General features: G+C 43.6%; 1 protein-coding gene across 7 annotated transcripts; it reads left to right on the plus strand.

Annotated features, from left to right (window-relative positions):
* The first annotated feature begins 15029 nt into the window (after positions 1-15029).
* Positions 15030-76502, plus strand: MTRF1L (mitochondrial translation release factor 1 like). Of its 7 annotated transcripts, none has more exons than XM_056567278.1 (8): positions 15030-15128; positions 35004-35083; positions 37625-37808; positions 37897-38060; positions 39635-39752; positions 42222-42358; positions 42947-43158; positions 70545-70734. In XM_056567278.1, exons 2-7 carry the CDS (start codon positions 35042-35044, stop codon positions 43154-43156), a joined length of 855 nt encoding a protein of 284 aa, XP_056423253.1. In that variant the 5' UTR covers positions 15030-15128; positions 35004-35041; the 3' UTR covers positions 43157-43158; positions 70545-70734. The 7 variants fall into 7 exon arrangements, with proteins under 7 accessions (XP_056423253.1, XP_056423252.1, XP_056423251.1 ...); XM_056567277.1 differs by lacking the exon at positions 15030-15128 and adding an exon at positions 20188-20592; XM_056567276.1 differs by lacking the exons at positions 15030-15128; positions 35004-35083; positions 37625-37808; ... (1 more) ...; positions 39635-39752; positions 42222-42358 and adding exons at positions 71448-71538; positions 73028-73201; positions 75335-76502 and having other exon boundaries at positions 43137-43158; positions 70545-71307.
* Positions 76503-144179: the final 67677 nt, after the last annotated feature.

Genomic DNA, 144179 nt, shown 5'->3' on the forward strand with positions numbered 1-144179 from the left:
GGATCGTAGTCAGGGGCAACGGCAGGAGGTCAGGAACACGGGCTAGGAACAGACAAGGGAACGCTTTCACTAGGCACTAAGGCAACAAGATCCGGCAAGGGAGTGCAGGGGAAGTGAGGTAATATAGGGAAGTACACAGGTGATCACACTAATTGGTAATTGGGAAGATTGGACCAGGCACCAACATTGGTGCACTGGCCCTTTAAATTGCAGAGACCCGGCGCGCGCGCGCCCTAGGGAGCGGGGCCGCGCGCGCCGGGACAGGACCGACGGAGAGCGAGTCAGGTACGGGGACCGGGGTGCGCATCGCGAGCGGGCGCCACCCGCATCGCGAATCGCATCCCGGCTGGAGGCGGGACCGCAGCGCACCCGGTCAGTGGATCTGACCGGGGCGCTGCAGCAACGAGGATGAGGCGAGCGCTCCGGGGAGGAACGGGGACCCGGAGCGCTCGGCGTAACAACCACATATTCTACCAGACACAATACAGTAAGAAAAATCCTAGAAAAACTTTGGGCAATATTACTAAAAGACCCAATCCTGCATGAACACATTCAAAACAAACCACAACTAACATTCAGAAGAGCAGAAACTTAATTAAAAAAAATTAGCCTCCAATAGGCTACGACACAATAAACCTACTCTGAAAAAGGATAAAGAATCTGCAATGGGTACTTTTAAATGCTACAGCAGCATCTGCAAGTGCTGCCAGAACATTAAAAACGGCACCAACACGTTTATGAGAAAAGTCATGGGGGAATCCTTCAAAATTAAGAACAGAATCAACTGTTCCACTAAACATGTGGTATACCTGTTGGAATGTAAAAGCAATTTACAGTACGTCAGACGCACAATTCAACAGTTGAGATCTCGGATGAACAAACATAGGTCCAACGTTCAGAAAGGATTCTTCCTCCATAGTGTATCCCGACATGCAAAAGAGGTACACAATAAGGACTTCTCTTCCTTCAGTCTTACAGCTATAGAGAGCATCCCAGAAGATTCACACAATAGAATGGAACGTTTACAACTACGTGAATCCTTCTGGATATATATCTGCTCAACACGACGTCCCCCAGAGGCCTCAATTAAGGCATGAATTTTATCCGGTAGCATCCCATAACCAGCGATCCACACACTGAATACTAAGCCCATCCATACACAAGTTTACTCATTTTTATATATATATATATATATATATATATATATATATATATATATAGATTTATAGATTTATTTATATATATATTCAGTTATTATTCATTCATACATCACCACCATTTCTTCACAAACCTCCATTTTTTAACTTGTGCATGTCATAACTTTCATCATCTCTGAGTATGCCTTCTCTAGTCCTAATCCTTCCTTCTTTTCCACAATTTTTATGGATTTGCCATTCAACTTCCTATTCCCTTTTCCTCCATTTCCATATTTTCATGAATTGCCATTCATTTTCACTTTAGTCTGCCATACCCTTGGGGCTGCAGTTCAGTCCTCTTCTTTAGTCCACCACCACATATTTGCACAACCGTGCATTTCCTCCTCGTAATGTCACTACCATGTTCTGCTTATTGTTCCCTCCCATTATCCAAGCTCTCACCATTTATTGCCAGGGTCCTTATATCCCACATTCTCCTTTAGCACACATACCCGTGCCAATTAATGTAATGTAATTCAAGCCCCGTATTCTTCCTGCATACTAGTTCCTACAAGCTATTAACTCCTCATTCTCATCCTAATTCATGCCTTTTTTATGCCATCTTATTCCTAATACTGTTTTCTCCCATCTAGCTACATGGCTCTGCACTCCACTACCTGTACTTTTCATGCATACGTCCCGGCTACCTTAAGGGTCCGTGCGCTCCTATGATACAGCGCCCAGTAGTCATCACTAGTATCTTTTACAGTCTGCACAGGCGCATCAAGCTCCAAGTGACATCGGGCTGATTCACACAGCCGTACTGACTGCGGAAGCCCTGCTCTCCGTACCAGCACTCAAAGGAGTGCCAGTTTTACCTAATACTCCACCAAGTTTTTATCAAGCAACACATTTTATGTATGAGGATATCTATGTATAGTTGTTTTTTATGTTCCCTGCGGATTTTACCAATGATTCCTCCTTGCATGACATAGTTCCCGCCCGCCCAATGGGCATGGCTTATTTGTTACACAACTTGGCACCAATGTCACTGTATATATAAAGCAAGCTTGTCTCAATGTCAGTACACAAGCCTTTTACCTGATGAAGAGGCACTCTTGCCTCAAAACATGTTGTCTGGCTTAAATAAAGAAACTTTGCACCTAACCAGCAGATGTCCGTGTGGTTTGCGCTACAACCTGGCTTTTTTCAAGATTTACTTGCCATATACAGATTGCCTGAGGATGCCCTAATGTCGACTTCGGGAAGCAGCACCACTCTTCTACTTATGCGCAAATAGCAGTTGTGTCTCACACAAATCCACCAGGAGTGCCATAGGAAGCTCTGCCTTTGTGTTTATTCCAAAATACAGTGATCCAGTAGGTAGACAGGTCTTTTCACATACTTTCCCCCATGATGTAGGTGTCTTGAGTAGGTAGACACCCCCGTAGGCAGAAACCTCTAGGTAGTTGTCTCCTGTAGGCAGAACCCTCTAAAATAGATAGTTGTAGGCAGAACCCTTTAGATAGTTGTTCCTCTCTTGGTAGCAGCTGCCCTGTAGGTAGTTGCCCTTCTGGAGTTCAAGCAGCCATATACTTGTGGTGGCCCAGTATGGGAGGTGTTACCCTGTACCCTTGCTGCCCTGTCTGGCAGCCTCCCTTCAGTGTCCCCTGGGCCCCTTGTACTTGTTTCCTCCCTGTATATATGTTTTACTATGTATTATAATATATAATGTGTTGTTGCTTTAAGAAATGTACCATTTGATTGTTACCCAGGAGGTACCAGTGACCAGCTGATCCCAGGAGTGGCCTATGGGCTCCCTGCTAATCTCCCCCATATAAGCCCTGGGAGAAGCTAGATCACTCTCTTTTGAGCTCTGCTCTTTCTGCTAAGCTGAGGTCCAGTCAAGTCGAGTCCTGGACTGTCCTCATGGAGAGACCATCTTTGACTATCTCCCCCCCACCTCTGCCTTCTCTAGAGAGATCGTGGAGTACACTCCTGTACAGAGCATGAGAGGAGAGTGGGCGGCTGTGGTGACCCATCTGAACAATCCAACCCAGATTCCGTTTGCATACTTCCCATCGGACTTCTGGGACGCTGATCCCTTTGGGTTGCTGCCGCCTAAAGTCAGAGGTACTGTCCAGGAAGAGGAGGTCTACATGCCCGAGGTGCCTATCTTGGCACCAAAGTTCCTGCCAAAGTCGTCTGTGAATGTGTCCAAGCCTACTCCTGTGGTCGAGGAGGTTTGGCCTAACCAGTGGGCACCAACTGGAGTGCCTCAGCCTTCTTCCGTAGAGGAGGTTTGGCTGGCCCAATCGGCACCAACTGCTGTTCCCCCAGTGACGCAAGCCCCACCATTAGAGTCTACTTCGTCACGGGTGAACTGGAACACCCGAGTGTGTCCATTAGAAGGGGCACAGTCCCCTGGAGCCTGTTACATGTCCCAGCCTCGGAAACCGTCCTACCGGCGAGGCTGGGATGGCAAGTTCCCCAGTTAAAGAAGTCTACCAGGGGTAATTTTGCTATTTGTCATTAACCTTCTTTGTGAAGTACTTTTGTTCTCCACAGGTTATGTAACTTTTAAGAAGGAGTGCCTGACGAACTTGTCAAGAAGTTTATTTGTAACCATTTACGTAAGTGTACGTGCCCGGCTTCTAGCCGTGATTCTTTACTAAAAACTCTAAAATGTACAAGGACTGTGGAGCAGTACAATGTATATACCATCAGAGTAATATATATATATATATATATATATATATATATATATATATATATTTGCTCCTCATATTTGCACAAGTAAATACTTATGTTAGTGTACTATAATTGTTATGGTGTGCTGTAATAAAATGTGTATATGTTTTGTACGGAAATGTTTATGTGTACAGTGTCTTTTATTCATGGCAATTTATATGCAAGGTATCCTGACCCAGTCAGGAGAAGCATACCCACTACGTCACCGCCATGACAAATTCCCACAAAATACAAAGATTAGCTCCCAATATAATGTATAAAGTTATGTACCACACATAGTTAGTCCATGTATAATCAAAATAGTCCACACATATGAAAATAACTAAGTTAGGACTGTAACATCCTATGTAGTCCCAGTCCACCAGTTTTAAATGCATGCATATATATGTCTAATGTTTTCTCTCCTGTCCTCGTGTACAGGGTGCTCTACTGGCCAGAGGGTTCCCCTGAGATAAAGGTAAAAGCAGAGTACAATATGTAAAGGTAACACTGCTGTATAGAATGACAATGTCATTCTATATGTATGTTCTGGGGAGAAGTGTTGAGAACCTAAGGGCCCCAGCAGCCCAGGCATTGGGAAGATAGCCTTCAGCAGCCTAATCCGCAGCTTATGTATATTGGTGTCTTAAATGTGTTACTAAAGCAGTTACAAGGTCTGTTTCCCCCACATCTTTATTGCCCTAAAAATATAGGAGCCTGTATGGACATTCACAAGTGCTACATGGACTTGCCCCTGTTTTGCTTTTCAAAACCATACCTGTGAAGGAGATTTTGCATAATGCCACTGGAACTGTCACTAGGCCCCCAGTGGCCACTTCGGTTTTCTGCCCTCCAGTGGCCCAGTACGGGAGGTGTTACTCTGACCCTTGCTGCCCTGTCTGGCAGCCTTCCTTCAGTGTCTCCTGGGCCCCTTGTACTAATTTCCCCCCCTGTATATATGTTTTGCTATGTATTATAATGTATAATGTGTTGTTGCTTTAAGAAATGTACCATGTGATTGTTACCCAGGAGGTACCAGTAACCAGGTGATCCAGGAGGTGGCCTATGGGCTTCCTGCTAGTCTCCCCCATAAAAGCCCTGGGAGGAGCTAGCTCACTCTCTTTGAGCTCTGCTCTTTCTGCTAAGCTGAGGTCCAGTCAAGTCGAGTCCTAGTGTGTATGCCCAGAGTCATTAAAGACCTCAAGTCAAGTCTGCAGCTGCAGTCAATTGCAAGTAAGCTGCAGTCATAGCTTTGTCAGTCGTCAGTCAAGTCAAGTCAGTCCCTGTCAGCAACTGTCAAGTCAGCCTGGCCTGCATTAAATTGTCCAGTCCTACTACAAGCCCTAGCAAGCCCTTAAGGTCTCTGAGTCACTGGTCACCTCAGTGGGCCCTGGCTGAATTGTATAGACTTTACCATCTGTCTACCCTCAGTAAAGCTACCGTTATACGTAACTTGACGTCAGAGTCATTATTGCACCCGTGCCTAGCCCTGGATCTAGCGGTATACCTTTGGGTGGTATCGAGGATAAACCATGCCCTAGCGTCACAAATACATAGGGTAAATGCCATCTGCCCCTAGGGTAACAACATCTGCCCTCATCACAGCCTGTTACCACATACTCTTCTGTGCTCTACTGCTCATCTGGTCCGGGGTTAGAACCTACTGCTATGGGCCATAATACTAAGCAGTAGGTCCCCCAACCAGAAAAGCTGTGCAGCTCAAAAGCTGAACAGACTGACTGGTGACAGGGTTGCTCGGACAACCATACTCGCTCCTCAGGTAACTCAGGCAGGTTGTCTCGCTGCTGTTTCTCCTGCACTGATGCCCAGGTGTGATGATGTAGCGCCGGATATGCCTGCATGTGGCATGTTCCATTTCACTACCTACTGGCTGCCACTTTGGGGGAAGGAGGAGCACCTCCTTCTTCTTGACCGGACCAGGCCCGAGCATTTTAATACTATATGGTAGCGTTTCCCAACCAGTGTGCCTCCAGTTGTTGCAAAACTTCAACTCCCAGCATGCCTGGACAGCTGCTGGCTGGGGGCACACTGGTTGTGAAACAGCTGGGGGCACACTGGTTGGGAAATACTGCTATGTGGCATGGGCTGCTAGGACCTGGTAGCGACATTATAGTATCCCACAGTGACCCAGGAGCAGGGCAGTAGTGCACCGTGATAGCAGGTTGAGCAGAGTGCATTAATTCATTAAAACTTGCCATTACCCAGTAACCAGCTGACAGTGTGACTCCGGATCAGTCAATTAATCGCAGAGGGGGAAGAGATAGAGGCACATACTCCTCTGTGCTTTTCTCTGGTGGGGTCACATGATATCACTGATTTTTTACTGCCTCTTAGCAGACATGCTTGCATGCGGCAGGTACGTTTGCCACCCAGCCACAAAAGGCCCGGATCAATGTTTAAGGAAGTGGTGGCAAAATCAAAAACAAAACAAAAGGGGGGACATGGGGGGCCATTGCAACCCTAAAAACAGGAATGTGCTGCCTGATCTTGTATGGTTGAGAGGTGTGCAAGTGCATGATCTCAGAAGATAGCAGCCACAAGATGAAGAGAATCTTTATTAGGGGGTGTGAGTAAGGGAGTGGCTGGGAACAAGAACACGTGCACCTTAAGGCTAGTGTGGTATCCCAGTACCGCATTTCATATGGTACTTATCTATTTATGGGTCCCCATAGCCAGAGTCCCTAGGACGTAGGGATCCCTGTAATCTAGTCTACCCCTAGTCGCCTCTATCTTAACGTATAATTAGTAATTTATGCATAGATAATATAAATAGTATAGTATAAATGTAAATAAATGCTTAATTACTTGTTTCCATGGTATCCCAGGGCCTTCGGGTCATGTGATGCGTTCCAAGCCTCACTCTGGATGCGTTCCAGGCCTCACTTTGGTATCTCTAGCCTCGTTTTGGTTTTATAATGTATATGTAGATCCTGTGACGTAAGCAATCCCATCACACCATGTAAGGTGAATGGCAGACGTTTGGACCAATCAGATTCGCCACGCCCCCTGCCCATATAAGGGAGCGGCGGCCATGTTTCTTTCTCTTACCTCGTGGGCTGTCAAGCAAGCAAGACCTGTACAGCAGTAATCGCAGTGAGTTAGGCCCGAGCCTTGCGGCAACGGCTGAGCAATTATAATTATAGAGTGTATCACCTCCCAAACACTCTGCAGCATCTCCGGACCTAATACCTCCACTAAATCCGGACGGATCTGCAAATCTCTTCCTAAATTACGAGACTTATGGTCTAGCTCAAGGTCCGCAACTACTGCCAGTCACTAAGTAACCAAAGGACTGTTTGTATGAGACTGTGACTGTACCGTGAATATTGCAAGCACTTCACTAAATGTTATTCAAGTTCAAGTTCAAGTTCAAATTTCCTAGTGGACCTTCAGTTATTTTATGCACCTATCGTTACTAGGAAGGGCGGCGATAGGCCGGAACACTGATTCAGCATACCAGCCCTCAGCCTGGTGTCACAAACTCTTCTAGGGTTAACATTAACCCCTTATATACCTATACCATACCACCACTACCATACACTCCCCAAGGGCTACCACACTAGGAATTGCCCAGAGTGCACCAAGAACCTAATTTACATATTGGAATTTTTAACGATATCTCAGGAATGGCAGCACCTTGGAAGATAAGGTAAACATCATTTTGATCAGCATCAGCCACACTAGTAGGCAGTTCTAGCAGGTTAGTGCAGTGATGCTGCTGACAAATTTCTTTTAAAGGGGTTATCCAGCGGGAGTTTTTTTTTTTTTCAAAACTATGCCCATTGTGTGAGAAATAATAAAGTAAACCACTCCTCACCTCCAGTAGTCCCATGGTGCCTCTGGTGTCCTGTTCGTCCTGCTTAGCTGCCACGTGACTGTCCTGACTGGGAAGCACCCGGGCCCAATGTGGTATACTGACGCTCAGCGAATCGCTGGCCGAGGTGGGACATCGCTGCAACCACCGATTCCCTAAAGAGCAGTATGACACATTGGGCTTGGGTGCTTCATGGCCTTGACATGTGAGACCGCACATCAGAAAGACTATTGCATTAGGGGACTGCGGCAGGACTCCCGAGGCACCACGGTGAGTACAAGCTTATTGTTTATACCCCACACAATGGGCATAGTTTTGAAACCCCCTTCTGCTAGAAACTCCTTTAAAAGGAGATATCTCATGAAAATAAACTTTTCCCTATCCACTGGATAGAGGATAAGTTTTAGATTGCGGGGGTCCGAGCGATCTGCTGTACGGGCCTTCTGCTCTCCACTGGAGCTGCACGTCATGCCCCCCGCCCATATATCTCTATGGGTGAGCCAAAGAATGGCTCTCCAATAGAGATAGGCAGGGGTTGTGATGCGCCGCTCCCAGAGAGCCTGTACAGAAGATCGCGGGGGACCTCCTGCGATCTAAAACATATTTTGTTTTTTTTTCATGAGACTTCTCAACATTTGCTGTGACATGTTTTCTCAACATGTCACAGCAAATCTTGTCAAAGTCCAGTCATCTCAAGTGCCAGGATGCTTTATACAAGTATCATCTTATGCCTTCCTGCAGGAGCCCTGTAGTCACTGAGCACATATGCATCACATTAGCTATTAAAGACATGCACTTTATCAGATTCACTAGTGGGTATTTTATGTTATTATCTCCAGATCAGCCAAGTGCAATATAGAACATACAGGAAGATTCATCAAACTATGTGTAGATGTAAAGTGGTGCAGTTGCCCATAGCAACCTATCAGATTGCTTCCTTCATTTTTTTTATCAGAAGAAAAATATGGTTGCTATGGACAACTGCACCGCTCTTCCTCTACACAGGTTTTGATAAATCTCCCTCATGGTCTTTTAGAGCATATATGCAGAAATACAGGGAAGTACCACAGGTCACAGCAAATATTAGCAAAATCCTTTCATCTCAAGTGCTAGGATGCTATATGCAAGTTTGGTAGGCAGAGATGGAATATAATGTACTAGGATACTCAGCTGGTTGTCGGTACACGATGCCAGGAATGTGGTATAAATGTGTATACTTGGTCTTGTTGGTGGTAGTATTCCTTCTGATGACTCCACTTACCACAACTCCAAATGAAGCAGCCATCTGTAATCAAGCCCCGGGAAGGAAATCCACAAAAGCAGAGATTTTGGACAACCACTTTTAAACAAGTTGCAGGTCCAACATACTTAGGTAACAGTTCGGGTTACAGAGACATGGTTGCAGTAATCTGGTTACACAAGTACAGGTGAACTTGGTGACCAGCCATAGTAACAGTCTAGTAGAGATTGTGGGACTTGTAGTAACAGACCTAACTTTGGCGCTAGCTTTCCTTTTGATCAGCTATTGGGCTCAGAGGCTTACAGAATTTTTGTCCTGGCTTGTCCCTAGTCGCTTCACTCTGGGGGTTGCTAGGCGGTAGATGAATTAGTTGGGTACAGTAGACACAAGCTGGGTTCTTTGCTGACTGTGTTCCATTAGTTGCATACCACCAAAGTCTTCATGGGGGCTGCTCGTGGAAACTTGAAAGTTCCCTCACCTAAGATTCCTTGGACGATGCTGAAAAGCAACTTACTTGAGGGCATCAGGCAGAAGGGCCCCAAATGTGAGTTCATCACAGGGATGTGGCGCTTAGGATTCCCACACCTTGATCCAAGTGCTAGAGGGCTCTTGTCCTAAAGCACCAATTAGATGATGACTACACCTTGGCAGTGGGATTCGCTAGAAAGAACTTCAGCTAGCTCTGGAACTGGTGAATGATGCTTGGGGCCTACCCTCATTGAAGTTATGAGGGCGGGAGACTGCTGTGGGAGATATTACCTCACTTTTGACAAAAAACAGACTAAACTATCTAGGTTGGTCCCCTTCCTGTCTCAGAGGGTTAGGAAGGAAGGAGGCAGACTAGACTTGCCCTGATTGGACTGTTACAGTGGATACTTACCAGCTCTTCATAGTAGAAGACAGTTAGTTCTTGCAGTTCAAGGCACAGTAGGCAAGAAATGTTGAAAGACATAATAAAGTGTAGGAAGACTTAGGGTAGGGTCACACATAGCGTATGTGCAGTGTATTTCATGCTGTACAGAATCTGCTGCGCAGTGGGAAATACAATGTATACAGGGCTACCCGTGGCTGCCCTGTGTGTGCAGTAAGGTTTGGAGGTGGGCTGAGCATGCCCACATGAGTGTGTGGGCCTGCCTCCAAACCTCACTGCAAATCTCTGTCTGCTCCTAGGAGAATATGCAGCAGATTTGAAGCAAATTGCGTACTGCGTATAATCAATGTGAGACTGTGGGCTAGAGACTGCCTCAGACACCCTGTCTGACTGTTTACTGGGCCCAATGCTATATTGTTTTGCTTTAGAATATTGTGTGATATTGCTAAATTATGTTATGTATTTTCTTGAGCACTGTACCCTGAAGAGATTGAGGCAGAGTGAATAGGTGACCCTGATTTCCCAACGGGAAACCCCCATACCTAGCCCTTAATGTAGTGTAGGGGGAGAAGAAGAAGTCAGTCTTGAGTTAAAGGGATACTTCACAGGAAAACTATTTTTTTTTTTTTTTAAATCAAATGGTGCCAGAAAGTTAAACAGATTTGTAAATTAGTTCTATAAAAAAAATATTCATCCTTCCAGTACTTATCAGCTGCTGTTATGATCCACAGGAAGTTATTTTCTTTTTGAATTTCCTTTCTGCCTGACCACAGTGCTCTCTGCTGACACCTCTGTCCATTTTAGGAACTGTCCAGAGCATGATAGGTTTTCTATGGGGATTTGTTGCTACTCAGAACAGTTCCTAAAATGGACAGAGGTGTCAGCAGAGAGCACTGTGGTCAGACAGAAAGGAAATTCAAAAAGAAAAGAACTTCCTGTGGATCATAACAGCAGCTGATCAAATACTGAAAGGATTAAGATTTTTTTATTAGAAGTCATTTACAAATCTGTTTAATGTTCGGGCACTAGTTGATTTTAAAGAAAATGTTTTCCTTTAATGTCGAGTGAGGAGAAGGATAGAGTGAAGGAGAGTATGTTCCAGTTATCAAGCTGAGGAAAAGCTAAGGGAGAAGAAGTCTACAGCCAAGCAAAATCTCAGGAAAAGACCCTGGTGCACAGGTGAATTGTGAAAGCCTGGCGGTAAGTAAAGCTACATGGGGAAAATATGTACTTCAGTCAAGTTACAGGAAATCTGTCATCAGTACACCTGCACTAACCTGTTGGTACAGACAGGTAGTACAGGTGACACTGATGACAACGGTACTTACTTTGTCCCATTCCGTGATGTTGACAGCAGCAGTGATGTCACAAAGCTCTGCCCATGCTCCAAGTCAGGCCTGAAGCTGAAGATGCCGAAGAGGATTGCCAGAGAACGACAGCACGGAACGGGGAAAAGGTAAGTACTTTTGTCATCAGTGTCACCTGCACTATCTGTCTGCACCAACAGGTTAGTGCAGCTGACACTGATGACAGATTTCCTTTAAAGCTTTCAGTCAGCGTGTGCTGCCACTAATCTATAGGCTGCATGCAACGGCCACTACAACTCCCAGCAAGGTGATAGGCTCCCCGGGTTCCACTCTGCCCATCTCACTGCACAAACTTCTGTGTTGTAAAAGACCTGTTACCTCAATCATCAGTAAAGAGACAGTTATCCATAAACCGGCATTGGTGTTTTTATTATTCCATGCCTGGCCCAGGAGAAGCTGTTGCATTTTCGCCCTGGCGTCACGAAGTGAAACATCTTACCACTCCGAGTCACGTACCACAGTCTGTCCAATTCCCCCGTGGCTGCCACAAGACCGTACCCTTAAACTGTATTTAGAGACAGGCACCTTAGGGGACAACAACCCCTGGAACAGAGTTTAGGTAGGGTAGGTGCTCCTGCTCTGGGACACCACGTAACTATGCCTTCCTGCAGCGCCACAATCAGATTTGGCTCCCTAGCAACAACAAGAGCAGGGGCTGCTCCACTGCAGCAACTAGGGATTCGCAGCCATGAAGGTGGTCAGGAAGTAGAGGAGAGAAACCGGACAGCTACATCTTTCCAACAGCAACACCCATCCTCCAAACCTGTTCTTCACACCTCTCCCCCAGCTGTGCCAATTTGTTGCTAGGTTGACAGTGGGCCTGGTTATGCTATCAGGGAGCATGGGCACCTGGTCAAACAGGTGTCCTCCACTGCTTGAGGAAGCTAGATTTTATAAGGTGATTGATGGCCAGATCTGCCATTGATACATTTTTTTGCCTATAGATTCACTCTTGAATTTGGCTTCTAGATTACAGACCTCCTGCAAATTTTGTGACCTTACCTCTGACCTCTGATTTGGCAAGTGTCATACTTTCCTGTGTTGTCCTAGCTTGTTGGGACTTTCTTTCTGCCTGCGTTTCTGTTGTTTCCCTTTTTTTTTTCTGTCTCCGAATAAATTTCAGTTTACCCTTAGTTTCCTGGTTATGTCATTGTCGTGCCTTTTTGCTTTTTACCCGACCTGTCTTTGTTCCTTAGGCTTGGCCCTTTGCAGTTGGTCTCTCTAGACACCAATGTTTAAAGGGGTTATCCACCATAAGGTGACTTTAGTACGTACCTGGCAGACAGTAATGGACATGCTTAGGAAGGATCTGCGCTTATCTTGGGGCTAAATGGCTGTGTTGTGAGATTACCATAACACTGTGGCTAGCTTTCTGTGTACTGGTATTTCCTGTTTGACTTTTCTTTTTTTGACTACAAATCCCACAATTCCATTTTCCTCCCTCCCACACATGAGCCACCCCACCCATTGAAACATAAATGAGCTGCATCCATTCAAAAGACCTGTGGTTTTCAATCAGGGTGCCTACAGCTGTTGCATTAGTTGCAGATTGATCCCTCTCCCACCAAGCAATCCCTCCACCCATTGAAGCAGACAGGCTCCCTGTCATCAGCTGACTAGTGAATCAGGTCTCGGACGCATTGCAACCTGAGACAACAGTCATTTTGTATGCTGTTAAAAATAAATATTGTGGTGAAAATCACATAAGAATTGTGAGAAAACCATCAAACACAGGTACAGACACTACATTATGAACTACATACTAACTTTACAGCCCCTGTAGCATAGTCAAATAAACATTCCTGGAATACCCCTTTAACCCCTTAAGGACACATGACGTTCTCATACGTCTCCATTTCCGCATTTAAACATTTTTGGGAAAACAAGCATTTTAGGTAAAAAAATTTTTTTTATTTTTTACATTTGCAAAAGTCGTGAAACACCTGTGGGGTATTAAGGTTCACTTTATCCCATGTTACATTCCCCGAGGGGTCTAGTTTCCAAAATGGTATGCCATGTGTTTTTTTTTTTTTGCTGTTCTGGCACCATAGGGGCTTCCTAAATGCGGCATGCCCCCAGAGCAAAATTTGCTTTCAAAAAGCCAAATGTGACTCCTTCTCTTCTGAGACCTGTAGTGCGCCAGCAGAGCACTTTTCACCCCCATGAGAGGTGTTTTCTGTATCGGGAGAAATTGGGCTTCAAATTTTGGGAGGTATTTTCTGCTATTACCCTTTTTAAAAATGTAAAATTTTTGGGAAACCAAGCATTTTAGGTAAAAAAAGGTTCACTTTACCCCTTGTTACGTTCCCTGAGGGGTCTAGTTTCCAAAATGGTATGCCATGTGTTTTTTTTTGCTGTCCTGGCACCATAGGGGCTTCCTAAATGCCCCCCAAAAACCATTTGTCGCTCCTTCCCTTCTGAGCCCTCTACTGCGCCCGCCGAACAATTAACATAGACATATGAGGTATGTGCTTACTCGAGAGAAATTGGGTTTCAAATACAAGTAAAAATTTTCTCCTTTTTACCCCTTGCAAAAATTCAAAAATTGGGTCTACAAGAACATGCGAGTGTAAAAAATGAAGATTTTGAATTTTCTCCTTCACTTTGCTGCTATTCCTGTGAAACACCTAAAGTGTTAATACACTTACTGAATGTCATTTTGAATACTTTAGGGGGTGTAGTTTTTATAATGGGGTCTTTTATGGGGTATTTCTAATATGAAGACCCTTCAAATCCACTTCAAAACTGAACTGGTCCCTGAAAAATAGTGAGTTTGAAAATTTTGTGAAAAATTTCTAAATTGCTGCTGAACTTTGAAGCCCTCTGGTGTCTTCCAAAAGTAAAAACTCATACATTTTATGATGCAAACATAAAGTAGAAATATTGTATATGTGAACCCAAAAAAATATATTTTTTGAATATCCATTTTCCTTACAAGCAGAGAGCTTCAAAGTTAGAAAAATGCTAAATATTCATTTTTTTCATCAAATTTTGGGATTTTTCACCAAGAAAGGATGCAAGTTACCATAAAATTTTACCACTAAGTTAAAGTAGAATATGTCACGAAAAAACTGTCTCAGAATCAGAATGATAACTAAAAGCATTCCAGAGTTATTAATGTTTAAAGTGACAGTGGTCAGAATTGCAAAAAACGCTCCACTCCTTAAGGTATAAAATGGCCTGGTCCTTAAGGGGTTAAGCAGTTTGAAACAGTGGTGTGTGTTAAGTTCAGGGCTTACTGGTTCCCCTGATATAAAAAGAGAAATGTGTCTGTGAGTGCTTTATTCTAGACTTTGGTTTGATTTTTGCTTCACTGCAGCAGACAAGCCTCATTTATTGTAGGTTCACACGGGCGGATTTTTTTGTGGGTTTTCCGCTGACTTCAATGGGACTTGCGGCGGATTTTCCGCAGCGTAAATTCCTCCGCGGAAAATCTGCTGTGGACAGCCAAGAAGAGCCCGCCCACTTTCAAATACGCAGCGAAAAACCCGCAAAAAAATCCGCCCGTGTGAACCTACCCTTACTTCTACAATATCTTCAGCATGGATACAGACATCCCTGGGTGCTTGAAGTGAAGAACTTATCCCCCATTTTTAAAGGATTATTCTCTAACTTATTGTCTGATAAAACATGGTAATTTTTTGTTTTTATTTTTAAAATATTGATGTTTTAGGAACATTACTCACAGAAAATACATTTCTCAGTCTGTGTTTAGATCAGAGGTGTGTTGCACTCTATTTGTCCATTACTTATTACGGCAATTTTTGATCTCCACAACAGATATGATACACATGTTGTATCAACTATTCAAACTGGACAGGACTGGCCTGAAAAACTCTTTTATGGAATGTCCTCCTAGAAAACAAGGGCAGACATTCTGCAAACTACGGGCGCCAGCTGGAACGTGCCAGCGCTAGGACTGCTCGGAAATGCCCCATCTCCATAGAAGGTAATGCATTGCTGAGCAGATTCTGCCCAAAGAATTGCCAGAATTGGGATTTTGAAATTGCGCTGTGTGCACGGTGCAGCAGAATCCTATTAAGAACAATGAGACTCTGCTGCTTTCGTTTGGAAATTCCGTAGTGTGAACATGGCCTTATGGGACACAAAAATATGTTATGTGGATGTAGAAGCATTTTTTGTCTAGATCTTGGTGTCATGTGGGCAATCCTTAAAAAACTACCAGGATTACACAGAAATTAAGACCCTAAATATATACATTTTCCCACTTAATACACAAAATTGTTGATATGTTGTAATGTAGTTTATTCCACAAACAAGTCTTATTTTATTCTTAGATAGTATATTTTTCTTTTTTTTAAACTTTAGGCAAATTAAAAATTAGAAATCATAAAACAGAGACTGACAAAATAGAGTTTACAAAGAAAAATAGCAGTATCTTACCGATACAAAACTACAGTCTTACAGTAATGCTCTTCCATCTGATATGAGTTTTAATCTCATAGGTTTCTTTTTAGAAATACGTTATTCATTATGCTGTCATAAAAGCTGTCTATCTTGGCTGTTCTTGGTGGTGGGTTCACCTTCATGTTTGTAATTTCTCTCATAAAGTTCACACTGCCGCTGTGGGCTCTGTTAAAAGAAGATTTGTTACTTAAAGGATAAGTCCCATTCGGGTAAACACAGAAAAACGTATTCCCTGTCTGTAGGATAGGGGATAAGTTTTATATCGTGGGGGGTCCAAGCACTGTGGCCCCCTGCAATCGTCTGTATGGAGCCTCGGCTCGACCCCTGCCCGAAGCTGACCCCCCCCCCCCCCCGACCCCCAGCGATCTAAAACTTATCCCCTATCCTGCAGATAGGGGATACGTTTTTCTGTACTTGTCGTCATGGGACTTGTCCTTTAACCCGTTTATAGGACGGGAGTTGAGCATAAAAAAAAATAGTACATGCCCTATTGTTTTTCGCCGCTCGACACCCCAGTTGTAAACACCGGACACCCAATTGATCCCATTTAAGTCAACCGACTGAAGGGACCCTCCGTAATCTTATGAATAGTGCCCGGCTCTTGCCATTCAACTGACCTGTCGCTTCTTCCCTGAGTGCTTTGTCCCAAGACAAACGGGTGCTGTACAGTCCCTCAGCCAAACACTGGCTAAGATGGGGTCTTGAGTGGCGAGAGCTGTGCCCCATTCAGGAGATTGCCGTAGGTCCCAGCTCTCCGTGATCAGACATGTATTTCTAAAACAGAATACTGACAAAGGTTACTTTGTATGGACTTTTTGAAATGACTATCCAGCCCATAAAATATCATATAAGAATAGGTTATGAATATCAGATTGGCAAAGGTCATGATCACAGCACCAAAGCCACTTAAAGAGGCGACAGCGCTCCTGTAAGCACTGCAGCCTCTCCAGTGTTTCCAACGACTGCATGTGCTACATACTATTTGTAGTGGAAAGCATTGCAGCGTTGTCCTATTTCTTTAATGCTGAGTTTCCACTTTATTTATTTTTTTGGTGTTTTGCCCAAAATGATGCCAAAATGGCCCCCACGGTGTTTTTTCAAGGAAAAAACATTCTGGCCAGATGTTAGCTGTAAATCAATGAAAAAACACAATTCTTTTTCCACTTAGCATTTTTCAGTTTGGTGTGTTTTTAAATCCTTTTTTCCACTCTTTTTTGGTGTGTTTTAGCTCCTTGGTGATTTTGCAAAGTCGCAGCATGTTGAGCCTATTGTGTTTTTTTTTCCATTAAATCGTGGCGTTTTTCTCCCATAGATGTCTATGGGAGTTAAAAAAACGCCAAGAAAAACGACATGTGGGTTTTAATTTTGGCGTTTTTGCAGGCGGTTTTTATTCTTTTTTTGGACTTTAGTGACCAAAAAAGTGATGTAGATACCTTTTTTAATAAAATTTCGTAGGGTATAGCCGGACGCTCTTCTATGGTCCCCTGCACTGCCGTATATGTATATACACCTATTTCTATTTCCCGCAGAGAGCTGTGATTGGCCAGATGGCTCCAGCCAGTCACAGCTCTCTGTGGGAAATTTGAATAGGTGTATATATATATATATATATGTCAGTGCAGAGAGCCATAGAAGACCGGCCGGCCGCATCTATACATTATACAGAAGGATCGCAACAGGTGTCAGGAGTGACATCCGCTGTGATCTGTCTATTAATGCAGGTACTACAGCTCCCAGCATGGAGCACACTGTGCTCCATGTTGGGAGCAGTAGTACCTGCAGATAAGGAGAGGTCACAGCGGGTGTCACTCCTGACACCCGCTGCGATCATCCTTCATCCCTGAGATGTGCAGCGGCCTTCTCCTGTACTCGCATCTCTGCTCTATACTTTGGCCGGACACTCACCATTTATATTTCCCGCTGAGAGCGGGGATTGGCTGCCACCATCTGGCCAATCCCTACTCTGGGTGGAAAATATGAATGAGTGATGTGAATTTCTATTTACATCACTGTCCAGAGTATAGTGCAGAGATCCGAGCGCTGTATAGAGCCGCTCCGCATCTCTGCTATATTATGGACGATCGCATCGGGTGTCAGGATTGACACCCGGGGCGATCTGCCTATTAGTACAGGAACTACTACTCCCATCATGGAACAGTGTGTTCCATGCTGGGAGTAGTAGTACTACCTAAAAAATAAAGTGAAAAACACACACACTACATTTTTATTATTGTTGGATACATTTTTAGTGCCCTGCCCACCCACATAAATTGATCCCTGTTTAAAAATTAATAAAAATTTTGTTATAAAAAATATAAATTTCATAAAAAAAATTTCCATCACCACTGCAACCTTTTTTTTTTTTTTTTTTTGGTACCCAGCAAAGATTTCAAAGGGGCCAAACATGCAATTTCCACTCAAAGGAAAAAAACGCCCCAAAAAATGCAAGAAAAAGACGCCAAATACAGGAAAATGCTGTGACGTTTTTTCTGTCATTTTTTTTTGGCGTTTTTTGGGGCCACAAAAAAAAAACAAGAAGAAATTTAGCCTTAGTCCAGAAATGTATTACAATACAATAATCCCTATATTTATATAGCATCACCACTCAAAACAGTCCCTGTCCCAACTGGGACTCGCAATCTGAATGTACCTATCAGTATGTGTTGGCGTGTGAAAGGAACATATAAATGATTTGCAGATGTTGTCCTTGGTGGGAGTTGACCCTACAACAAAGGATAGGGGATAAGATGTCTGATCGCAGGGGTCCCCGCCGCTGGAACCCCCGCGATCAGACATCTTATCCCCTATTAGGGTGCGTTAACACGCTATTACTAGCAGCGGGTTTCACGCTGCGGGAAACCTACTGCGAGTTACACTACCATTGATTTGAATGGGTCCACAGACAGTCCGCAATAGTGTCAGATTTGCGGACTGTCCGCGGACCCATTTAAATCAATGGTAGCGTAACTCGCTGTGGGTTTCCCGCACCTATTAATTAACCTATTTTACACCCATTTTTTGTTTCCTTTTTATAGTGTGCGAACATAAGAGACGTCAACCAAGGCCATCTTCACCCAGCAGATCTCCCTTAAAGGGGTACTCCGGTGGAAAACTTTTTTTGTTGAAATGAACTGGTGCCAGAAAGTTAAACAGATTTGTAAATTACTTCTATTAAAAAAAAAAAATCTTAATCCTAAAGCTGGGTTCACACTGTAGAATTTCTGGGTAGAAATTCTGCTCAGAAATTCCGCAGTGTGAACCCAGCCTTACTTTCAATCAGTACTTTTTAGCAGCTGTTTGCTACAGAGGAAAACCTTTATTTTTTTAATTTCTTTTTTGTGTTGTCCACAGTGCGCCCTGCTGACACCTGATGCTCGTATCAGGAACTGTCCAGAGCAGGAGAAAATCCCCATAGCAAACCTATGATGCTCTGGACCGTTCCTGACACGGACAGAGGTGTGAGCAGAGAGAGAGCACTGTGGACAAGACAAAAAAGAAATTCAAAAAGTAAAGAATTTCCTCACATACAGCTGCTAAAAAGTACTAAAAGGATTAAGATTCTTTTAATAGTAAATTAGTAAAAGTAATTTACAAATCTGTTGAAGGGTGCGTTCACACTGAGGAATTCAAGAGGAATTCACTAGGAATAATTTTGGTCAGGAAATTGTTGCCTTCTCCATCAAGCGGAATTCAAGCAGAATTTCCAATGCGGAAATGAAGAGGAATGAAGGAGGATGTGTGTGCGGGCTTCCATGTTCAGGGACGCCCCTCGTGACGTCACACCCGCCCCTCAACAAAATTCTATGGGAAGGGAGTGCGACGGCTGTCACGCCCCCTTACTATAGACTTTCGTTGAGGGGGCGGGCGTGAAGTAACGAGGGGCGTCCCTGAACACAGAAGCCTGCACACACATCGTTTGGAACAATAACTTCCAGGGAACGGAGTACCCCTTTAATCTACTTTTCTGAATTCCGCTTGAATTCCGCTCGATTTCCGCTTGAAAACGATGTCGGGCAGAATTTTTTTTTACCATTGACTTCTATTGGATTCTGCTCGCGGATTCCGCTTGAAGAATGAACATGTTCTTTCTTCAAGCAGAACGGAATTCAGCGTCGGAATTCTGCTAGCAGAATTTCCGCAATGTGAACAGGACAGCAGAAATAACATTAAAGTCAATGGGCAGAGGAGATGTGAATTAATTTGGAGCGGAGAATTCAAGAGAAATGACTCGAGTAAATTCCTCTTCAATTACTAAGTGTGAACGCACCCTAACTTTCTGGCACCAGTTCATTTAAAAAAAAAATTATAATAAAAGTTTTCCACCGGAGTACCCCTTTAAGATCATAAGAAATTCTACAAAATAATATTCAATAAACTATTGGTGTTTCCCAATCAGGGTGCCTCCAGATGTTGCAAAACTACAACTCCCAGCATGCCCGGACAGCCTTTGGCTGTCCGGGCATGCTGAAAGTTGTAGTTTTGCAACAGCTGGAAGCACTCTGGTTGGGAAACACTGGCCTATTACATATGTATTGCATTACCCAAAAGCTGCCACAAGGTGTCGCAAGTCTATGCAAAATGCTCCGGATTGCACAAGCTCTGGGCGCGTCATTGACGTGCGGGTTAGAGGTGAACGTGTGAGCCGGTCATGCTTTTCAGCATTGCACGGTGTGTCCTGTGTGGAGTTCGCACCGTCCCCAGAAACGTATGGGGAAACTGCAATGAGAGGTGTGTACTAGGGCAGAGAATCCCGGGAAGCCGCACGGTGTCTGACAGCGTCCGCCGGCCGCTCCTAGAAGAGCTGATAAAGAGCGATGTCTGGACACGGTATCTCCGGCGCCTGGAGGAGGCGAATGAAGGGGGCGATGCAGTGTCGGTGCCCGGTACAGACGGGAGTCACGTGGAGGGGAAGCGGGTAATGCCGGTGCTACGGGAACTGAGGAGAAAAGAGCAAGAACTGCGGGAGCTACAGCAGCTTTTGGCAGGTGGGTACAGAGCCCGGGCCATGCTCTGTGTCATGTGAACGCTGCCAACCAGCTCTGCCACTAGGGGCATACTAAAAGGAATGCCCATAGACTTTAACAGGGAAGTGGAGTGCCCATAGACTTTAACAGGGAAGTGGAGTGCCCATAGACTTTAACAGGGAAGTGGAGTGCCCAAAGACTTTAACAGGGAAGTGGAGTGCCCAAAGACTTTAACAGGGAAGTGGAGTGCCCATAGACTTTAACAGGGAAGTGGAGTGCCCAAAGACTTTAACAGGGAAGTGGAGTGCCCATAGACTTTAACAGGGAAGTGGAGTGCCCAGAGAGAATAATGGAAAGGTAATATTAGAATTAGAGTCACAACTATTTGAGTGACCTTGTTTAACCCCTTAAGGACTCAGCGTTTTTTCGTTTTTGCATTTTCATTTTTTTCCTCATCCCCTTCTAAAAATCATAACGCTTTCAATTTTGCACATAAAATTCCATATTATGGCTTATTTTTTTGTGCCACCAATTCTACTTTGCAGTGACATTAGTCATTTTACCCAAAAAATGCACAGCAAAACGGAAAAAAAATTCCTTGTGCGACAAAATTGAAGAAAAAATGTCATTTTATAAATTTTGGGGGCTTCCGTTTCTACGCAGTACTTTTTTTTCGGTAAAAATTACACCTTCTCTTTATTATGTAGGTCCATACAGTTAAAATGATACCCTACTTATATAGGTTTGATTTTGTCGTACTTCTGGAAATAATCATAACTACATGCAGGAAAATGTATACGTTTAACCTGTTGGGGACGAAGGGTGTATGCATATCGATCAGCATGCACCCTGCGCAAATGCCCAGGGGGGGTCATCAGACCCCCCCCCCCATGTCGGCGATCGGCGCAAATCGCAAGTGAATTCACACTTGCGAATTGTGCCGATTCCGGGTCATAGGGGATCTATGGTGACCCGGAATATAAGGGCAATAGGAGTGAGGTAGCAGAGGTGACACCTTTCCTATCCCTGCTATTGGTCGTCAGAAGCAACGACCATAGCAGATCGGGGGCGGGGGGGGTTAACTTTCGTTTTCCCCATCCTGCCCACCCACAATAGGCGGGACAGGACGGGGAAATCGAAGAGGACCGACGCCGAAGGTCCACTTACCCGTCCGGAGGCAGCGGGCGACTGTGATCGGCGGGCAGAGATGACGTGCGGAAGAAGAGGACGGCTCCCTGGATCCGACGGAAGCCGGTGAGTTGCCTAGCAACATCTGGAGGGCTACAGTCTGAGACCACTATACAGTGGTCTCTAACCTGTAGCCCTCCAGATGTTGCAAAACTACAACTCCCAGCATGCCCAGACAGCTGTTTGGGCATGCTGGAATATGTAGTTTTGCAACAGCTGGAGGGCTACAGTTTGACACCACTATACAGTGGTCTCTAAACTGTATCCCTCCAGATCTTGCAAAACTACAACTCCTAGCATGTCCAAACAGCTCTTTGCTGTCTGGGTATGCTGGGATTTGTAGTTTTGCAACATCTGGAGGGTCACAGTTTAGCAATCACTGTGCAGTGGTCTATAAACTATAGCCCTCCAGATGTTGCAAAACTGCAAATCCCAGCATGCCCAAACAGCAAACAGCTGTCTCTGCATGCTAGTAGTTGTAGTTGCGTACCTCCAGCTTTTGCATAACTACATCTCCCATCATGCCCTTCGGTGATCAGTACATGCTGGGGGTTGTAGTTTTGCAACAGCTGGAGGCACACTGGTTGGAAAATACTGAGTAAGGTCACAGAACCTACCTGAAGGTTTTCCTACCAGTGTGCATCCAGCTGTTGCAAAATTACAACTCCCAGCATGCTGCACGGTCTCTCAGTACATGCTGGGAGTTGTAGTTTTGAAACAGCTGGAGGTTTGCCCCCCCATGTGCACGTACAGGGTACATTCACACAGGCAGGTTTACAGTAAGTTTCCTGTTTCAAGTTTGGGCTGCGGCAAATTTTTCGCCGCAGCACAAACTCCTAGCGGGAAACTCTCCGTAACATGCCAGTGCGAATGTACCCTAAAAACATTACACTACACTAACACAAAATAAAGGGTAAAACACAACATATACACCCCCTTACACTGCCCCCCCCCAAATAAAAATGAAAAAGGTATTGTACGGCAGTGTTTCCAAAAGGAGCCTCCAGCTGTTGCAAAACAACAACTCCCAGCATTTCTGGACAGCCAATGACTGTCCAGGCATGCTGGGAGTTTAGCAACAGCTTGAGGCACCCTGTTAGGGGTATTCTACGCCAGTGATTCCCAAGGTCCACCCCTATGCAATCCCTAATTTAGTCTTCAAATGCGCATGGCGCTCTCTCATTTCGGAGCCCTGTCGCATTTCAAACTGTTTAGGGCCACATATGGGGTATTTCCGTACTCGGGAGAAATTGCACTACAAATTTTGGGGGGCTTTTTCTCCTTTTACCCCTTATGAAAAGGAAAAGTTGGAGGCTAAAAAAAAAAAATTAGTGTAAAAAAAATTAAAAAATTTACACTAACATGTTGGTGTTGCCCCATAGTTTTTATTTTCACAAGCAGTAAAAGGGGAAAAAAAAGACCCCCAAAATTTGTAACGCAATTTCTCCTGAGTACGGAAATACCCCATATGTGGGCGTAAAATGCTCTGCGGGCGCACAACAAGGCTCAGGAGTGAAAGTGCACTATGTACATTTGAGGCCTAAATTGGTGATTTGCACGGGGGGGGCTGACTTTACAGCAGTTCTGACATAAATGCAAAAACATAAATACCCACATGTGACCCCATTTTGGAAACTACACCCCTCACAGAACTTGACAAGGGGTATAGTGAGCCTTAACACCCCACAGGTGTCTGACAAATTTTCATGAAATTTAGATGGGAAAATGAAAAAAAAAAAATGTTTTCACTAAAATGCTGATGCTACCCTAAATTTTTCATTTTCACAAGGGAAAAATAGGAAAAAAGCTCCCCAAAATTTGTAGCCCCATTTCTTCTGAGTAAGAACATACCCCATATGTGGATGTAAAGTGCTCTGCTGGCGCACTACAATGCTCAGAACATAAGGAGTGCCATTGGGATTTTGAAGAGAAAATTTGTCCGGAATTGAAGGCCATGTGTGTTTACAAAGCCCACATAGTGCCAGAACAATGGACCCCCTCCCCCCACATGTGACCCCATTTTGGAAACTGCACCCCTCACGTAATGTAATAAGGGGTGCAGTGAGCATTTACGCCCCACAGGTGTCTGACAGATTTTTGGAACAGTGGTCCGTGAAAATGAAAAATTTAATTTTTCATTTGCACAGCCCACTGTTTCAAAGATCTGTCAAACGCCAGTGGGGTGTAAATACTCACTGCACGCCTTATTAAATTCTGTGAGGGGTGTAGTTTCCAAAATGGGGTCACATGTGGGGGGGTCCACTGTTCTGGCACCTCGGGGGGCTTTGTAAACGCACATGGCCCCTGACTACCATTCCAAACGAATTATCTTTCCAAAAGCTCAATGGCGCTCCTTCTCTTCTGAGCATTGTAGTTTGCCCGCAGAGCATTTTACATCCTAACATGGGGTATTTCCATACTCAGAAGAGATGGGGTTACAAATCTTGGGGGGCATTTTCTCCCATTACCCTTCGTAAAAATGGTAAATTTGGGGAAAATACTGCACTTTAGTGAATAAATTTTTTTTTCATTTACACATCCGATTTTAACGAAAAATTGTCAAACACCTGCGGGGTGTTAAGGCTCACTGGACCACTTGTTACGTGCCTTGAGGGGTGTAGTTTCCAAAATGGTATGGTATGTGTGGTTTTCTGCTGTTCTGGCACCATATGGGCTTCCTAAATGTGACCTGCCCCCCAAAAACCATTTCAGCAAAATTCACTTTCCAAAATCCCACTGTCGCTCCTTCCCTTCTGAGCCCTCTACTGCGCCCGCCGAACACTTGACCTACACATATGAGGTATTTCCTTACTTGAGAGAAATTGGGTTACAAATTTTGAGAGGATTTGTCTCCTTTTACCTCTTGTAAAAATTCAAAAACTGGGTCTACAAGAACATGCGAGTGTAAAATATGAAGATTTAGAATTTTCTCATTCACTTTGCTGCTATTCCTGTGAAACACCTAAAGGGTTAACAAACTTTTATGAATGTTTGGATACTTTGAGGGGTGCAGTTTTTATAATGGGGTCATTTGTGGGGTATTTCTAATTTGATGGCCCTTCAAATCCACTTCAAAACTGAACTGGTTCCTGAAAAATGCAGATTTTGAAAATTTTGTGAAAAATTGGAAAATTGCTGCTAAACTTTGAAGCCCTCTGATGTCTTCCAAAAGTAAAAACATGTGAACTTTATGATGCAAACATAAAGTAGACATATTTTATATGTGAATCAATATAGAATTTAATTGGAATATCCATTTTCCTTATAAGCAGAGAGCTTCAAAGTTAGAAAAATGCAAATTTTTCATACAATTTTAGAATTTTTCACCAAGAAATTATGTAAGTATCGCCGAAAATGTACCACTACCATAAAGTAGAATATGTCACGAAAAAATATTCTCGTTATCAAATTTATAAGTAAAAGCATTCCAGAGTTATTAATGCTTAAAGTGACAGTGGTGAGATTTGCAAAAAATGCTCCCGTCCTTAGGGTCATAATGGGCTCCATCCCCAAGGGGTTAAAATTGTCATCTTCTGACCCCTATAACTTTATTTTTTCACGTTTGGGCCGGTATGAGGGCTCATTTTTTTTTGCGCTGTGTTCTGAAATTTTTATTGGTACCATTTTTGCATTGATCGGACTTTTGATCGCTTTTTATTCATTTTTTTTTTAATGATATAAAAAGTGACCAAAAATATGCTATTTTGGATTTTGGCCTTTTTTTTTTGCGCGTACGCCATTGACCGAGCGCTATTAGCCCAGGGTCCCGGCTATGAATAGCAGCCGGGACCCACTGTGTGATGCGGGGTCACGGCGTGACCCCGTTTTAAACATCGGGACCGGGCGCAGGGTGTACAGGTACACCCTGCATCCTTAACCTCTTAAGGACTAAGGGCGTACATGTACGCTCTGAGCCCAGTCCCCGTGTTTAAAACGGGGTCACGCCATAACCCCGCATCACACAGAGTCGGTCCTGGCTGCTATTCATAGCCGTGACCCTGGGATAACAGCGCGCGGCACCAATCGTTGTGCCGCGCGCTATTAACCCTTCAGACGCGGCTATCAAAGTTGACTGCTGCGTCTGAAAGTGAAAGTAAACGCTTCCTGGCAGCTCAGTCGGGCTGATCGGGACATCACGTTAAAATCGCGATGTCCCAATCAGTTAGGACGCGAGCGGAGACCCCTTACCTTGCTCCATCGTGTCCGATCTGGGTTTGATTGCTCCAAGCCTGAGCTACAGGCTTGAGCAATTGGGCCCCTATATCGTTGATCCATGCAAAGCTATGGCTTTGCAGGGATCAGGGTAAAAGATCAGTGTGTGCAGTGTTATAGGTCCCTATGGGAGCTATATCACTGCAAAAAAAAAAGTGAAAAAAAAAGTTAACAAAGGTCATTAAACCCCTTCCCTAAAAAAAAGTTTGAATCACCCCCCTTTTCCCATAAAAAAAAATAAATAAATGTGTAAATAAAAATAAACATATGTTGTATCGCCATGTGCGGAAATGTCCGAACTATAAAAATATATCGTTAATTAAATCGCACGGTCAATTGCGTCTGCGCAAAAAAATTCAAAACTCCAAAATAGCGTATTTTTGGTCACTTTTATGTCCTGAAAAATGAATAAAAAGCGATCAAAATCCGATCAATACAAAAATGGTATGTTAAAAACTGCAGAACACGGCGCAAACGGCGGCAGCGGGTGGCGAGCCTTTCCCTGGTGTGGCGATGATGTGCGGCGATCCTTTAGACTACGGAAGCCGGTGAGTTGCCTAGCAACATCTGGAGGGCTACAGTTTGGAGACCACTATACAGTGGTCTCTAAACTGTAGCCCTCTAAATCTTGCAAAACTACAACTCCCAGCATGTACGAACAGCAAACGGCTGTTTCACCATGCTGGGAGTTGTAGTTGCGTACCTACAGCTCTTGTATAACTACATCTCCCAGCATGCCTTTCGGCAATCAGTACATGCTGGGAGTTGTACTTTTGCAACAGCTGGAGGCACACTGGTTGAAAAATACTGAGTAACTGAACCTAACTGAAGGTTTTCCAACCAGTGTGCCTTCAGCTGTTGCAAAAGTACAACTCCCAGCATGCACAGTCTGTCAGTACATGCTGGGAGTTGTAGTTTTGCAACAGCTGGAGGTCCCCCCGCCTCCCAAAATGTGAATGTACAGGGTACATTCACACGGGTGGGTTCACAGCGAGTTTCCTGCTTCAAGTTTGAGCTGCGGCAAATTTTCCACCACAGCGCAAACTCCTAGCGGGAAACTGACCGTAAACCCCCGCCTGTGTGATTGTATCCTAAAAACCCTACACTACACTAACACATAATAAAGGATAAAAAACTACATATACACCCCCTTACACTGTCTCCCCCCCCCCCCCCCCCAATAAAAATGTAAAACGTATCGTAACTCCCAGGATTTCCGGACAGCCACTGACTGTCCAGGCATGCTGGGAGTTTAGCAACAGCTGGAGGCACCCTGTTTGGGAATCACTGGCATAGAATACCCCTATGTCCACCCCTATGCAATCCCTAATCTAGTCCTCAAATGCGCATGGTGCTCTCTCACTTTGGAGCCCTGTCGTATTTCAAGGAAACAATTTAGGGCCACATATGGGGTATTTCCGTACTCGGGAGCACTTGCGTATAAAATTTTGGGGTGCTTTTTCTCCTTTTACCCCTTATGAAAAGGAAAAGTTGGGGTCTACACCAGCATGTTAGTGTAAAAAAATTTATGTTTACACTAACATGCTAATTTTGCCTTATACTTTTTATTTTTATAAGAGGTAAAAGGAAAAGACCCCCAAAATTTGTAATGCAATTTTTCCTGAGTACGGAAATACCCCATATGTGGATGGAAAATGCTCTGCGGACGGACAACAAGGCTCAGGAGTGAGAGCGCACTATGTACAGTTGAGGCCTAAATTGGTGATTTTACAGCGGTTCTTACATAAACGCAAAAAAATAAATACCCACGTGTGACCCCATTTTGGAAACTACACCCCTCACGGACCATAACAAGGGGTATAGTGAGCCTTAACACCCCACAGGTGTTTGAAGAATTTCCGTTAAAGTTGGATGGGAAAATGAAAAAAACATTTAACTAAAATGCTGATGTTCCCCTAAATTTTTCATTTACACAAGGGAAAATAGGAAAAAAAAAGCCCTAAAAATTTGTATCCCCATTTCTTCTGAGTATATAAATACTCTATATGTGGATGTAAAGTGCTCTGCAGGCGAACTACAATGCTCAGAAGAGAAGGAGCGTCATTGGGCTTTTGGAGAGAAAACTTGTCCAGAATTGAAGGCCACGTGTGTTTACAAAGCCCCATAGTGCCAGAACAATGGACCCCACCCCCTTATGTGACCCCATTTTGGAAACTACACCCCTCATGTAATGTAATAAGGGGCGCAGTGAGCATTTCACCCCACAGGTGTCTGACAGATTTTTGGAACAGTGGTCCGTGAAAATGAAGAATTTAATTTTTCGTTTGCACAGCCCACTGTTCCAAAGATCTGTCAAACGCCAGTGGGGTGTAAATGCTTACTGCACCCCTTATTAAATTCTGTGAGAGGTGTAGTTTCCAAAATGGGGTCACATGTGGGGGTTCCGCAGTTCTGGTACCACGGGGGGCTTTATAAACGCACAAGGCCCCCAACTTCTATGCCAACCAAATTCTCTCTCCAAAAGCTCAATGGCACTCCTTCTCTTGTGAGCATTGCAGTTCGCCCGCAGAGCATTTTACATCCTAACATGGGGTATTTCCATACTCAGAAGTGGGGTTACAAATTTTGGGGGGCATTTTCTCCTATTACCCCTTGTAAAATTTGGGGAAAAATGCATTTTAGTGAGAAAATTAAAAATGTATTTACACATCCAACTGTAACGAAAAGTTGTCTAACATCTGTGGGGTGCTAAGGCTCACTGGACCCCTTGTTACGTTCCTTAAGGGGTGTAGTTTCCAAAATAGTTGCCATGTGGGTGTTTTTTTTTTATTTTAATTTTTTTGCTGTTCTGGCACCATGGGGGCTTCCTAAATGTGACATGCCCCTCAAAAACTATTTCAGCAAAATTTGCTTTACAAATTTCTCCTTCTCATCTGAGCATTGTAGAGCACCTTCAGTGCACTTGACGTCCACACATGGGGTATTTCCATACTCAGAAGAGATGGGGTTACACGTTTTGGGGGAAATTTTCTCCTATTACCTCTTGTAAAAATGTAAAATTTGGGGAAAAACCAGCATTTTAGTGGAAAAAAAAAAATTCATTTACATATCCAACTTTAATGAAAAGTTATCAAACACCTGTGGGGTGTTAAGGCTCACTGGACCCCTTTTTACATTCCTTGAGGGGTGTAGTTTCCAAAATAGTATGCCATGTGTTTTTTTTTTTTTTTTTGCTGTTCTGGCACCATAGGTAAATGTGACATGCCCCCCCAAAAAACCATTTCAGAAAAACTCACTCTCCAAAAAAATCCCATTGTCGCTCCTTCCCTTCTGAGCCTTGTAGTGCACCCACAGAGAACTTGACATTCACATATGAGATGTTTCCTTACTCAAGAGAAATTGTGTTATAAATTTTACGGTGATATCTCTCCTTTTTACCCCTACAAGAACATGCGAGTGTAAAAAAAAAAATGAAGATTTTAAATATTCTCCTTCACTTTGTTGCTATTCCTGTGAAACACCTAAAGGGTTAGCACACTTACTGAATGTTATTTTGAATACTTTGAGGGGTTCAGTTTTTATAATGGGGTCATTTGTGGGGTATTTCTAATAAAAAAAAGGCCCCTCAAATCCACTTAAAAACTGAACTGGTCCCTGAAAAATTCCAATTTAGAAAATTTTGTGGAAAATTGCTGCTGAACTTTGGAGCCCTCTGATGTCTTCCAAAAGTAAAAACATGTCAACTTTATGATGCCAACATAAAGTAGACATATATGTGAATCTGTATATCATTTATTTGGGATATCCATTTTCCTTATAAGCAGAGAGCTTCAAAGTAAAAAAAAAAAATGCTAAATTTTCAACATTTTCATAAAATTTGGGAATTTTTCACCAAGAAATTATGTAAGTATCGACGAAAATTTACCACTGACATAAAGTAGATTATGTCATGAAAAAACAATCTCTGAATCAGAATAAAAAGTAAAAGCATCCCAGAGTTATTAATGCTTAAAGTGACAGTGGTCAGATGTGCAAAAAAGGGCTGCATCCTTTAAAGTGAAAATGCGCTATGTCCTTAACCTCTTAAGGCCCTCTTAAGCCCGGTCCCGGTGTGAAAAACGGGGTCACGCCATGACCCCGCATCACACCGGGTCTGTCCTGGCTGCTAACGATAGCCGGGACCCTGGGTTAACAGCGCGCGGCATTGATCGTTGTGCTGCGTGCTGTTAACCCTTCAAAGTTGACCGCCGCATCTGAAAACGAAAGTAAACGGTTCTCGGCAGCTCAGTCGGGCTGATCGGGACATGGTGATAAAATCGCGATGTTCCGATCAGCTGGGACGCAGGCGGAGGTCTCCTTACCTCTCTCCGCGGCATCTGATCGGGGATTGATTGCTCCAAGCCTGAGCTACAGGCTTGAGCAATCGAGCCCCTATCTGACTGATCCCTGCAGAGCTATGGCTTTGCAGGGATCAGCATAGGAGATCAGTGTGTACCCCTTCCCTAATAAAAGTTTGAATCACCCCCCTTTTCCCATAAAAAAAAGTGTAAATAAAAATAAACATGTGGTATCGCCGCGTGCGAAAATGTCCGAACTATAAAAATATATCGTTAATTAAATTGCACGGTCAATGGCGTGCGCGCAAAAAAATTCCAGAGTCCAAAATAGTGTACTTTTTATATAATGAAAAAATAGCGATAAAGTCTGATCAATACAATAATGGTACCGATAAAAACTTCAGAACACGGTGCAGAAAATGAGTCCTCATACCGGCCCATACGCGGAAAAATAAAAAAGTTATAGGGGTTAGAAGATCAGAATTTTTAACATATAAATTTTCCTGCATGTAGTTATGATTTTTTTTCCGAAGTACGACAATATCCAACCTATATAAGTAGGGTATCATTTTAATCGTATGGACCTACAGAATAAAGAGAAGGTGTTATTTTTACCAAAAAATGCACTGTGTAGAAACGGAAGCCCCCAAAATTTACAAAATGAACATCATTTACAATGATTTTTTTTTTTTTTTCGTTTCGCCGTGGATTTTATTGTAAAATGACTAATGTCACTGCAAAGTAGATTTGGTGGTGCAAAAAATAAGCCATAATATGGATTTTTATGTGCAAAATTGAAAGCGTTATGATTTTTAGAAGGTGATGAGGAAAAAAATGAAAATGCAAAAACGGAAAAATGCTGAGTCCTTAAGGGGTTAAGGACTCAGCGTTTTTCCGTTTTTGCATTTTCATTTTTTTCCTCATTACCTTCTAAAAATCATAACGCTTTCAATTTCAAATATGATGGCTTATTTTTTGCGCCATCAATTTTTTTGTGCCATCAATTTTACATGTTACAATGTGCTACTCTACCTGGGGAACACTTGCGGTAAAGTTTAATTTATTAAATAACACAGATTTACATGCAAATGAGCTCATATTTTACTTCCCATTATAGTCTATGGGCATTCCATTTTTTCATTCTGCAGAAAACATTAATAATTCCTTTTAATCTGAATATTAAACAACGTCACTGAGTTTGGAGAGTATGCCTGATAAAGATTTATTAGATATATCAAATAGTTGTGTCTCTAATTCTAATATTACATTTCTGTTATTCTCTATAGGTATTCCACTTCCCTGTTAAAGGACAACTGCAGCAGTATGACACTTATCCCCTGTCCACAGGATAGTGGATAAGTGTTTGATTGTGGGGGGTCCGACCGCTGGGACCCCCCGCTATCTCCCTAACGGGACGCCATGGCGCGTAATGTCGACCTAGAGGTCGACGGTGACACACCGTCTCCTCGCCGTCCCCATACAGTTCTATGGGGGAGACGGGGAGGCACGAACGCTGCCTCCCCGCCTCTCCCATAGAGATGTAGGGAGGAGGCATGCCGGCTGCAACGTCATGCTGCGGCCGGCACACCCCCTGCATGGGACAGCCGTGGCCCCATACAGGATATCACTGGGGGTCCCAGCGGTCAGACCCCCCGCGATCAAACACTTATCCTCTATCCTGTGGATAGGGGATAAGTGTTAATCACGCTGCATTCCTGTCATTCCTTTTCGTATGTCCCTTCCACAAGCATTGCCAGCCGGGGTCAAAGGAGGAAATGTCAGTGTGAACAAGGCCATACTGTTCACCCTACCTACTTTGGGTCTACAGGGAGACTCTGTTGTCTTCATTTCTCCCCATTAACCCCTTAAACCAGGCTATTTTTCATTTTTGCACTTTAGTTTTTTCCTCTCCACCTTCTAAAAATCATAACATTTTCACATGTTTTGCACCTACAGACCCATATGAGGGCTTGTGTTTTGAGTCACCAATTTTACTTTGTAATGACGACAATCCTTTCACCACAAACTCTACAGCCCCCTAAAAATATTTGTGGGGCAAAATTTAAAGAAAAAAAAGCCATTTTGCAACTTTTGAGGGCTTCCAATTCTACGCAGTGCACTTTTCGGTAAAAATTACACCTTATGTTTATTCTGTAGATCCATACGGTTACAAGGATACCTAATTTATATACCGTATATACTCGAGTATAAGCCGAGTTTTTCAGCACGATTTTTCGTGCTGAAAACACCCCCCCTCGGCTTATACTCGAGTGAACTCTCCACCCGCAGTGGTCTTCAACCTGCGGACCTCCAGAGGTTTCAAAACTACAACTCCGGAGTTTTGAAACCTCCGGAGGTCCGCAGGTTGAAGACCACTGCGGCCTTCGACATCATCCAGCCCCCTCTCACCCCCCTTTAGTTCTGTACAGTACTCACCTCCGCTCGGCGCTGGTCCTGTGCTGCAGGACTGTCCGGAGAGGAGGTGGTCCGGTGGGATAGTGGTTCCGGGCTGCTATCTTCACCGTGGAGGCCTCTTCTAAGCGCTTCGGGCCCGGCCTCAGAATAGTCACGTTTCCTTGACAACGACGCAGAGGTACGTTCATTGCCAACGTACTTCTGCGTCATTGTCAAGGCAACGCCTCTATTCCGGGCCGGAAGCGCGGAGAAGAGGCGCCCCCGGTGAAGATAGCAGCCCGGAACCACTATCCCACCAGACCACCTCCTCTCCGGACAGCCCTGCAGGACCGGACCAGCGCCGAGCGGAGGTGAGTACTGTACAGAACTAACGGGGGGTGAGAGGGGGCTGGATGATGTCGAAGGCCGCAGTGGTCTTCAACCTGCGGACCTCCGGAGGTTTCAAAACTACAACTCCCAGCAAGCCCGGAGCAACTCCCAGCGATGGCTGCCCCGGCTTGCTGGGAGTTGTAGTTTTGAAACCTCTGGAGGTCCGCAGGTTGAAGACCACTGAGGGCGGATGATGAGAAGAGGATGATGAAGGGGGGGGGGGGTGTGGGATGATGAAGGGGGGGTGTGTGGGATGATGACAAGGGGATGATGAAGGGGGGGATGATGACAAGGGGATGACTAAGGGGGGTGGGGATGATGACAAGGGGATGATGAAGGGGGGATGTGTGGGATGATGACAAGGGGATGATGAAGGGGGGATGTGTGGGATGATGACAAGGGGATGATGACAGGTGATGATGATGAGGGTCTGGATGATGACAGGCGGTGATGATGATGATGTTAATGACGGGTCTGGATGATGACAGGGGGGGGGGGATGATGTATTTCCCACCCTAGGCTTATACTCGAGTCAATAACTTTTCCTGGGAGTTTGAGTTGAAATTAGGGGTCTCGGCTTATACTCGGGTCGGCTTATACTCGAGTATATACGGTAGGTTTTATATTATTTTACTACCTAAAAATAATTATAACTACATGCACCAAAATTGGTATGTTTAAAATTGTCATCTTCTGACCCCTATAACTTTATTTTCCTGTATACAAGGATGTGTGAGGGCTCATTTTTTTGCACTGTGATCTGAAGTTTTAATCTGAACCATTTTGGTTTTGATGGGGCTTCTTGATCGCTTTTTATAAATCTTATGTAAACGCTATTTACCGTGTGGTTTAATTAACATTATATTTTTATAGTTCAGACATGTGCGCACGCAGCGAAACCACATATGTTTATTACATTTTTAATATGGAATTTGGGAAATAGGGGGGTGATTCAAACTTTTAATATGAAAGGGGTTAAAGAGGATATCCAGGAAAAAAATTTTATTTTTATATATCAACTGGCTCCAGAAATCAAACAGATTTGTAAATTACTTCTGTAAAAAAAAATCTTAATCCTTTCAGTACTTATGAGCTGCTGAAGTTGAGTTGTTCTTTTCTGTCTAAGTGCACTCTGGTGACACGTATCTCGGGAACTGTCCAGAGTAGAAGCAAATCCCCATAGAAAACCTCTTCTACTCTCTTCAATTCCAGAGACAAGCAGAGATGTCAGCAGAGAGCACTGTTGCCAGACAGAAAAGCAGCTGATAATTTTTGTAAGGATTAATATTTTTTAATAGAAGTTATTTACAAATCTGTTTAACTTTCTGGAGCCCGTTGATGTGTATATATAAAAAAAAAAAAAATTTTTTCCTGGAATACCCTTTTTATTGTTTTTTATTTATTTTCTTTACTTTTATTCACCTTTTATTTTTTATTTTTATTTTTTTGTTACACTATTTTAGTCCTTGTAGGGGACTTTTAGGAGGAATCATTCTTAGAACTACATTGATATGTGTGCTCTGCGCTTGATTGATAAAGCCTGGTCAACCCCACTGGACCACAAGGGGCTGGTTAAAGGTCCCTTCAGACACCGCTGTCAGCTTTGACAGCTGCAATCTAAAGGGTTAATAGCCGCCCGCGGCGATCGCCGTATGTCGGCTATTAACGGTGGTCCCCCAGCTACAGGAATCAGCTGGGGACCAGACAGTATGGCGTGGGCTCATCTCAGGAGCCCACGCCATACACGGTATGCCATCTCAGGACGAGCCAGCTCATCCTTAGACAGCAGCCGGTTAAAGGTAAAGATTGAAAATAAATCTCCTCCTAAAACCTGTGTGTTGTCCCCTTAGTGGCAGCAGCTGTCCCTCTGAGACACAAAGTCCATTACTGTACTTCATGATATTATTTCTCTTTACTTATTCTTCCTCTGCTTTCACTTATTTTTTCCAGAGGAAAATGAAGACTTAAAATCTCTGGCAGCGGCAGACATGGCTTCCTGTGAGGAGGAGATAACCAATCTGAAATACCAGGTATATTATTCCTAGAAATGTTTCTTTTTTTTTAGAACACTGAGATAGATTTTACAAAAAATAGTTGGTTACTTTATTCCACAATTTTTCTATAACTTTTGGGGTGCTTTTTATCCTCTAAATCCTGCCCCAGACATTGTCCGGAGAAAAACATTTAAAAAACATAAAATAAATTAAAGGGGTATTCCATGAAAAAACTTTTTTTTTCCATATCAACTGGCTCCAGAAAGTTAAACAGATTTGTAAATTACTTCTATTAAAAAATATTAATCCTTCCAGTACTTATCAGCTGCTGTAGTTGAGTTGTTCTTTTCTGTCTGACAACAGTGCTCTCTGCTGACACCTCTGTCTGTCTCTGGAACTGTCCAGATTAGCAGCAAATCCCCATAGTAAACCTCTCCTACTCTGGACTGTTCATAAGAGAGCAGTGTTGTCAGACAGAAAATAACTCAACCTCAGCAGCTGATAAGTACTGGAAGGATTAAGATTTTTGAGTTCTTCAGACCTAGTCCTTTTCCTTTTATTTTTTTTCTATTATAGGACCTGGTGGGCCTATTTTTGATGGTGCAAGGCCCAGTCCCTGTTCCCAGTCGTTTTTTCTCTGCCAAATCTGATTTCCTTTTTGCAGACGGGGCTGGAACAGCGTCTGGCACTCAGTTCTCTCAAGGGACAGGTACCGGCTCTTTCCATCCTTTTCCAACGTCCCTTGGCATCGGACTCTTGCGCCCGCATTTTTCTGCTGGGGGTGGCCCATACGGCTCCTCCGTCCTGGGACCTGAATCTCGTGCTAAACTCTTTGCAAGGGGCAACGTCCGGGCCTCTCCGGGAAGTCGGCCGCCGCACCATGCTGGGGTCGGCACGCCCCCTTCCAGCTGACTGCCGGGGCCCCGTTCAGGAGAGTGCGGGTTGTCCCAGTGGTTGGACCCCGGCAATCTAACTTATCCCCTATAGGGAATAAGTTCTCTTTCACTACAGAACTCCTTTAATATGCCAATAGGTTCTAGGATTGGATGGGTATATCACTTTATGGGCCCTAAAATGTAAAAAAGTCTTTCATAGAACTATATGGATGGGGCATGGCATCCTCCACTTCCGGCGAGGTTTGTGACGCGCTCCTCTTCTACAGCACAGGGGTTCCATACAGACTATCGCGGGGGGCCACAGCGCTCGGACACCTACCCCAACCCCCCCCCCCCCCCCTTTGGATAGGGGATAAGTATAGGTGGATACATGAGATTTCTCCTTTAACTTAGTTTGGGTAACTTCTCTGGAAAATATATATAACTAATATCTTGTAAATTTTGCAAGTAAGAGTCTTTGAAAACTATAGTTGAACAACGTAATGGTAGAGCATCTATTTCACTATTTTGCCATAGGGCTGGGCTGTATAGCGGTTCATACCGAATACCGAAATTTTTGGGCTGCACGATATAAATTTTGCCCCATACTGCAATACTGGTTGGGCCCCTCCCCCTTGGGAAGGAATTATCAGCCCAGCGCTGCACTGTCCCCACATCGGGGAACTAATCATATGCTACCCGCCAGCGCTGTTCTGCTCCCCCCCCCCCCCCCAATTAATTATCAGCCCAGCGGGGTACTACTCACATATGTCACCCTCAAGCACTGCCCTCCTCCTCTTTGTTGGGAGCCGTCGGCGCTGGAACTCTATACTGTGAACCAGTGGTCTCCAACCTGCGGACCTCCAGATGTTGCAAAACTACAACTCCCAGCATGCCCGGACAGCCAACGGCTGTCCGGGCATGCTGGGAGCTGTAGTTTTGCAACAGCTGGAGGTCCGCAGGTTTGAGACCACTGCTGTACGCTGTATCCCTATGCCCGGGCTGCAAAAGATAAAGAAAATAAACTTTAACTTGCCTACGTCGGCCTCACGCTGGGGACTGGAACGTCGGACAGCGATGTCCCACCCCGGCCAGTGATAGGCTGAGCCCACTGTCATGTAAGAAGCCGGAGTTGTAGTTTTGCAACATCTGGAGGTCCGCATGTTGGAGACCACTGGTGTACAGTATAGAGTTCCAGCGCCGGCGGCTACCAACAAAGAGGAGGAGGGCAGTGCTTGCGGGTGACATATGTGAGTAGTACCCCGCTGGGCTGATAATTAATTGGGGGGGGAGCAGAACAGCGCTGGCGGGTAACATGATTTGGTGGGGGGGAACAGAACAGCGCTCACAGGTAACATGATTTGGTGGTGGGGGGGAGTAGAACAGCGCTGACGGGTAACATGATTTGGGGGGGGGGGAGCAGAAGAGCGCTCACGGGTCACATGATTTGGGGTGGGGGTGAAAGAAATACTGTTATATACCGTGGAACTGCCATTAGTTACAAAAATACCATGATGCACATATTTGGTCGTACCGCCCAGCTCTATTTTGCCACTAATTTTCACTATTATGAATTCTGTATGTACCAAACATCTGTCATCTTATTAGAAAGGTTGTACTGTGTATAAATATATATTTACCAACATTGGCCAATCCTTCAATGCATTGTATGTCATATAACTTTACTGTTTCTATTGTACAGATGGCTTGGCTTTTGATTTCCAAAGAAGAAGCTGATGACTGTAATCTTATATTAGAGCTGACGGCTGGTGTCGGAGGACAGGAGGCAATGCTCTTTACTTCTGAGATGTTTGATATGTACCAGCGTTATGCCAGCTATAAAAACTGGAGCTTTGACATCCTGGAATATTTTCGGAGTGACTTAGGTGAATAATGCAGTATGTGTTTAAAATGACTGTGTTGCCATATTGTCATGTAACACTGTTATAGCAATTAAAATTGTATGTATTTTAGGAGGTGTACGGCATGCGACAGCAAGTGTGAGTGGTTATGATGCTTATAAACACTTGAAATATGAAGGTGGTGTGCATAGGGTTCAGAGAGTACCCAAGACCGAAAAACAAGGTAGAATTCACACAAGCACTATGACTGTTGCTATTCTGCCTCAGCCAAATGAGGTAAGGATTGTGAATTAGCAGCAAAGTTTGAAGTCTGTATCTGTATTGCCTGCTTTTTGTTTAAAGGGAAATTGACAGCCGGTTCACCCGCACTAAATCCATTACACAGGGTTATAATGCAGGTAAACCGGATTACAACGAGGACCAGTTCTGGAGACACCTGTTGTTGTATCAGCCTCCAATACTAATTGCCGACTTTGCACAATTGAGGCAGGACCCAGCTCCATCGCTGAGGCTGGTGATTAGCATCTTGTTGGGCCCGAAAAGCAATTATTGTTACATTGAGACAAAAATACTTAAGGAGGAAAACAAACATCAACAAAAAGGTGATATCACTTGATCTGCCCTTTAAAACATACAAAAAATTGTAACATTCCAGTACTGGGTCAGAATATAGCAGCTGGGGAGAATGTTGCATAAAAAACTAGAGCTCAGTAGCAGCACCAAAAAAAGAAACTGGGGCAAATGTAATACACGTATCCACTATAAGTATAAGCCCTGGGCAGTGCAAGGTTTAAAGTGCCATGTGACAAAAAATAATAATCAAGCAACCTTTAGCCCAGCTACACTATACAGCCCAAAGAGTAGTCACAGGAACAGTAGTAGTGCAGATACTGGGATAGCACTACTCCAACGCGCGTTCCGGAACATGACACCTTTATATATCTAGACACTGTGCCTGCACCTTTGTAGTCAATGGCCGTTGCAAACCTCTCTCCCATCCTGAACGTCAGGCTGAGAGCTGTGCAGAAAAGAATCTGGGCCAGTATTCAGTGTGAAGTTTTTTTTCGAAGTGCAGGATATGCTGGGAGTGTGGCATTGTTATGGTGTTTTTCTCCATTCACTTCTACAGAACATGAAAAAAAACCCAGAAAAAAAGGTTAAGAAAATAAAAAAATTCCATTAAAAAAACATGAAAAAAATCGCACGATCCACATGAGCTAAGAAGTCTTGTATAGTTCCATGTAAGGTATTTGTGAATACTGAGAACAGGGTTGTGACTGTTACATTGAATGCTAAGAGCAAGCAAAAGTGTGAATTGCAAGAAACATACACTGTTAGGGTCGGTTCACACATGCGTATTTTCTGCTGCAGATTTTGCTACCCATTGAAGTCTATGGGCAGTAAAATCTGCTGAAGCAGATGTGCAGCAGAAAATACGCATGTTTAAATGTACCCAGAGTGTAGGGTCACACGTGGCATATTTTGCTGCATATCTGCTGTTGCTTATTTTTCTACCCATTAGAGAAAATGAGTAGCAAAATACGTGGCTAATTTTGCTGACTTCAATGAGTAGGAAAATACACAGCAGCAAAATATGGCATATGTGACCCTACCCTGAAACTTCATTTTAGAAGCTAGAACAGTGTACTCCAAACAGTGCATCTCCAGCTGTTGCACAACTACAACTCCCAACATGCCCGGACAGCCAAAGGCCATGGGAGTTGCAATTTTGCAACAGCTGAAGGCACTCTGGTTGGAAAAAAATAAAATAAAAAATAATATAGGGAGATGTTTCCATAAAAAAAAAAATAATAATAATAATAAAAACGTACTCTTTTTACTACCGGCAGATTCATTTAGTTATTAATCCTAAGGATTTACGTATTGAAACCAAAAGAGCAAGTGGGGCTGGCGGACAACATGTAAACACTACAGACAGCGCAGTAAGGATTGTCCACATACCAACTGGTAGGTGATCTATGTTATACTCCTATTTATTTATTTTTTTATTTTTTTGAGACCCCCTCTATGTTAAACATATATTTATCTAGAATTTTTGGTGGTTTTCCCTACCAAATAAAAAATAAATAAAAAAAAACGATAAATAGAAAGGATTATCTGTCTGTATCAGGTTTTAATTTGTAAATAGAAAAAAAAGAAAACCAGGTGATACTTTCCTTTAACATTGGTGTCCTATTCTAAAGCTGGCCATATGAGATGCTCATTTGACTGACTTTGACTGATCCTCACATTCACATGCACTCTCAGCCGAGCATGCAAGTGCTTTGTATGGGAACAGCTATTTCCCCAAAAACAAAAGTATCAGGCAAGTTGAAATTCAGTAGGCACAATCATTCTTTGACCATGTTCACAAAGCGGAATATCTGCAATTCCACACAAATTCCTTCAGCAAAGCTTGCTGAGCAGAATTGCAGCTGACGTTCAACGGAATTCTGTGTAGACAGAATTCTGTTGAAATTCAAGCCCCACTAAGTTCAATAGGATTCCGCCCGCAATTCTGCAAAATTTAAAGACAGGTCTTTAGGTTTTGCAGAATGCGGACAGCGAAATCCAATTAACCCCTTAGGGACTCAATTTTGCACCTACAGACAAGGGCTTGTTTTTTGCGTCACTGATTGTGCTTTGCATAGACATCACTTATTTTAGAATATAACCTGCGGCGAAACAAAAAATTGTGGGGTGTGAAGGATACCCAATTTATATAGGTTTTATTTTAATACTTATACTAATTTTGGTGCATGTAGTTTATAATTTTTTTTGTTTAAAATTGGCATCTTATGACCCCTATAACTTTTTTATTTTTCTGTGTACAGGGCGGTAGTTATTATCGGTACCATTTTTGTTTTCATGGGACTTTTTTGATCGCTTTTTATTAATATTTTATGGTACATGAAGTGACCAAAAATACACAATTTTGGACTTTGGTATTTTTTTATGTGTACGCCATCGACCGTGTGGTTTAGCTAACCTTATATTTTAATAGTTCGGACATTTACGCACGTGGCGGTACCATATATGATTATTTTTATTCTTTATTACATTATTTTATTTAAAAAAATGGGAAAGGGGGGGTGTTTTAAACTTTTAATAGGAAAGGGGTTAATGAACCTTTATTACACTTTTATTTATTTTCTTTACAATTTTTATTTATTTTTTTTAGCCCCCTTAGGGGTCTACAACAAGCAATCTTCTGATTGCATACACTGTTCAGTGCTCTGTCATTGCAAAGCACTGATCAGTGAAACCGGTGGTCTGCTGCTCTAGCCTGCTGCGCAGGCATGGAGCAGTAGATCGCCGATCGGACAACGGAGAGGCAGGTGAGGTCCCTCCCGTCGTCCGGTAAGCTGATCGGGACATCGCGATTTTGTCGTGATAGTCCCGATCAGCTCCGCTGAGCTGCAGGGATTATTTCACTTTCGTTTTAGACGCCACAATCAACTTTGATCGCGCCGTCTAAAGGGTTAATGCCGGGCATCGGCCCGATTGGCCGTGGGTCCTGGCTGCCCGTAGCAACTGGGACTCACCAGGTTTAACACGTTCTCTGCTGGTGAGAACGATTTAAACCCGATAAATGGGACCAGGCCGTACAGGTACGCCCGAGTCCTTAAGGATCGGGGATGCAGGGCGTATGCATACGCCCTGCGTCCCCAAGAGGTTAAACATAATGGCCTTTAAATTTCGGTGGAATTTTGCATGTGAACATGGCCTTCCCCTGACTTTTACTGTTGGGGGAAAGTCGTGAGACTGCATTAAATATCTGCCAAAATTGGTAGTAGGTTTATCACTTAATGTTTAGCCAGCTTTGATTTTATCACTTCTCTACTGACTCAGCAGAGTTCTGGGGGAGCGCAATCTGGTAACAGCTTTTGATTGCAGCATCTAAGCGGTTAATTGACCTGGTTTGGATTTGGCCCCAATCCTGGCCAGTGGAACAGTCTAATAACATTTTAGGGTATTTTCTTTTTAAATATATCTCGGATTTGATCATCTGATGCTTACTGTGAATGATCTGATTTATGGAACTAGTCAACCCAAACAGAAGAAACGGGGGCATTCACATGCAGATGATCAGGTGCTGGCTTCTTTATTTGTTAGGTGCAATATACATCTGTATCTGACGGGGTTCCAGGGAGAGTGTGGTAATGATAGCTATTTTGTGCCGCTCCCGGCACTTCTTCAGTTGACCTCCGTTTCTTCTTTTTGGGTTGTCATGTTGTGATTACTTTTTTCTCTTCACGGATGGAGCGCCTGCATGACCGGGATTGGGCTTCCGTGTGTACCGAGCTGCATGCAGCCTTATGCTTGTGCACGATTCTCTTTGAAACCAGTGCCAGCGTCTGTTTATTGTTTATGGAACTAGTAATTGTGTAGGGGACCTTTTTTTCATGTATTTTTCTTTCTTTCTTTACACTGCAGGCATAGTTTCTGAATGCCAGCAAGAAAGGTCTCAAATCAAAAACAAGGAGACGGCTATGAAAGTTCTCCGTGCAAAGTTATACAACATGAAGTTAGAAGAGCAGGTTAATAAGAGGCAGAATGTGAGAAAAATCCAGGTAAATGACCAGAAAGGCTTATAAATGGTTTTTAGCATGAAATGATGACAAAGTTGTGGCTAGTGATGTGAATCTGTTAAACAGAATATTGAACTAGAAACTCTACTTACTAAAAATTGGAAAAGCCACACGCCTGCCTGGGCAAATTTTCTAGCACATGGACCAGTTTCAGTAGATGTTGTTCCAAACGAAAAATGGTATTACAGAGACTATCAAGTCATATGGATATTAGGCTATGTTTACACACTGTTTTTTAAGCTGAAAAAAAATAGACAAAAAGTAGGAGATGGCTTAAAAAGCAGTGTGTGAACAGAAACACTGCTAAAAATGTGAACCTAGCCTTATCTTGGCATTAACTGACAGTGATGTGTTTTTTTTTTTCTAAATTGTGGTTCCATCATTGCAGAATAGTATGTCTTGCTGCCTCATGCAGTGGACTTGAGTCACTAGTTTGGGGTTATTCAGTAGTTTGCCAATCCCCGTGATGCTAATTCTCAGATAATCTTTGGTAGCATCATTTATTTAACTGATGCTTGCATTGCATGCTTGAGCTGTATATTCTCATATACTGTCAATGGCTTTCTTTAGGTTGGGACAAAAGGAAGGTCAGAAAAAATTCGAACATACAACTTTCCTCAGGACCGTGTTACAGACCATCGGATTGGCATGTCTGTGCACAACATTGATGGATTCTTGTGTGGCGATGAACTTTTAGATGAGATGATTCAGGCTCTTAGTGAATTTTCTGGCTATGAATCCCTCATGGAAATTATTGAACATGTGAATATTTGTAAATAAAGGTTAAGTATTTCTTAGGCTCCTGTCTTGTATATTTAAGAATAATGCCAAACAATGAGTATTGCATTCCCCCAAAAATGGCCATTCTTGCAAATGAATCTGCATTTTCACGTGGGAAGTGGTGTTACTTATTGTATTTGTGTTTTTAAAAGTATTCTTGATCTTGGCAGGTGATAGTAGGAAGGGTTGTTAAAAGTCCCATTTTGCTTTTAAGAATTTTAGCAGGTGGCTACTACTTATAGATGGTATCAATCTGTAAATAAACCTTTAGAGTAGGGTCACGCATAATGGATCCGCAGTTTATTTTACGCTGCAGTTCCGCCAGTGACCCGACCCAATAGTGTGCCTCCAGCTGTTTTCCCCCGTGTCCTTCTCAGAGCAGCAATCTGTCGCTACGAGCAGCCACAAAGGGAAGTGCGAGTCCCCGTGCGCATGGGCAGTGTAGTCATTGTGGCTGCTTTAGGGTCGGCTCATCGGCGGTGCATTACATGTGACCCTACCCTAAAGGGGTTGTTTTATCACTTAATTATAGAGCTGGTTCCCTCTCAGTAAGCCAAAACAGAGAACTGACCGCATACAATTTCCACCTGTAATTTATAGTCCTAATGAGACCTATCCTTATAGTAGGGAGAAATTTTTATGACTTTTTTTAATATTCATTTTCCTAATATATACCTTTTTTAATTTACATTACTCCAGTGCTGGCTAATAAATTGGATATGGAAGCCTATGAGGCTTTTTTGTCTCCTTAGGCATAGTAATGAGCATCATGGATTGAGGCCAGGTCCTATGCACTTATTTAAAAGCAATATTGGTAATGCAGGTGAATAAGAGAAATTATTATTGTGCACATTCTTTTATTGAATTGTTTTTCTGATTAGTTAATGATTGAAACATAAAGCCTCACGTATATGGCCTTGTGCATGGATCTTGTATTGCAGTTAAAACATTACTGTCACTTTTAGAAAATTGTTGACATGCCAAAAATTTTGATTGGGGTCTGGGTGTTTGGAACCCCATGATCACTAGATAGAAACAGGTGAAGCGTGCATAGCAGGAGGCAGTGGTGCGTATCATTACATTCTCCTCCACAAGCATCCAATGGACAGATAAACCATCTGGCTACATACAGGAATGGGGGACCAGTGGGGAGCGCAGTTGCATCATCAGAGAGAATGGGGACACCGAGTTATCAGTAAGTCCTAATTATACTCACTAGAATGTTTATTTTTTTTGTCTTTAATCCCCAAAGGACACATTATGTACTTGTACTCCCTCTGCTCCTAATTCTAGGCTGCAGTCAGATTCTTTCTGCAGCCACTGAAGGCCGAGAGTGTGCCCATCCTGAAGAAAACACACTTGGCCTCTTGTGGCCAAAGGTATAACACTGCCTGTGGCCTAGATGATGTCAAAGATTAGGACACCGGTGCTAAGCTACAGGCTTTCTAGCATATCCTGCGCCATCTTACCCCTGGGATTGCCAGGACAACCCTGGCAGGCTCTCACCCTACATGACTGATATACAGGGCTCTGTGTACAGCATGGATGTCTTGTGTGTCAATCAGTGAAATCAGGGTGGGGGAGGCGTGTTGATGCAGCTTGGTGCTATAACTTTATAAACTGCAATTACTACAAATTTTTTATTTTATCCCCCTAGAACAAATCTTCAGGGAGCTGCAGGTCTGTACCCAGAAACAACCTATTGTACCAGTCATACCTTCTGTTTGAGCAGTCCAGGAGGCCTGGTGCCTTATGAACTGTTAAGGATGTAGTATGGCTAACCAGGAACTGCCTCATTTTAAGAAGGGAGAATCAACCATACACAGCCTGCTTAGAGCCTGTCCTATCTTGGATGGTCCAAATGGCAATGATCAAAATATTTTAAGGGGTTATCCAGGATTAGAAAAGCAAAGTGGAGTTCTTCAACACACACCTGTCCTCTGGTTGGTTAGTTCTTTTTAACCTGTCCAGTACACAGGGCGTACAGGTACACCCTGGCATCCTGGGACTTAAGGACCCAGGGCCTCCTGTATGCCCTGGACGCTTCCATTCACTGCAGGTAACCAGGAGGTGAAGGGAACATGATGCCTGCTGAAATCATTCAGCAGACATCCCGCGCAAACCTCTAGGGGGGGTTCAGACCGGCGATTCTGGGTCAATCAGGTCTCTGGTGACCAAGAAAAAAAGGGGTGGCAGGTGCTGTCCGAGATGTGTGCCACCTCACGATCACGTGATCGGTCGGAACAACTGACCAATCCCTGTTCTACTGTGCGGTGATCGGGGCATTACTTACCTCAGTGGAGGTCAGCGGGTGTCCCCTCAGGTGGTGGCAGGATACAGGAGGAGGTGAGGCCTGTGCTCCTCCTGCTGCAACTCCCAGCATGCACGGCCAAAGGGTATGCTGGGAGTTGTAGTTTTGCAACAGCTGGAGGCACAACTACAACTCCCAGCATGCCCTTTGGCTGTCTGTGTATGCTGGAAGTTATAGTTAGGCAACAGCTGGAGGCCTTTTTTTTTTTAATGAAAAAGTGTGCCTCCAGCTGTTTCATACCTATAACTCTCAGCATGCACGGACAGCCAAAGGGCATGCTAAGAGTTGTAGTAGTGTTCCTCCAGCTGTTGCATAACTACAACTGCCAGCATGCCCTTCGGCTGTCAGTGCATGCTGAGAGTTGTAGTTTTGCAACAGCTAAAAGGCACACTGGTTGCGAAACACAGTTTATTACCTAACTCAGTGTTTTGCAAGCAGTGTGCCTCCAGCTGTTGCAAACTACAACTCCCAGCATGCACTGATAGACCGTACATGCTGGAAGTTGTAGTTTTGCAACAGCTGGAGGCACACTGGTTGTGAAACACTGATTTACCATATTTATATGGTATATAACACGCATTTTTTAGGCTAAAATTTTTAGCCTAAAGTCTACCTGCGTGTTATACGCCGATAAGCCGCTGCAGTTCAATGATTTAAAGCGGGCGCTTTAAATCACTAAACTGCAGCGGCTTTTTCAGGTGCAGAGACCGCCAGCGCTGCCGGCTTCTCTGCCCCTGCCTGTCCTGGGGTCCCTGCTGCCGCCGCTTCTCTCCCCCTGGCTATCGGCGCCGCTGCCCCTTCTCTCCCCCTAGCTATCGGCACCGCTGCCCCTTCTCTCCCCCTGGCTATCGGCGCCGCTGCCCCTTCTCTCCCCCTGGCTATCGGCGCCGCTGCCCCTTCTCTCCCCCTGGCTATCGGCGCCGCTGCCCCTTCTCTCCCCCTAGCTATCGGCACCGCTGCCCCTTCTCTCCCCCTGGCTATCGGCGCCGCTGCCCCTTCTCTCCCCCTGGCTATCGGCGCCGCTGCCCCTTCTCTCCCACTGGCTATCGGCGCCGCTGCCCCTTCTCTCCCACTGGCTATCGGTGCCGCTGCCCCTTCTCTCCCCCTGGCTATCGGTGCCGCTGCCTTCTCTCCCCCTGGCTATCGGTGCCACTGCCCCATTGCCGGCGCCGATAGCCAGGGGGAGAGTAGCGTTGCCGGCAATGGGGCAGCGTCGCCGACAGACAGGGGGAGAGGAGGGGCAGCGGCACCCATTGCCGGCGCCGCTGCCCCGTTGCCTCCCCCATCCCCGGTTGTATAATTACCTGTTGCCGGGGTCGGTTCCACGCTGCTTCAGGCCTCCGGTGTGCGTCCCCTGCGTTGTTGCTATGCGCGGCGCAATGACTAGTGACGTCACTTGTCAATGTGTCTTGCAGCGCATAGCAACGACGCAGGGGACGCCACACCGGAGGCCCGAAGCAGCGCGGACCCGACCCCGGCAACAGGTAATTATACAACCGGGGATGGGGGAGGCAACGGGGCAGCGGCACCGGCAATGGGTGCCGCTGCCCCTTCTCTCCCCCTGTCTGTCTCCGAGGGGGAGAGAAGCGGCGGCAGCAGGGCTCTAGACCCCAGGAAAGGCAGGGGGAAAGAAGCGGGTGCCTCCAGCTGTTCCAGAACTACAACTCCAATGCACGGACAGCCAAAGGGCATGCTGAGAGTCGTAGTTTTGCAACAGCTGGAGGTTTACACCACCCTCCCCTATGTGAATGTATGGGGTACATTCACATGGGTGGGGGTTTACAGTGAGTTTGCCTCTGCAAGTTTGAGATGCTGCAAATTTACCGCCGCAGCTCAAACTACTACACAAAATAAAAAGTAGAACCCTACATTTACACCCCCCCCCCCCCCCCCCCCAATAAAAATGAAAAACTTTGCATACTTCACTGTTTCCAAAACGGAGCCTCCAGCTGTTGCAAAACAACAACTCCCGTTATTGACAGACAGCCATGGACTGTCCAGGCATGCTGGGAGTTTTGAAACAGCTGGAGGCACCCTGTTTAGGAAACACTGCTGGTTTTTTTTTTTTTTTTGTATCGGAGGCAAGTGTAATGCTTAAATCCGGGTTCGTCCCTCACTTCAGAGCCCTGACTTATTTCAAGGCAACAGTTTAGGGCCGCATATGGGGTATTTTCGTACTTGGGAGAAATTGTGTTACAAATTTTGAGGGGCTTTTTCTCCTTTTACCCCTTATCAAACGGTAAAGTTGGGGTCTACACCAGCATGTTGTTGTAAAAAATGTAATTTTTTACACTAACATGCTAGTGTAGCCCCATATTCATTTTCAAAGACCCCTAACATTTGTAACGTCATTTCTCCTAAGTACGAAAATACCTCATGTGGACGTAAAATGCTCTGCGGGCGCACAACATGGCTCAGGAGTGAGAGCGCACCATGTTCATTTGAGGCCTAAATTGGTGATTTGCTAAGGGATGACTGATTTTACAGCAGTTCTGACTTAAACGCAAAAAAAATACACACGTGACCCCATTTTGGAAACTACACCCCTCACGGAACATAAAGGGTATAGTGAGCCTTAACACCGTACAGATGTTTGACCAATTTTCGTTTAAGTTGTATGTGAAAATTAAAAATATATATATTATTTACTAAAATGCTGGTGTTACGCTAAATTTTTCATTTTCACAAGGGAAATAGTAAAAAAAAAAAAAAAAGCCCCCCCAAAATGTGTAACCCCATTTGTTCGGAGTAAGGAAATACCCCATATGTGGATGTAAAGTGCTCTGCGGGTGCACTACAGGACTCAGAAGAGAGAGAGCGCCACTTTGCTTTTAGAGAGAGAATGTGTCTGAAATCAAAGGCCATGTAACATAGTAACATAGTTCATAAGGTTGAAAAAAGACCAGAGTCCATCAAGTTCAACCTATACCCCTAATAAGTCCCTACTGAGTTGAGTTGATCCAGAGGAAGGCAAAAAACCCTCATACTAGAGGTAAAAATTCCTTCCTGACTCCAAATATGGCAGTCAGAATAAATCCCTGGATCAACATTCTGTCCCTATAAATCTAGTGTACATAACCGGTGATGTTATTATTCTCCAAAAATTCATCCAGCCCCTTTTTTAACTCTATTACAGAGTTCACCATGACCACCTCCTCTGGCAGAGATTTCCACAGTCTCACTGCTCTTACAGTAAAGAACCCCCATCTGTGCTGGTGTAGAAACCTTCTTTCCTCTAGACGTAGAGGATGCCCCCTTGTTATAGATACAGTCGTGGGTATGAATAGATCATGTGAGAGATCTCTGTACTGCCCCCTGATATATTTATACATAGTTATTAGGTCGTCCCTAAGCCTTCTTTTTTCTAAACTAAATAATCCTAATTCTGATAATTTTTCTGGGTACTGTAGTCCTCCCATTCCCCGTATTACCCTGGTTGCCCATATTTGAACCCTCTCCAGCTCCACTATATCTTTCTTGTACACTGGTGCCAGTACTGTACACAGTATTCTATGTGTAGTCTGACTAGTGATTTGTACAGCAGTAGAATTATTTCCTTGTCGTGGGCATCTATGCCCCTATTGATGAACCCCATGATTTTATTTGCCTTGGCAGCAGCTGCCAGACACTGGTCTCTACAGCTAAATTTACTATTAACTAAGACTCCCAAATCCTTTTCCATGTCAGTCGTCCCAAGTGTTCTCCCATTTAATACATAAACCCAGCCCGAATTTTTCTTCCCCATGTGCATTACCTTACATTAATCAGTGTTGAACTTCCCAGCCCAAACTTCCAACCTATCCAGATCCATTTGTAACAGTGCACTGTCCTCTATAGTGTTTACCGCTTTACAGAGTTTAGTATCATCTGCAAAGATTGCTACTTTACTATTCAACCCCTCTACAAGGTCATTAATGAATATATTAAATAGAACAGGAACCAAGACTGACCCCTGTGGTACCCCACTAGTAACAGTCACCCAATCAGAATAAGTACCATTAATAACCACCCTCTGTTTCCTATCACTGAGCCAGTTACTTACCCACTTGCACACATTCTCCCCCAGCCCAATCCCTCTCATTTTGTGCACCAACCTTTTAAGTGGAACGGTATCAAATGCTTTGGAAAAATCCAGATATAGGACATCCATTCCCCCTGGTCCAGTCTGGAGCTCACCTCCTCATAAAAGCTGATCAGGTTAGTTTGACAGGACCAATCCCTCATAAAGCCATGCTGATATGGGGTCATACATTTATTTTTATAAAGATATTCCAAAATAGCATCTCTTAGAAAACCCTCAAACAATTTACATACAACGGAGGTTAAACTAACAAGTCTATAATTCCCGGGTGTGTTTACAAAGCTACCCATGGTGCCAGAACAGTGGACCCCCTCATATGTGACCCCATTTTGGAAACTACACCCTTCACGGAATGTAACAAGGGGTGTAGTGAGCATTTACACCCCACAGGTGTCTGAGAGATTTTTGGAACAGTGGTCCGTGAAAATTTTATTTTTCATTTGTACAGCCCAATGTTCCAAAGATTTGTCAAACGCCAGTGGGGTGTAAATGCTCACTGTAACCCTTATTAAATTCTGTGAGGGGTGTAGTTTCCAAAATGGGGTCACATGTGGGGGGGTCCACTGTTCTGGCATCATGGGGGCTTTGTAAACGCACATGGCCCCCAAATTTTATTCCAAACAAATTCTCTCTCTAAAAGCTCAATGGCGCTCCTTTTCTTCTGAGCATTGTAGTTAGCCTGCAGAGCACTTTACATCCACTTATGGGGTATTTCCTGGGGTTACAAATTTTGGGAGGCTTTTTCTCCTATTACCCCTTGTGAAAAATGTGGGGTAACACTAGCATTTTAGTGAAAAAAATCTAATTTTTCATTTTCATGTCCAAATTTAGTGGAAATTTGTCAAACACCTGTGGGGTGTAATGGCTCACTGTGTACCTTTTTTATATTCCTTGAGGGGTGTTGTTTCCCAAATAGTGTGCCATGTGTTTTTAACCTGGAACTGTTTTTCTCCATATTTTTTGTATGGGCCATTTATATACTTATATACGTTTATCATATCCCCCCTTAAACGTCTCTTCTCAAGACTAAACAATTGTAACTCCTTTAATCGTTCCTTGTAGCTAAGATGTTCCATGCCCCATATTAGTTTAGTCGCGCGTCTCTGCACCCTTTCCAACTCCTCAGTGTCCCTTTTATGAACAGGCGACCAAAACTGAACAGCATATTCCAGGTGAGGCCGTACCAATGCTTTATAAAGGGGGAGTATTATGTCCCTGTCCCTAGAGTCCACGCCTCTTTTTATACATGACAATATCCTGCCGGCTTTGGAAGCAGCAGCCTGACATTGCATGCTATTCTGTAGTCTGTGATCTACAAGTACACCCAGATCCTCCTCTACCAGTGACACTGCCAGTTTAATCCCCCCTAAGACGCATGCATGTTATTAGTACCCAGATGCATAACTTTACATTTATCCACATTGAACCTCATTTGCCAAGTGGATGCCCAGACACTTAGTCTATCCAAGTCATCTTGTAACTTATGCACATCCTCTATAGACTGTACCGTGCTACAAAGCTTGGTGTCATCTGCAAAGATAGAAACAGAGCTGTTAATGCCATCCTCTATATCATTGATAAATAAATTAAACAGCGGGCCCAGTACAGAACCTTGGGGTACACCACTAATAACCGGGGACCAATCAGAGTACGAATCATTGACCACCACTCTCTGGGTACGATCCATGAGCCAGTGTTCAATCCAGTTACAAACTAAAGTTTCCAAGACCTTAACTTACCTGTCAGACGTCTGTGAGGGACAGTATCAAATGCTTTAGCAAAATCCAGAAACACTATATCCACAGCCATTCCTCTGTCAAGGCTTCTACTCACCTCTTCATAAAAGCAAATTAGATTGGTTTGACAACTTCTACCCTTAGTAAACCCATGCTGGCTATCACTTATAATACTATTATCCCCTATGTATTCCTGTATGTAATCCCTTATAAGTCCTTCAAACAATTTACCCACAATGCATGTTAGACTTACCGGTCTATAATTGCCTGGCGAAGACCTAGAGCCCATCTTGAAGATTGGTACCACATTAGCCTTGCGCCAGTCCCTTGGCACAATACCAGACACCAGAGAATCATACCAGACACCAGAGAAGTTAACCAACTTTTTAATGTCATTTTGAATACTTTGAGGGGTGCAGTTTTTATAATGGGGTCATTTATGTGGTATTTCTAATACAAATGCCTCTCAAATTCACTTCAAAACTGAACTGGTTCCTGAAAAATTCAGATTTTGAAAATTTTATGAAAAATTGAAAAATTGCTGCTGAACTTTGAAGCCCTCTGATGTCTTCCAAAAGTAAAAACATGTCAACTTTATGATGCAAACATAACGTAGACATATTGCATATGTGAATCAATATAGAATTTATTTGGAATGTCTTATCTTCCTTATAAGCAGAGAGCTTCAAAGTTAGAAAAATGCAACATTTTCTAATTTTTCATAACATTTTGGAATTTTTTACCAAGAAATGATGCAAGTATCGATGATAATTTACCACTATGTTAAAGTAGAATATGTAACGAAAAAACAGTCTCTGAATCAGAATGATTAGGAAAAGCATCTGAGTTAATGCTTAAAGGGGTATTCCAGGAATTTTTTTTTTATTTGACTGTACTACAGGGGCTGTAAAGTTAGTGTAGTTCATAATCTAGTGTCTGTTTCGGTGTGTGACATTTTTCTCACAATTCTTATGTGATTTTCACCACAATATTTATTTTTAACAGCATACAAAATGTCTAAGCGATCACTTGGTGGGAGAGAGATTAATCTTCAGCTAATGCAACAGCTGTAGGCACCCTGATTGAAAACGACAGGTCTTTTGAATGGATGCAGCTCATTTATGTTTCAATGGGTGGGGTAGCTGATGTGTGGGAGGGAGGAAAATAAAATTATGAGATTAGTAGGCTAAGAAGGAAACTCAAACGGGAAATACCAGTTCACAAAAAGCTAGACACAGTGTTATGGTAATCTCACAACATAGCCATTTAGCCCCAAGACAAGCGCAGATCCTTCCTAAGCATGTCCATTACTGTCTGGCAGGTAAGTACTAAAATCACCTTATGGTGGATAACCCCTTTAAAGTGACAGAGGTCAGATGTGCAAGAAGTGCTCTGGTCCTTAAGGTCATAATGGGCTGTGCCCTTAAGGGGTTAAAGTGAATGAAGCCATAGTTGTAATGTATATGTACAAGCATTTCTAAAAACGTACTTTTGAGAGACTTATACTTCCTAATCCCCCATGTACCTGCTTTGTTTTGATACCCACTAAGGTGGTCACACATGTTCAGTTCAAGTACATCTCCGTGTTTTACACTGTGGATCTGCTGGTGAACTCACCCATATGGGTCATTTATCAAAACCTGTCCAGAGGAAAAGTTGCTGAGTTGCCCATAGCAACCAATCAGATCGCTTCTTTCATTTTTGAAAAGGCATCTGAAAAATAACTGATTGGTTGCCATTAGATATGAGCGAAGTTACAGTTCTTCGAATCTGCATGAACCTCGTGGCTCAGCAGTTGCTGACTTTAGCCTTCATAAATTCGTTCAGCTTTCAGGTGCTCCGATGGGCTGGAAAAGGTGGATACAGTCCTAGGAGAGTCTCCAGCCCACCGGAGCATCTGAAAGCTGAACTAATTTATGAAGGCTAAAGTCAGCAATTGCTGAGCCACGAGGTTCATGCAGAATCGAAGTCCTGTAACTTCGCTTATCTCTAGTTGCCATGGGCAACTGGGCAACTTTCCCCTGGACAGGTTTTGATAAATCTCCCCCATAGTGTGCCTCCAGCTGTTGCCACCCTACCTTTAGTTTCCACTGCACATGCAAACATTACATGGCAACAGCACAACCACCGTTTAAAGAGGAAACCAGTAAGTGATCAGATCCAGTGAAGAGAAGAAAAGTATAGGGTTGTAAGTTATTTTACTCACTTTACATATCTGACTTAACCAACTTTGATTTGAGACAACCCTTTTTAAAGCAGTTAGCCAGCGTGTGTGTGTGGGGGAGGGGGGGTTTGGGGAGTGTTCAGAATAATGCCCATGGTGCCTCAGCGGTGCCACCAGTGTCCTGCTCCAGTTCCCTTCTGTAATCCTCTTCCTGAGCTGCAGCATGACTGAAGCCCAGTGTGTCATATGGTCGCTGGCCGCAGAGATGTCCTGTCTCGGCCAGTGATTGGCTAAGCGACAATATATCACACTGGGCCCCAACATTTCTCCAGCCAGGATCGCAGCTGGAACTGGAGCAGGAAACTGGAGGGAAGTACTGTAGTATAAGCTTTATTTTAAAAATGAAAAAACTCCCACCGCATAACCCCTTTAAGGATCCCTATACACATTAGTCGAAAATGGTCAAAACCCGCAGATTTTCACAGGACATGTAAGCTTTCTAAGGCACTTTCACACTACTGTCATGTTCCTGCAAAATCTCCTGTCATGATCTTCGGTCACAAAGTCTATAAAACGGCCATCAAAGAATCCCATTCATTTCAATGGGATTTTTTTTACCTTCATCATAAGTTATAGCCTGTTATGACTAATATCTGTTATTTTTGAGGGGGCAAATAACGCTGCATGCACAAATTTTTGTCCCATCAAAAATAACGGTGGAATAACGGACGTTAAAATTTTAACATTGAAGTCTATGGGTGACAGATGTTCACAAATGACATCCGTTATTGTCCAGTATTTTTATATTTCATTATGAATAGTTATTGCTACTGAGCATGCTCAGTAAAGCCTATCAACCAGGAAGTCAAAAAGGGGTTAAAATAAGCAGACTATAACGGAGAATAACAGATGGCCAATGTCCCTTATTTTAACAGAATGTCCATTAAAATAACGGAATTGGACCATCCGTTGTAATCAGTTATTTGATCCATTAATTCATGATCCGTTGTTGCTGAATAACGGTTTTCAAAAGCTTCCTGATTCTCCCCCGTCAGAGGAGAGAAGAATCGGGCATGTTGGATTTCAACTGCCCCATCATTTTGTTCTCAGAAAGGAACGCTGCTGTTAGGAGTCTGGCAGCAATTTACCTCTACTCTTTTCCTTCAGAACAAATGAACACTTGGCAGAGCTTACCTTTCCCGTGTATGTGGGGAAAGATAGACAGACAGCTATTGAAAGTATATGAGCACCTTAACACCCTCTCCCCACTGTGTATTTTGTCTTTCATTAAACCTTCAGGCCTGTGATTTCCCCTCCCTACACACTTCTTTCCCACCCCTATCATGGTCTATAATGTTTTATTTTTTTTTTTTACTTGTTTATGTTGTGTGTGTGAATGTTTATGTAGCGTGTGGTATGATGTATATTGTTGGGACACCTGTACTGTTTGTTCTACTCTAATGCTATGTATGGCATTTGTAATCATGTATTGTGTGCTGCTTCTTAACCTGAGCTGCATTGCCATACATTGTCTACATGTTTATGATGAATGGTTGGTAACCCCTAAACGACCAATAACTGATATACCAAAATAATGGTTTAGAAAAATACTACACTTTATGCAAAAAAAAAAAAAAAAACTTGAAAAAAAAAAGTTATGGCTCTTTGAATACAGTGATATAAAAATGACTTATTAAATAACCTACAGACCTGACATGCTGTTAACCCCCTTTGGGTGATTTGCTTATAATAGTCCCTGAAAAAATAATATATATATCCTGAATAATCCTGCATGTTATGTAGATCACATGGTTTGTACATGCATGGCCTGTGGACTCGATTATGTGGGCAGTACTACTTTGTCTCAGAATTATGGAATATATTTATGACGCACAGTAAGAACTTGTGAGGTGCGTCACACCTAGAAATGTAAGCTTTCTGGGAATTTTGAAGCCATGGGGGGGAGGGTTTTTTTCTTGAAAAAAATGTAAAAATGAAAAAATTGAAAATTGCAAAAATGTAAATTTTTATAAACTTAGTCATTTTCATGAGATATTCTGATTTCACCATTTTACTGAGAGGAGAAAACCAATACGGGAGAGAGAACATACTTTAGAGGGACGTTTATCATTTGAAGTTGAGCTTTTATTTTGCCAATAAGCTTGTTTCTTTCATTTCTCAAAGGCCTTGTTAAGAATAAAAGAAGCAATCTGATTGGTTGCTATGGGCAACTTTGTCTCTCCACAGGTTTTGATAAATCTTCCCCCGTTGATTGTTACAGCTGCACCTAAGCATAGATTTGTGCCACAATTCATGAGATCCAGAGGTTAAACTATTTTGTGGAGTGATTAGTGATTTACCACTTTGCAATGGTAACAAATTTATTGAATGGGGCTTTTGCATAAAAACTTGCACAACCCTCAAAAATACAGCAAATCTACACCAGCCCAGAAAAAAACGGGGGAAAAACAGGGAACAAATCAGCCAAGATCGCGGACGTAGGTCCCCTCACCTGTCTCCGTCCATCCTTCCAGCATCATCTTTTTTGGTCTGCCTTCCAGAAGACCAGAGAAGTAGATCGCAGTAATAGTGATCAGTGCTATGCCTAGCACTGAATAGTATTAGCAATCTAATGATTGTTACAGTAATAGTTCCCCATGGGGACATAAAAAGTGTAAAATAAATGTTGGAAAATAAAGTGAAAAAGCCCCTCTAAGCCCCAATAAAAAATAAAAAATGTTAAAAAATTTATAAACATATTTGGTGTCTGCGCATGCTTAAATGTATGAAAATACAACTATGACAATATAATGTTAATGATCCTGTACGGTGAACGACGTAAACCTAAAAAAAAAGTCAAAAATTGCTGCTTCTTGGCCACATCACATGCCAGAAAAATGAAATAAAAAGTAATCAAAATATTACACCTACGCAAAAGTGGTAACAATAAAAACTACAAATGATGGCACAATAAAAATGAGCCCTTATACAGCCCCTTTATACAGAAAATGAGAGGTAGGCTATGTGCTCTGTGCGGACATTCTGGATACTGTGGGGCGCTAGCATAATCAGCCGGCGCTAGGACTGCACAGGAATGTGGCGTCTCATAGACGGCTATGCATTCCGTACAGACTCTGCCTAAAGAATGAACATGTTCTTTCATTGTGTGGACACGGAAATATGGATTACTTACCGATAATCTGTTTTTCAAGAACCCATGACAGCACCCCTGGAGAGGACCTCCCACCGTGGGACAGGAAACCTGGATATAAATTTGGACCTCCTTCCTCTCCACCCTCAGTTCAATTATTAAGTACTCCTACAGAGCAAGAGGTAGAACAACATGCACAGAGAAAATAAAATACAAAATGCACCAAAAAAATAAAGGGAGGGATATATGTGGGGTGCTGTCATGGGTTCTCGAAAAACAGATTGCCGGTAAGTAATCCATATTTACCCTATCACCCATGTCAGCACCCCTGGAGACTAGAATAGAATCAACTAGGGGGTGGACAGCAGCCTGAAGAACCTTGCGACCGAAACGTAGATCGGCAACTGTTTCCCGGTGCAACCTGTAAATCTACAGCGAAACGGAAAAAAAAATTATTGTGCAACAAAATTGAAGAAAAATGCAGTTTTTTAACTTTTGGGGGCTTCCGTTTCTATGCAGAAATTTTTTTTGTAAAAATGACACCATATCTTTATTCTGTAGGTCCATACGGTTAAAATGATACCCTACTTATATAGGTTTGATTTTGTCGTACTTCTGGTAAAAAATCATAACTACATTCAGGAAATGTATACGTTTAAAATTGTCATATTTTGACCCGTATAACTTTGTTTCTGAGTATGGGGCGGTATGAGGGCTAATTTTTTTTGCGCCAAGCGGTACCATTTATGTATTGATCAGACTTTTTGATCACTTTTTATTAATTTTTTCATGATATAAAATGTGACCAAAAATGCACTATTTGGGATTTTGGAATTTTTTTTGCACGTACGCCATTGACCATGCGGTTTAATTAACAATATATTTTTATAATTCGGAAATTTCCGCACGCGGCGATACCACATGTTTGTTTCTATTTGCACAGTTTTTTTTATCCCCTTAAGGACGCAGGACGTAAATGTACGTCCTGGTGAGGTGGTACTTAACGCACCAGGACGTACATTTACGTCCTGTGCATAACCGCGGGCATCGGAGCGATGCCCGTGTCATGCGCGGCTGATCCCGGCTGCTGATCGATCTCGCGGGCGTCCGCCATTAACCCCTCAGGTGCCGGGATCAATACAGATCCCGGCATCTGCGGCAGTGTGCGATTTGAATGAATGATCGGATCGCCCGCAGCGCTGCTGCAGGGATCCGATCATTCATAACGCCGGACGGAGGTCCCCTCTCCTTCCCCCGTCCGGCTCCCGGCATCTCCTGCTCTGGTCTGTGATCGAGCAGACCAGAGCAGGAGATGACCGATACTACTGATCTGTTCTATGTCCTATACATAGAACAGATCAGTATTAGCAATCATGGTATTGCTATGAATAGTCCCCTATGGGGACTATTCAAGTGTAAAAAAAAATGTAAAAGTAAAAAAAAAGTGAAAAATCCCCTCCCCCAATAAAAAAGTAAAACGTCCGTTTTTTCCTATTTTACCCCCAAAAAGCGTAAAAACATTTTTTATAGACATATTTGGTATCGCCGCGTGCGTAAATGTCCGAACTATTAAAATAAAATGTTAATGATCCCGTACGGTGAACGGCGTGAACGGAAAAAAAAAAGTCCAAAATTCCTACTTTTTTAATACATTTTATAAAAAAAAAAAAAATTATAAAAAATGTATTAAGTTTTTTATATGCAAATGTGGTATCAAAAAAAAGTACAGTCATCAGATTATAAACGTACTAATTTGGTAAAAAAGTTTGTGATTTTTTTTAAGCCCAACAATAATATAAAAGTATATAATAATTGGTATCATTTTAATCGTATTGACCCTCAGAATAAAGAACACATGTCATTTTTACCATAAATTGTACGGCGTGAAAACGAAACCTTCCAAAATTAGCAAAATTGCGTTTTTCGTTTTAATTTCCCCACAAAAATAGTGTTTTTGGTTGCGCCATACATTTTATGATATAATGAGTGATGTCATTACAAAGGACAACTGGTCGAGCAAAAAATAAGCCCTCATACTAGTCTGTGGATGAAAATATAAAAGAGTTATGATTTTTAGAAGGCGAGGAGGAAAAAATGAAAATGTAAAAATTTAAATTGTCTGAGTCCTTTAGGCCAAAATGGGCTGAGTCCTTAAGGGGTTAAATTGGAAAACGGGGGTGATTCAAACTTTTATTGGGGAAAGGGTTAATAAAGATCATTTCACTTTTTTTTTTTTTTTCAATGTTATAGCCCACATAGGGAACTGAGGGTTTTTTTTCCACTAGAAAGAGGGGAGAGTAAAATCCCTGCTTTTCTTCTGATTGGGGAACTGGAACAAGAACCCTCTTTTGCAAGAGGGACTTGACCTCTAGACACATTGCCGAATTTCACGTTTCAGCGAATCGGTCATCACTCCAGTAGGGAAGTATATTGAACTCCAGGAGGAGTCCCGAGTAGATGGTATTTAGGACCCAGGGGCTTGAGGAAATAGTCCCCCAAGCTTCAAGCTTCCGCAAATCCGGACAGGTGTCCCCTTACTGGAGTGATGGTGTGGTTGTTGGGAATCCTTGGGGCGAGAGTCTCCATTGGGATTAAAAAGGAACCCCTTACCTCTCCCTGACACTCTCTAAATTTCTTATTTTGGTTCCCCTGAAAAGGAACGCCTACCCCTAAGGGATGAATCAAACTGTTTAGGGGGAACAGGAAACCCTTTTCTTTTTATCAGAGGCCTTAAGGAGGATATCATCTAAAGGAGGCCCTAAGAGTAGGTCACCCGCACAAGGAATAGCACTGAGCTTTCATTTGGATGTGACATCCCCCTGGCTGAATTTGATAATGCTGCGGACCTAGCAGAGGATCTAACAAGTAAGGTAGGAATTCTTGTCTGGCTGACTCAATTTCTTATCAATAAGAGCTTTAACCTTGTTATGGAGGCTGAAAGTTTGCCTGTCCTTAGGACCTAGACCCTCATAGAGCGCATCCTCAGCTGACAAAGGCTCTTTACTTTCTTCCAAATTCATGGTAATACGGATGGCCTTAATAAGTTGCGCTGCCGCAGGGATCCGATCATCTGTAATGGTGGACGGAGGTCCCCTCACCTGCCTCTGTCCATCTCCCGGCGTCTCCTGCTCTGGTCTGAGATCGAGCAGACCAGAGCAGAAGATCACCGATAATACTGATCAGCGCTATGCCCTATGCATAGCACTGAACAGTATGCAATCAAATGATTGCTATAGATCAGTGATGGTGAACCTATGGCATGTGTGCCCCAGGTGGCATGCCGAGCCCCCTCTGTGGGCACGCGGCCATAGTTCACCATATTTTTGGGACACGAGGATGTCCCCATTACCTTTCTGCGGCCCTGCGTTGACTTTAAAAATGGGGCTGCCGGGAGGTAGCTGACGTCACTGACTTGGCCCTTAAAGGGTTAAAGGAGTAGTCCAGTGCTGAAAAACTTAGCCCCTATCCTAAGCGGTCGGATAGGGGATGTTCAGGGGATAGGCATGGCGGCAGCGGGGCATTGCGAACCTCGCACTTATCCGACTGTGCTGCTTCCATCAAAACTGTTTCTGGGGTAATAAAGGACGGCAAACAGAAGGTAAAAACACTGCCTAATACACAATCTGCACACAGGCCAAAGGCTGTGTGTAGGTTATATGGCCCAGATTTGATAACAGTTGCGCTTTAAGGGTAGAGTCACACTTGCCATACTTTGCTGGTGCATTTTTTTTTCTACCAATAGAAGTCTATGGGTAACAAAACCAGCTGCAAAATAGGCACGTGTGACCCTACCCTTAGGGTATGTTCACACGAGCTGATTTTCGCAGTGGATCCGCTGCTGAAGGACCCTCTGTATTCTGCCTTTACATGTGCCTGTCCGTAGCGGCAATACGCCGCTACGAGCAGACACAGTGCAATGTGCGGGTTGCCGCTCGCACAGTATACTCGCGTATCGCGGCAGCTCTCAGCCTGGCTCATTGAGCAGCGGGAGCAGCCGCGACGTGTGCGAGTACACCTCGCATGCGTAGCGACTCGCACATCGTTTCAGTGTGTCTGCACGTAGCGGCGTATTGCCGCTACGAGCAGGCACATGTGAAGGCAGAATACAGAGGCTCCTTCAGCGGCGGATCCGCAGCGTAAAGTAAGCTGTGGATCCGCTCATGTGAACGTACCCTTAGGGTGTATTCACATGTACTGTAGCCTGCCCATACTTGATGCTCAGGAGTTGAAGTAATTTAGTTTACATTGAAATCTACATCTTGATACTATGGCCGGCATTTATCATTGTAGATGTAAGTGAAGCATTTTTCTACCGGACCTGAAACCATGGTGGACTACGGTTTTAGGTCCGGTAGAAAACAGCATATGTGGGAAAATGAGGCGGCCGGTTCATTCCGGTTGGCTCATTGAAATGAATTACATACGGGACCGCATACAGCAGGATACATGAGCGCAGGTTTTTAGCTCTCCCCTGCCGTATGCGCTCCCATATGGGGAAAAACGTGATGTGAACCCAGCCTAAGTCTGAGCTGGTGTAGTTTGAGACTTTTCAGTGGCTGTGCGCCTTTTCACAAAAAGGTGCAGTTCATAAAACCCATCCATATCATGTGTATTGCCAAAATCAGTGGATTGCAACTCAAAATCTGCAGAAATGTGTAAACCAAAAGGTACAAAAAACCCTGCTTGCGCCTTTTCTAGACACAAAAAAACAGTCTGCAGACAATGATAAATGTAGGCCTGTATGTGTAAATAGACCCTTCTTGTCTTTTAGTGTACTCCAGCATTTCAAGGGGTACTCTACTTCCTCAGCTAATTGGGGGAACTGCGGCTCGCACTGAGTGTTCAGAACGCTGCGGCAGTGGAGTACCCCTTTAACTTATCCACAGGATAGGTGTTTGGTCATGGGGGTCAGAGCACTGGGACCCCTGCTGTACTTGCTCCATGCATTGTGTATGCCCTGCCATCCCATAGACAAGTGCTGTATTCAGGTAAGGCTGGATTCACATCACATTTTTTGCCATACTGTTTTCAATCAGTTTTTCTAAAGAAAACCGTATGGCAAAAAAACTGATGGAACAGAATGGGAAAAAGTAAACCGTATGTGTTTATAAACTGTATACTGTTTTTAAAAGTGCATACAGTTCCGTCCGTTTTTATTTAAAAAAATATATATATATTTTTTTTGAAAATGTTGTCCATTTTTAATGGGAGGGGTTTTGGGTGGGGACTAGAGATGAGAGAACTTACAGTAAATTCGATTCGTCATGAACTTCTCGGCTCGGCAGTTGATGACTTTTCCTGCATAAATTAGTTCAGCTTTCAGGTGCTTCCGTGGGCTGGAAAAGGTTGATATAGTCCTAGGAGACTCTTTCCTAGGACTGTATCCACCTTTTCCAGCCCACCGGAGCACCTGAAAGCTGAACTAATTTATGCAGGATAAGTCATCAACTGCCGAGCCGAGAAGTTTGTGACGAATCGAATTTACTGCAAGTTCGCTCATCTCTAGTGGGGACTTTAGGATGCAAATGCGCATGTGCAAAGTAAAAACCGTATACGGTTTCCCGTATGGAACCGTATACATGTGCGTTTCCCATTGACATCCATGTTTAAAAAAAAAGTATGCGGTTGCAGTACGGTTTTAATCCACAAAATATTTAGATTGGCACTGTAGATCTGTGTGGGTGCCAGGGATAGGGTGTCCAATGTAGGTAGAAAAGGATCCCGGCACACTGGGGGGGGGGGGGGGGGGAGTGCCAGGATCCTTTTCTACCTGCAGTACGGTTTTTAAACCGGAGACAAAACCATGGTCAACTATGGTTTTGAGTACGGGAGAAAACCGTATTGCAAGCAAACCGTCCGCAACTGGATGCATACGGTTTTCAATTATTTGTCTATGTATACGGTTCCATACGTTTTCAATAATGAAAAAGTATATGGGAAATGTACTTGAAAAACGTGGTGTGAACCCACCCTTAGGCTGGGTTCACACTACGTTTTTCAAATACGGTTACCGTATACGGTTGTCCGCTAAAAAAAGTATGGCAAAAACCGTATGCAATCGTATACATCGGCCACCCCCAGGACGAAGGTATCACTGAAACGATCGTTGGGGTGGCGTCACTCCTGCTTGGTTTTGCTATTACACTCCCACATCTGTACTTTGGTATGTATGCTGGTATTTATTCATGTTAATGCACCTTATGGAAGCTGTTGCAAGCCCCTATCATGCACTTTAAATCTGTTTACCAGTCATACACATTATTTATTGTTATGAATTGATGCACAAGCAGGTAGTGTCGCCCCTTTTTGTTCAACCTCCCCCAGTGGTTGTAGTTTTTCCCCCCTCATCTTTTATGAATTGCATGTTTTTAATATTTATCAATAAAATTACATATATTTTATACTTTAATTAAATGACTCCTTTGCGCTTTTTTGAATTATGCAATCGTATACAACCGTATGACTCCAAATACGGGTTTTTCCCCGTATACGGTTCCAAAACGTATGTACGATTCTATCCGTTTGCATCCGTTTTTGCTATTTTGTTGGAATTAGTTTTCAAGCAATTTAATAAAGTTACTATTGTTCTATTGAAATTCCTTCTGCGCATGTGTCAACTCCAAAAAACGGATTAGAAAAACCGTGTGCAACCGTATTCTGAAATTCTGTGTACGGTTCTCATAGACAACAATGTTAAAAGAACCGCATACGGTTCGCATACGGTTTTCCAACCGGAGGCAAAACGTGGTCAACAGCGTTTTTGCCTACGGTTGAAAAATCGGCAAAACCGTATCCGAGGCAAAACGGATGCAACCGTACACAACATTTGGAATACGGTTTACAATGCATGCTCTATGCATACGTTTTCGGATACTGTCGTATACATTTTTTTGCGGAAAATCATATACGGTTACCATATTTGAAAATTGTAGTGTGAACCCAGCCTTACTCCTGCGCTCCCATAGACAGTGCAAGGAGTATGTGCGGTCTATTGCTCTATGTAGTAGGGAGAGCTGGGGGTCCCAGTGGTCAGACCCCCCCACCATCAGACACCTATTCCTTGTCCTGTGGATAAGGTAAATGCTGGAGTACACTAAAAGGCAAGGAGGGAAAATGAAAATTGTCTCATCTCTAATAACTTGTAACAAGGTGCTGGTGTTATTCTATTGTATTCCTCCATCCCCCTAACCAGACGGCTCCACAGGTAATACGTGCAGGGTGCGGTGTTAGTACCAGCCACAGCACTAAACTCCCCTTTTCCGTCTTCTCTCAGGCGCTACACCCCTATATACCCCCCCTTGTTCTCCACACACTGCGCTGTGCTCAATGACCTTCAGTAATCTTCCAAAATAACGAGATCTAATCCGCTCTGCCAGAGACTAACATGGCGGCGGATGTGAGCCCACAGTTCTACGTGCAAAGCATCGTCCAATGAGGAGCGCAGCCTGCTTGGGCGCCAGACGCCTCCTGATTGGTCAGTCCGGAGCCGGAAGTGAATATTCATTGGACTGGAGTTTTAGACGCGAAATTTGAACATTTTCTAAGTTGCTTCAGCAGCTGGCGCCATTTAAGTGTCAGGGAGGACGGGGACGGAAGCATCTGGTATGCGGGCACCGAGCTCTTGGGCGTCTAGGCGGCATCGGACGGTTTTAATAGGAAAGGGATTTTATTAAGCCTCGTTCATATGAAGCGCTGAGGGCAGCAGTCTGGGATCTGTAGTGCGAGTCTGGCACGGAAGGAAGCGCGGGGGGTTGGTAAGTGTCCTGATCGGGTGAAATACTGTATTAATAGATAATAATGGTGGAGAACCCAATGTCCAGTGTATTAGAGCAGTGTTTCCCCAACCAGGGTGCCTGCAGATGTTGCAAAACTACAACTCCCAGCATGCCTGGACAGCCTTTGGCTGTCCAGGCATGCTGGGAGTTGTAGTTTTGCAACACCTGGAGGCACCCTGGTTGGGAAACACTGTATTAGAGAATGTTCACATAGATACAATCTAGTATATACCCTGTGGGGGCGGGGAGTCACTAGGACATTTAAGCGGCAAATACTAAATAAGTTGTGTGTGTGTGTATGTATGTATGTGTGCTCTCTCTCTCTCTCTCTCTCTCTCTCTCTCTCTCTCTCTCTCTCTCTCTATATATATATATATATATATATATATATATATATATATATATATATATATATATATATATAGTGTGTGTTTAATTATTATAGTAGTGTTTGTACTGGATCTCCAGTGTAAGTGAGCTGCAGGTGACTGTACCTTGCCCAGAGCTGTACAATGAGGGCAGTCTATAGGTGACCCGGCCGCAGCCGCCATAACCCCTCCGAGCTGTGCGGGTGCTGGGGGTTGTAGTGATCTCAGATACAGGGCCCCGTGACCCGGGCTCTCAGACAAAGCCGGTTTAGGCGGACAGAAAATGGCGCTAGTGGGGGGCAGGGCGCTGCCTGTGGGGCTCCCGGGTGCTTACATGGCGGCTGTCTGCACTACTATTGGTGTGTATAGGGGGCAGCAGGGTTGGCACTTCAGTGCTAGGAAGCCATAGGGCACTTACATGCATATAGTGATGGCTGTGTTTAGGCGGGACCGTGTATGTATGTGTCCATAGGCAGCTGCCCTATTCCACTGAGTGGTATACAGTAAAAAAAAAAAAAGTTTATTATTTTACATACAGAGAGGGGGGTTTACTACAATATTAAGCAGTTCTCTCAGTTGGCTCCTTTTTACACTTACCTCAGATGAAGGCGCCCATGATTCATATAATATATTAATCCCACCTATTTTTTATATATATATATATATATATATATATATATATATACACACCAATTTGGAATAGAGCAGCTGCCTGTGCTACTCCATACAGTAAATGCCATCATCTGCCATGTGGACAGAAGAAATGATGCAATTTTGCCTTAATGGGGTGTACGGATGCATTTAGCGCTTATTTTCTACAGCAGATGCTGTTCTATGCACCTACAGTAATAGGAAACCACTGGTGTAGGGGCTCACAGGGTTCTCTAACAGGGTATAGCTGGTGCAAAACTACAACTCACTGCATGCTGGGAGACACACTGTTTGGAAAACTGCCCTCCATTAGTGTTTCCCAACCAGGTTGCCTCCAGCTGTTTCAAAATTACAACTCCCAGGTCCAGGCATGCTGGGAGTTGTAGTTTTACAACAGCTGGAGACACCCTGGTTGGGAAAGGCTGTCCTTTACAATAGTATATAACCTACAAGAGTTCCTCACACATGTAAACCTTATTAAACATATGACAAAGCAGACATGTTACAAAATTGCAGTGTATGTAGAAGATAAAAGCGATCACATGGTCATGTATACATTAATACTTCGTACCAAAGCGTATACTGTATCTCATAGGGAAAATGCATACAGAGTTAGGGTACGTTCACACGCGAGACCCATACACACTACGGAGTTTGAGGGGCAGACAATTCTGGCACTGAAATTGTTAAGCGCAAAGAAAGTACGTGGTCATTCTTTGCGCGGTATTCCACAAGTACTGCATGGCCGTCAATGGTGACGGTGCAGTGGTCCTACGCCGCCTGGCGTAGTCTCCACTTGCGGAATTCCGCGAGCGAAGATTCCACAGTGTGAACATACCCTTAAAGGGTCACTGAACTCTGTATGTTTTTTGCATACATAGCGTGTTTCTTGCATTTCACTTCACTTGTGAGACCCGCTGTGATAAGCCAGGGAATTAAGTGGCATTGTGCTTTAAAGCGCAATTGTCATCATTTTTTAACCCCCCCAGACTACTATAATGTTGTTCCTGATGATCATAAAGTGACTGCAGCCATACATTTATCGCTGCTCTTCCTTCTTTTATAACTTACAAAATCCTTTTATTCAGCGGTCAGGCACAGTCGGATAGGCGTGGCTTGGGGTTTGCAAAGCCCCGCCTCTGCCACGCCTATCCTCTCTTTCGGCGATGGGACCGCTGTGTAGCACAACACAGCGGTCCACAGCTCATGCGCCCCTCCCGTTCGGCTCTGATATTCTACAAAAACAATGCCCGTTGTTGTCCTCTTCAGCTCCCGGCGACCAGGTTGTGCAGATACTAGAGGCAGAGAGCTTTTTCATTCACTGCCTCTAGTACAGCACATGCGCACTGAGCGCATAGACGGCGGGAAGGAGCACTCGCTCTATCAATTCAGGGCAGCGGCGCACATATCTGAGAGGGGCACATGCGCACTGCACTTGTTGTGGACCGCTGTGTCTTACTACACAGCAGTCCCAGCGCTGAAAGAGAGGATAGGTGTGGCGGAGGTGGGGTTTTGCGAACCCCAAGCCACGCCTATCCGACTGTGCCTGACCACTGAATAAAAGGATTTTATAAGTTATAAAAGAAGGAAGAGCGGCGATAAATGTGTGGCTGCAGTCACTTTATGGTCATCAGGAACAACATCATAGTAGTCTGGGGGGTTAAAAAATGATGACAGTTGCGCTTTAATATCAATCAGGCAGAGAAATGTAATGGCGGACGGAGGTCCCCTCACCTGCCTCCGTCCGTTTCCCAGCGTCTCCTGCTCTGGTCTGAGATCGAGCAGACTAGAGCAGAAGATAGCACTGATCAGTATTATAGGCTATGTCCTATGCATAGCACTGATCAGTATTATAGGCTATGTCCTATGCATAGCACTGAACAGTATTAGCAATCAAATGATTGCTATAGATGGTCCCCTATGTGGACATTAAAATTGTAATAAAATAAAAGTAGAAAAATGTGAAAAGTTTTATATATACAAATGTAGTATCGATAAAAAGTACAATTGACGGCGCAAAAAATGAGCTCTCCCACCGCCCTATATATGGAAAAATTTATTTTAATTGTATTGACCCACAGAATAAAGAACACATGTCATTTTTACCGTAAAGTGTACAGTGTGAAAACGAAACCCTCCAAAATGTGCAAAATGGTTTTTTTTAAATTAAAATTTCCTCCCTAAATTTTTTTTGGGGGGTTGCCGTACATTTTATGGTAAAATGAGGCTTCATTACAAAGTACAATTGGTCACGCAAAAAACAAGCCCTTATATTGGTCTGTAAACGGAAATAGAAGAGTTATGGATTTTAGAAGGCGAGGAGGAAAAAACAAAAATGCTAAAATAAAATTGTACTGGTCCTTAAAGGAGAACTCCGGAATAGGAAAATTTCCCACCATACACCAGTCAGTAAAAAAAAATAAGCAGGTACATACCTTCCTTCGCTCTCCAGTAACCGGCTCCGTCTCCGCCACGATCCTCTTCCTGGTTGCTGGTGGTCGGCGAGTCATACTGCGCTCAGCCAATCACCGGCCGCAGCGAAGTCCCGACTCGGGCAGCGATAGGCTGAGCGGCAGTGTGACATTTTCGGCCCTGGCAGTAGGTGCCAGTGTAGTGAAGAATTGTGTGTCTTAGGCTGAGCGGCAGTGTGAGAACGCTTTAAGACACACAATTCTTCACTACACTGGCACCTACTGCCAGGGCCGAAAACTTCACACTGCCGCTCAGCCTATCGCCGCCCGAGTCAGGACTTCGCTGCAGCCGGTGATTGGCTGAGGGCAGTATGATTCGCTGACCACCAGGAAGAGGATCGTGGCGGAGGCCACAGGGGAGCATCGGGGGAGCCGTAGGAAGGTATGTACCTGTTAATTTTTTTACTGACTGGTGTATGGCGGGCAATTTTCCTATTCCGGATTTCTCCTTTAAGCTGGGCTTGGCTTTTAATATGGGCTTGGTCCTTAACCCCTTAACGACGCAGGACGTATATTTACGTTCTGCGCCGGCTCCCGCGATATGAAGCGGGGTCGCGCTGCGACCCCACATCGCGTCGGTCCCGGCGCTCATCAACGGCCGGGACCCGCGGCTAATACCACACATCGCCAATCGCGGCGATGTGCGGTATAAACCCTTTAGAAGCAGCGGTCAAAGCTGACCGCCGCTTCTAAAGTGAAAGTATCCCGGCTAGTCAGTCGGGCTGTTCGGGACCGCCGCGGTGAAATCGCGGCGTCCCGAACAGCTTACAGCACACCGGGAGGGCCCTTACCTGCCTCCTCGGTGTCCGATCGACGAATGACTGCTCCGTGCCTGAGATCCAGGCAGGAGCAGTCAAGCGCCGATATCGCTGATCACAGGCATGTTAATACATGCCAATGATCAGCATGAGAGATCAGTGAGTGCAGTGTTATAGGTCCCTATGGGGGCTATAATACTGCAAAAAAAAGTGTTAATAAAGGTCATTTAACCCCTTCCCTAATAAAAGTTTGTATCACCCCCTTTTTCCCATAAAAAAAAAATAAATAAAACTGTGTAAAAAAAAAAAAAAAAAATGTGGTATCGCCACGTGCGTAAATGTCCGAACTATAAAAATATATCATTAATTAAACCGCACAGTCAATGGCGTACGCGCCAAAAAATTCCAAAAAAGCGTATTTTTGGTCACTTTTTATACCATTAATAAATGAATAAAAAGTGATCAAAAAGTCCAATCAAAACAAAAATTGTACCAATAAAAACTTCAGATCACGGCGCAAAAATTGAGTCCTCATTCCGCCCTGTATGTGGAAAAATAAAAAAGTTATAGGGGTCAAAAGATGAAATTTTTAAACGTATAAATTTTCCTGCATGTAGTTATGATTTTTTCCAGAAGTGCGACAAAATTAAACCTATATAAGTAGGGTATCATTTTAACCGTATGGACCTACAGAATAATGATAAGGTGTAATTTTTACCAAAATATGCACTGCGTAGAAACGGAAGCCCCGAAAAGTTACAAAATTGCGTTTTTTTCTTCGATTTTGTAGCACAATGACTTTTTTTTTCCGTTTCGCCGTGAATTTTTGTGTAAAATGACTAATGTTACTGCAAAGTAGAATTGGCGACGCAAAAAATAAGCCATAATATGGATTTTTAGGTGGAAAATTGAAAGGGTTATGATTTTTAAAAGGTAAGGAGGAAAAAACGAAAGTGGAAAAACCCCGAGTCCTTAAGGGGTTAAGTCCGCTTTCACACTACAGGTATCATCCTGCTTTTTTACTTCTGTTATTTTACAATAATGGATGAACAAAAACGGATGCAATAACGGATGATAACTGATGACAATCATCCGTTATTGTTAATGGTTTTTTTCTTTTTTTAAAACCTGATGTTGTTCATCCGTTATTACCAGTTACTTCCGTTTATTTTTTTTAATTTAACATCCGTTTCCCATAGACTTCAATGTTTAAATTTTAACAGCCGTTTTTTCCACCACCACCATTTTTGCCGGACAAAAAATTAGTTCATGCACCATCTTTTCTGCTGGCAAAAATAACGGACATTAGTAAAAACGGATGTACCTGATGCAAAAGGATAATCAAAAAATCCCATTGACATGAATGTTTTTGTTTTTTTTTTGCCTGCCGTTTTTAGGACCTTTTGCTGGGAGTAATAACGGAGGTTTTTACAGGTTGATACCTGTAGTGTGAAAGGGGCCTAACTTTCTTGCACCAGTTGATTTTGAAATCATATTTTTTTTCCACCGGAGTTCCCCTTTAAAGAAACCTATTTATGACCTCAGGCAAATAAAAGTACAGCAGGAACCCATAGACCTGTAGACTGATAGGGGGAGATTTATCAAAACTGGTGTAGAGGGAAAGTTGACCAGTTGCCCATAGTAACCAATCTGATTATTTTTTTATTTTTTTTTTCAATTTTTAAAAGGTCCTCTTAAAAATTAAAGCAATGGGATCGGTTGCTCTGGGCATCCTTTCCTCTATACCAGTCTTGAGAAATTTGCCCCATAGACTTAAGTTGACACACTAGTTTGGATATGTCTTGCATAGCTTTGGGGATGGGGAAGCAGCTTATGGTATGGTTTAGGTTCCCCATTTATTTATTTTTATAAACTTAAAGTATATATATTTTTTACATAACATATTGATATTTTTTTTGCAGGTCTCTGTACATTACTGTAACAAGATCTGAAGATGAAGTGTGGGTATAAGACTCCAACAAAGTTATCACCATCCAAGTTCAAACAGGAAGTAAGCCCAACCAAGCATGATCTTGTGAGCCCAACCAAGCATGATCTTGTGAGCCCAACCAAGCATGATCTTGTGAGCCCAACCAAGCATGATCTCGAACCTTGCAAAGAGCAGGAGCTCTCCCCGAAAGCGGGGTATTCGGACTCCAGTGTAGAACATTTGTCTCCTAGTCGAGTGACTATCATTGAAGAAAACAGACCAGTAAATAACAAGGAAAATCTTCTGCGTAGGCTAAGTGCTGTTGAAAACAATGACTTGGAATGTAGTCCTCTTCAGGACAGTGGGTATTCTTCAATACTTCTCAATGACTCCCAGAGCCAAGATGAGGAGGATTTTAGCAGTAGAATTACTTCGGTTGCTTTGTTTGAGACACCAAAGCAGACAACATCACAGGAAAAAGCTGCTCCAGTACATCCGAATACTCGCTCCTTACCAGTGCTCCGTTTTGAGGAGGCTGTGTGTTCTACTTTGAAGAAAGGTTTAAGAAGTCGTCCTAAGGTTGTGTTTGACACTGTTGAAGAACTAGTTTCCCGTGAAGCCTTTGGCCTCAATAATCTAATTGGCAAAAAAATGGGATTAGAAAGAATGGACATTCTTGGGGAGCTTTTCTTAAGAGACTTTAAACATCTGATCAGCAAAATCTTCAGACATCTTAGTGCGATTGATTTAATCAAGTAAGTGTTGTATTGTATTACCTTATGGGGTCCCTGTATGTTAATAATAAATACTGCTCATTGTCAGCATGTAATCATAGCATAGAAAAAGCCTAGAGGATTTTCGCTGATTTTACTTACCTCGCTTGATTTTATTGTAGTGTCATCAGCGTAAGCACAACTTGGAGAAAGGCCCTGCAGGAAGACAAATTGACATATAGTATTTATGAACAGTGTCATAAAGAAATTTGTGTAAGTATATCTATGCTAATGCTATACTTCCTAGATTGGTTCACTTGGATGCTCTTTTTAGTTTTTATTATAAAGCATAATAAGCTAATATAGGTTCAGAGTCAGGAAACCTTCCGTTTTTAATGAGGAAGATGTAATGTTTGCTGTTATCAATCCCTCTGATGTCCACCATTAACCCTTCAGATGCCATGATCAATACTGATTACGGCATCTAAAGTATCTGCAGGGCTCGGGGTACTCATCGGACCACCCGCTGCGTGGTTGCATTGGTTCAATGAGTAAAGATGGCCTCACCTGCTTTTGGCCAGCTCTTGGTCGGAACTTCTCTGGTCAACCTTCTAGTAGATTGCAGATAACACTGATCTGTGCTATGACTGATCAGCATTAGCAATCAAAAGAATGCTTTTAATAGCAATAAAATGTGACAAAAAAAAGGTCAAACATATACCCCGTATATGAAAAAATAAACTTATACAGGGTCAGCAAAGGACAATTTTAATTATACTTTTATTTTTTATGCGATTCGTCACGAACTTCTCGGCTCAGCGTTTGCTGATTTTAGCCTACATAAATGAGTTCAGCTTTCAGGTGCTCCGGTGGGCTGGAAAAGATGGATACAGTCCTAGGAGAGAGTCTCCAGCCCACCGGAGCACCTGAAAGCTGAACTAATTTATGCAGGCTAAAGTCAGCAACGAATCACTGTAACTTCTCTCAGCTCTAATTTTTTCTATTGCTCCGTACCTTAAGGAACTGTCCAGAGCCGGAGAGGTTTTCTATGGGGATTTGCTCCTATTCTGGACAGTTCCTAATACGGACAGAGGTGTCAGCAGGGAGAACTGTGGTCAGACTGTAAAGAACTGCACACCTTTTTTCTGTAGTATACAGCAGCTAAGTACTGGAAGGCTTCAGATTTTTAAATAGAAGTAATTTACAAATCTGTTTAACTTTCTGGCACCAGTTGATTTGAAAACATGTGTTTCCACCGGAGTTCCCTTTTTAATCTGATTATTTGCAGGAGACTGCCTTCTTCTGACCAGATCTAGTGGTTGGTAGGAGTCTCAGTGCTAAGACCCCAACCAATCAACACTTTTGACATGTCCGTTACAGTAATGCTTTCAGCTCTTTTTCGAATGACGAAAATGATAAGAGAAAAAAAAGTTTGGGTACCTAAAAATAAGGGATGTTCTTCTGCTCAATCTGCTGCTTAGGTCCCTCCTGTACTATATTTTATGCTGATGTGCCACATGTTGAAAATGCCCATCTGACAATCACTGGCTGCAGTGGTGGCCTGCCTTACTTAGCGATTGGCTGAGTGGGCATTTTCTGTGTCTATCATTACATGCTGTGTTGTCTTGTAAAGCTCTTTACCTTGACCTACATATATTATATATATATATATATATATATATATATATATATATATATATATATTCTGACTTGTAGAACAGATCTTAATAAAAAAAAATTACCCCTTTTTGTGCTCTAACAGGAAAGGGAGGCAAGGAAGACAGAACATACTGCTACACGAGACTCTTCTCAGTTGCGAATACCCCTCTACACAGTACAGAAAGTAGCTAGTGCTGCTTGCTGCATTTCCAAGAAGAAAAATATAAAAAAGAACAAGCCTTATTCCTCAAACAGCCGTTACTCCGAGTTTACTGAGGTAAGCACCCAGAATACATAAATGTCATGTTCACATCGAAAGTTTTTCATATAACTTGTGGTTACTACATGTTATAAGAAACATAACATTACCACTGAAGAATTATTTTAAGTTCAGCAGTAAGATGTTAGCACTGTTGCCTTGCAGCGCTGGGGTCTTTGGTTCAACTTCCACAATGGACAATATATGCATGGAGTTTGTATGTTCTACCCATGTTTGTGTGGGTTTCCTCCAGGTACTCCAGCTTCCTCCCACACTCCAAAACATACTTATAGGGGAATTTATATTGTGAGTCCCAGTGGGAACAGAGACCAATTTGAGTGTATAGTATTGCGAAGACTGTGCGCTAGTAGTATCTAAATTTTGTTGACACTTTAGTCCCTCCTTTTGCAGGAGGTCCCTGAGATGAATTGCTGTATTGGCTAAACTGCAATGTAGTTGCCTATAATTTTTCAAAACAGAAGCAGTCTGCACCATCCATACAATGCTGTGTAAACAGGACCCAGGTCCAATGCGTTTGCAGAGTCCCTAGAAGCCGCACCTGAATCCTCTTCAGTGCTAACACGCAATAATACAGTGCTGATGATGCGGAACACTCACCAGGCAAGTAGATCTGGGGCTTCTTTATTGAATTGCAGTACAGTCCGGTTCACCTGCAAGGGAGCAGATGGATCAGACGCAGGGGTAAGCAAGCTGGCTACGGACCGTTTACGCACTGGAGCGCTTCGTGGTGCTTGATGACATAGGGGAAGAGGTGTGTTTTATAACAGGTAAGGGTTACTATGAATACAACTATCTACAAACCATAACACGTTTAGTGATGTGCAGCATCATATATAAAGACAATACATGAAAACACATTTAAAATCAAACCTCTTATTTGCAAATCTTTCATAGATGATGTACATAATAAAATACTTATATATTACTACTTTTTAGTAAATCTAGATTTTATTTAGATATGAGCACTCAGTTCAAATTTATCATTTAAGCCGAGCGTGCCAGTGGCATTTGTTTGGAGGATCCATAGCGCCTCCTTTTAACATTTCTTGGTGCTTGGTATTGCCACCCTCTGGGGTTTCTATAGCGAAGAATTTCAGTCCCCCTGGATTACTATTGTGGATTTCTTGCATATGAGGTGGTATGGGGCTCCTATCCCTGTTCTAAGGGATCTCAGATGCTCTCACACCCTATGAAACAGGGGCCCGTATTGTTTCCCTATGTAGAAATCAGGCAGTAAACAGCAAAAGGAGTTCTACATGTGAAGAACTGTTTGATGTTTAGGTCATAACCTTCCAGTTTTGCTGATTTGTGTGTTGCTATTAAATTTACAAAAATAACATGACCCACAGGTTAAATTTCCTATCGGGCGATTAACCAATTATGTGAATGGGTTTTATTTCTCTAGCGTCTATTGATATAATCACATATGGTAGTATTGTTCCTATGCGTGATTATAGGATTGCCCTTGGTAACCTATATTACCCCAGAGGGTGGCAATACCAAGCACCAAGAATTGTTTAAAAAAAAAAAAAGGAGGCGCTATGGATCCTCCGAACAAATGCCACTGGCTCGCTCGGCTTAAATGATAAATTTGAACTGAATGCTCATATCTAAATAAAATCTTCTAGATTTACTAAAAAGTAGTAATATATAAGTATTTTGTTATGTACATAATCTAGGAAAGATTTGCAAGTAAGAGGTTTGATTTTAAATGTGTTTTCATGTATTGGCTTATTGTCTTTATATATGATGTTGCACGTCACTCAAGGTGTTATGGTTTGTAGTTGGTTGTATCCATAGAAACCCTCACCTGTTAGGAAACCCACCTCTTCCCCTATGTCATCAAGCACCAGCCTGACGAAGCGCTCCAGCGAGTAAACGGTCCGTCGCCAGTTTGCTTACCCCTGCGTCTGATCCATCTGCTCCCTTGCATGTGAACCCGACTGTACTGCCATTCAATAAAGAAGCCCCAGATCTACTTGCCTGGTGATGGCTCCGCATCATTCTTATGCAACATCATCAACCTATAATTTGTCGCCAATAGTTTTTTCATTTAAACTTTAAAGCTATGTAAAATAGTCTGTACTTTTAATAAGCTAATTTATTAATTTTTTTTCCCCTCTCTGATAGGTTGGGAAAAGTCTTATTAATGACCAAAGCCTTAAAGTGTGCAGAGACTGTGGGTCCCCTGCAAAGTACGACTCCTATCAACACAGAGCAATTTGTACTAGAGAAAGTTGTCAGCTGGACTTCTGCACGCTTTGCAATTGTAAATTCCATTTTTCCAAAGATTGTACAACCAGCAGACCTCAAAGCCACAGATCCTTATCAGAACCGCTTCCAGGGAGTAGAAAGAGCAAACAGAATTTGCGAAGGCTATAACTTTTAGGAAAATGGACTGATCAAATATTGCCTGTGATCACAACAAAATCTAACCTTTTTTATTTGAAATAGAAAAACATATATTTTATACTCTCTGTAAAAAGGGGTAATTGAAGTGACTTGGTGTTCATTGGGAAACTGAGGACTTTTACTGGTGCATAGTGTAAGCAACACACACAATGCCAATCCTGTTATCACTTGGTCTACAAACTTTATAGTCCTGGTAATTGTAGAATGTATATTTCTTACAATTCTTATTGCAAAATACTAAATCCTATTATGTTGTGAGCTGCCTTGACGGTCTGCTTCTTTTAGCCAGTTACCTTTGCCAAGAGGGTTTTCCCTAGTAGAAAAATATCTGGGAGAAGCAGTCTAAAGCTGGACTTACACATAATATTAAACCATAACCAGGATGGGGCCCAAAATACAGGGGGAAAAATGCAAATGTTTACATGAGTTTTCTTAGTTTCATTTCTGGTTTTGGCTACAAATACTGTCCAAAAAAATAGTATTTGAACCCAGCCTATGTGTTGGGCATCTTATGCAGCCAAACTTATGTTCTAAAAGTAGTATAGTTGTAGTTTTTGGAATTTGTTGGTTTTATCCCACATATGCAGAAAATGTCTGTTTTCAGTTTCCCTATCACACTTTTCAGTGACGCACTCACTTTTTATTTTTTATTGATCTTAAAGTTGTATCTTTTCCTCCAGTGTTTTTATTGTGACGAAAAAGAGTACTTTGTAATGTTTATGTCCCAGTGTTAGTTTTAAGACACATTTCAAAGTTTTTACAAGGTTATTTTAAGGTTTGCGTTGTGACAATTTTTCAATTAACTCTTGTAAATATCTGTAAATATCCAAATGTAATGTTCTTATTTGTATATATTTTTACTTGTGCAATATTTATTTGCACTAGACTAAATAAATTATTTAAAAAAATATCCCTGAATTGTATTTATTCCCTTTTAAAAGACATCTGCCTATCACGCACAAGACTGTATATGTAAAAGTGTACATATCCAGAATTAGCCAAAAGGTCATAAACAGTGAGTGGGGCAGTCATCTTCTACTATGTGTTATAAGTGGTGAGGGCCAGAGAGGGGAGCAAAGATGCAAAATATAGGAGGGATATCCACAGATCCAGTGACAGCCAGACTAGACCCATAGATGTATGGCTGTAAATGTCACCGGGGTGGAAAAATGTTGGGTTCTGTACACATGCGGGTGGGAAATAAATAAAAAGCTTACCAGATTCTGTTAGTAACACTTTCCATAGCTAGTCATATGAATAAACCTTGTTTCAGCCCTTTTATTTGTCTTTTTGGGCAAAATTTTAACACATCTACAATGGTGCATCCCAAAAAAGTGGGTAAGTAAATTACCACATACAAGAGCTTTAAGAGAATTCAGATATTCACCGTGAAGAGACCTTACCACAGTGGTATAACACATCATGCTGGCAGGGTGGGAAGAGTGTAAGAACTGGGGGAAAGCAATGCATTCTGGGAATTGTTTCAGTTCTGGGGGAGACAGGTAAGCAATGCTATATGCTCCTATTGTCCCACTTTAAAAAAAAAATTATGTATATTTGTGTGTGTGTGTGCAGAAATAAAAATAACCCAACCCACCATAAATAAAAAAAATAAAATCATTAAATAAATCATTACGAATATAGAATACTGTACATAATTGACAGAACGACATTAGACACAAATGTACGTCTTGGTGCCCTGGTACCTAATGCACTAGGATTTCTGTCCAAATTGTTAAGGATCACTCTGACGCCATGATCAGATGACAATGTCTGCTGTTTTCAAAGGCGATCAATTCTGACCATCCAATCACGGTGCACCTGGGCCAATACAAAAGAAAATGGTGATTGGGGCTAACAGCTCCATTCACCATACATTGTAGGAGTGAGTTGGGAGAGGTGTCACCTCTCTGGATGCAGCACTGGGCAGGGATTTCAGAATGAAGTTTCCTCGCTCTGCTCACCCACTCTAGACCAAGCAGAGGAATGTGTGCGGCAGTGGGATTCCTGATCTTGCCTAATCTTTGAGTGGTGTGGGGCAGCTTGTGCCACCTAATACTGTTCTGCGCTGTGTGGTCGTACCGTAGCCTGCCCTGATTAGGAGTGCAAGTGGGTTTGCACTTTTCTTTTGAGTGCTTGTTTTTTTTTTTTTTTTTAACCTTTGTAATTGTATTTTAAAAAGCACTACATGTACACTACACCTAGAGGACACACTTTTAAATAGGGAAACCCATTTACACGTCCTTTACACAGTTACATACCCCCTAAAAAATTAAAATGGCCTGTATGGTATTTTCAGCAGAGAAGCCATATGCCATGCATGCCTCTGACACAGAGACTGCACCTTCCTCCTTTCTTTCTCTCCCCCCTCCTCCTCAGGCAAGACAACGCTAATAAAGGACAACCATATTAGTGGCCCTGTCCCCAGTGCAGTTTTCCCTATCCATCATACAAGTTTCTTTGTCCCCCATACTGGCAACCTTGTCTCCTTTAAAGATGATCCCATCTGGACCACGGCTTCGGACAATTATGAGCCACTCATAATTGGATTTGCGGGATGCCCAGAAATCCAAATTAACCCCAGTCCTCATTTAAATTGCCTTTTTTTTTCTAGTGAGGACTTTGTCAGTTTAATGGTGGCTCAATTAAACTTGTATGTCCAAGAGTTTGTGTCCCATCACCCTGATGCTTTTTTGGATAGACCCCCAACGATGGACCCTCATCAATGTAGCTGAGATGAAGACATTTTGGGGCCTCGGGCTGCATATGGGGCTAGTCAAAAAACCTAGAATAAGGCATTTCTGCAGTGGGAATGTTCTTTGCAACACCGCGCTTTACTCTATGGCTATGACACGGACATTCTTTGAGGCAATCTTCAAATGTTTATTTTTGTTGATTATGCAACATGCCTTCCCTCGAGATGATCCCACATATCACAAACTGTTCAAAATATGGCCGGTCATAGAGGCCTATGTTCCCCAAAAAGGTCCTAATTAAGGAGACATTGGAAAGAAAGGACGGTTTGTGCTGAAAGGTAGATAAGGAGGGACAGTATTTTCCAGTGTGACACCTGTCCTGATAAACCAAGCAACTGCATCACAATGCTTCAAGGCATAATACCATACGTATATGGAGTACTAATTTGTGATTTACCCCATTTTTATTTTACCCAAATGGAATGTGTGTTGTACACAAACTCTGCATTGTACTATGCTTTTCCGATGTAATGCTGACACTGGGACATTCCTTCAATACCTGGATGTGATAATCAAGGCAAAATAACGTTGATCCAGGGACTTATGTGGGAAACAATGAGAGAGGATCCGAAGGCAAACAGACAGCTTCTTGAGATCAAAACCGAAAGACCAGGGAGTCAGGAGTTTGTCTGGCGCAGAGGGGAACCATCAGGCAGCCAAGTAAAATCAATGGATTTATTAGATGCAACGCGTTTCGCTGCGCATGCGCAGCGAAACGCGTTGTATCTAATAAATCCATTGATTTTACTTGGCTGCCTGATGGTTCCTCTCTGCGCCAGACAAACTCCTGACTCCCTGGTCTTTCGGTTTTGATTTTACTCTTACCCAGGAGGGCTGCAGTGGACCTTCTTCTTTACTCCTTCTGCACTTTACCTTGTTGTGTGTGGGCGCACAACCAACTTTGGTAAGCGGCTTGGGAATTACCTTCCCCTACCCCCACCAACAAGATCTACTGATCCCGCACATGAGGCGCCTTCCTCCCTCTCTCTAGCTTCTTGAGATGGCATATAGCCAAGACTCAGTGGCATACCTAGTGCCCCTGGCAAGGTGCTGTATCGGTGAACTACACTAACTTTAAAGCCCCTGTAGCATAGTCAAATAAAATAAATCCCAGAATACCCCCTTAATGTCAGAACTAGCAGTATTTTATTGCCTTTAGAAATACCAGAACCGCAAGGGACTCTCACAAGTTACTAAACATTAGAAACTGCAATTTCATAAACCAAATGGCATTTCCTTAACATAAATCTTTGACTGTATCTCACATCAGGTGCAGAAGCCCCAATGAAGATGTACCAAATTCCCTCCCCCTCACCACCACCCTAAAGACAAAAACATTTCTTGTCAGTGTTTTTTTTCTTTTCTTTTTCTACCTTTTCTTAAGTTTGAACTCACAGCAGCAGCTCCCTGCTCTTGCATGCTCCAGATACTACAGACTAGGCCCGTGCACAGCAGCGGTGCATGAGTCCCTATGCTCTTCCTTAGTAAGGAGAAGAAATGCAGATGCAGTCACAATGCAGTCATGTAAGTGATGTTAATCCCAGGGGTGTAGCTGGAAACCACAGGGCCCTGTTGCCAAAAACTGCCCTAGCTCCTCCTAGCCCCCTGCGCCAGGGCTGGACTTGGAACAAAACTAAGCAGCCCACTACTGGAACCTCTATTGGTTACCTCAGTTCAAGTGGCTCTTCAGGTGTTGCAAAGCTACAACTCCCATCGTGCCGTGAGAGCCTCAGGCATTATGGGAGTTGTAGTTTTGTAACAGCTGAAGAGCCACAGATTGGGGCACAGTTTTACCTATTATAACTGCAGAACTTACAAACTTATAAGTGACTACAGCTTTGATGGGACAGTCAGGCAGAATACACAATAAAATCCGTGACCTGTGATGTCTTTTCTGCTGTCTTTCCTTCTTTATCTGGTCCAGACGCCATGACAGCTCCCAGCTACATTTTTCCTCTGCGGAGTACCTCACTTTGTCAGTAGAGCCTCATCTTCCTCTATATAAAGACAATAAACATTATAAAACTGCCAAAAACTCTTCTCACTTAAATATAATACTGCCACACACTGTGCCCTCTGAATATAATGCTACCACACATTGTACCCTCTGAATATAATACTGCCACAAACTGTACCCTCTTATTATAATACTGCAACATACTGTATCCTCTGAATATAATTCTACCACATACTGTCCCCTGAATATAATACTGCCACCCACTGTACCTTCCTGAATATAAAACTGCCACACATCCTGTATTGTCTTCCTTCAGACTCCTCTGTCCTCATTTAGGCACCTCTGTCCCCTCCCCAGACCCTTAAAGCGACTGTGTCACTTTTTTTAAAATATATTAATACAATAGTCATGTAATATTATTTAGGTTTGAGTATTAATTGTGTATGTAATGTATTTTTAATTTTATTCACTTATAAAGTTTTCTCCCGGCTTCTCTGTTCCACTGCCGCACTCCAAAGTCCTCTTCAGGCTCCTCTGCCCCCCTCCCCCAGACCTCTAAGTCCTGCTCCAGAAGGCTGTAAGAATATGATGGGAGTTATAGTTGTGGAACAGCTGGAGAACAACAGATTGGAGAACACCAATCTAAACCAATATTTCACAACCCATACTAAATCGTCTCATTGGCCTCTCACCCCTCCGCATTAATGTACAGTATGTGCATGTATTTATGATAGATGTGTGTATGTATGTATGATAGATGCATGTACAGTGGGACAAACAAGAATTAAGTCAGCCACCAAGTGTGCATGTTCTCCCACTTAAGATGAGAGGCCTGTAATTTTGATCATAGGTATACCTCAACTATGAGAGCCATGAGAGAAAAAAAATCTATAAAATCACATTGTCTGATTTTTTAAAGAATTTGTCTGCAAATTATGGTGGGAAATAAGTATTTGGTCACCTACAAACAAGCAAGATTTCTGTCTCTCATAGACCTGTAACTTCTTTTTTAGAGTCTCCTCTGTCCACCACTCGTTACCTGTATTAATGGCACCTGTTTGAACTTGTTATCAGTATAAAAGACACCTGTCCACAACCTCAAACAGTCATACTCCAAACTCCACTATGGCCAAGACCAAAGAGCTGTCGAAGGACACCAGAAACAAAATTGTAGACCGGCACCAGGCTAGGAAGACTTAATCTGCAATAGGCAAACAGCTTGGTATGAAGAAATCAACTGTGGGAGCAATTATTAGAAAATGGAAGACATACAAGACCACTGATAATTTCCCTCCATCTGGGGCTCCACGCAAGATCTCACCCATTGGTGTCAAAATTATCACAAGAACGGTGAGCAAAAATTCCAGAACCACACGGGGGGACCTAGTAAATGACCTGCAGAGAGCTAAAACCAAAGTAACAAAGGCTACCATCAGTAACACACTACGCCGACAGGGACTCAAATCATGCAGTGCCAGATGTGTCCCCCTGCTTAAGCCAGTACATGTCCGGGCCCATCTGAAGTTTACTAGAGAGCATTTGGATCATCCAGAAGAATATTGGGAGAATGTTATATGGTCAGATGAAACCAAAGTAGAACTTTTTGGTAAAAACTCAACTCGTTGTGTTTGGAGGAGAAAGAATGCCGAGTTGCATCCAAAGAACACCATACCTTCTGTGAAGCATGGGGGTGGAAACATCATGCTTTGGGGCTGTTTTTCAGGGACCAGGAAGAATGATCCGTGTAAAGGAAAGAATGAATGGGGCCATGTATCGTGAGATTTTGAGTAAAAACCTTCCATCAGCAAGGGCATTGAAGATGAAACGTGGCTGGGTCTTTCAGCATGACAATGATTAGAGATGAGTGAACTTTTTCAAAAATTCAATTCGGCCGAAAAAAGTTTGGGACCGAATTTATTTGAGGCAAATCGCTATTAAAAACGGCTATATCTGGCCTACAGAAAGCCTCAATAGGGGTGTAGAGCACTTTGCCTTGTCCTAACACGCATAGGGGGTGTGCTGCGTTAGTGAAATAATACTGTTATTCAGTATGACATGCAGATTACAGGCATTGCTATTAAAACGACTGCTCCAGAGCGTCGATGTGGCAGCAGGGAGACCATATGGTGTCAAAATTGAAGAGAATAGAGATTATTTTATGTCATTTTAATTTAATTTGAATTTATTTAAATTTTTTGAGTACCCATTCTGGTGAGCATCGAGCTGGTGGTCCTCTGCCAGGCGAGATACCACCTCTTCCAGCCCCCGCCTCTCAGCGCCTCACTGACTATGAAAGTGTGAATTTTTCATTTAATCAGTTATGGTTCATTGTTATCGCTCCAAGCTGTTTCATTGGATTCTTGTGATAATTCCACAGATAATATGACGTAGACGATCATAGGGCCTCAGTCCTAAAAAGATTGCATTTATTTAAAAAAATTTAAATTTAAGATTTATATTAGATTCCCAAGTTTAATGTCCCGGTGTTTACTTTGAACTAATACTGTATGAGCACAAAACCCAATCTAACAAGGAGTCACATGGCAGCACAATGACAGAGCCTAGAGGTGGCAGCAGCATGAGGAGACCATAATCTGGCAGAATGACACAGCCTGGAATTGGCGGCAGAACTAAGAGACATATAGTGGCAGAATGACAAGACCATAGGACCTCACAATAGAGAAGATTAAAGATATTTTTGATATTTTAAATTGAAGATTTTAGATATATTAAAATGTTAAAAGTTTAATTTAAGGTGCCAACAGCATAAGGAGACCATATGGTTGCACAATGACACAGCCTGGAGCTTATGGCAGCATGAGTAGACAATAGTGCGTCACAATCCCTAAGATTAAAAGATGAATTTTAAAATTTAAATTGAAGATTTATGGTAGCTAGTGCTACCATAAAATATTTTTAGGTAATGTCCCAGGCCCAGCAGCATCAGTAAACCAAATAGTGTCTAAATGGCACAGCCTGGAGTTTGCAGCAGCATGAGTAGACATAGACAATAGGGCTTCACAATCCCTAAGATGAAAAGATTAATTTTGAAATTGAAGATTTTGAAATTGAAATTTAATATTACACTCCCAAGTTTTAATGTCCGGGGCCCCGGCGTGTGGTTACAAAGCACCAAATATAACAAGGAGTCACATGGTGGCACAATGACAGTACCTGGAAGTGGCATCAGTATGAGGAGACCATATAGTGGCTGAATAAATGCCTGGGGTTGGTGGCAGCATGAGTAGAATATATAGAAGCTGATTGGCACAGCCTGCAGTTTGTGGCAGCATGAGGAGACCATATAGTGTTTGAATGGTAAAGCCTGGAGGTTGCTGAAGATTGAAGAGACCATATAGTGGCTGAATGGCACAGCCTGGAGGTGGTGAAGCATGAAGAGACCATATAGTGGCTGAATGGCACAGCCTGGAGGTGGCAGCAGCAGCATCAGGATTCCTGAAAGTGACCCGGTGATAGAGTGGTGCGGTGGGTGGCAATACCAGTACCCAGTGACGAAGGTGGGTGAAAAAAGGCCTGATGTAACTGTTTGTAACTGGGAGCAGCACCTTAAATCTGTTTAGCACTATCCATATTTATGAAATGTTGGTGTGGTACCATGGTCAATCTACTCTGATGCATCAGGCATTGGTCGGAGGAAATCCTGGCTGATCTATGCCTGATTCATCTCCACAATGGTTAGTCTCTCCACATTTTTCATGGACAGACGAGTTCTCCTTGGGGTGACTATGGCCCCCACCGCACTAAACACTTGGTCTGGTGGCACACTACTGGCCGGGCAGGACAGCTTTTCCAGTACAAACTCTGCTAGTTGCGGCCACAAATCAAGTTTGGCTGCCCAGAAGTCCAGCAGATCTTCAAGGTGTGTTGGCATGGACATGTCAAAGTATGCCACCACCTGCTGGTTCAGGTCCTGCTCCAGGTCAACCTGCTGCTGATGAGTTTCTTCACTATGCGGCTAAGAAAGATACTCATCAACGACTGTAGACTCAGGCTGCTGCTGATGGAGCTGGTACTTCTCCTGCCACTCCATCCCTCCACTGCAGCCATGGCAATGGAAGGTGAGCGCAGTGGGCCCCCCATTCAAACCTGCAAGAAGATGGACGATGTCGCTGATAGGCATCGGCCAACTGACTACATGGGATGCCTCTGTAGTAGGTCAGTGTGTCCTCCCTCTTAGTGGGTATAAAAAAGGCCACTATTTTGTGGTGGTAGCGAGGGCCCAATAAGGTGGAGAGCCAGAAGTCATCCTGCTGCCGAATGGTGACAATTCGGCTGTCACTACTCAAGCAAGTGAGCATGCATCATGCCATTTGTGCAAGTGACTCGGAGGGACTCCCTGCCTCCATCTCCCCTGCATACTGCCACAGTGTGTCTGGGTCGTCTGTCTCGCCTTCCTCACAACCCTTTAGCTTCTCTGGCTGCTCCTCCTGTCAGATTACTAGAAAAACCACCCATTTGGCAAAACCTAAACTGTGCTCCACGGTGCCCCTCCTCAGGTTCAACCCCACAGGGCTCATGTAGCCGTGAGATGTAGGCGCCACTTCTCCAGTGCCCTGACCAGCCATCATTTCCAACATGTGTTGTAAGAAATAAAGCAGTGGAATGACCTTGTTCATCCCGTAATCCTGGCAACTTACTAATAATGTGGCTTCCTCAAAGGGACTGAGCAAACGGCAGGTGTCACAAATGAGCTGCCACTGGTTAACATTGAAGTTACACAGGGGAGTCCCCCATCTGCTTGGATCATCAAGAAATCGGTGATGGCTTTTCTCTGTTCGTACAGTCGGTCCAACATATGGAGGGTGGAATTCCAATATGTGGCAATGTCACAAATCAGATTATGTTGGGGGATACCGCTCTTACGCTGCAGCTCTAGGAGGGTGTGCTTTGCGTTGTATGAGTGGCTGAAGTGCATGCAAAGTTTCCTTCTCATTGTTAGGATGTCTTGCAAATGGAGGGGAACACTACAGGAACCGCTTGACAACCAGATTGAACACGTGTGCCATGCAGGGTGCATGGCTCAGCCTTCCCAGTCACGGCACAGACAAGATGTTCTTCCCGTTGTCAGTCACCATGGTTCCCATTTCCAGTTTTCGTGGAGTAAGCCATGGTCCGATTTCTTTATGAATAACTTTTAGCAGTTCCTCCCATGTGACTCTTTTTGCCAAGGCAAACCATGTGAAGAACAGCATGACTCCGCCGTGCCCTGCACACATGGTATGCTGAAGGGGCACTGAGACTTGTCTGGACAGTGGAGGCTGAGGACACAGTGGAAGATGAGATGGTGGAGTTGCACACTGTCACAGGACCAATGGCCTGAGAGTGTGGAGGAGGAAGCGGCGTGACCTGTCCAAGTTGGTGTTGTGGCTGTGCAGGAACCACATTCACCCAGTGAACCGTAAAGGACATGTATTGTCCCTGACCATAGTTAAAGCTCCAGACGTTGGCACTGCCGTGCACTTTGGTACACACTGACGGGCTCAAGGACTGGCCCACCTTCTCTTCCCCAAAATTGTGCAGGGCTGGTACTGCTTCCTTCGCAAAGAAATGACTGCTTGGCACTCTCCACCTCGGCTTGGCACAAGCCATCAGTTCTCTGAAAGGTGATTTCCAACACTTGAAAAGGGAGGGACTGCAGCACCAGCAACTTAGACAGGAGCACATTCAGCTTCTGCGCTGTTGGATGAGTGGGCGCATACTGTTGTTTCTTGGACGTGTCTTTGCTGATGGATTGTTGGTGGAATGACTGATTAAAAGTAGGAGGAGCAGGAGCATCTGGAGCGACAGGAGAAGGGTATGACACACAGCTCCTTTTGGCTGAGGTGGTGGAGCCTTGGATGGCTGAAAGAGGGAGTGGCGTGCCACTGGGTGATGCAGCAGGCTGGACCACTACATCGGAGCTGCGGTTCTCCCAGGCCACTCTATGGTGGCAAAGCATATGTTGATGCAGGGCCGTGGTCCAACATTGGGACCCTGGCCACGCTTCACCTTCTGCCGACATATCTTGCATGGGGCTATGTTATCCTCCCCCGGATGCTTAATAAAAAACTGGCACACTGCCGAGTAGATGATTTTCGCACCAAGAGTCCGCACTAATTGACTGCTACTGCCGCCATCTCCAGGAACCACTGTTCCACAACCTCCCAGGAAGGTAGGCTGCCGCGAAGCAGGCGGTCTCCCCCGGGCATGTTTGGCTCCAGATTTTCCCCTTCTGCCACCATGCTGACTGCCAACCATGCTACCACCTTGCTTGCTTAGCTGCTGCTTCATGGGCAACCTGCAACCCTCTTCTCCTGATTATGATGAAGCCCCATCTGCACCCGGCTCCCAAGTGCGATCGGCTTCATCATCAGCGAGTTGTGTCTGCACGTCACTGCTGTCCTCTCCTCAGGTTCCTCAACAGTGTCTGCTTCAGGACCCTGAACGCTGGCAACACCGACTCCCACGTCACTCTCCTCATCACTACTTTCCCACCAAGTGGAGGAAGCGACAGATGTCTTCTCTACTTCTTGAATGGGCAGTAGCTGCTGACTGTCCTCACTGAATAGTGTAGCTGAACCCACAGCATAAGATACATCTTTATGGCAGGGAACAGCATAGGACAGAGGAAATGGGAGGACAGGGACTACTCCTGTGCCATGCCAACTGAGGGTTGTGTCTGAGGAACCCACCGACTGTTGACTGGGGGTATCAGATGTCACTTGCGATGAAGTGGATGACCTTGTTAACCATTCGATGACGGCAGTTAACAATATGCTTCATTACCCTTAAAACAATATTTGTCTAGAAGAGCAGCAGGTGTGTACTTTTGGCTGTCCTTTCACAGTATCTAGGCCCTTGACAGATTAACAGGTACAAAATAGTGCACTACTTAGATGTAGGTATGTGGTATGCATTTATGAGGGCATAATAATGCGCTACAGTACACTTAAAAAAGTATTTGAGTACAACACCAGCCGGTGAGTACTTTTGCCTGGCCTTTCACAGTATCTAGGCCCTTGACAGATTAACAGGTACAAAATAGTACACTACTTAGATGTATGTATGTGTTATGCACTTATGAGGGCAGAAAAATGCGCTACAGTATGTTTAAAAAAAACATATTGGAGTAAAACACCAGCCGGTGATTACTTTTGGCTGTCCTTTCACAGTATGTAGGCCCATGACAGATTAACAGGTACAAAATAGTACACTACTTAGATGTACGTATGTGGTATGCACTTATGAGGGCATAAAAATGCGCTACAGTACGCTTAAAAAAATATATTTTGGGTGCTCCAGCAGTACACAACAGTCCTGGAGCACCCAAAATTGCACTCTGTCAAAGACTATTAGGAATGGACTGCTGGGTATTATACCGTCTACAGACTAGTTTAACCAGCAGATGTTTTATTGTGGAACAAAGACACAGAAAAATTATTCCTGCCTCCTCTGCTAAGGTTTATGAAGTTGAGGCAGCTTGTTAAAATGTATGAGGCAACACACAGCTCTCTGCCCCTCTCTGTAGTACTATGCTGTAGAAAGCGACTGGGAGGTTAATGGCTGCAGGAAAAATCCTTTTCAGTGGAAAAAAGCACTGCTCTCTGTCTACCTACTGATGTGACTAGGAGGTGAAACGCTGCTGGAAAAAGCTTTTCTGTGTAACACACATACACAGGCTGTCCGTCCTATCTCTCTGCAGTGTAATGAACGAAGTGACTGGCCACAATATGGCTGCTGATTGTATAGGGCTGTGACATCACAGAGGTGACTGGCTGCTGTTAGGCTGGATTCATAGTCATCCCACCTACCCGTCTTGCCTTCCCGCCTTCCCAGAGTTCCTTGCCCCATTTCCTCATATGTGGATCTGCCATTTTAGATGCCCTGGAGCCTGGACTGCACTAAATGGAGTTTAATGAAGCGATTCGTGCGATAGAATCGCGGCGATATTCGCATTCTTTGCAAATCGAATTTTTCACTAAATTCGTAATGAATTCGGATTCATCAGCTTCGATTCGCTCATCTCTAACAATGATCCCAAACACACCGCCCGGGCAATGAAGGAGTGGCTTCGTAAAAAGCATTTCAAGGTCCTGGAGTGGCCTAGCCAGATTTCAACCCCATGGAAAACCTTTGGAGGGAGTTTAAAGTCTGTTTTGCCCAGTGACAGCCCCAAAACATCACTGTTCTAGAGGAGATCTGCATGGAGGAATGGACCAAAATACCAGCAATAGTGTGTGTGAAAACCTTGTGAAGACTTACAGAAAACATTTGACCTCTGTCATTTCCAACAAAGGGTATATAACAAAGTATTGAGATGAACTTTTGTTATTGACCAAATACTTATTTTCCACTATAATTTGCAAATAAGTTCTTTAAAAACTAGACAATGTGATTCTATGGATTTTTTTTCTCATTATGTCTCTTATAGTTGAGGTATACCTTTGATGAAAATTACAGGCCTCTCATCTTTTTAAGTGGAAGAACTTACACAATTACACATCATACATATGCATACGCATATCATACATACATACATCCCCACATCCTTGGTCTCCTCATCAAACACCCCCCCCCCTCCCTTCCTCGTTCTCCTCATCAAATAAGCCCCCCATCCTCGGTCTCCTCCATCAAACACCCCCTCCCCCCATCCTTGGTCTCCTTTTTAAACAAACCCCCATCCTTGGTCTCCTCATCAAACCCCAACCCCCTCCATCCTCTGTCTCCTCATCAAACCCCAACCCCCTCCCTCCTCATCAGTCCCCACCCCCCTTATCCTTGGTCTCCTCATCAAGCACCCCCACCCATCTGCAGTCTCCGCACCCCTCCGCCAGCCAATCTACTCACCCTCCAGTGCCACGATACTGGTGGTGGCGGAAGCGGCTCCTGTGTGCGCTGCCAGGGATGTCAAAGGGTCACAGGCAGGAATACGTTAGGAGCTTGGAGCAGACGTGCGTGACTGCGTGGTGCACATCTGCTCCCCGGCATGGATTTTTAAAGGGCCCGCACCTGGGAGAAAAAAAAAACAAATGTGCTGGCTGTGATAGGCGCGACCAGCTGCAGCAGCATAATGTGTAGCGCGTTCAGCACTGCCCCTTAATGTGACTGAGCCAGCAATTTTAATCCTATACAGTGGGGCAAAAAGTATTTAGTCAGCCACCAATTGTGCAAGTTCTCCCACTTAAAAAGATGAGAGAGGCCTGTAATCAGATTTTTAAAGAATTATTTGCAAATTATGGTGGAAAATAAGTATTTGGTCAATAAAAAGAGTTTATCTCAGTACTTTGTTATATACCCTTTGTTGGCAATGACAGAAGTCAACATTTTTCTGTAAGTCTTCACAAGGTTTTCACACACTGTTGCTGGTACTCCATGCAGATCTCCTCTAGAGCAGTGATGTTTTGGGGCTGTCGCTGAACGGACTTTCAACTCCCTCCAAAGGTTTTCTATGGGGTTGAGATCTGGAGACTAGCTAGGCTTTTGACTCAAAATCTCACGATATATGGCCCCATTCATTCTTTCCTTCACACAGATCAGTCGTCCTGGTCCCTTTGCTGACAATCAGTCCCAAAGCATGATGTTTCCACCCCCATGCTTCACAGTAGGTATGGTGTTCTGTTGATGCAACTCAGCATTCTTTCTCCGAGTTGAGTTTTTACCAAAACTTTACCAATACTTAGGTATTATTTGACCATATGACATTCTCCCAATACTCTTCTGGATCATCCAAATGCTCTCTTCTGGATCATCCAAATACTCTCTAGCAAACTTCAGACAGTACCGGACATGTACTGGCTTAATCAGGGGGGCACGTCTGGCAGTGCATGATTTGAGTCCTTGTCGGTGCAGTGTGACTGACTAAATACTTTTTTACCCCACTGTAACTGCAGCTAATCACTGATCACACTGCCCTGTCACTGGCCATCATCCTAACTGGTACAGCAGCCACACGTGTATGTTATTTATCTAGTAGTGGGGCGACCTGACATTTTTTGCGGCCCGCGCCCCCCTGGGTGTACTCCCCAGGCGGGGGCCAGGTTCTCCAAACAGTAGGTACGCCACTGCCAAGAATACAGGCGAAACAATAAAGCAAGAGGTTCACAATATCAGACATCCAATGTCCAGCTAGGCTTTGGCATCTGCAGACCTGTGTTGATGTTAAGAAAGGTGGCACGGTGGGACAAGTTGTCAGAGGAAGATAGGCCTGCCAACAGGCAACAGGTGGATAGACACGTTGAAGGAGATTGATCATTCTTTTCAAACGTATGGATTTTATATGACAATTTTTTTTAACTTACTTTTGCTTACATGTGACCTATATATCAAATAGTCGCACAACCTTCATAAATAAATCGCACATAAGCAAAACCCGAGAAACCCGCTTACAGAAGCATTTTTTAAAGCAGAAAAGTTTTCCCTCTTGTTAATAGCTGAAGTTCTTTATCTACCAGTAGCGTTGCTAGAGAGTGACGGGGAGGGGAGGCATACCGCATCAGGGGGACACCCTGACTGGCCTGCCTGGCACTCAATAGCTGCCTCAGAAATTGAAAAATGTAAAAATCATACTATGCCACACCATCTATATCCGTACTTTGGAGTCTTTTTTTGTTTAATATTGAGCCGGCATTTTGTGATATTGGTGGGCGGATTCTTGCGTTGCACCAACAGACAGATAAACAATAGTGAAGCCAAGAAAAAAAAAAAAAAACGGCTCCGTACGTTACCAACTTCATAATGTGCATGAAGCTGTATTACTATGTATGTTTTTTTTTTGTTTGTTTTTTTTAGGAAACATTTTTGTGCCACACATGGGTTTACGTAGTCTGTAAAAATTCTTTCACAATTATTTTGTGCCTTATTCTATTTTAACACAACACAAATTTTATAATTTAGTGGGTACGCCAGCATGTACGTGTCCTAAAATTAACAAGGTGTGGAGTGTGTATTTTCAACCTTAAAATTAATAGAGTTGTTAGTTATATAATTAATTTTTCTATAATTAACATTAACAGTTGTTAAAGTGGATGTTAATGTCCTTTTCTGAAGACATATGCACTTTCTGTAAGCCAGGTTGGACCTGGAATACATATACAACTTTTAAATGGAGATGCGACTTTTTTTTCTTCATAAATAGCGACTATCGCATTTGATAAATACATGACCACTGCAAAGTAAAAAAATATATATACTACATGAGCAGATTTCAGAAATTTGCTTTGGAATAAGCAAAAATCAAAAAGTTGCAGTATGTATGGAAAAGTCGCACGTGCGCAAGTACGTGCAACTTTTTTATGCAAAAAAATAATAATCTACTATGTAGCTTGATAAATCTCCTTCATTGACGTTTCTGGTTGAGACGCGAAGAAAGACTTGCGAGTTACAATGCCCAAAGAGAGAGAGTAGCCACCTTCAGAGAGAAAGAGTGGGTGTATTAGTTTACCAGACTTGTTGTTTTTTTTGTGGACATTTTCAAGCATGTGGAGGTAAAAGCCAACTTTATTTAAATTCTGAGACACAGCTGTTTGGACAGTATTAACACCAACTGATTAAGGCTGCATTCACACCACGATTTGACCTTCCGATGCACAGATACGATTTTGGAAGCTCAAATTGCCTGAAATCGTATATGTGCATGAATAGGTATGGACAGATACGGAGCCATAAACTATTAGGGGGCTGCGGACCCGATCCTAGTCAGCTAGTGACTACGATCTGGTGATTTTCTCACCATGTCAGATTTTTGACTCGGACTGAAAAACGTGGATCCCCTGAGAAAATGACAAGATTGTTGTCACTAGATGACTACGATGAGGTCCACAGCCCCATAATAGTTAATGGCTCAGTATCTGTCCGTACCTATCCATGCACAGATACCATTTCAGGTGATTTGAGCTTCCAAAATCATATCTGTGCATCGGAAGGTCAAATCGAAATGTGAACCCAGCCTAATGTGTTTAAAGGGGTAGTCCAGTGCTGAAAAACGTATCTCCTATCCTAAGGATAGGGGATAAGTTTAAGATCGTGGGTGGTCCGACCGCTGGGGCCCCCCGCGATCTCCTGTATGGGGCCCCGGCTCACTGACCAGATAGCAGGTGTCGACCACCGCAAGAAGCGGCGGCCGACAGGCCCCCTCAATACATCGCCATGGTAGAGCCAGAGATTGCCGAACGCAGCGGTCTAGCTCTGCCAAAGAGTTGCATTGAGAGGGCATGACAGCCATCGCTTCGTGCAGTGGTCAACATGCCCCCTTCCCGCGGGCTGCCAGGGCCCCGTACAGGAGATCGCGGGGGGCCCTAGCGGTTGGACCCCCTCTGATCTGAAACTTATCCCCTATCCTTAGGATAGGGGATAAGTTTTTCAGCACTGGACTACTCCTTTAAGGCTTGTGAGGTCATTGCCATTACTAAGGGCCCCATAGGCCTAAAACGTAAACATATGTAAATTCTGTCTGAGCTGCTTTCCTGCACATCGGAGCATAAGTCATAACAGTTACATATTATGTCCTCAAGATGGTGCTCTTGCAACACTAGAACCTAAATTATAACCAATAAGCACAATAAATGCATTTGTAATACGTCACTGTAGATGGAAAGCCTGGGCTTTTCTCTTTTATATGTATTGATAGCTGGAGAGCTTCGGTGTATCACATTCATTTGATGGCGGTATGATCTTTTTCGCTGTAGGTGAGTGTAAATAAATGATGAGAACATGACGTTCCCTAAACATTCATACTGTGTTAATATCAGAACTGGTTGGAGTCTTCTGATAATAGGACATTTACTTGGTAAGTTATCAAGAGAAGGGAGCACCTTCATTAATAACATTGTATCATAGAACTTCCTTTCAAGGAAAAGTGTCCAAAGCTTTAGGGTCCATTCACACTTACAGTATCCCGTGCATATTTGATTACAAGATTCTATGCTGCAGATTTCAATGTAAACAAAATGACTGAACACAGCTTCAAATCTTGCGCATCAAATCCTGTGCATCAAATATACGCAGGATACTGTACGTGTGAATAAACCCCTAAATGTCTGCCCCAATTGTCCAGCAAAACCTGTCACTCTTACTTTTCTACTAAATGAGAATCCTGTTCTGAATTTCAGCATCCAGTGAGAAACAGGTTTATATATAAGCCTTATATATGGTAAAATCTCATGACAGGTTCCCTTTAAATGAATGCTAGATATAATGGAGTTTCCGTATATCGGTATATCAGTGTGCTCAGCTTCTTCTGCTCTATAACATTCTGCCTGCAGCTAGATCTGCATATATAATGCCACAGGTCACCTTTTAATAGATAGGGTTCCTCAAGAGGATCTCAATCTCTTGCTCTGAAGGACCCGGCATAGCTATACCTTGCATATTATATATAGCTCTTTCTTTTAACATAGAGCTATGTAATGTTTTCCCAAACAGTGTGTCTCCAGCTGTTGCAGAACTCTAACTCCCAACATGCCAGGACAACTTCACACACAGGATACCCAGGACTTATATCTCCTGAGGGGGTTCAAGACTGTGCGTGGTGATGGACATCACATGGGACTCATGGTAAGAAAAGTTGAGGGTGTCACTGAACCACCAAAGATTATATGGTTGGGTGTAATACCAAAGAAAGGTCCATGTGACATCTCCACTATGGATAGGTTTACATATGTCAGTTGTGTCAGGCTCAGTTTTTTTTACATAAACTGTTCACAACTGATGGCACGACTGATGTTCAAAAAGTGCATAAATAGTCATCAGTCAAAACCATCAGTTGTCATCATTTGCCATCATTTGTCATCAGGTGACATCAGATTTTCAGAGCCTCAGTTTTTTTCCATGATGGGAAATGGTAGTGGGTGTGTTTTTTTTTTTTAAAGAAATAAGGGGATGCATATTTTCGGTCACTTCCTACCAGACAAGAAGAGAAAAAGAATTGTTGTAATCGTATGGACCTACAGAATAAAGATTTTGTAATTTTAGTGCACTGCATTAAAACTAAAGCTGCCCCCAAAAAATGTATTTTAACTATTTCTTTTTTAAAAGAACAGCTTATCATTGTAGATTTGGTGGTAAAATTAGTTATGTCATACGGTATAATTGGTGGCGCAAAAAACAAACCCTTATATGGGTCAGTAGGTAGGAAATTGAAAGCCGAAGAACATTACTTGCCAAAATGAAGAAAATCCTCTCCTGCTGTTGCAAAACTACAACTCCCTGCAGGTCCCAGCGGGCATGCTGAGAGTTCTAGTGCTGGAGGCACCCTGCCTAATGCTGGTTTGGCTGGTTTGGCAATACAGATTTTTTGCAAGTACCACTAGCCCACCAGGATTAAGCCTAACTTTTATTCACGGCTTTATGAAGGAAGTTGGGAGAACTGTACTTCCTGTACAGTGATCCCTCCCAAAATACCACCCACTCACAACCGTGATGGAGCCCTGGAGGCAAAAGCCGATGCTTGCAATGTACTTTCAGTTCTGTCCGGCGATGCCTCCGGCGCTCCATAGAGAGACATGGGGTCCGACATCTGAAACCGCCTGACAGGTATGCGGCATGGACGGGGGAATGCAGAAAGATGCGTTCCCCTGTCTGCGTCGTTACGGCGAGTCAAATCATCCGGCGTCTAAACTGAGACACCTGATGATTGTGAATGGTCTCATTCAAATGAATGGGATTAGTTCTAGTTTCATTTTCCCTCCGGCGCAGCTTTTGCAGCACCAGAGGGAAATAACAACTGACGGCGGACATAAATAAAGGGGTTCTACATTTACGGTACCTTCAACGCTCCCAAAGAGCCTGATAGTTCTGCCAGTATGTACCCTTGTTTATGGACAAATGGGCGCTTTATGGAGGCCCCTGTGATCAGCTTCTTATCAAGACCCTTCTATATATCACAAAAAAATAGGTAACCCCTATATATATATATATATATATATATATATATATATACACTGTATTTTTCGCCATATAAGACGCTCCGGCACATAAGACGCACCCAATTTTAAAGGATGAAAATCTAGAAAAAAAGATTCTGAACCAAATACAATGTAAAGTATAGGACAGTGATCTTCAACCTGCGGACTTCCAGATGTTGCAAAACTACAACTCCCAGCATGCCAGGAGTTGTAGTTTTGTAACATCTGGAGGTCCGCAGGTTGAAGACCACTGGTATAGGAGGTAATACTCACGTGTCCCCGCCGCTCCAGACCCGTCACCGCTCGTCACCGCTGCCCTGGATGTCGCCCTCCATCGCTGTCGCCGCATCCCCGGGGTGTCCCCGTCGCTCCGGAACGTCTCTGCTGCTGTATCCTCGCTCTCCATCGCCGTCATCACGTCGCTACGCACGCCGCTCCTATTGTATGACGGGACGGCGTGCCCGACGACGACGAAGGAGAGCGCCGGCCATGCAGGGGATCCTGGCACGGAGCAGACACCGAGGAGGCAGGTAAGGTCCCTCCCGGTGTCCTGTAAGCTGGTCGGGATGCCGCGATTTCACCGCGGCGGTCCCGAACAGCCCAACTGGGCAGCCGGGTTAGTGTCACTTTCGCTTCAGACACGGCAGTCAGCTTTGATCTCCGCGTCTGAAGGGTTATTACAGGGCATCACCGCGATCAGTGATGTCCTGTATTAGCTGCGGGTCACGGCCGTTGATGGCCGCAGGGACCGCCGCGATAGGACAGGGTTTTAATGTGTATTTGCCGTATAAGATGCACCAACTCCCCCCCCAGTTTTGGGGAAGAAAAAGTGCGTCTTATACGGCGAAAAATAGGTTTATATATATATATATATATATATATATATATATATATACAGCAACAGAAGATATATATATATTAGCATAATAGAAAAGTTTTCACTTAGCAAAAGTATACAGCTCTGTTGTATATATGTAACATCATGAAGTAAATAGTCTGTAAAATTCTATACCCTCAAAGTGTTCTCTTTCTATTATCACATTAAGCATTAAGTTAATCTTAGATCTTACACTTAAATATATCTCTTTAACATTTACTTTGCGTAATTTTACCTACAAACAAAACATGAATCTAAGGAAATCGAACATTTTTTTCCTTTGCCACTTGAGGGCGCCAGTAATCTCTGGAAGTTCCTCATTCCCCGGGGAACATATTAGAAACCTTTAAGGGTTCTTGTGATTATACATGACTCATAATGCAGCACAAATGCAAGGTCTGTAATAAAACACTTTACCATGTTTAATGTCAATTTAAGAGTTTTTCTTGCATGGACTAATTATTTCATGTTAGATGCTTTCTGTTCACATTTAAATCTAATTTATATGCTTGTGGTAGGGCAGATTATGGCATACACGTCAGAGGGAGGGCTCTCTAGCGTGACCAGCAAACAACTACTATATCTTCACCCATTGATAAAACTGAAGAGGGGACAAATTCATCTTCACTCATAAGATTGCCCCATTGTTATTTGGAAACAATTAAAAATCCAGGTGTAAAACCACATCCTCTTAACAGTCACAACATCTTCTTTCTGCTTTATTATTGTCCTCATTAGTCGAGTTAATTACAAATTAAGGAATCATTATCTTATTCCCTAAAGTGAACTTTTCAACAATGTTTTTTTTTAGCTTCATGGACATAAATATATATTTTTTTTCACCAATGTATATTACAAATATACTTATAATGTTATTATCTACATTATTTAAAAAGTTATTTATCGCCTGTCCCAACCGCTCTTTCATCAATATTCGTTCCTACTGGTAACGTCATTCCTCACTACCCAGCGATCCAGCGGGGAGCGACGTCACCAAAAGAAGGATTGAATTGTAAGGTTAGGCCAATGCGCTTCAATCAAAAGTTTTCAACAATGACAGTGCCTCTTTAAGTGCATTGTAAAGGAATGCCTAGAAGTCAATGAGCTCTCACCAAGAAGTACACTACCCAAAAGTATCCTGTGAGAGCCTTTTGGGTTGTTAAATATACAAATGAGGCTCAAGTGCCTAGGGGGCATTCCTCAGCCCAGGTAAATACAGACCATGCCAAATTTAACTGGATAGCAGGATGCATGTGAGCAGTGATAATGAGGAGATGGGCTGGAAATACCTTTTACTCTTGTCATGCTGGAAAATGCCCCCTAGGCACTAGAGCCTCATCTGTTTATTACTATAAAGGCTTAGATCTCCTCCATGGAGGAGACTAGAGAAATAAAAAAAAATAGTATGGCCCAAATCATAATAACTTGTCCTATCTAGCCAGGGACTTTACATCCCTGTCTTCCTGTTGACAGGTGTGTTTTAGGGTAATAGGAACTTTTTACCCATTATAGGTAAAACTTCTACTTTTATTTCTCTTAGGACATGTTCGCATGGCTTATGACAGAGTGCTTTTGGCCAATCTCTGTGTAAAAAACCTTGTGATGTCAACTTTAAAATATCCCACTCCAATTGACTTAAAAAGGGTTATCCAGGGTAACACTTTCATAAATCATGCTGCCCAAAATGCCAGCATTTAAAAGAAAAAACAAAAACTGGACTTAACTCATGCCACTTGTCCGATGCCTGATTCTGCTTCCATTCTCTGCTGCAGGCTTCTTATTTCTTGTGGTCGACTTGTCACAGTGGGCCAATCGCTGGCCCAAAACGTCACACTGCCGCTCAGCCAACCACTTGCTGAGGCTGCACTTAGCTGCGGCCAGCGATTAACTGAGCTGGTCTGATGGATCACAAGAACCCGGAAAAAGACTTCATCAGTGGGAGCATGATATCAGGGGGAGTGGCAGGATATTAGTTTAGTTTTTTGGGCTGCAGAGTTTAAAAAAGTTCTATCCTGCATAATTTCTTTAAAGAGTACCTATCATCAACTGCACTCTCCCTAATCCCCCACCCAATCTGTCCCTAACTCTAACTAACTGTATCCCTGCACTTTTTTTTTATTTCAAAACCCCCTAAAAATACCTTAATTCATTGATCTTAGTTATCTGTCTTGTGCCAGGGGAGGAAGTGGGCGTGGCCCGGCAGGCGCAACGTCATCTGATGCCTGCTGGGTCTGGCTTCCGCCCTTCTTACTGAATGCTGCAATCCCTCTCGGGAGTGCACATACAGCCCCAGCACAAAGCAGGGATGGCAGCCTCTGAGTCTCCTAGAAGAGCAGCGCTCCACTGACTCTAGACCAGCACATGTCTGCTCTCCTTGTCAGGGGGTGGACCCTGAAGACTCGGCTGTCCGGCAGAGTCAAGTGATAGGAGCACAGCACTCGCTACCGCCTGTCTGACGGGGAGCTGCGCTGAGTCTGCGATTTTGGACTCACGCCAGGCCAGCGTGAGTCCGAAATCAATGAAAAAGCTTGCAGCCAGGGACTCCTAGGGAGACCCCTAGTGGCCACAGTTTCAAAATGAAAATAGACATAAAAGGAATCATTTTTTTTTTTAATACAATCCTATTACAAAGTTGATCTATATAGAATAAGCTATAACATCTAAAAATGTTTTTTGATGATAGGTACTCTATAAAAAGGAGACAGAGTGATCATGCAGAAAAGATGCCGGGTAAATAAACCATTTTACCTTTGAAGTCTGGTGCGCTGCCTTTATCCTGGGCTGTTCCTTGGAGGGATCCGTCTGAGTGCTTCATGCAGAAAAGAAGTCACATTACTTTTCTCAGAGGTAGCACACTGAAGCTCCCATTGAAATCAACCAGAACATTATGGCTGGCCCTCCACTGCTCGCGGCTCAGAGAGAGCTGCAGTGGAGTTCTGTGCATTGTGCTTTATAAATCTCTTAAGGACGCAGGATGTACATGTACATCCTGCACTGCTCCCGCCATGTGTAGCACGCTATTGCCAGACATTGCTGATCGGGCCAGCTAGCTAAACGGGCTGAATGGGGCCACTGCGACAAAATCGCAGGGTCCCGATTAGATGAGAGGACAGTGAAGGGGCCCTTACCTGCTTCTTCGCCATCTGATCAGTGTTCCAATGCTGCAGGAAGCCATGGCAGCCTTAAGCAATGGAGCACCAATAACACTGATCAATGCTGTGCTATGGCAGCAATCTAAAGATTGCATGTAGTAGTCCCCTTAGGGGAACCAAAGGAAAAACGTAAACAAAAAATAAGTTAAAGGACATCTGCAACGTGATTAAGTGTTTGATCACGGGGGGTCCGACCGCTGGGACCCCCTGTGATCTCCTGTACGGGGCTGCGGCATGACGTTGCAGCCGGCACGTCTCCTCCATACATCTCTATGGGAGAGGCGGGGAGGCAGCGTTCGTGCCTCCCGCCTCCCCCATAGAACTGTATGGGGGACGGGGAGGAGAGGGGGCATCACCGTCAACCTCTAGGTCGACGTTACACTCCTTAGCGCTCACCATGAGCGCTAATGGCGGCACCCCATACAGGAGATCACAGGGGGTCCCAGCAGCCGGACCCCCCGCAATCAAACACTTATGCCCTATCCTGTGGATAGGGGATAAGTGTTATACCTCTACAGTTGTCCTTTAATAAATGGGAATTAACCCCTTACCTAAAATAAGTTTGAATCATCCCCCTTTTACTATTTTTCAAATACAAAAATGTTAACAAAAATAATCATATGTGGTGTCGCCAGAGGAAGGCAAAAACCCCCCATGAGGAAACATTCCTTCCTGACCCCAATATTGTAATCAGAATAAATCCCTGGATTAATTTTCTGTCCCCAAAAATCTAGTGTGCATAACCTCTAATTGTATTACTCTCTAGAAAAAACATCCAGACCCCACTTGAACTTGTTTAGCAAGTCAGACATCACAACATCATGTGGCCGAGAGTTCCATAGTCACCACTGCCTGCTCATAGCAGGGCCATCAGATATACAGCACCGGTGACATCAAAAAGCTCTGCCCAAGCCAAACAGAGGGAACAGATGAAGATACTGGGAGAAAGGGATCATGGACATGTGAGTATGGTTGTATCAGTGTTACTTGCACTACCTGCCTGTAACAGCAGGTTAGTGCGTGACACTGATGACAGTTTTCCTTTAAATGCATATATGCCACAATTTTCATATTTCTAAAATAAAAATAAATTAAATATAAAGTGAACATTTTTTTTTTTTATAAGAATATGTTGACATGCCTTATATGGTCAATTCATTTACTGAGATATATCGAGTAAATTTGCCAAGAGCAGCAGAGCAGCACCCAAACTTGACGTATTGTTTTCTATTACCTAACTGGACTAACCTCATTTATAATGGTCAAATTACATCCACTTGAATGAATGACTTTCTAATTTTTATCTCGGGAAAAATGTTAAAAGTTAAAGATCACAGTTTAGTAATCTTAATCTGGTGATTGCATTATTTAGTCATCCGGTTTAAACACACCTTGTGTATTTTATCTGTGTTTTCTGTTTTTTGCATGTGTTTTTATATGGCTCTATATATGGTTAGTTTGAGACTGAACAGTAAGAAGGAAGCTAGAACATCAAGACAAAAGTTACATGGTTTGTTTTTTCCACAAAATTTACCCTTTTCTCAATGTACAAACCACTTTTTCTCCTCCACTGCTTTACTGATCATTCAAACAACAGATTTGCAGAAAGTTACAGAAAATTGTTAGAGATATAAAGAATTCCCCATAACAAAAATAATACAAAAAAATCCCCCTTTTTCATATTTTTAAGCTAAATGATCTAATCTAAACTATAAAAAATTTACACAATGGATATCACCAAATGCAGGTTATATATTATATATAGCCAGTCAGTTACCCCTTGCCTGTGTTTGAGTTCTTTCTGCACCAGTTCTTGAATTGCTCCTTGCTTGATCTATCCTATGTATTTTGACCTGTAACCACCTGCGCTGCTCTTCCCAGTGTTCGCATCGTGGGACGCACCTGCGGGCGAACACCGGGCTCTCACTTACCTTTTCATCCTGCTCCGTCCTCTTCTTCCCTTGCTGCCGTCCGCACTGCCGGTCCCCGCCGCAGGCAACCTCTGGCTTCTCGCGATCCTCTTCTTGCCTCTGCTCCCTTCACTAACACAGGATGACGGCGCGCACGCCCCCGCCTCCTAGGGCACGCGTGCGCTGACTTCCTCAAATTTAAAGGGCCAGTGCACCAATAATTGGTGCATCTCTGAAACACTTCCTAGTTAGTTCTGGCACTTCCTGTGGCTCGCTGCCGGATCTTTGTGCCATTATGCCTCTGAGAAAGCATTGTTATATAGTATCTTGTTCTACCGTGTACCAGTCCCACCTGCTACGTTTCCTGACCTTGATTCTGTGCTGCCTGTCCTGACCACCTGCCAGTCCTGACTATGCCTCCGCCTCATCCTTACAGTACCTTGTTATATCTCGGCAGCCTGTGTGGACGAGTCATATCAGGGTAGCGACCTGGGTGCCGCCTGCCGCAGCAAGTCTATCCCGCTTTGCGGCGGGCTTAGGTGAAAACCAGCTGCACCTTAAACTCCGCTCCTTGATACAACCCGAGTCATCATCCACACAGCTTCAGCGTATCCACTTACCACAGCGGTTCCATGACCCTTGGCGAAGTGACCCAACTATTTTTCTGTTTTCCATATTTGTACTGCTAACACTCTAGGTTTGGATTCAACTACTCTTTTACTGCTTGTCTGTTTCCCCTCTGTGTTTTCTAACTAGTTCTATGCCTGTTAGCCCATTATGTCCTGACTTCCTTGCCTGACTTCTGTACTGTTTATTGTACTGGACTTTACTTCATCTTGCACTGTAGTAGAGCAGGGTCAGGCACTGTGATTAGGACCATCCTATTAAGGTGTTGGGCACCCTAAAAGGCAAGGACAGTGGTCTGGGTGTGCTTAGGGTTGTACTTTTCACATGGCAACCTTGTGCGACATTAAAATCCCATTGCAACATTGCAACTAATAGTTGTCAATGTGGTTGCGTTGCGACTTTGACATAACGTGACTGCAACAGCAGAATTCATGAATTCTTCATTGGATTTTTGGTCACAGGGCACAGGCCGCATGCAACTTTGCCACCATTGACCTCATTGCAAGTTGTGTGCTTGTAACTTCTTTGCAATATGGCTATTTATTTAAAGTGTACCTGTTGTCAACTAAAACTTTTTATATAATGTAGATAATATGAATCACTCAGAGTGAAAAAAAAAACCCTACAAAATGGGTGTTGATTTCAGGAAAAGGGGCGTGTTCCCTACATTTCAGCCAAAATCAATCGTCTTTTCCTAAAACCACTCTGAAATTCATATGAATTATCAATCCAACACTTTAAAGCATGTATAAAGTTTCAGAAAGCGGAGTAAATTCTCGGATGTTTGCTCCTTTGCCTGCCTTGTCTTTTTTAGGCAATTCTTACTTGTAATTTTTAGATTTTTTTTGCACAATGTAATTTTTAAGCAACGTTTTAGCTTTATTAACACATTTCTTATGAGTCTTTTCAACACTTTTTTTTTCCTATCGTTTCAGTAATGATGGTGACTCCAAAAAAAATATAAATAAATAAATAAATATATATATATATATATATATATATATATATATATATATATATATACTCATTTAATACTTCTATCTATATGTGTCTCCCTCCTTACTCAGGTCTGAGTTACAGTGTGTGGATACAATACTTTATGTGTAGATATTTTCATGAATACATTAACCCATTAAACATTTGAAGTTTGCCGGGTCTGAATGCCATTGGAGGCTGAGTATGACGTCAGCCTCCAGGATCTATTGGTGGTGTATAGGAATGAATGGGATAGATCTATAACATTGTGATTTTTTGCCCATTGAAATCAATGTGCTTGTTGTGGCATATGGAGATCTTGTGGAAAATGGGGTAGAAAGCTAAACAGCAGGGTCCTAGTAGTAATGTGAATGGGAGACCCTGGTGTAGGTTCAATTCCATGGTTGATACACAGTGTTGGGGTTATACTTTAATTAGGACAGACATACCGTATATACTCGAGAATAAGCTGAGACCCCAAAAACCCAGTAAAAGTTATTGACTCGACTAAGCCGAGGGTGGGAAATACATCATCCCCCATGTCATCATCATCACCCCCTGTCAATCCCTTCATCAGTGGTCTTCAACCTGCGGACCTCCAGATGTTGCAAAACTACAACTTCCAGCATGCCCGGACAGTTGGCTGTCTAGGCATGCTGGGTGTTGTAGTTTTGAAACCTCTGGAGGTCCGCAGGTTGAAGACCACTGCGACCTTTGTCATCATCCAGCCCCCCCCCCCCCCCCTTTGTTTTGTACTCACTTCCCCTCGGCGGGACGTTAGGGTGAGCTGGTCCGGGCCATCTATGCTGCAGGGACCGTCCAGTGGGGATGGTTAGTCGTTGCAGTCGTTGCAGGCTGTCCATTTTCACCAGGGGGGGCCTATTCTCTGTGCTTCGGCCCCAACCCCGGAGTAGTCATGTTGCCTTGACGACGACGCACAGGGACATTGCGCATGAAAGTCCCTGGGTGGCCGGGGCCAAAGCATGGAGAAGAGGCCCCCCCCCCCGGTGAAAATGGACAGCCCGCAATGACTAACCATCCCCACCAGACGGTCCCTGCAGCATAGATGGCCCGGACCAGCTCACCCTAACGTCCCACCGGGGCCGGATGATGACGAAGGCCGGGATGGATCCCCCCCAGGAATTCAGGGTGGGGGACTGATAATGGTTTGATCCCCCCACCTGTGCAGGCTGCCATGACTTTCAATAAGAGCAGCTCTGGGTATCATTAGCAGACCCAGAGCAGAGCAGGGATGAAGAGTACAAATTGATGGCTCTGCCCCAGCACAGGAAGAGGACGGGGGCCGAGAGCTGACAGGCCTTCCAGGAACACAGAGCGGCTGTGAGGGTGAGTGATGTCCCTATGCCCTGCCTCTCTCCCCCATGACTAGCAGTATAACCAGGGGCTGGGGGGTGTAAAGTAGCAGCCCAACGTGGGCCCTTTCCCTCCTGCAGTGTCCACAGGCTCCCAACAGGTTGCATTACAAGAACAATTTTTGGGAAAAATTGCGGCAAAAATGGCACAGTTTTACTGCGATTTTCCAAAATCGCAGTAAAACCACACCATTTTTGCCACGATTTTTCAAAAAATTGTTCTGGTAATGTGACCTGTGGACACTGGAGGAGGGAAAGTGACCCCATTGGGCCCACAACATGTGGACACACTGCTTGTTTATTTATCATTAACCCCTTAAGGCAGTGTTTCCCAACAGGGTGTTTCCAGCTGTTGCAAAACTACAACTTCCAGCATGCCCAAACAGCCTTTATGCTGGGATTTGTAGTTTTGCAACATCTGGAGGTCCGCAGGTTGAAGACCACTGATGAAGGGATTGACAAGCGTAGAGTTCACTCGAGTATAAGCCGAGGGGGGCGTTTTCAGCACGAAAAATCGTGCTGAAAAACTCGGCTTATACTCGAGTATATACGGTATATGGGTCAATTGGCTTGCCCATTGAGGGGCAGATCATGACGTCACACGCCGTCGGCCCTGTGGTCGCCGGTAATCAGACCCGGAGTGAACACGCTCCGGGGACTGATTATAAACGGGGTGCAAGATCACGGGGGTCCCCAGCGGCGGGACTCCCGCGATCAGGCATCTTATCCCCTATCCTTTGGATAGGGGAAAAGATGTCTGAGCACCGGAGTACCACTTTAAGAAAGTGTTTGAACCGTGGGAACTAGGTCAACTGGATACCATAAATGGGCATCTAGGTTAATTGAAACAGGAGGTAATGTGTGGTATTCAATTGACCTAGTTCCCAAAAGCATGTCTATCCTAATTAAAGTATAATCCCAACACTGTATATCAACCTGGGAATTGAACCTACACCAGGATCTTCCATCCACAATACTACCAGGACCCTGCTGTTTAGCTTTCTACCCTGTTTGCCACAAGATCTTCATAGACCACAATGGGTCCATTGATTTCAATGGACAAAAAAATAACAATGTTATAGCTCTAGCCCATTCATTCCTATACACCAATGGACCCTGGAGGCTGAAGTCATACTCCAATGGCATTCAGACCCGGCAAACTTCAAATGTTTAATGGGTTAATGTATGCATGGAATTATGTATATATAAAGTACTGTATCCACACATTGTAACTCGGACCTGAGGAAGGAGGGAGCCCCTCAAAAACGCGTAGTCCTACCATGTAATGCCACTTTTTATGATTTTCAATAAAAAGCAATAACGAATCTATACCCGACTCCTGTGTCACCACGCTGATGTAGCACTCCAGTGTCGAAGTCGTATATTCACTGGAAAGTCAAGGAAACCCCTGCTGGGATTCCGACCTCCCACATCTGTACTTCTGTAGAAGAAACCCTGCGACAGAAATAAACCTGCCTGCGACAGAATTTACAGTGTGACAGAAAACCCTGGGACAAATTACTGTGCGACAGAAAACTCTGCGACAGAAATTACCGTGCGACAGAACCATGCAACAGAATTAACGACAAAAACATATCGGGAAAGGTGCGACAGATTAGTAAATACCAAGAGAAAAAAAGGTTGAAAACACAAAAAAGAAACACAAACCAACTCTTAGTAAATGATATATCAAAAAGTGAGTCCAACAGCATTCACTAATATATAAAAAGGCTTGTATCTTTTATTGATATCATTAGCTTTATGGACATTACACCCTGTTCCAAATTATTATGCAAATTATATTTTACATATTTACCTAAATAATTGATCTAAATAACAGTCAGCAAAATTCTCATGTTATCAATTATTAAGAGTACAATTCAACAAACCCCCTAATGATAACAGTATTTTTTTTAACCGGTTGCCATCTAAGGACGAGCCGGCTTGTCCTGAGATGGCAACCCTTGTATGGCGAGGGCTCCCGACTCGAGCCTGCATCATAATGGCCGACCCCCAGCTGATTCCTGTAGCTGGGGTCCGGCATTAATAGCCGACATGCGGCTATTAACCCTTTAGATCGCCGCTGCCAAAGTTGACAGTGGCACCTAAAGGGACATTTAAACCATCCCTGGTGGTCCAGTGGGGTGAATCGCCTCCCCTGCGGGGGGGGGGGGGGGGGGGGGGGGGAGATCCACTGCTGAGGTGGCCAGAGGGCTTACCTCTCCTTCCGTGCTGGCTCCTGCGCTGAGGTGAACCACATTGATCTGTATGACGAATCTAAAAGTCCCCTAAGGCTATTAAAAGTGTAAAATAAAAAATAAATAAAAGCTTAAAAAAACACCCATTAACCTTCCTTATTAAAAGTTTAAATCACCCCCCTTTTCCCAAATTCCATATAAAAAATATGTAACCATAATAAAAATAAACATATGCGGTATCGCTGCGTGCGTAAATGTCCGCACTATAAAAATATATAATTAATTAAACCACACGGTTAATGGCGTACGCGCCAAAAAAATTCCAAAGTCCAAAATAGCATATTTTTGGTCACTTTTTCTATCATGAAAAAATGAATAAAAAGCGATCAAAAAGTCCAATCAATACAAAAATGGTACCGCTAAAAACTTCAGATCATGGCGCAAAAAATTTGCCCTCATACCACACCGTACGAAAAATACAAATGTTATAAGGGTCAGAAGATGACAATTGTAAACGTATAAATTTTCCTGCATTTAGTTATGATTTTTTTTCCAGAAAAAAGATTAAATCAAACCTACATAAGTAGGGTATCATTTTATTTGTATGGACCTACAGAATAAAGAAAAGATGTCATTTTTACCCAAAAATGTACTACGTAGAATCGGAAGCCCCCAAAATTTACAAAATGGTGTTTTTTCTTCATTCTTCATGCAAAATTATCTCTTTTTTTGTTTCACTGCAGATTTTTGGGTAAAATGATTAATGTCATTACAAAGAAGAATTAGCGGCGCAAAAAATAAGCCATCATATGAATTTTTAGGTGCAAAACCGAAAGGGTTATAATTTTTAAAAGGTAAAGAGGAAAAAAATGAAAGTGCAAAAACTGAAAAACGCTAGTTCCTTAACCCCTTACTGGAACGTCATGTGTCCACTCCCGATCTATAACGCGGGGCCAGCGGGTCAGGCCCGGCCTCTAACAACGGCCGGGACCCGTGGCTAATAGCGCGCGGCATTTATCGCTGTGCCACGCGCTATTAACCCTTTAGACGCGGCGTTCAAAGTTGAACGCCGCGTCTAAAGTGAAAATGAAAGCATGCCGTTAGCTCAGTGGGCTGTTCGGGATAGCCGCGGCGAAAGCGCGGCATCCCGAACAGCTTACAGGATCGCCGATCGCCTGAGCGATCAGTGCCTGAGCAGTCAAGTGGCAGAATCATCGATCACTGGTTTCCTATGAGAAACCAGTGATCGATGATAAAGATCAGTGTGTGCAGTGTTATAGCCCCCTATGGGAGCTATAACACTGCAAAAAAAAAGTGGAAAAAAAGTGAATAAACATCATTTAACACCTCCCCTATTAAAAGTTTGAATCACCCCCTTTTTCCCATTAAAAAAAACACAGTGTAAATAAAAATAAACATATATGGTATCGCCGCGTGCGGAAATGTCCGAATTATAAAAATATATCGTTAATTAAACCGCACGGTCAATGGCGTGCGTGCAAAAAAATTTCAAAGTCCAAAATAGTGCATTTTTGGTCACTTTTTATATCATGAAAAAAATGAATAAAAGCGATCAATAAGTCCTATCAATGCAAAAATAATACCGTTAAAAACTTCAGATCACGGCGCAAAAAATGAGCCCTCACACCGCCCCATACATGGAAAAATAAAAAAGTTATAGGGGTCAGAAATGACAATTTTAAACGTATTAATTTTCCTGCATGAAGTTATGATTTTTTCCAGAAGTACGATAAAATCAAACCTATACAAGTAGGGTATCATTTTAACTGTATGGACCTACAGAATAAATATCAGGTGTCATTTTTACCAAAAAATGTACTACGTAGAAACGGAAGCCCCCAAAAGTTACAAAATGGCGTTTTTTTTTTTAACTTTGTCTCACAATGATTTTTTTTCCGTTTCACCGTAGATTTTTGGGCACAATGACTGACGTCATTACAAAGTAGAATTGGTGGCGCAAAAAATAAGCCATAATATGGATTTTTAGGTGCAAAATTGAAAGAGTTATGATTTTTTAAAGGCAAGGAGCAAAAAACGAAAATGCAAAAACGGCAAAACCCCCGGTCCTTAAGGGGTTAAGGGGTTAAACACAAAAAAAAATTACAATACTCTGTTCCAAATTATTATGCACAGTGAGTTTCAAAACACTTTATACAGTCATGGCCATAAATGTTAGCACCCCTGAAATTTTTCTAGAAAAGGAAGTATTTCTCACAGAAAAGGATTGCAGTAACACTTTTTTTTTGCTATACACATGTTTATTCCCTTTGTGTGTATTGGAACTAAACCAAAAATGGGGGGGGGGGGGGGGGGAAGCAAATTGGACATAATGTCACACCAAACTACAAAAATGGTCTGGACAAAATTATTGGCACCCTTAACTTAATATTTGGTTGCACACCCTATGGAAAACATAACTGAAATCAGTCGCTTCCTATAACCATCAATAAGCTTCTTATGCCTCTCAGCCGGAATGTTGGACCACTCTTCCTTTGCAAACTGCTCCAGGTCTCTCTTCTTGGAAGGGCGCCTTTTCCCAACAGCAATTTTAAGATCTCTCCACAGGTTTTCAATGGGATTTAGATCTGGACTCATTGCTGGCCACTTCAGAATTCTCCAGTGCTTTGTTGCCATCCATTTATGGCTGCTTGTTGACGTATGCTTGGGGGTCATTGTCTTGCTGGAAGACCCAAGATCTCGGACGCAAACCCAGCTTTATGACACTGGGCTGTACAGTGCGACCCAAAATCCATTGGTAATCCTCAGATTTCATGAAGTTTTTCACACATTCAAGGCACCCAGTGCCAGGGGCAGCAAAACAACCCCAAAATATCATTGAACCTCCACCATATTTCACTGTAGGTACTGTGATCTTCGTAATTGCGAATATATAGTGCTATATTCGTGAATATTCGTGAATTCGCGAATATGCGATATTCACGAGCAACACTACTCACAAGCAGTAACAGCTGCATTGGAGAGAAAAATACATGAAGACTAATTTTCAAACAGTTCTGTTCACTGATGAGTGCCGTGCAACACTGGATGGTCCTGATGGATGGAATTGTGGAAAAATAAGATTGTTTCAAACATGTGATGCTCCTTTAAACTCACCTGAGGCAAGTAACAGGTGTGGGCAATATCAATTTCACATCTGAAAGCAGATAAAAAGGAGGGAAGTCCACTTAGTCTTTGCATTGTTTGCCTGTGTGTGCCACACTAAGCATGGACAACAGAAAGAGGAGAAGAGAACTGTGTGAGGACTTGAGAACCAAAATTGTGGAAAAATATCAACAATCTCAAGGTTACAAGTCCATCTCCAGAGATCTAGATTTGCCTTTGTCCACAGTCCGCAACATTATCAAGAAGTTTGATACCCGTGGCACTGTAGCTAATCTAAATAACCTACAAAAGTTTCTTGCCTTATATAAACAAAAAGAACATTGATACCAACATGATAGCAATAGATAAACTTTATTAGAAAACCATAATTATTGACATAATTGACCCACCCATAAAAAACATATGACATAGTAAAAAAAAAAAAATACAGCAGCAGTGGGGGAACACAGAGTAGGATATATTTCACATGTCTGAATAAAAAAAAGATTTTTCATATATATATATATTATGCTGGGACCAAATGTATAATCCTGTGCAGCTTCAAACAATCTGCATGGTTCAGACCTGGACCCAGTATATACATAATGTGTACAGTGTGTGTGTGATGCATGTACAGTATGTAATGTGAACAGTGTGTGTGTGTGTATGATGCATGTACAGTATGTAATGTGTACAGTATGTGTGTGTGTATGATGCATGTACAGTATGTAATGTGTACAGTGTGTTGTGTGTGTATGAAGCATGCATGTACAGTATGTAATGTGTACATATGTACACAATGTGTATTGTGTGTATATATAATGCATGCAGTGGCGGATCAGGGGGGGGGTCCTGTGCGTGCGCCCATTGGAAAGCAACGCGGAGGAGGGGAGCAGCGAACAGGACATGCGCTGGCCAGCATGGTAAGTGACCAGCAGCACATCAGCTTTAGTGCTCCGACCACCGCTCCTCCAGTCCCGGGACCTACTGCTATGGTGGACGGACAAAAGGAGCAGTGGTCAGAACACTGAAGTAGGGCAGTAAACAGGCATACAGCCTCCAGCCATACACTGTATCTCTGTGGGGGAACATACTACACCTAATGCGGTGGGACTATACTGCACCTAATGTGGGGTAAACTATACTGCCAACCTAATGTGGAGAACTATACTGCACCTAATGTGGGGTAAACTATACTGCACCTAATGTTGAGAACTATATGGCACCTAATGTGGGGGACTATACTAATGTGGAGAACTATACTGCACCTAATGTGGGGGACTATACTAATGTGGGGAACTATACTGCACCTAATGTGGGGGACTATACTATTGTGGAGAACTATACTGCACCTAATGTGGGGAACTATACTGCACCTAATGTGGGGAACTACACTGCACCTAATGTGGGGAACTATACTGCACCTAATGTGGGGAGAACTATACTGCACCTAATGTGGGGGGAACTATACTGCACCTAATGTGGAGAACTATACTGCACCTAATGTGGGGGGAACTATACTGCACCTAATGTGGAGAACTATACTGCACCTAATGTGGGGGACTATACTGCACCTAATGTGGGGGACTATACTGCACCTAATGTGGGGGGAACTATACTGCACCTAATGTGGAGAACTATACTGCACCTAATGTGGGGGACTATACTAATGTGGAGAACTATACTGCACCTAATGTGGGGAACTATACTGCACCTAATGTGGGGAACTATACTGCACCTAATGTGGAGAACTATACTCCATCTAATGTGGGGAGAACTATATTGCACCTAATGTGGGGAGAACTATACTGCACCTAATGTGGAGAACTATACTGCACCTAATGTGGGGGACTATACTAATGTGGAGAACTATACTGCACCTAATGTGGGGAACTATACTGCACCTAATGTGGGGAACTATACTGCACCTAATGTGGAGAACTATACTCCATCTAATGTGGGGAGAACTATATTGCACCTAATGTGGGGAGAACTATACTGCACCTAATGTGGAGAACTATACTGCACCTAATGTGGGGGACTATACTAATGTGGAGAACTATACTGCACCTAATGTGGGGAACTATACTGCACCTAATGTGGGGAACTATACTGCACCTAATGTGGAGAACTATACTCCATCTAATGTGGGGAGAACTATATTGCACCTAATGTGGGGAGAACTATACTGCACCTAATGTGGGGAGAACTATACTGCACCTAATGTGGGGGATTATACTGCACCTAATGTGGGGAGGACTATACTGCACCTAATTTGGGGGAACTGTACTGCACCTAATGTGGGGAGAACTATACTGCACCTAATGTGGGGGACTATACTGCACCTAATGTGGGGGACTATACTGCACCTAATGTGGGGAGAACTATACTGAACCTCATGGGGGGAACTATACTGCACCAAATGTGGAGAACTATAATGCACCTAATGTGGGGGAACTACAGCCTAATGTGGGGGAACTATACTGCACCTAATGTGGGGAACTATACTGCACCTAATGTGGGGAACTATACTGCACCTAATGTTGTGAACTATACTGCCTAATGTGGGGGAACTATACTGCACCTAATGTGGGGGAACTATACTGCACCTAATGTGGGGAACTATACTGCACCTAATATGGGGAACTATACTGCACCTAATGTGGGGAACTATACTGCCTAATGTGGGGTAACTATACTGCACCTAATGTGGGGGAACACTGCTAGTCTAATGTGGGGAGAACTCTGCTGCAAATAATGTGAGGGGAACTCTGCTGCACCTAATGTGGGGGGAACTGTGCCGCACCTAACGTGGGGGGAACTGTGCCGCACCTAAAGTGGGGGGAACTGTGCCGCACCTAACGTGGGGGGAACTGTGCCGCACCTAACGTGGGGGGAACTGTGCCGCACCTAATGTGGGGGGAACTGTGCTGCACCTAATGTGGGGGCCTCGTATCGACATTCGCTCACGTCGCGCTCCCAGCATTCAAGGGCCGGCGTTACTACATCCTGATGCCAGCCCTAGAGCGTGACGTGCGTGAACATCAAAGGGGGGGGGGGCCTCCATGTCCATTTTGCTTGGGGCCCCCAAATTCCTTCAAACGGCCCTGCCTGATCAGCAGTATAACCCGGGGCTGAGTAATGTGTATGGTAGCAGTCCAGAGGGGTCACTTTCCCTCCTCCAGTGTCCACAGGTCACCAACAGGTCACATTATCAGAACAATTTTTGGGGAAAATCCCGGCAAAAATTACGCGGTTTTACCGCGATTCTTCGTAAATCGTGGTAAAACCGCGCAATTTTTGCCGCAATTTTTCCATAAATTGTTCTGGTAATGTGACCTGTTGGTGACCTGTGGACACTGGAGGAGGGAAAGTGACCCCTCTGGAAGGAAAACATGTGAACACACTGCTAGTTTATCATTAACCCCTTAAGGGTACATTCACATGTACAGGATCTGCTGCATATTTTCGCTGCATATTTTGTGCAGCTGATTTTGCAACCTATTAGCTTCAATAGGTAGCAAAATCAGCTGCAGAAAATATACAGCAGATCCTGTATGTGTGAACGTACCCTAAGGGCTCATTCAGGGGTGGATCCACAGTGTATTTATGCTGCGGAACCCCCGACAATGGACCCTACAGTGCTGCCTCTATCTGTGCTTGCTCATAACGGCAATCCTCCACTATGAGCAGACACGCTTTTGATGTGTATACTCTCGCACATCATGGCCGCTCCTCCTGCTTCCTGAGCTAGGCTGAGAGCAGCCGCGATGTGTGCGAGTATACACATCAAAGCGTGTCTGCTTGTAGCGGAGGATTGCCGGTATGAGCAGGCACAGATGGAAGCAGCACTGTAAGGTCCATTGTCGGCGGATCCGTAGCGTAAAATATGCTGGGGATTCATCCGTGTAAATGAGACCTAAGGACACAAGGCGTACATGTATGCACAGTGCCTGCTCATTAGCAAGAACCCTCGGCTAATGCCAGACATAACCAATCAGGCTGATGTGAAACATTAACCCTTTAGATGCCGCTATCATAGTTGATGGTAGTGTCCAAAAGTTTTCACGCCTTAAGGTCCGAGCGTTTTTTCGTTTTTGCACTTTTGTTTTTTCCTCCTCACCTTGTAAAAATCATAACCCTTTCAATTTTGCACCTAAAAATCCATATGATGGCTTATTTTTTGCGCCACCAATTCTATTTTATAATGACGTCTGTCATTTACCCAAAAATCTGCGGCAAAAATGGAAAAAAAATATCATTGCGCAAAAAGAATGTATGAAGATTTTAAATTAAATTTTTTAAATTAAACATGTTCTGCATAGTGTGTAGGTATACATATATATATGTGTGTGTATGTATATATATATGTATATATATATATATATATATATATATATATATATATATATATATATTGAAAACACAGAAGGTAGCAGCACACCGAGTTGCATGAAGGGTTGGGTGCAATTCAGCAGGGGACCCAAGGTCGTAGGGCTCCAAACGGTATAGAAACACAAAGAATACTGCAGCACTCCAGGGTATAGGTGAAAAAACTGTGAAGGTAGTTTTATTCCATCAAGGTGCACAGAGCAACGTTTCGGCTGCTGGCATGCAGCGTTTTTCAAGCAGTTTACAAAGTGCAATACATGGAGTATAAATATGGTGGATGCAGTGACATCACTGCTTACATCATTAATTTGCATAAATATCATAACAAACACAATTCATACAAATATCGCATAATCAAAATAATGTGCAAGTGCCAAAACAATACAGTGTGAAGGATGGCAGGACATACATACAAGATTATAAGTAGCCTGACAACAAGAGTGTAGTACAGTGTACAAATAAAAAGAAAACACTTACAGAGGCGGAGCTTTATGGCGGACCCGGCATGGCAGTTGAAACAACGTCAGCCGCGCTGTCATGAAAAGACGCGCGCGAGCTGGTGTGTACGGAAGTAAACAAAACACACGAGGAAGAGGCCGGAAGTGCCAATCAGCGCATGCGCATGCAGGACCAGAGCGCCGCGCGGACATACTAGATGTCGGCGCGTGCGCAGAGGGTCCCGATACGCAGCGTGATTGCAATAAGTCGCAACACACACCTCCTGGGGCGTGTGCGCAGGCGTAGAAGGATGGATTAGAGGCAAAAGTATGGGCATAGATTAAGGGCAAAAATGTGGGCATGCCTACAAGAATAAAACATGCAAAAGATTTTTTTGGGCATAGACCATAATCAAACAAGTGGGCATGCATGCATAGATATGGCAGAAAATGGCAACATATAAAAAACAATGTATAGAGAATAACCAAAGTGGGTCACAGATGCTCAATACAAACATAATCAAGGACACCGCAATCTGGAACCCCCTAGGATGGTATGACTGGCACTGGTAATGCCAGTGGCAGTCAGTTAGCTGCGCAACTGAAATACCCAACGGGCGAGACAGTTGGGCATGCAATTATATCCATAATTGGGGGTGACAACTTCAGCCTAAACCAGAAGTGTCACATTCATGGAGTCCATTCACACCGACCCGTTGCTAGTGGTGATCACCTGCAAAGTAAACAGCATAAAAAGCTGAAATTTGTTTGCCAGCATAGTATGCCCACTCAACCATGTTACTAGATGTACACAAAAAGCATAAAATGTTAATAAGGTTCCGGCCAATCCTCGGTGCTGTAAGCCAACAAATATATAGAAATAGATGTATCTAAACATGTCGGGTCCATCGCATTGTTTCTTCTCCTTTTATTTCAGAGACGATGCGACGGACCCGACATGTTTAAATACATCTATTTCTATATATTTGTTGGCTTACAGCACCGAGGATTGGCCGGAACCTTATTAACATCATATGCTTTTTGTTACATCTAGTAACATGGTTGAGTGGGCATACTATGCTGGAAGACAAATTTCAGCTTTTTATGCTGTTTACTTTGCAGGTGATCACCACTAGCAACGGGTCGGTGTGAATGGACTCCATGAATGTGACACTTCTGGTTTAGGCTGAAGTTGCCACCCCCAATTATGGAAATAATTGCATGCCCAACTGTCTCGCCCATTGGGTATTTCAGTTGCGCAGCTAACTGACTGCCACTGGCATTACCAGTGCCAGTCATACCATCCTAGGGGGTTCCAGATTGCGGTGTCCTTGAGTATGTTTGTATTGAGCATCTGTGACCCACTTTGGTTATTCTCTATACATTGCTTTTTATATGTTGCCATTTTCTGCCATATCTATGCATGCATGCCCACTTGTTTGATTATGGTCTATGCCCAAAAAAATCTTTTGCATGTTTTATTCTTGTAGGCATGCCCACATTTTTGCCCTTAATCTATGCCCATACTTTTGCCTCTAATCCATCCTTATACGCCTGCGCACACGCCCCGGGAGGTGTGTGTTGCGACTTATTGCAATCACGCTGCGTATCGGGACCCTCTGCGCATGCGCCGACATCTAGTATGTCCGCGCGGCGCTCTGGTCCTGAATGCGCATGCGCTGATTGGCACTTCCGGCCTCTTCCTCGTGTGTTTTGTTTACTTCCGTACACGCCAGCTCACACGCGTCTTTTCATGATAGCACGGCTGACGTTGTTTCAACTGCCATGCCGGGTCCGCCATAATGCTCTGCCTCTGTAAGTGTTTTCTTTTTATTTGTACACTGTACTACACTCTTGTTGTCAGGCTACTTATAATCTTGTATGTATGTCCTGCCATCCTTCACACTGTATTGTTTTGGCACTTGCACATTATTTTGATTATGCGATATTTGTATGTATTGTGTTTGTTATATTTATGCAAATTAATGATGTAAGCAGTGATGTCACTGCATCCACCATATTTATACTCCATGTATTGCACTTTGTAGTGCAAAAGGCTGCATGCCAGCAGCCGAAACGTTGCTCTGTGCACCTTGATGGAATAAAACTACCTTCACAGTTTTTTCACCTATACCCTGGAGTGCTGCAGTATTCTTTGTGTTTCTATACCGTTTGGAGCCCTACGACCTTGGGTCCCCTGCTGAATTGCACCCAACCCTTCATGCAACTCGGTGTGCTGCTACCTTCTGTGTTTTCTACAAATTGGTTTGTGGAGCCTGCACCCAATACTACCCTATCATGGAACCACTGCCATCTATCTCCGCCACTGGGTCTACTACTCCATCCGGTGCTACAGCTTATACAGATTTGGACATTGACAGGCTTTTAGCCTGTGTAGACGGGGACGCTGCTTTTTTACATTCTCCCTCTGTTTTGGACATTCAGCGCCAATATGAGTCGGAATCAAGGAAAATGTTATCACTTACCTTACATCTCACCACGCTTGGCGAATATTGTAAAACGCAAAAGATCCCTCGCGGTATGCGAGTTCAACCACAGGACAATGCGTACTCCAGTGACCCTGATTACAGGACCAAGTATGAACTCATTGCCAATAAATTCGCCTTGGAACTCATTCTTCTTAACATTGATTTCTTACAAAGGGATATCATAACTACCCGTGCCAAGATGACATCTATTGAAGGTTCCCTTAAAGCTGCATTATCTGCTGTTGATGTAGAAACATTCATGACCAAACAAATTACATCTCTTCAGAAGACCCGCAGTGAACAAGAGAACTTTAAACGCCATAAGTGGCATAGAGATGCTCAAGATTACGAAAATGCCCGTGTTTATTCTTGGAATGACCTTTCTCATAGACGGTCTAAAAGAATTAGAGACTTTAGAAACAGCGATCAAGCACCATCTTCATCCACTTCTCAACGCAATTCCGCTACACCTGCTAACGTACTTCAACATGATCAGTCTTTTTTGGAACAACGCCCATCAAACGACCCACCCGACGGGGAGGGAAACGCCATTGGAGGGGCCGTAAGAACACGGGGGCGACAACCCAAGGCCAACCCTCCAAAAGTCACCTACAAGAAAAATCAAACGTGGTAAATATCTCGTCCTATGTTTTATCTGACAAACAGTTACAATTATTATGTAAAGGTCTCAGTTTTTGTCCTTCTACACATGTTAATTGGTTTGCTTTAGAGGTTGATTTACAGCAGTTTTTTAGGAAGCTCAGACTTAGGGTATGGTTTGCTGACCCCGCAAACGCTTTGGCTGGGTCTACCGCCACTCCCTCAGCCTCAGCTTCCCCAGCACTTTGCTTCAACAAATTTGATTTACCTAAGACTAGTAAATTCAATCCCAATGTTAATTCGTGTGTCATTGATACATTTTGCACATTCGTGAGTCAAGACATTAACACTTTACGTTCTAATACTCATCATCTTTCACACCCTAATTTGACTAGTTCTGAACTACAGGCTCTTAACATTCTTGTACAGGATCACAATCTAATAGTTAAATCCGCTGATAAGGGTGGGGCAATTGTAGTGATGGATCGCAGCAAGTATGTCCATGAAGCTTTGGGTCAGCTTAGTGACCCTGACACATATCAAGCGTTGACTGGTGACCCCCTAAAGGGTATTGAGGCCAAACTCACTAGCATTCTACAACAGGCTCTTGATTCTCACCTTATAGACCAGCAGTTATTTGATTTTCTGTTAGTATCTTATCCAGTCACCCCAATTTTATATTTACTGCCAAAGATTCACAAGACACTGGTGGACCCCCCCGGGAGACCCATTGTCTCCGGGCGGGGGTCCATCACCAGTCATGCTTCAATTTTTTTGGGCCAGTTGTTACGTCCTTATGCCACTGCAGCAAAATCATATTTACAAGACACAATGGATTTTCTAAAAAAAACTAGACTCTATCCATATCTCAGGTGAAGTGATTTTGGCCTCTTTTGATATTGTATCCTTATGTACCCCTATCCCTCACGATGAAGGTATTGCTGCTGTTTACGCTGCCATTGCCACTGATTTTTCCAACACTGAGACACAATTTATCATTTTACTATTGGATTTTGTGTTAGCTAACAATTACTTTATGTTCAATGACACCTTTTACGCACAGATCGCCGGAACCGCCATGGAGACCAATGTGGCCCCAACGTACGCCAATTTATTTGTGGCGTCGTTGGAGGAGTCACACATCTCTGTGTCCCACCACTTCAGTCACGTACTGGGGTGGTGGCGATACATAGATGATGTGTTCCTCATTTGGAGCGGATCCGGCAATTCCCTTCTTCAGTTTCACAGTTTTCTTAATAACATCAATTCGCAAATTAAGTTTACACTTAATTACTCCCACTCATCAGTTCAGTTTTTAGACACTCTAGTCTCTATTTCTGACAACAAGCTTTCTACTAGTCTATTTACCAAACCAACTGACTGTAACTCTTTGCTACATTATACCAGCAGGCATCCACGACCTATGATCCAATCGCTCCTGCGGAGCCAGATGCTCCGCGCTAGGCATATTGTGAGTGACAACTCTCAAATTTCTAACACTCTTGACACCATGGCCTCTAATTTTTCTAAGAGGGGATATCTACGTTCACTTGTCTCCTGTTTCAAGGACAAGGTACTTGCCACGGATAGACAAGATTTACTTTCTAAACCATCTGTCAAGTCACATATCAAGAGGATGGCATTTGTATCACAATTCAATGATCAATCCCCTGCTATCACACGTATTATTAAACAACATTGGCACCTTTTACATTCTGCCTTTCCAGACATTTCAGAATTCGCTCAACCACCCTTGATGTCTTATAGACGCGCCCCAAACCTACGTGACAAATTAGTAAAAGCGGATTGTTCCATTAGGTCTTCTGGTCAACGCTATTTAACTGTTAAAAATAAGGGGTGTTTCCCCTGTTGTAATTGTATTAATTGTAGTAAGATGATCAAGGAAGCTTCATTTACTCATCCCGGCACGGGTAAAGTCTATAACATCAGACACTATTTGACATGTACCTCTAGTTTTGTTATTTATATCTTGGTGTGCCCATGCAATTTATTATACGTGGGTGAGACAACTAGTGAGTTTCGTGTCCGTTTTAATCAACATCGGTATACGATAAGAAAAGGTAGACTTGATCTCCCCGTTTCAAAACATTTTATTGATGCTGGCCATTCCGAACGCGACCTTAAATTTGTAATTATTGATCACATTCCGCCTCTTAAGAGAGGTGGAAACCGTGCCGCGGCTTTACATCGCTGCGAGTTACACTGGATTTTTGACCTCAAGACTCTTAAACCACATGGCCTTAATGCTGAATTTCCTATTATGAACATTTTCTGATGTGTTTACCCCGCTTGGCTTTAAGCTTGTAGATTGTCCGATCTGTATTGCTGAGATTTACATTGTGTATCAGATTTCCCTCTAAGAATTTTTATAGAAACTTTTTTATAATAATTGTTTTTAAACAATCACCTTTTTGCCTTTAATATATTTGTTTCTTCTCCTTTTATTTCAGAGTCGATGCGACGGACCCGACATGTTTAGATACATCTATTTCTATATATTTGTTGGCTTACAGCACCGAGGATTGGCCGGAACCTTATTAACATTATATGCTTTTTGTGTACATCTAGTAACATGGTTGAGTGGGCATACTATGCTGGCAGACAAATTTCAGCTTTTTATGCTGTTTACTTTGCAGGTGATCACCACTAGCAATGGGTCTGTGTGAATGGACTCCATGAATGTGACACTTCTGGTTTAGGCTGAAGTTGCCACCCCCAATTATGGATATAATTGCATGCCCAACTGTCTCGCCCATTGGGTATTTCAGTTGCGCAGCTAACTGACCGCCACTGGCATTACCAGTGCCAGTCATACCATCCTAGGGGGTTCCAGATTGCGGTGTCCTTGAGCATGTTTGTATTGAGCATCTGTGACCCATTTTGGTTATTCTCTATACATTGCTTTTTATATGTTGCCATTTTCTACCATATCTATGCATGCATGCCCACTTGTTTGATTATGGTCTATGCCCAAAAAAATCTGTTGCATGTTTTATTCTTGTAGGCATGCCCACATTTTTGCCCTTAATCTATGCCCATACTTTTGCCTCTAATCCATCCTTCTACGCCTGCGCACACGCAGGTGTAGAAGGTGTGTGTTGCGACTTATTGCAACGGGACCCTCTGCGCACGCGCCGACATCTAGTATGTCCGCGCGGCGCTCTGGTCCTGCATGCGCATGCGCTGATTGGCACTTCCGGCCTCTTCCTCGTGTGTTTTGTTTACTTCCGTACACGCCAGCTCGCGCGCGTCTTTTCATGACAGCGCGGCTGACGTTGTTTCAACTGCCATGCCGGGTCCGCCATAATGCTCCGCCTCTGTAAGTGTTTTCTTTTTATTTGTACACTGTACTACACTCTTGTTGTCAGGCTACTTATAATCTTGTATGTATGTCCTGCCATCCTTCACACTGTATTGTTTTGACACTTGCACATTATTTTGATTATGCGATATTTGTATGTATTGTGTTTGTTATGATATTTATGCAAATTAATGATGTAAGCAGTGATGTCACTGCATCCACCATATTTATACTCCATGTATTGCACTTTGTAAACTGCTTGAAAAACGCTGCATGCCAGCAGCCGAAATGTTGCTCTGTGCACCTTGATGGAATAAAACTACCTTCACAGTTTTTTCACCTATACCCTGAAGTGCTGCAGTATTCTTTGTGTTTCTATATATATATATATATATATATATATATATATATATATACATACACGCACACACGTTTTAAAATTGCCTCCCCCACTTTTGTCACTGGCCCCCCATCTGCCCCCCCTAAATATGAATGCTGGAGACGCCACTGATAGTAGTGATGAGGAGAGGTGCAGGAGGGGGGTATAGTAGTGATGAGGAGAGGTGCAGGAGGGGGGTATAGTAGTGATGAGGAGAGGTGCAGGAGGGGGAGTATAGTAGTGATGAGGAGAGGTGCGGGAGGGGGGTATAGTAGTAATGAGGAGAGGAGCGGGGGGTATAGTAGTGATGAGGAGGGGTGCGGGAGGGGGGTATAGTAGTGATGAGGAGAGGTGCGGGGCGGTACAGTAGTGATGAGGAGAGGTGCGGGAGGGGGGGTATAGTAGTGATGAGGAGAGGTGCAGGGGGTATAGTAGTGATGAGGAGAGGTGCGGGGGGGTATAGTCGTGATGAGGAGAGGTGTGGGGGAGTATAGTAGTGATGAGGAGAGGTGCGGGGGGTATAGTAGTGATGAGGAGAGGTGCGGGGGGTATAGTAGTGATGAGGAGAGGTGTGGGGGGTATAGTAGTGATGAGGAGAGGTGCGGGGGGGTATAGTAGTGATGAGGAGAGGTGCGGGAGGGGGGTATAGTAGTGATGAGGAGAGGTGCGGGAGGGGGGTATACTAGTGATGAGGAGAGGTGCGGGGGGTATAGTAGTGATGAGGAGAGGTGCGGGGGGTACAGTAGTGATGAGGAGAGGTGCGGGAGGGGGGTATAGTAGTGATGAGGAGAGGTGCGGGGGGTATAGTAGTGATGAGTAGAGGTGCGTGGGGTATAGTAGTGATGAGGAGAGGTGCGGGAGGGGGGTATAGTAGTGATGAGGAGAGGTGCGGGAGGGGGGTATAGTAGTGATGAGGAGAGGTGTGGGAGGGGGGTATAGTAGTGATGAGGAGAGGTGCGGAGGGGTAAAAAAAAAATGGGCTGCTTATTATAAAATGCCTGGGGGGGGGGGAGACAGGGAGGCCCAGGTCTTGAGCCATGTAAGGGGCCCCCAAAATTTCTGCTGGCAGCCCTGTGTGTGACCATGTAGCATGGGTCAAGCATCCAGGTGATCATGTGATCTGTCACATTACAAGAATTATTAGTGGATATATCACAGCCTGAACTTATGTAGCCCTAGTACAACATGACATATCCCTATGATGATGCATCATCATACCCTCTGTTAAATAATATGGACATATGCCAAACAACAGATCAATTTTCAAATGATCACCACTGTGAGAGAAAATACAAATTAACTAAGTATAAGTAACTATAACCTCATGTCAGAAGGAGACAATATATACATGAGGTTTTACAAATTTTCTAATTTCACCAGTGGGTGCATACAAATACAGTAACCCCCCGACCTACGCTGGCCCGACATATGATAAAATCGACATACGATGGCCTCTCAGAGGCCATCGCATGTCGATGTCAGCATCGACATACAATGCTTTTATATGTCGGGGCCATCGCATTAACTGCTATCCGACAGCGCAAAATGCTTAAGCTGCTGTCGGATAGCAGTTTAAGCATCCCGGGCAGGTTCACTTACCTATTCCCGCTGCTCCGGGTCCACTTCGCGATCCTCCGGTGTCTTGCGCATCTGCTCCAGGGTCCGGGCCTTGCTTTCCGGCGTCGTTATTACGTCACTACGCACAGCGCGCCGGCGCAGCAGTGTAATAACGTCACCAGAAAGCGAGGCCCGGACCCTGCAGAAGATACACAAGACACCGGAGGATCGCGAAGAAGACACCGGAGCAGCGGGAAAGCATCGGGAGCCCCTGGAACAGCAGCGGGAGCGGTGAGGACCTGGTCCGGAGCGGCGGGGACAGGTAAGTACAGCTTCCTATACTTTACATTGCACGGATCCCTCAACAGATGGGTCGTTTGGAACGAATTACCATCGTATGTTGAGGGACCACTGTACAATAGATACACAAATAGTCGTATATTATAAATAGATATTAAAAGGTATATGAAGAATAAATAATGTAAACAAGATATTTACTCTCATGACCTCATATAATGCACATGAGGTTCACAATACCTCTAACCTCTGAGGTTAGAGGTATTGTGAACCTCATGTGCATTATAGGATGCATTACTAACCTCTTTTTGATATATTGTATCATGCTGGTTAGTTTTCTTTTTAACTATGGAATAATAAATGCTATGTTTTAGAGGGTTAAGTTCTTCAGTTAACCATTGTATGCTTATTAAGCCCTTTATTTGATTTTTTTCAAAAGTCATATATCACAGCCAACCAACTTTTTTACATTACAAAGGGGAAAAAATAGGGCAAATAATTGTTTTCCTATTTTTGCCCATTTGTTCCTAAATTAGCTTTAAAAGGTTAAAGAAAAAAAAACTATTGGGGGGGAGGAATTTATTATTAGGCGCCCGCCAGGCTTTGGGGTAAAAAAAAAAAAGTAAAGATTTTCACGCAAAGCTAATGTGCAAAAAAAAATGTGACTTTTTGAGGGGTTTATACCACCCTCATGACTTTGATAAAAGTGAGCGGACTAAGCATAAAAGGGAGTGAGGCCTTTACCGCCTGGCTTATTTACTATAGTTCACGCTAGTAAATAGTGGATTGTTTATTAACAGGCATTCGTCTGCTGAATTCAATGGAGGCAGGACTTTCCCAAAGACCAGCATGTGAAATGGTGGTCTTAAATTTCTCCAATTGTCTCTATTTAATTTGGAATCTTATTATTATTATTATTATTGATAGTAATAATAATAAACAAACAACATTAAAGCAGCCAAAGAAATATTCAATGTAAAAGTCATGGCTGTGACAAGAATATAAAGTTTGATGCATGTTACAGCAAGTCAAAAGACCTTTAGTCAGAAATGAAAAGTTGCTTTCACAAATTATAACAATTACAATGATATTGCCATATTTATTGTAGACAAAGAAATACAATATTTAAAGAGTACCTGTCATCAAACCATATTTTCTAAACTTTTCCCTAACTTCTCCTAACACCCCTCCTGCCCTAAAAATAAATACCTTTCCTTACCATACCTTTCCTCTTGCTCACACTGTGTGAGCTCCCAGCAGGAGAAAGTGGACGTTCCCCAGCAGGATTGAGGTCACTGAAGCCTGCGAGAGCTGTGATTCACCATGCTCAGCACGCACTTCCTGAGTTTGGACTTCTGCAAGTCCGGGTGGAGACCAAATTAACTGTTTGGGAACAGAACAGATCCACTTAGTGGCCATTTTTTCAATATATACCCGTGTATATATCATGGAAGCAGGTGTAAAGACAACTGGATCAAGCATTCAGTACAAACTCACACAAGAAAGAAAAAACCTCGGAGCGCTCACCGATCACAATGCTGGCAGAACGGATATCTTAATCCGGAGACCTCATCGGTCCATGCAGGAAGGCGGCAGATGGATCAAGGGGGAGTTAAGATGCCGGGCCATGGACCGTATCATGCCACTAGGCGCATTCGTCATGCCGCTGAATCTTTGAATTTAAAGGTTGTGTCCATTATTAAAATAGAAAAAATTGTAGAATCCACGACACTGGTTAAAACGTCCTTTATTGTAAATCCATATAAAATCCAAACAGGGACAAGGTGCAACAAACAACCAAGCGAGGTTGAAAGCAAGACCTCCCCCTCCTCCGACGCGTTTCCACCCTACCGGGCCTTAATCATAGAATTTTCTGATTAAGGCCCGGTAGGGCGGAAACGCGTCAGAGGAGGGGGAGGTCTTGCTTTCGACCTGGCCTTAATCAGAAAATTCTATGATTAAGGCCCGGTAGGGTGGAAACGCGTCGGAGGAGGGGGAGGTCTTGCTTTCGACCTCGCTTGGTTGTTTGTTGCACCTTGTCCCTGTTTGGATTTTATATGGATTTACAATAAAGGACGTTTTAACCAGTGCCGTGGATTCTACAATTTTTCTATTTTCAAGACGCAGTGGAGGAGGACAGCTACACGAGCATGGAGGAGGTGAGCTCTACCCATTACATTTTTTTGCTTGTCCATTATTAAAATGTTACATGTCTAAATAATGGCTGATTAACAAATTAACAACACATTGTGTGAACTGTATTAAATGTGACAGCTTTAGATTGGAATAATGACAAATGATATTGGGTCATACAGTGATGAAAACTTATTAGCAGTGAAATTTTGCTGAAATAATGAAAACACAACCAGCTTAATGTCTGCACTTATTTCATCTTGTTAGGAATGTTTTCTTACATTAGAAACATCTCAGTCATTTATTAGGCCCATTTCTAATGTCTTATGAGAAATCCTTCTACTTACTTTGGTATATTAGTTTCCTTGGGGGATTACAGATGAAAATGTATTATTTTATACTAATTAGAATTATTATTATTTTTTTTTCATTCAGAGTTACAGTGTCTTCATTAAATTCATTGGTATTATTACATTTTAGCATTCAAAATAAAAACTACAGCTACACTCTACTTTTCCCTTCAGAGTCAATATATCTGCTAAAAGTGCCCCTACACAGAACAGCAGTGTCCGATTTCGACAATTATGGCAGGACCAACCTTTCATCTTATGTGTATGTTTTTTTTTTGACTCCCCCCTCTTGAAAGATGTCGTAAAGAGAGAGAGATTGGTAGCAGGGCATGTTGAATTTCTTCTTTTTTAAAAGGCTTTATTTATAAACAATTGCATTTAAAGATAGAAAACAGTACAAATTTTTAAAGGGTCATGACCACTGGCAGCTGAAATGGCAACAGCCACCAAGCATTCAATAGTATAGAAAAGTATTGCAGGTGGCAAATATAGTGCATACATATCCACAACAATAAATGGTCCAACAATAAAAAGAAAGACATGGTCCAACAATAAAAAGAAAGACAAGACCAAGGACACAAGGCCACTCACAAATAACCTACATTACCTACATGTGCTGTGCTATCGCAATCAGTCCCATAGCAGTGAATGTGGCGGCAGTGACACAATAGCAGTACAGATTCATTAATAAGGACCACCATTCTTTTGATGGGTACCGTGATTATATACCGTGATTCAAAATAGTTTTAATGTTATATTTAAAGGGGTACTCCGTCCCAAGTCATCTTATCCCTTATCCAAAGGATAAGGGATAAGATGTCTGATTGCAGGGGGTCCGACTGCTGGGACCACCTGCCATCTTATTTTCATAACACTGGCTTCAGACGGCTGTGGTTGTGAAGTAACACCATTCCCCCTCCATTCATGTCTATGGGAGGGGGCGTGATGGCTGGACTTTGAATAAGATGTCTAGTAAAGTGTTCTTTAACCCCTTAAGGACCAGACCATTTTACACCTTAGGACCAGAGCGTTTTTTGAACATCTGATCACTGTCACTTTAAACATTAATAACTCTGGGATGCTTTTACTTATCATTCTGATTCCGAGAATGTTTTTTCGTGACATATTCTACTTTAACATGGTGGTAAATTTTTGTGGTAACTTGCATCCTTTCTTGGTGAAAAATCCCAAAATTTGATGAAAAAATTGAAAATTTTGCATTTTTCTAACTTTGAAGCTCTCTGCTTGTAAAGAAAATTGATATTCCAAATAATTTTTTTTCATTTGTACAATATGTCTACTTTATGTTTGCATCATAAAGTTGACATGTTTTTACTTTTGGAAGACACCAGAGGGCTTCAAAGTTCAGCAGCAATTTTCCAATTTTTCACAAAATTTTCAAACTCACAATTTTTCAGGGACCAGTTCAGGTTTGAAGTGGATTTAAAGGGTCTTCATATTAAAAATACCCCACAAATGACCCCATTATAAAAACTGCACCCCCCAAAGTATTCAAAATGACATTCAGTCAGCGTTTTAACCCTTTAGGTGTTTCACAGGAATAGCAGCAAAGTGAAGGAGAAAATTCACAATCTTCATTTTTTTACACTCGCATGTTCTTGTAGACCAAATTTGTGAATTTTTACAAGGGGTAAAAGGAGAAAATGTGTACTTATATTTGTAGCCCAATTTCTCTCGAGTAAGCACATTCCTCATATGTTTATGTAAATTGTTCGGCAAGGGGATTTTGGAGAGAACATTTTTCTGAAATGGTTTTTGGGGGGCATGTTGCAATTAGGAAGCTCCTATGGTGCCAGAACAGCAAAAAAAAAAAAAAAACACATAGCATACCATTTTGGAAACTAGACCCCTTGAGGAACGTAACAAGGAATTAAGTTAGCCTTAATACCCCACAGGGGTTTCACGACTTTTGCATATGTAAGAAAAAAAAATGTTTTCACAAATTTTCCCCAAAATTTCACATTTTTGCAAGGGTTAAGAACAGAAAATACCCTCTAAAATTTGTAACCCCATCTCTTCTGAGTATGGGAGTACCCCATAAGGGGAGCTGAAGTGTACTGCGGGCGAACTACAATGCTCAGAAGAGAAGGAGTAACATTTGGCTTTTTGAGAGCAAATTTTGCTTGGGGGGCATGTCACATTTAGGAAGCCCCTATGGTGCCAGGACAGCAAAAAAAAACACATGCCATACCATTTTGGAAACTAGACCCCTTGGGGAACGTAACAAGGAATTAAGTGAGCCTTAATACCCCACAGGGGTTTCACGACTTTTGCATATGTAAAAAAAAATTTTTTCACAAAAATGTGTGTTTCCCCCCAAATTTTTGCAAGGGTTAATAGCAGAAAAGACCCCCCAAAATTTGTAACCCCATCTCTTCTGAGTATGGGAGTACCCCATAAGTGGAGCTGAAGTGTACTGCGGGCGAACTACAATGCTCAGAAGAGAAGGAGTAACATTTGGCTTTTTGAGAGCAAATTTTGCTTGGGGGGCATGTCACATTTATGAAGCCCCTATGGTGCCAGGACAGCAAAAAAAAAAACACATGCCATACCATTTTGGAAACTAGACCCCTTGGGGAACGTAACAAGGAATTAAGTGAGCCTTAATACCCCACAGGGGTTTCACGACTTTTGCATATGTAAAAAAAATTTTTTTTTCACAAAAATGCGTGTTTCCCCCAAATTTCAAATTTTTGCAAGGGTTAATAGCAGAAAAGACCCCCCAAAATTTGTAACCCCATCTCTTCTGAGTATGGGAGTACCCCATAAGTGGAGCTGAAGTGTACTGCGGGCGAACTACAATGCTCAGAAGAGAAGGAGTAACATTTGGCTTTTTGAGAGAAAATTTTGCTCAGGGGGCATGTTGCATTTAGGAAGCCCCTAGGGGTCACGTAACAAGGAATTAAGTGAGCCTTAATACCCCCACAGGGGTTTCACGACTTTTGCATATGTAAAAAAAAAAATGTTTTTCCCTAAAATGTGGGTTTCCACCCAAATTTCACATTTTTGCAAGGGTTAATAGCAGAAAAGACCCCCCAAAATTTGTAACCCCATTTCTTCTGAGTATGGCAGTACCCCATAAGTGGAGCTGAAGTGCACTGCTGGCAAACTACAATACTCAGAAGAGGAGGAGTCACATTTGAAAACTTTGCTGAAATGGGGGGGGGGGGGACATGTTGCATTTAGGAAGCCCCTATGGTGCCAGGACAGCAGAAAACCCCCCACATGGCATATCATTTTGTAAACTAGACCCCTTGGGGAACGTAACAAGGAATTAAGTGAGCCTTAATACCCCACAGGGGTTTCCCGACTTTTGCATATGTAAAAAAAAAATTTTTCACTAAAAATATATGTTTTCACCAACATTTTACATTTTTACAAGGGTTAATAGCAGAAAAGACCCCCCACAATTTGTAAATACATTTCTTTGAAGTAAGGACATACCTAATTTTTGAATGATTATGGCTTGGCGGAGGCACAGCGGGTCTTGGTATAGCGTGAGGTCAGTCAGGGGCCTTGAGCTTCATAGGGAGCCAGGATGTGGGACCCCCCTTCAAGAAGCGTAACTGGGGTACACAAGTGGGGTACAGAGGCCCGTAATATGGGGTACAGTGGGTCAGAAAATTATAAATAATAATAAAACAGGATATGTTCCAAGAATGATGACCCAGAACATAGCCAAAACAAAAAAAAAATATGCCCGCCCCAAACCCTATGCTCTAAGTCATCATTCTGGGAATGTGATGTGTGTGGCCGTCCCTAACCTGTTGCCTCAAATGTGCACCCGCTCAGGTGGAGAGAGAGCGCTGCGCATTTGAGGCAACATAAAAAGTCTCAGTGACTCAGTGACCTATGACCCATTTTTTTGAAAAAACCCCCAGAGGCCTTCAGGTTTTTTTTTTTTTTCGTTTTTTTTTTTCCAGTTTTTTGGGCAATTTAGTAATTTATGGGGTTAAAATTTGGAATGTACTCTGGACTTGGTACATTGGTCAAATTATGGACAATTCAAAATGAAAAGGGAAAATTTAGGGCTCCATGGAAGTGTGATACTCCCTGAAGCAGCCTATGCAGAGGCCCGGATTATCTGGGCAAGTGTCGCACTGATGGATGGTGTCCTTCCGTATCCCCTTCCTGCGACACACTCTGCATTTTTTCTGGGATCGTCCCTTCTTTCCAGTGTGGGGGACCTTACCTGGAAAGTTTTTGCCGGGGACGATCCTGGCGCCTATAACTCCAGACCCTTGGGAAGTCCAGCCTGATCTTTCCCGGTCGCCAAAAATCAGGAACCTTAGGACTTCTTCTTGGTACTGGAGGAATGTCCCTGTGTTGCCAGCGTACTGGGATAGTACAAAAGCGTTGTACATGGCAACCTGTACCATGTAGACCCCAACTTTTTTGTACCATGACCGTGTTTTCCGCATGGCGTTATATGGCTGGAGGACTTGATCTGAGAGATCAACTCCCCCCCATATACCGATTATAGTCCAGAATACAATCGGGCTTGAGGACTGGTCCCACGGTACCTCGCACAGGGACAGGGGTGCTGCCGTTACCATGAATAGTGGTGAGTATAAGGACATCCCTCTTATCCTTATACTTCACCAACAACAGGTTATCATGGGTCAGGGCACGGGACTCACCCTTGGGAATAGGCGACTGGACCAAATTTAGAGGAAGGCCTCTCTGGTTCTTCCGCACGGTCCCACAAGTGGATGTGGATCTGGCGGAAAGGGATTTGAACAGAGGGATGCTGGTATAAAAGTTATCCGTGGAAACCCTTATCCAGCAATGAGTGCATAAGGTCCCAAACACCCAGAGTGGGGGGACATTCTGGGGGTTCAATACGGGAATCTCGTCCCTCATATACTCTAAATTTGCAAGTGTACCTGGAGGTACTCTCGCAGAGTTTGTAGAGTTTCACGCCATACCGCGCCTGCTTTGAGGGAATATACTGGCGGGTGATGAGTCTCCCCTTAAAACTGATGAGAGACTCATCTACCGAGAGGTCCCTAAGGGGTACGTAGGCCTCCAAAAATTTGGGGCGGACATGCCGCATTATCTGCATAATGCAGGCATTTCCGAATGGCCTCATACCGCCTCTGTGTCATCGCCATACTGTAAAGCGGGGTCTGGTAGAGGACGTCCCCTTTCCAGTAATGACGAGCACTTGGTTTTTTGTCCAGGCCCATATGCAGTGTGAGGCCCCAAAATGTCCTCATTTCCGCTGCATCAATGGCGCGCCATTCATTGGACCTGGACAAAAGCAAATCTGGGTGGTGAGCAATGAACTGCTGGGCATACAAGATTGTTTGCTCCACCATGTGTTTGACCAGGCTGTCACTGAAAAAAAACTTTAAAAACTCCAGATCAGTGAAGCCAGCATGGTCAATCCGGATTCCTGAGTCGCCAACAAACTCAGGAATCCGTGGCTGATAACCCTCTGGGGGGCTCCAGACAGGGTCATCGGAAGGGGGCTCCTGTGCACTTGTCTGGGGGGCCGGACTCCTATTACGAGTGGCATTGCCACTCGTACTAGTGTCGGCCACTGGGTCACTCTTATGGGGGGTGCGTGGCCTCGCCAGGCTGCGTCTCTGTCACCGTACAGGGGACTCATCATCCATACTAGATGATGAGGAGGGCGAGGAAGAACACAAAAAAGTAGGATCTACCTCGTCCTCACTGGCAGATTCGGAGTCAGAGGCTAAAAAAGCGTAAGCCTCCGCTCCCAAAAATGCCCGGCGGGCCATCGCCTTTTTTCTACGGTGGCGGAGGGAGGAGCGGTGGCAGGGGGGGAGTGTGTGTGTGCGGGGAGGGGGCAGGGAAGTATGTAGTGTGTGGTACTTGGTGTAAACTTACAGGGAAAAAAAAAGCTGAGGCCAAAAAAAAAATGGGTGGCACTCGCAGCACCCTGAACCCCTAATAGGGCCCGGAGTCACATGGATCAGGTGACAGCGGACCATTGGGGACCTATTAGGGGGTCAGGGGGGGGGTTACTTTATTTTTTACTTTTTTTGGACACAGAATGCCTACCTTGCCCTTAATACTGCTCTCCCTGATCTAGGGGCTCCTGAGGGGGCTCCGATGGTGCAGAGGGGGGGTCCCGGTCCTCTCGTGGCAGCTCTGCCCGTTGACTGAACTCAGCGAGTGCGCAGAGCTGCGTGAGGGGACCGTTAACCCCTCCTCTGCTGGACTACTATTGGCCGGAGGATCGCCGGCCAATAGCAGTGTTGCTGGGGCGGTGACAGTATTGTCACCGCTCCCCAGCAACTGGAGGTGATTGGCGGTGTATTGTACCCCGCCGATCACCTTCTTTTTCCGGGTCATTGGGTCACAAGTGACCCGAATGACTGGAATCACAGCAGATCGCTCGCGTGAATTCACGAGTGCTCTGCTGCGATCGCCGACATGTGCGGGTCCCGGGACCCCCCTCGGTATTTGCACGGCATGCCTGCTGAACGATTTCAGCAGGCATGCCGTTCCGATCTCTGCCCGGCGCGCAGCAGGGATCAGAAAATGCCAGGGCGTTAGTTTACGCCCTTGGTCCTTAAGTACCAGGGCACAAGGGGCGTAAAATTATGCCCTTGGTCCTGAACAGGTTAAAGGGGTTATCCACCATAAGGTGATTTTTGCACTTACCTGTCAGGAAGTAATGGACATGCTTATGAAGGATCCGTGCTTGTCTTGCCACTAAATGGCTATGTTCTGAGTCAACCATAATGCTGAGGCTATCTTTTTGTGAACTGGCTGGAATTTCCTGTTACAGTTCCCTCCCCCCAACTACATGTCCCATAAATCCTTGTTTGTAAGTGTGAGGTCATTTTTCTTCCTCCCACACATCAGCCACCCCACCCAATGAAACACACTTGTGCTGCCTTCCACACAATAGACCAATGTTTTCTGACCAGGGTGCCTCCAGCTGTTGCAAACCTACAATTCACTGCAGAATGATCTTCCTCCCACCCAGCGGTCGCTTCACTCATTGCAGCAAAGACAGACTCCCTCTGATCACCTGATTAGTGATGCAATGTCTCAGGTCGCACTGCAACCTGGGAAAACCTGAGATGACACTCCTTTTGTCTGCAATAAAAATTGGGCATAAAAAGCCCCAGAAGAATTGCGAGACCACCATGAAACATAGGTACAGACACTATATTTTGAACTATGCTAACTTCACAGCCTCCGTATCATAGTCAAATAGAAAAGAAAATCCTGGAATACCCCGTTAAGATGATGCAGGCTCACAGATCACTGATCGGTTTGCCAGCATGCATAAGCTATTGAAATTGTTTCTGTGTGGACCCAGAACTAGCATAAATACTGCATAAATACTATCTTGTAGAACATGATTTTAAAATATATGATCTCTTTTCATGTTTATATAACTGGAACATTTAACTATTCATGACCCTTTGATGAATGAAACTTATGATATTTTAATCCTGCAAACTGTATTCTGCCTCTCGCTCCTTAGATATTTTCCAACTTTCAGATACTATGAATAAAAACATTTAACTTATCAGGATATTGTCACTTATAATTTATTAGTTATGAATATTTGCTGAGTATTTGCCTAGGTAGGTAGGCATGTTATGTAAAGAGCATGTTGTGATATCCTTGGACTGCACATTTATACTTTCTAATTTCATGATTTCCTCTAGGATGTTCAATTGATACACATCATTTCAATTCAAATATTCAATTTGCTTAAGATAAATCCATTAAAGCAGCATTCACAGTCCTCAAGGGTAATTTTTGATTAGTCTTGAGATTGGTTAAGTTATTCATTAACTTTTGTCAAAATGTGCCAGATGACTCTTTAATTTAATATTAAGCTGTAATGGAGACGTTACAGGGAATATGTAAAAGTATACCAAAGAAATATATACTATGCTAATGATCTCTTATACTCACACTATTTATTATTATTAACCCTTTAACATAGCATTATCATGAAAATTGGTTTATTACCCTTATTATGGATTTTGTTTTATTTTTTCCTATAATCAAATCTATCTATCTATATAAAACTCAACGTGTGTATGTGTGTATTTGTGTGTATGTTCCATCATCACGTCCAAACGGCTGAAGATATTAACATGAAACTTGGCACACATGTTACTTATATGTCAATAACAAACATAGGATAAGTGATTTAACCCTTACTCTTACTCACCCCTATTTGCCAGGGTCTGGGTTTTTGTTTAAAGTCCCATGCAAATCTATGGGAAATGTATGTTCCCACATAACTTCCGTACAGCTGGAGATATTTCAATAATACCTGGTACACATATTACTTATATGTCACATAAAAAAATATAGTTAAATAGTTAAATTAACCCTTACCTACACCCTTACATAAAAGATGGGTTTTTGTTTCAAATCCCATGCGAATATATGGGACTTCCAGTACCTTACTCCACAAGTCCACTCTGCATCTCCTGGTGAATGTGTCAGTCCGGCTTGCAAGCCACACCCCATCTCACAAAGAGAGGAGGTTGGGAAAGGAGGTTGAGATATGAGGATCGGATATGAGGTCGGGATATGAGGACGGGATATGAGGTCAAGATAGGAGGACAGGATAGGAGGTCAGGATATGAGGACGGGATATGAGGTCGGGATAGGAGGTTGGGATAGGAGGTTGAGATATGAGGTCAGGATATGAGGATGGGATATGAGGACAGGATATGAGGTTGAGATAGGAGGACGGGATAGGAGGTCGGGATATCAGGTCGAGATATGAGGTCGGGATATGAGGTCGAGATCTGAGGATGGGATATGAGGTTGAGATATGAGGACAGGATAGGAGGTCAGGATATGAGGTCAAGATATGAGGACGGGATATGAGGATGGGATAGGAGGTCAGGATAGGAGGTCAAGATATGAGGACAGGATAGGAGGTCAGGATATGAGGTCGAGATATGAGGTCGGGATATGAGGACAGGATATAAGGTCAAGATAGGAGGATGGGATAGGAGGTCGGGATAGGTCAGGATATGAGGTTGAGATATGAGGACGGGATATGAGGATGCATAGGAGGTCGGGATATGAGGACGTGATATGAGGACAGGATATGAGGACGGGATAGGAGGTCGGGATATGAGAACAAAATATGAGGACAGGATATGAGTCCGGGATATGAGGATGGGATATGAGGACTGGATATGAGCTGAGAGAGCACAGAGGAACTACTAATCCCTGAAAGCCTTCACAAAACTAAAAACAAGCTGGGTAAAGCCTAGAGCAGTGGACTGGTCCCAGTGACCTTTCATTGCTGTGTCCAGTTGGTGTACTACAAATCCTAGCAGTATGACTGGAGAACGAGTCCATAAAAGCTATCACCTTACAATACAAGACAAGCTGAGTAGGGAGCAGTGGGCTATCCTCAGAAAGGGACTTCCTGTCACCTCCCTGCATTACTGTGTCCAGATGGTGCACTACAGATCACAGCAGTGTCAATGCAAAATTAACCCATAAAAGAAAAGCTATCAGATTACAATACAAAGCAAGCTGAGTAAAGCAGTGGGCTGACCTTTATGTTAACATAAATAGCACTAAAAGCATTTATAGTGAATGTGGAATACGTATTTTAGGCCTACATGTATTTTAAGGGGTTAATTAAACATAAAGGGTGAGATTTATTAAAACCTGTCCAGAGTAAAAGTTGCTACGTTGCCCATAGCAACCAATCAGATCGCTTCTATCAGTTTTGAAAAGGCTTCTGAAAGATTAAAAAAGCAATCTGATTGCTATGGGAAACTTAGCAACTTTCCCTCTGGACAGGTTTTGATAAATCTCTCTCATAGTATTTCTACCTGGGTTTAACATAAATATCCTGGCCCTCAGAAAAGCTGGCAAGGATAGCAAACTGTATGTTTTCTTGCTTGCACAGTGACAGGCATATAAATCGCTTGAAGTAAAGAGATTAGCACTAGATAGACATACTCTTACGCCCCCAGTATAAAGCCAGAATAATTTTTAACTTTCCAACCAGGAGGATACATTGGATTTTTATAGGGAGAAGCTACACAGCCAGCTTGCTATGGATTTCCTGCACCAAACACCCTCTGACTGGGAGTCCACCAATCAGATTGTTTCTATCAGTTTTGAAAAGGCCTCTGAAAGATTAAAAAAACAATTTGCTTGCTATGGGAAACTTAGAAACTTTCCCTCTGGACAGGTTTTGATAAATCTCTCTCATAGTATTTCTACCTGGGTTTAACATAAATATCCTGGCCCTCAGAAAAGCTGGCAAGGATAGCAAACTGTATGTTTTCTTGCTTGCACAATGACAGGCATATAAATCGCTTGAAGTAAAGAGATTAGCACTAGATAGACATACTCTTACGCCCCAGTATAAAGCCAGAATAATTTTTAACTTTCCAACCAGGAGGATACATTGGATTTTTATAGGGAGAAGCTACACAGCCAGCTTGCTATGGATTTCCTGCACCAAACACCCTCTGACCGGGAGTCCACTTCCTGCTGGGTCAATGCTCCACTCCTTCTGCCAACACTACCCCAGAAAGAGGTATGATCAGCGGCAACATCTTCAAATTGGAGTACATGATAATGAAGTTTTTACATCCGGTATTTCACCCTGACATGAATCTTCACCAAGGGGATGTATACCACCATCTGAACAACCACCATCTGAGCCAGGGCCCTTTCCCTGAAAGAGAACTCCTGCACCAGATGCCACTGAATAGACAGTACCACAACTTATGCTGTACGCTGGCTACTACAAATACCACCAGTCCTACAGTGCCTGCTGTCCTCTGGCTACTAGCAGATTCAAAACCTGTTGCTACTCCTAAAAAGGGAGAATATTTGGAACACTTGGAAAAAGCCATTGAGTCTTCCGACATCTCTGTGTGCATGTATTTTTGGGATGTGTTTAACAGACTGTTATTTATCAACGGTTTCTGCATATCACCGTAGCTTGTCCGCATGACTTAGCTTTAAAACCACTTTAAAACTACTTGAATACTTTCCTTGGTGACCCTAGCAGTGTTATACGGGGAGCTTTTTGGCAGTGTTATACATGAGATTTAAAGTTTATACTGCAAACCAAACTTTTGCTCAACTTTTACAAGGTTGAATAACATTGATTTTTTATAAGGCTGAAGAAATAGGACAATATAGGATCCAGGACCACACTAGATCAAACCCATTAGTGAAAATTCATACCATGATTTATGTTACAATGTAGCAGGGGTACACAGTCCAAGGAGGAGGATTGTATCAACTCTACCACTAGGCAAACTTAGGCAGCCAGAGCGCGCTGCCACCCAGATTTCCCAGGCCAGGAATCCAAAGAAGAAGGAGGGTGCTGTACAGGTGCTTTTTAACTGCAAACAAGTGTTGTTAATATCAGTGCTCATTTGCAGTTCTAAAGCGTTAGCTTGACGCAGTGCTGACATCTTGTGCCTCCCAGCATGCCCCCCTCATGCAGTGCTCATACTCTTTATGAGCGGCTGTCAGGATTACAGGATGATTTTAAGTACAGCCTCGCGCAAGTACATCATCTCATTGCGCATGGCTTGAAGAGCCGCCGTTGTCCTGACAGCAGCTCATAGAGAGTAGGAGCACTAAAGGAGGGCGGCACACTGAGAGGTACATGGCTGGAGCTCAGACTGAATGAACAGGATGCAGAGGCCTCAGGGTTGAAACAGAGAGAAGGTGAGTACGTTTTTATTATAATTTTTCATGGAGGCGCTGATTTGGGGTATCTACCATTACCTACTTGGGGGAAGGGGGGCACATACAGGGGGGATTATCTGATTAACTACCTACCTACCCTACCTATCTACATATCTACAAGGGGATTATCTGCTTAACTACCCATCTAACTTCCTGTCTAGATACCTACAGGGGAATTACATACCTAACTACCTGTCTACACACCTACAGGGGGATTACCTGGCTAACCTCCTACCTATCTACATATCTACAAGGGGATTATCTGCCTAACTACCTACCTAACTACCTGTCTACATGCCTACAGGATGGTTACCTACCTAACTTCCTACCTACATACCTACAAGGGAAATTACCTACCTAACCACCTATCCACACACCTACATATGATTACCTGTCTAACTACCTGCCTGTCTACATATCTAGAGGAGGATTACCTGCCTAACTTCCTACCTACAATACATTGCCTTACCGAGGGTGCTACCAGCCCACACTATGCCATGACATTGTTACGCCGAGCGCTCCGGGTCCCCGCTCCTCCCCGGAGCGCTCGCAACATCCTCGCATTTGCAGCGCCCCGGTCAGACCTGCTGACCGGGTGCGCTGCAATACCTCTCTCAGCCGGGATGCGATTCGCGATGCGGGAGGCGCCCGCTCGCGATGCGCATCCCGGCTCCCGTACCTGACTCGCTCTCCGTCAGTCTTGTCCCGGCGAGCGCGGCCCCGCTCCTTAGGGCGGGCGCGCGCCAGGTCTCTGCTATTTAAAGGGCCACTGCGCCACTGATTGGCGCAGCAGGCTTAATTAGTGTGTTCACCTGTGCACTCCTTATTTATACCTCACTTCCCCTGCACTCCCTCGCCGGATCTTGTTGCCAGTGTGCCAGTGAAAGCGTTTCCTTGCATGTTCCTAGCCTGTGTTCCAGACCTCCTGCCGTTGCCCCTGACTACGATCCTTGCTGCCTGCCCTGACCTTCTGCTACGTCCGACCTTGCTCTTGTCTACTCCCTTGTACCGCGCCTATCTTCAGCAGTCAGAGAGGTTGAGCCGTTGCTGGTGGATACGACCTGGTTGCTACCGCCGCTGCAAGACCATCCCGCTTTGCGGCGGGCTCTGGTGAATACCAGTAGCAACTTAGAACCGGTCCACCAGCACGGTCCACGCCAATCCCTCTCTGGCACAGAAGATCCACCTCCAGCCAGCCGAATCGTGACAGACATCTTATCAGTGAGGGCCTTATGGTCAAGTTTCACCTAAGGCCTCACAAAGTCTAGAGCCGCCTCTGTGTATGGTGATAATATTTACCCCTTGTATATTATTATTGGTAATATTAGTCTCAGTATACTTGATTTAGTCAGTAACAGTATGATGGCAATGAGTATGGTGATAATATTCCTCCTTGTATACTGGTATTATTGGTAATATTGGTGTTAGTATACAGGATTTGGTAAGAAAAAATATGGTGGCAATATGTATCATTAAAAACTCGGCTTTATTTCAGACCAGCACACATGGACAGGTAGACAGACAGATGACGCATTTCAAGCGCAAGTGTGCTCTTAGTCATATAGTGATTACACAGATACACAGGTTTATATAGGGGAAGAAATTCATCCGTGTCAAGACTTATGGGCCAGAAGAATCATTAACGCTTTACAAGTGTAATCTTCACAATAAAACTTCCAAATTAATTTTTATACTTTTAAAATCATATAAACAATGGATATGAAAATAAAACAGTGGAAAATTAGTAGACAGCATAAATCCAATGGTCTGAGCAAATGGCAAATTAAAATGTAGAATCATATCTTGGCATCTTGGGCCGGAAGAATCAAATTGTAAGATTGATTCTTCCGGCCCACAAGTCTTGACCCGGATGATTTACTTCCCCTATATAAACATGTGTATCTGTGTAATTAGTATATGACTAAGAGCGCACCTGCTCTTGAAACGCTTCATTTGTCTACCTGTCCATGTGTGCTGGTCTGAAATAAAGCCGAGTTTTTAAGCATCTTCAGAGCTGGATTCCTTCCTTTCTTCTTGCATCGGTGTGCCGTCCAGCATTTACGTCAGTGCTCCGGCCAATATGCTTGCGTGAGCTGGAACAGCTTTGTTCTTTGTAATATGTATGATGATACTTGTCAGGGTCCGGACTAGCGGCTGGTGAAGACACTGGAGGTGGATCCCCTGTACCAGAGAGGCGATGACGCGGGCCGTACTGGGGAATCGGTTCTAAGCAGTTACTGGTGTTCACCAGAGCCCGCCGCAAAGCAGGATGGACTTGCTGCGGCAGTAACTACCAGGTCGTGTTCCCCAGTAGCGACTCGACTTCTCTGGCAGCTGAGACTGGCGCGGTACACAAGGACTAGACAGAGGCGAGGTCAGACGTAGCAGAAGGTCAGGACAGGCAGCGAGGTTCATAGTCAGGGGCAACAGCAGAAGGTCAAGGTACACAGGCTTGGGACACACTATAACGCTTTCTCAGGCAACAAGATCCGGCAAGGACAGGAAGGGGAAGTGGGTTTTTATATGTTTAGAACTGATTGGGCCAGGCACCAATTAGTGGTGCACTGGCCCTTAAATTTCATAGAGCCGGCGCGCGCGCCCTAGGGAGCGGGGCCGCGCGCACCGGGAGGGCAGTGAAGGAGGAGGTGGTGGGTGAGAGACACGGGACGCGATCCGAGAGTGGGCACGTCCCGCACCTCGGATCGCGTCCCCTCCGAGAACATGGTCGCAGCACTCGCGGTCAGCGGTGCCGACCGGAGCGCTGCATACAGAAGCACGCCGCGAGCGCTCTGGGGAAGCAGCGGGACCCGGAGCGCTCGGCGTGACAGTACCCCCCCCTTGGGTCTCCCCCTCTTCTTGGAACCAAGGAATCTGTAGATGAGTTCTTTGTCTAGAATATTGTCCTCTGGCTCCCAAGACCTCTCTTCGGGACCACAATTCTTCCAATCAACAAGAAATTTTTTTTACCTCTGACGCTCTTTGAAGCGAGAATTTCTTTAACCGAGAAGACGTCAGAGGAGCCCGAGACAGGAGCAGGAACGGTGACCTTGGGAGAAAAGCGGTTAAGAATGAGAGGCTTGAGAAGGGAAACATGGAAGGAGTTAGGAATACGAAGAGAAGGAGGAAGATGAAGCTTGTAAGAGACAGGGTTGATTTGACTTTTGACCCTAAATGGCCCGAGATAACGTGGACCCAGCATGTAGCTAGGGACACGGAACCGAATATATTTGGCAGAGAGCCACACTTTGTCACCAGGGGCAAAGACAGGAGGAATTCTTCTCTTCTTGTCCGCATGTTTCTTCATACGAGAGGAGGCCAGCGAGAGCGACTTTTGAGTCTCCTTCCAAATAGAGGAAAAGTCCCGGGTCAAATCATCTACAGCAGGGACTCCAGATGAAGTGGGGATAGGGAGGGGGGAAAGTGGGTGACGGCTGTACACCACAAAGAATGGAGACTTGGCAGATGACTCAGAGTCTTTGAAATTGTATGAGAATTCGGCTCAGGGTAACAGGTCAACCCAATCATCTTGGCGGGAGGAGACAAAATGTCGCAGGTAGTCACCAAGGATTTGGTTTATTCTCTCCACTTGTCCATTAGATTGCGGGTGGTAGGCGGAGGAAAAATTCTATTTAATCTTTAATTGGGTGCAGAGTGCTCTCCAGAATTTCGAGACGAATTGAATGCCTCTGTCGGAGACGATATGCGTAGGCAGTCCGTGGAGACGAAAAATGTGCAAAAAGAAATGCTTCGCCAATTGTGGCGCAGAAGGGAGGCCAGGGAGTGGAACGAAATGGGCCATTTTGGAGAATCGATCAACGACCACCCAAATGACAGTGTTGCCATGGGATACAGGAAGGTCAGTGACGAAGTCCATCGCTATGTGTGACCAAGGCTGTTCGGGTACTGGCAGAGGAAGAAGAAGACCCGCGGGCCTTTGGCGAGGAATTTTATCACGTGCGCAGACAGTTACAGGAGCGTACGAAGTCAGTTACATCCTTTTCAAGGGAAGGCCACCAATAGTGTCTGGCAATCAACTGAGTGGATTTTTTTATTCCAGCGTGACCCGCCAAGTGGGAGGAGTGACCCCATTTGAGAGTCCGGAGGCGAAGACGTGGAGGGACAAAGGTTTTTCCTAGAGGAACTGGTGCCAGGGAAGCCGGAGCAGCAGAGATCAGACACTCAGGGGGAACGATGTGTCGGAGAGAGGTTTCTGCCTCCGTGGCATCAGTGGAATGAGAAAGGGCATCTGCCCTGACATTCTTGTCTGCAGGATGAAAATGTTTCTGGAAATTAACCCCTTAAGGACCGAGCCCTTTTTCACCTTAAGGACCGGAGCGTTTTTTGCAATTCTGACCACTGTCACTTTAAACATTAATAACTCTGGAATGCTTTTAGTTATCATTCTGATTCCGAGATTGTTTTTTCGTGACATATTCTACTTTAACTTAGTGGTAAAATTTTATGGTAACTTGCATCCTTTCTTGGTGAAAAATCACCAAATTTGATGAAAAAAATGAAAATTTTGCATTTTTCTAACTTTGAAGCTCTCTGCTTGTAAGGAAAATGGATATTCAAAATATATTTTTTTTGGGTTCACATATACAATATGTCTACTTTATGTTTGCATCATAAAATTTATGAGTTTTTACTTTTGGAAGACACCAGAGGGCTTCAAAGTTCAGCAGCAATTTTGAAATTTTTCACAAAATTTTCAAACTCGCTATTTTTCATGGACCAGTTCACGTTTGAAGTGGATTTGAAGGGCCTTCATATTAGAAATGCCCCATAAAAGACCCCATTATAAAAACTACACCCCCCAAAGTATTCAAAATGACATTCAGTAAGTGTATTAACCCTTTAGGTGTTTCACAGGAATAGCAGCAAAGTGAAGGAGAAAATTCAAAATCTTCATTTTTTACACTCGCATTTTCTTGTAGACCCAATTTTTGAATTTTTGAAAGGGGTAAAAAGGAGAAAATTTTTACTTGTATTTGAAACCCAATTTCTCTCGAGTAAGCACATACCTCATATGTCTATGTTAATTGTTCAGCGGGCGCAGTAGAGGGCTCAGAAGGGAAGGAGCGTCAAATGGTTTTTGGGGGGCATGTCACCTTTAGGAAGCCCCTATGGTGCCAGAACAGCAAAAAAACACACATGGCATACCATTTTGGAAACTAGACTCCTCAGGGAACGTAACAAGGGGTAAAGTGAACCTTAATACCCCACAGGTGTTTCACGACTTTAGCATATGTAAAAAAAAAATTTTTTTTTTACCTAAAATGCTTGGTTTCCCAAAAATTTTACATTTTTAAAAAGTGTAATAGCAGAAAATACCCCCCAAAATTTGAAGCCCAATTTCTCCCGATTCAGAAAACACCCCATATGGGGGTGAAAAGTGCTCTGCTGGCGCACTACAGGTCTCAGAAGAGAAGGAGTCACGTTTGGCTTTTTGAAAGCAAATTTTGCTCTGGGGGCATGCCACATTTAGGAAGCCCCTATGGTGCCAGAACAGCAAGAAAAAAACCACATGGCATACCATTTTGGAAACTAGACCCCTCGGGGAACGTAACAAGGGGTAATGTGAACCTTAATACCCTACAGGTGTTTCACGACTTTTGCATATGTGAACATTTTTTTTTTTTTTTTTTACCTAAAATGCTTGGTTTCCCAAAATTTTTACATTTTTAAAAAGGGTAATAGCAGAAAACACCCCCCAAAATTTGAAGCCCAATTTCTCCCGATTCAGAAAACACCCCATATGGGGGTGAAAAGTGCTCTGCTGGCGCACTACAGGTCTCAGAAGAGAAGGAGTCACGTTTGGCTTTTTGAAAGCAAATTTTGCTCTGGGGGCATGCCGCATTTAGGAAGCCCCTATGGTGCGAGGACAGCAAAAAAAAAACACATGGCATACCATTTTGGAAACTAGACCCCTCGGGGAACGTAACAAGGGGTTAAGTGAACCTTTATACCCCACAGGTGTTTTATGACTTTTGTATATGTAAAAAAAAAAAATATTTTTTTACCTAAAATGCTTGTTTTCCCAAAAATTTTACATTTTTAAAAAGGGTAATAGCAAAAAATACCCCACAAAATTTGAAGCCCAATTTCTCCCGAGTACGGCGATACCCCATATGTGGCCCTAAACTGTTGCCTTGAAATACGACAGGGCTCCAAAGTGAGAGTGCCACGCGCATTTGAGGCCTAAATTAGGGATTGCATAGGGGTGGACATAGGGGTATTCTACGCCAGTGATTCCCAAACAGGGGGCCTCCAGCTGGCAATGCCTGGACAGTCAGTGGCTATCTGGCAATACTGGGAGTAGTTGTTTTGCAACAGCTGGAGGCTCCGTTCTGGAAACAGTGGCGTACCAGACGTTTTTCATTTTTATTGGGGAGGGGAGGGGGGCTGTGTAGGGGTATGTGTATATGTAGTGTTTTTTACTTTTTATTTTATTTTGTGGTAGTGCAGTGTAGTGTTTTTAGGGTACAGTCACACGAGCGGGGGTTCACAGTAGTTTCTCGCTGGCAGTTTGAGCTGCGGCAGAAAATTTGACGCAGCTCAAACTTGCAGCCGGATACTTACTGTAATCCTCCGCCCATGTGAGTGTACCCTGTACTTTCACATTGGGGGGGGGGAGGGATGGGGACATCCAGCTGTTGCAAAACTACAACTCCCAGCATGGACGGTCTATCAGTGCATGCTGGGAGTTGTAGTTTTGCAACCGCTGGAGGCTCCGTTTTGGAAACAATGACGTACCAGACGTTTTTCATTTTTATTGGGGAGGGGAGGGGGGCTGTGTAGGGGTATGTGTATATGTAGTGTTTTTTACTTTTTATTTTATTTTGTGTTAGTGTAGTGTAGTGTTTTTAGTGTACAGTCGCATGGGCGGGGGGTTCACAGTAGTTTCTCGCTGGCAGTTTGAGCTGCGACAGAAAATTTGCCGCAGCTCAAACTTGCAGCCGGATACTTACTGTAATCCTCCGCCCATGTGAGTGTACCCTGTACGTTCACATTGGGGGGGGGGGGGGGGGGGAGAAA

Source organism: Hyla sarda, chromosome 3 (assembly GCF_029499605.1).
Source record: "Hyla sarda isolate aHylSar1 chromosome 3, aHylSar1.hap1, whole genome shotgun sequence".
NCBI lineage: Eukaryota > Metazoa > Chordata > Amphibia > Anura > Hylidae > Hyla > Hyla sarda.

Coding starts and splice junctions, on each gene's coding strand:
- MTRF1L (XM_056567276.1), top strand. CDS start 70,577: ATGAAGTGTGGGTATAAGACTCCAACAAAGTTATCACCATCCAAGTTC. Junction 71,308..71,447: donor AGTGCGATTGATTTAATCAA/GTAAGTGTTGTA, acceptor ATTTTATTGTAG/TGTCATCAGCGTAAGCACAA. Junction 71,539..73,027: donor AGTGTCATAAAGAAATTTGT/GTAAGTATATCT, acceptor GTGCTCTAACAG/GAAAGGGAGGCAAGGAAGAC.